At 32.8% G+C, this 144179-nt stretch overlaps 3 protein-coding genes and 1 long non-coding RNA gene across 5 annotated transcripts; 1 reads left to right on the top strand and 3 right to left on the bottom strand.

The window, feature by feature from the left end:
- Window positions 1-29954: 29954 nt before the first annotated feature.
- Window positions 29955-35058, bottom strand: LOC127730095 (uncharacterized). The gene is made up of 4 exons (XR_007994966.1): window positions 34964-35058; window positions 34030-34094; window positions 31677-31831; window positions 29955-30090 (listed from the first exon to the last, which is right to left on the bottom strand). It is a non-coding gene; the product is annotated as an uncharacterized LOC127730095 (long non-coding RNA).
- Window positions 35059-46107: 11049 nt separating this feature from the next.
- On the bottom strand, window positions 46108-56443 carry LOC127730087 (U6 snRNA-associated Sm-like protein LSm2). Its single transcript, XM_052238142.1, has 4 exons — window positions 56326-56443; window positions 51853-51920; window positions 47897-47987; window positions 46108-46976 (listed from the first exon to the last, which is right to left on the bottom strand). Exons 1-4 carry the CDS (start codon window positions 56326-56328, stop codon window positions 46848-46850), a joined length of 291 nt encoding a protein of 96 aa, XP_052094102.1. The 5' UTR covers window positions 56329-56443; the 3' UTR covers window positions 46108-46847.
- Window positions 56444-56502: 59 nt separating this feature from the next.
- Window positions 56503-71723, top strand: LOC127730083 (proteasome subunit beta type-1-like). The gene is made up of 6 exons (XM_052238137.1): window positions 56503-56672; window positions 61092-61199; window positions 62366-62447; window positions 67022-67151; window positions 67852-67958; window positions 71447-71723. The coding sequence occupies exons 1-6, from the start codon at window positions 56584-56586 to the stop codon at window positions 71630-71632; spliced, it is 702 nt and encodes a 233-aa protein (XP_052094097.1). The 5' UTR covers window positions 56503-56583; the 3' UTR covers window positions 71633-71723.
- A 3400-nt stretch (window positions 71724-75123) lies between these two features.
- Window positions 75124-116751, bottom strand: LOC127730080 (glucose dehydrogenase [FAD, quinone]-like). Of its 2 annotated transcripts, none has more exons than XM_052238131.1 (12): window positions 116552-116751; window positions 114218-114341; window positions 113646-113854; window positions 113292-113481; window positions 111809-111937; window positions 111310-111431; window positions 110349-110516; window positions 110070-110220; window positions 109302-109462; window positions 106873-107047; window positions 75732-75957; window positions 75124-75317 (listed from the first exon to the last, which is right to left on the bottom strand). In XM_052238131.1, the coding sequence occupies exons 2-12, from the start codon at window positions 114336-114338 to the stop codon at window positions 75146-75148; spliced, it is 1824 nt and encodes a 607-aa protein (XP_052094091.1). In that variant the 5' UTR covers window positions 114339-114341; window positions 116552-116751; the 3' UTR covers window positions 75124-75145. The 2 variants fall into 2 exon arrangements, with proteins under 2 accessions (XP_052094091.1, XP_052094090.1); XM_052238130.1 differs by lacking the exons at window positions 75124-75317; window positions 75732-75957 and adding exons at window positions 103612-104109; window positions 104386-104611 and having other exon boundaries at window positions 116552-116744.
- Window positions 116752-144179: the final 27428 nt, after the last annotated feature.

The raw sequence follows: 144179 nt of genomic DNA on the forward strand, positions 1-144179 counted from the left end.
AAATTTATGTTTGTTATCGCGAAAAAGCCATGATAAAGACTCATTTTATGATTAATTCGTTGTTTAAAATTTTTTGGGAATATCAAATTTTAATCTGTGCAGATCACAAATTCAAAAAAGACGAAAAATGGCAAAAACCTACAAACGTATATAATACGTATATAACTATCCATATTTTTGCCAATACCTTCTCTGAGGAAATTTGGCAAATTGTGTACTATATAAGGGTTTCAAACCCAGTACATCGTATGCTTACCTCTGAAAGACGAAGCTGTTTTGTTACGTATTATGTCTGGAAAACGATTTTTTTGTTTTACTTTTGCCTTTTGCATTGTTTTGGTATTATTTTTTTTTAAGAAAAGGGGGATGCCTTGAAACAGATTTTTCAAATGATAAACATCAGCTATAAAATGCGAAATACTTTCAATGTTTAATAAATAGGCAATAACTTTTTGACACATAAAACATTCATATGAATAAAAGGAGATGCAAGGTATACATCAATAAAACAGCTAGCCAACAACACAAAACTGAACGGTATGAAATTCGCTGTTTTTTTTTTATTTAATAAGATTCTCAGTTAAAATATACACCACTTTTCACGTGCAAGGGGTGGAGTTTCAAAAAGAGTCTGACTATTGTTGGTATGAAAAAAGAAATAATCAAGATTTTTTTTCTGTTTGGTCATTTTCCTCATCGTTTAGTTTTTGCTTATTTGTATTTGTCTTCAGAAAATTAGTAAGACTTACGTAGAGCTGCGCTAATTTCCCAAAATTGTGTGTGCGTTAATTCCTTTGTTTTTCGCTTGACACCAAGAAAGTATATTATTCGGACCCGGTCACATAGAACATACAAGAAAGTAGTACATATGTTAAACAAAATAGTTCCTACTCGAAGCTGTAGTTTTGTCCAGAAGTAAAAAAAAAAATTGTTTATTAATTGATATCAAATGAAAGGCTCATCGTCTTGGGATCACTGTAGAATCTTTGATGGAGGTTTCTCGTGAATAATAAAATAAATATATGAAATTATGATGGGAGACATGTTTGCCCTGTTGCTCAGATCGGAAGTACCTGTTTTTATACTATCCAACTTTCGGAAACCAGTGCGCTCTTTTATGCAATATGTTGAGTTTTTCAGCACAGTCAAGTCGAGACAAGAAAAATTTGCTATGAAATAACTGCCGCTTTATTCCAACTTAAGACGAAATAGCTATAAATGCTTCAAATTGCATAGTAGTTTTATTCCAGAAAACACATTTGAAGCAAGTGCATGTCTGCGTTTCTATAGAATTCTGTCTTTCTTCACTCAGAAAAATACAAAAAAAGCAAATGTTTAAGTAGACTAGACTTGAATTTCTGACACAATAGCTTTGATATTGACGGAATATTTGCCACTGGACGTTAAGCAGAAAATAATCAGATCAATCCACTATACTTGATACAAAGAAAAACGGGCAGTGCTTAGCCTATCAGATTTATATATGATAATTTTTGTCAGCCATCAGTGCACAATTAAGTGCTGCATGAATAAAAAGAGATGTGAGGTAAACGTCAATGAGACAGCAACCCATCTACAGAAATAACCAAAAGACATCTAGAGGTCGACGTGTAATCTTCAACATTAGACAGGTGTCCTAACAGGTGCTATAAGATTTTTTTTTTTCAGCCAGCAGTATACACCTAAAATTAAGTGTGAAATAGAAGGAGAATCAGATATGGGTTATACGTCAATGGAACAGCAGCCCAACGATAGAAATAAAAAAAAAACATCTTGATGCAGACATTAAGTCTACGATAAATAGACAGGTGATTACACTTTGTCAATATGTCTCGCTCTTAACTATCTCGATTCCATGAAAGATATATATAAATTCAACAGAAACAATGTTAGATCTGCTATTAACACTCAGTTTTCTAAATAAAGGGGGTGGGGTAATATTACGATATGAAATACGACCGTTAACGACAACGTACCTGACGTGAGACACACGCACGTTTAAGAAAATATAAATGGGCTAATATACTGAAGATTCTTGTTATATATCTAACATCCCCCTTTTATCGTACAACATTACTAGGAAAGAAATAGGACTAGCTACAGTTAAGATTTAAATCTGTCGCCTCATTATACGTACAGGTTTCACTCCGTCCCGTCGAGGGCTAAGTTCCCAACAGACCTAGTTAGTAGTTACAAGACTGCGGGTTAATAACAATTCATGCAGTGCAAAGTTATATGTACAAATTATTCAATGAAAAAGGTGCAATATATCAAAGTTTTGCAAAATTTATGTTTGTTATCGCGAAAAAGCCATGATAAAGACTCATTTTATGATTAATTCGTTGTTTAAAATTTTTTGGGAATATCAAATTTTAATCTGTGCAGATCACAAATTCAAAAAAGACGAAAAATGGCAAAAACCTACAAACGTATATAATACGTATATAACTATCCATATTTTTGCCAATACCTTCTCTGAGGAAATTTGGCAAATTGTGTACTATATAAGGGTTTCAAACCCAGTACATCGTATGCTTACCTCTGAAAGACGAAGCTGTTTTGTTACGTATTATGTCTGGAAAACGATTTTTTTGTTTTACTTTTGCCTTTTGCATTGTTTTGGTATTATTTTTTTTTAAGAAAAGGGGGATGCCTTGAAACAGATTTTTCAAATGATAAACATCAACTATAAAATGCGAAATACTTTCAATGTTTAATAAATAGGCAATAACTTTTTGACACATAAAACATTCATATGAATAAAAGGAGATGCAAGGTATACATCAATAAAACAGCTAGCCAACAACACAAAACTGAACGGTATGAAATTCGCTGTTTTTTTTTTATTTAATAAGATTCTCAGTTAAAATATACACCACTTTTCACGTGCAAGGGGTGGAGTTTCAAAAAGAGTCTGACTATTGTTGGTATGAAAAAAGAAATAATCAAGATTTTTTTTTCTGTTTGGTCATTTTCCTCATCGTTTAGTTTTTGCTTATTTGTATTTGTCTTCAGAAAATTAGTAAGACTTACGTAGAGCTGCGCTAATTTCCCAAAATTGTGTGTGCGTTAATTCCTTTGTTTTTCGCTTGACACCAAGAAAGTATATTATTCGGACCCGGTCACATAGAACATACAAGAAAGTAGTACATATGTTAAACAAAATAGTTCCTACTCGAAGCTGTAGTTTTGTCCAGAAGTAAAAAAAAAAATTGTTTATTAATTGATATCAAATGAAAGGCTCATCGTCTTGGGATCACTGTAGAATCTTTGATGGAGGTTTCTCGTGAATAATAAAATAAATATATGAAATTATGATGGGAGACATGTTTGCCCTGTTGCTCAGATCGGAAGTACCTGTTTTTATACTATCCAACTTTCGGAAACCAGTGCGCTCTTTTATGCAATATGTTGAGTTTTTCAGCACAGTCAAGTCGAGACAAGAAAAATTTGCTATGAAATAACTGCCGCTTTATTCCAACTTAAGACGAAATAGCTATAAATGCTTCAAATTGCATAGTAGTTTTATTCCAGAAAACACATTTGAAGCAAGTGCATGTCTGCGTTTCTATAGAATTCTGTCTTTCTTCACTCAGAAAAATACAAAAAAAGCAAATGTTTAAGTAGACTAGACTTGAATTTCTGACACAATAGCTTTGATATTGACGGAATATTTGCCACTGGACGTTAAGCAGAAAATAATCAGATCAATCCACTATACTTGATACAAAGAAAAACGGGCAGTGCTTAGCCTATCAGATTTATATATGATAATTTTTGTCAGCCATCAGTGCACAATTAAGTGCTGCATGAATAAAAGGAGATGTGAGGTAAACGTCAATGAGACAGCAACCCATCTACAGAAATAACCAAAAGACATCTAGAGGTCGACGTGTAATCTTCAACATTAGACAGGTGTCCTAACAGGTGCTATAAGATTTTTTTTTTTCAGCCAGCAGTATACACCTAAAATTAAGTGTGAAATAGAAGGAGAATCAGATATGGGTTATACGTCAATGGAACAGCAGCCCAACGATAGAAATAAAAAAAAAACATCTTGATGCAGACATTAAGTCTACGATAAATAGACAGGTGATTACACTTTGTCAATATGTCTCGCTCTTAACTATCTCGATTCCATGAAAGATATATATAAATTCAACAGAAACAATGTTAGATCTGCTATTAACACTCAGTTTTCTAAATAAAGGGGGTGGGGTAATATTACGATATGAAATACGACCGTTAACGACAACGTACCTGACGTGAGACACACGCACGTTTAAGAAAATATAAATGGGCTAATATACTGAAGATTCTTGTTATATATCTAACATCCCCCTTTTATCGTACAACATTACTAGGAAAGAAATAGGACTAGCTACAGTTAAGATTTAAATCTGTCGCCTCATTATACGTACAGGTTTCACTCCGTCCCGTCGAGGGCTAAGTTCCCAACAGACCTAGTTAGTAGTTACAAGACTGCGGGTTAATAACAATTCATGCAGTGCAAAGTTATATGTACAAATTATTCAATGAAAAAGGTGCAATATATCAAAGTTTTGCAAAATTTATGTTTGTTATCGCGAAAAAGCCATGATAAAGACTCATTTTATGATTAATTCGTTGTTTAAAATTTTTTGGGAATATCAAATTTTAATCTGTGCAGATCACAAATTCAAAAAAGACGAAAAATGGCAAAAACCTACAAACGTATATAATACGTATATAACTATCCATATTTTTGCCAATACCTTCTCTGAGGAAATTTGGCAAATTGTGTACTATATAAGGGTTTCAAACCCAGTACATCGTATGCTTACCTCTGAAAGACGAAGCTGTTTTGTTACGTATTATGTCTGGAAAACGATTTTTTTGTTTTACTTTTGCCTTTTGCATTGTTTTGGTATTATTTTTTTTTAAGAAAAGGGGGATGCCTTGAAACAGATTTTTCAAATGATAAACATCAGCTATAAAATGCGAAATACTTTCAATGTTTAATAAATAGGCAATAACTTTTTGACACATAAAACATTCATATGAATAAAAGGAGATGCAAGGTATACATCAATAAAACAGCTAGCCAACAACACAAAACTGAACGGTATGAAATTCGCTGTTTTTTTTTTATTTAATAAGATTCTCAGTTAAAATATACACCACTTTTCACGTGCAAGGGGTGGAGTTTCAAAAAGAGTCTGACTATTGTTGGTATGAAAAAAGAAATAATCAAGATTTTTTTTTCTGTTTGGTCATTTTCCTCATCGTTTAGTTTTTGCTTATTTGTATTTGTCTTCAGAAAATTAGTAAGACTTACGTAGAGCTGCGCTAATTTCCCAAAATTGTGTGTGCGTTAATTCCTTTGTTTTTCGCTTGACACCAAGAAAGTATATTATTCGGACCCGGTCACATAGAACATACAAGAAAGTAGTACATATGTTAAACAAAATAGTTCCTACTCGAAGCTGTAGTTTTGTCCAGAAGTAAAAAAAAAAATTGTTTATTAATTGATATCAAATGAAAGGCTCATCGTCTTGGGATCACTGTAGAATCTTTGATGGAGGTTTCTCGTGAATAATAAAATAAATATATGAAATTATGATGGGAGACATGTTTGCCCTGTTGCTCAGATCGGAAGTACCTGTTTTTATACTATCCAACTTTCGGAAACCAGTGCGCTCTTTTATGCAATATGTTGAGTTTTTCAGCACAGTCAAGTCGAGACAAGAAAAATTTGCTATGAAATAACTGCCGCTTTATTCCAACTTAAGACGAAATAGCTATAAATGCTTCAAATTGCATAGTAGTTTTATTCCAGAAAACACATTTGAAGCAAGTGCATGTCTGCGTTTCTATAGAATTCTGTCTTTCTTCACTCAGAAAAATACAAAAAAAGCAAATGTTTAAGTAGACTAGACTTGAATTTCTGACACAATAGCTTTGATATTGACGGAATATTTGCCACTGGACGTTAAGCAGAAAATAATCAGATCAATCCACTATACTTGATACAAAGAAAAACGGGCAGTGCTTAGCCTATCAGATTTATATATGATAATTTTTGTCAGCCATCAGTGCACAATTAAGTGCTGCATGAATAAAAGGAGATGTGAGGTAAACGTCAATGAGACAGCAACCCATCTACAGAAATAACCAAAAGACATCTAGAGGTCGACGTGTAATCTTCAACATTAGACAGGTGTCCTAACAGGTGCTATAAGATTTTTTTTTTTCAGCCAGCAGTATACACCTAAAATTAAGTGTGAAATAGAAGGAGAATCAGATATGGGTTATACGTCAATGGAACAGCAGCCCAACGATAGAAATAAAAAAAAAACATCTTGATGCAGACATTAAGTCTACGATAAATAGACAGGTGATTACACTTTGTCAATATGTCTCGCTCTTAACTATCTCGATTCCATGAAAGATATATATAAATTCAACAGAAACAATGTTAGATCTGCTATTAACACTCAGTTTTCTAAATAAAGGGGGTGGGGTAATATTACGATATGAAATACGACCGTTAACGACAACGTACCTGACGTGAGACACACGCACGTTTAAGAAAATATAAATGAGCTAATATACTGAAGATTCTTGTTATATATCTAACATCCCCCTTTTATCGTACAACATTACTAGGAAAGAAATAGGACTAGCTACAGTTAAGATTTAAATCTGTCGCCTCATTATACGTACAGGTTTCACTCCGTCCCGTCGAGGGCTAAGTTCCCAACAGACCTAGTTAGTAGTTACAAGACTGCGGGTTAATAACAATTCATGCAGTGCAAAGTTATATGTACAAATTATTCAATGAAAAAGGTGCAATATATCAAAGTTTTGCAAAATTTATGTTTGTTATCGCGAAAAAGCCATGATAAAGACTCATTTTATGATTAATTCGTTGTTTAAAATTTTTTGGGAATATCAAATTTTAATCTGTGCAGATCACAAATTCAAAAAAGACGAAAAATGGCAAAAACCTACAAACGTATATAATACGTATATAACTATCCATATTTTTGCCAATACCTTCTCTGAGGAAATTTGGCAAATTGTGTACTATATAAGGGTTTCAAACCCAGTACATCGTATGCTTACCTCTGAAAGACGAAGCTGTTTTGTTACGTATTATGTCTGGAAAACGATTTTTTTGTTTTACTTTTGCCTTTTGCATTGTTTTGGTATTATTTTTTTTTAAGAAAAGGGGGATGCCTTGAAACAGATTTTTCAAATGATAAACATCAGCTATAAAATGCGAAATACTTTCAATGTTTAATAAATAGGCAATAACTTTTTGACACATAAAACATTCATATGAATAAAAGGAGATGCAAGGTATACATCAATAAAACAGCTAGCCAACAACACAAAACTGAACGGTATGAAATTCGCTGTTTTTTTTTTATTTAATAAGATTCTCAGTTAAAATATACACCACTTTTCACGTGCAAGGGGTGGAGTTTCAAAAAGAGTCTGACTATTGTTGGTATGAAAAAAGAAATAATCAAGATTTTTTTTTCTGTTTGGTCATTTTCCTCATCGTTTAGTTTTTGCTTATTTGTATTTGTCTTCAGAAAATTAGTAAGACTTACGTAGAGCTGCGCTAATTTCCCAAAATTGTGTGTGCGTTAATTCCTTTGTTTTTCGCTTGACACCAAGAAAGTATATTATTCGGACCCGGTCACATAGAACATACAAGAAAGTAGTACATATGTTAAACAAAATAGTTCCTACTCGAAGCTGTAGTTTTGTCCAGAAGTAAAAAAAAAAATTGTTTATTAATTGATATCAAATGAAAGGCTCATCGTCTTGGGATCACTGTAGAATCTTTGATGGAGGTTTCTCGTGAATAATAAAATAAATATATGAAATTATGATGGGAGACATGTTTGCCCTGTTGCTCAGATCGGAAGTACCTGTTTTTATACTATCCAACTTTCGGAAACCAGTGCGCTCTTTTATGCAATATGTTGAGTTTTTCAGCACAGTCAAGTCGAGACAAGAAAAATTTGCTATGAAATAACTGCCGCTTTATTCCAACTTAAGACGAAATAGCTATAAATGCTTCAAATTGCATAGTAGTTTTATTCCAGAAAACACATTTGAAGCAAGTGCATGTCTGCGTTTCTATAGAATTCTGTCTTTCTTCACTCAGAAAAATACAAAAAAAGCAAATGTTTAAGTAGACTAGACTTGAATTTCTGACACAATAGCTTTGATATTGACGGAATATTTGCCACTGGACGTTAAGCAGAAAATAATCAGATCAATCCACTATACTTGATACAAAGAAAAACGGGCAGTGCTTAGCCTATCAGATTTATATATGATAATTTTTGTCAGCCATCAGTGCACAATTAAGTGCTGCATGAATAAAAGGAGATGTGAGGTAAACGTCAATGAGACAGCAACCCATCTACAGAAATAACCAAAAGACATCTAGAGGTCGACGTGTAATCTTCAACATTAGACAGGTGTCCTAACAGGTGCTATAAGATTTTTTTTTTTCAGCCAGCAGTATACACCTAAAATTAAGTGTGAAATAGAAGGAGAATCAGATATGGGTTATACGTCAATGGAACAGCAGCCCAACGATAGAAATAAAAAAAAAACATCTTGATGCAGACATTAAGTCTACGATAAATAGACAGGTGATTACACTTTGTCAATATGTCTCGCTCTTAACTATCTCGATTCCATGAAAGATATATATAAATTCAACAGAAACAATGTTAGATCTGCTATTAACACTCAGTTTTCTAAATAAAGGGGGTGGGGTAATATTACGATATGAAATACGACCGTTAACGACAACGTACCTGACGTGAGACACACGCACGTTTAAGAAAATATAAATGGGCTAATATACTGAAGATTCTTGTTATATATCTAACATCCCCCTTTTATCGTACAACATTACTAGGAAAGAAATAGGACTAGCTACAGTTAAGATTTAAATCTGTCGCCTCATTATACGTACGGGTTTCACTCCGTCCCGTCGAGGGCTAAGTTCCCAACAGACCTAGTTAGTAGTTACAAGACTGCGGGTTAATAACAATTCATGCAGTGCAAAGTTATATGTACAAATTATTCAATGAAAAAGGTGCAATATATCAAAGTTTTGCAAAATTTATGTTTGTTATCGCGAAAAAGCCATGATAAAGACTCATTTTATGATTAATTCGTTGTTTAAAATTTTTTGGGAATATCAAATTTTAATCTGTGCAGATCACAAATTCAAAAAAGACGAAAAATGGCAAAAACCTACAAACGTATATAATACGTATATAACTATCCATATTTTTGCCAATACCTTCTCTGAGGAAATTTGGCAAATTGTGTACTATATAAGGGTTTCAAACCCGGTACATCGTATGCTTACCTCTGAAAGACGAAGCTGTTTTGTTACGTATTATGTCTGGAAAACGATTTTTTTGTTTTACTTTTGCCTTTTGCATTGTTTTGGTATTATTTTTTTTTAAGAAAAGGGGGATGCCTTGAAACAGATTTTTCAAATGATAAACATCAGCTATAAAATGCGAAATACTTTCAATGTTTAATAAATAGGCAATAACTTTTTGACACATAAAACATTCATATGAATAAAAGGAGATGCAAGGTATACATCAATAAAACAGCTAGCCAACAACACAAAACTGAACGGTATGAAATTCGCTGTTTTTTTTTTTATTTAATAAGATTCTCAGTTAAAATATACACCACTTTTCACGTGCAAGGGGTGGAGTTTCAAAAAGAGTCTGACTATTGTTGGTATGAAAAAAGAAATAATCAAGATTTTTTTTTCTGTTTGGTCATTTTCCTCATCGTTTAGTTTTTGCTTATTTGTATTTGTCTTCAGAAAATTAGTAAGACTTACGTAGAGCTGCGCTAATTTCCCAAAATTGTGTGTGCGTTAATTCCTTTGTTTTTCGCTTGACACCAAGAAAGTATATTATTCGGACCCGGTCACATAGAACATACAAGAAAGTAGTACATATGTTAAACAAAATAGTTCCTACTCGAAGCTGTAGTTTTGTCCAGAAGTAAAAAAAAAAATTGTTTATTAATTGATATCAAATGAAAGGCTCATCATCTTGGGATCACTGTAGAATCTTTGATGGAGGTTTCTCGTGAATAATAAAATAAATATATGAAATTATGATGGGAGACATGTTTGCCCTGTTGCTCAGATCGGAAGTACCTGTTTTTATACTATCCAACTTTCGGAAACCAGTGTGCTCTTTTATGCAATATGTTGAGTTTTTCAGCACAGTCAAGTCGAGACAAGAAAAATTTGCTATGAAATAACTGCCGCTTTATTCCAACTTAAGACGAAATAGCTATAAATGCTTCAAATTGCATAGTAGTTTTATTCCAGAAAACACATTTGAAGCAAGTGCATGTCTGCGTTTCTATAGAATTCTGTCTTTCTTCACTCAGAAAAATACAAAAAAAGCAAATGTTTAAGTAGACTAGACTTGAATTTCTGACACAATAGCTTTGATATTGACGGAATATTTGCCACTGGACGTTAAGCAGAAAATAATCAGATCAATCCACTATACTTGATACAAAGAAAAACGGGCAGTGCTTAGCCTATCAGATTTATATATGATAATTTTTGTCAGCCATCAGTGCACAATTAAGTGCTGCATGAATAAAAGGAGATGTGAGGTAAACGTCAATGAGACAGCAACCCATCTACAGAAATAACCAAAAGACATCTAGAGGTCGACGTGTAATCTTCAACATTAGACAGGTGTCCTAACAGGTGCTATAAGATTTTTTTTTTTTCAGCCAGCAGTATACACCTAAAATTAAGTGTGAAATAGAAGGAGAATCAGATATGGGTTATACGTCAATGGAACAGCAGCCCAACGATAGAAATAAAAAAAAAACATCTTGATGCAGACATTAAGTCTACGATAAATAGACAGGTGATTACACTTTGTCAATATGTCTCGCTCTTAACTATCTCGATTCCATGAAAGATATATATAAATTCAACAGAAACAATGTTAGATCTGCTATTAACACTCAGTTTTCTAAATAAAGGGGGTGGGGTAATATTACGATATGAAATACGACCGTTAACGACAACGTACCTGACGTGAGACACACGCACGTTTAAGAAAATATAAATGGGCTAATATACTGAAGATTCTTGTTATATATCTAACATCCCCCTTTTATCGTACAACATTACTAGGAAAGAAATAGGACTAGCTACAGTTAAGATTTAAATCTGTCGCCTCATTATACGTACAGGTTTCACTCCGTCCCGTCGAGGGCTAAGTTCCCAACAGACCTAGTTAGTAGTTACAAGACTGCGGGTTAATAACAATTCATGCAGTGCAAAGTTATATGTACAAATTATTCAATGAAAAAGGTGCAATATATCAAAGTTTTGCAAAATTTATGTTTGTTATCGCGAAAAAGCCATGATAAAGACTCATTTTATGATTAATTCGTTGTTTAAAATTTTTTGGGAATATCAAATTTTAATCTGTGCAGATCACAAATTCAAAAAAGACGAAAAATGGCAAAAACCTACAAACGTATATAATACGTATATAACTATCCATATTTTTGCCAATACCTTCTCTGAGGAAATTTGGCAAATTGTGTACTATATAAGGGTTTCAAACCCAGTACATCGTATGCTTACCTCTGAAAGACGAAGCTGTTTTGTTACGTATTATGTCTGGAAAACGATTTTTTTGTTTTACTTTTGCCTTTTGCATTGTTTTGGTATTATTTTTTTTTAAGAAAAGGGGGATGCCTTGAAACAGATTTTTCAAATGATAAACATCAGCTATAAAATGCGAAATACTTTCAATGTTTAATAAATAGGCAATAACTTTTTGACACATAAAACATTCATATGAATAAAAGGAGATGCAAGGTATACATCAATAAAACAGCTAGCCAACAACACAAAACTGAACGGTATGAAATTCGCTGTTTTTTTTTTTATTTAATAAGATTCTCAGTTAAAATATACACCACTTTTCACGTGCAAGGGGTGGAGTTTCAAAAAGAGTCTGACTATTGTTGGTATGAAAAAAGAAATAATCAAGATTTTTTTTTCTGTTTGGTCATTTTCCTCATCGTTTAGTTTTTGCTTATTTGTATTTGTCTTCAGAAAATTAGTAAGACTTACGTAGAGCTGCGCTAATTTCCCAAAATTGTGTGTGCGTTAATTCCTTTGTTTTTCGCTTGACACCAAGAAAGTATATTATTCGGACCCGGTCACATAGAACATACAAGAAAGTAGTACATATGTTAAACAAAATAGTTCCTACTCGAAGCTGTAGTTTTGTCCAGAAGTAAAAAAAAAAATTGTTTATTAATTGATATCAAATGAAAGGCTCATCGTCTTGGGATCACTGTAGAATCTTTGATGGAGGTTTCTCGTGAATAATAAAATAAATATATGAAATTATGATGGGAGACATGTTTGCCCTGTTGCTCAGATCGGAAGTACCTGTTTTTATACTATCCAACTTTCGGAAACCAGTGCGCTCTTTTATGCAATATGTTGAGTTTTTCAGCACAGTCAAGTCGAGACAAGAAAAATTTGCTATGAAATAACTGCCGCTTTATTCCAACTTAAGACGAAATAGCTATAAATGCTTCAAATTGCATAGTAGTTTTATTCCAGAAAACACATTTGAAGCAAGTGCATGTCTGCGTTTCTATAGAATTCTGTCTTTCTTCACTCAGAAAAATACAAAAAAAGCAAATGTTTAAGTAGACTAGACTTGAATTTCTGACACAATAGCTTTGATATTGACGGAATATTTGCCACTGGACGTTAAGCAGAAAATAATCAGATCAATCCACTATACTTGATACAAAGAAAAACGGGCAGTGCTTAGCCTATCAGATTTATATATGATAATTTTTGTCAGCCATCAGTGCACAATTAAGTGCTGCATGAATAAAAGGAGATGTGAGGTAAACGTCAATGAGACAGCAACCCATCTACAGAAATAACCAAAAGACATCTAGAGGTCGACGTGTAATCTTCAACATTAGACAGGTGTCCTAACAGGTGCTATAAGATTTTTTTTTTTTTCAGCCAGCAGTATACACCTAAAATTAAGTGTGAAATAGAAGGAGAATCAGATATGGGTTATACGTCAATGGAACAGCAGCCCAACGATAGAAATAAAAAAAAAACATCTTGATGCAGACATTAAGTCTACGATAAATAGACAGGTGATTACACTTTGTCAATATGTCTCGCTCTTAACTATCTCGATTCCATGAAAGATATATATAAATTCAACAGAAACAATGTTAGATCTGCTATTAACACTCAGTTTTCTAAATAAAGGGGGTGGGGTAATATTACGATATGAAATACGACCGTTAACGACAACGTACCTGACGTGAGACACACGCACGTTTAAGAAAATATAAATGGGCTAATATACTGAAGATTCTTGTTATATATCTAACATCCCCCTTTTATCGTACAACATTACTAGGAAAGAAATAGGACTAGCTACAGTTAAGATTTAAATCTGTCGCCTCATTATACGTACGGGTTTCACTCCGTCCCGTCGAGGGCTAAGTTCCCAACAGACCTAGTTAGTAGTTACAAGACTGCGGGTTAATAACAATTCATGCAGTGCAAAGTTATATGTACAAATTATTCAATGAAAAAGGTGCAATATATCAAAGTTTTGCAAAATTTATGTTTGTTATCGCGAAAAAGCCATGATAAAGACTCATTTTATGATTAATTCGTTGTTTAAAATTTTTTGGGAATATCAAATTTTAATCTGTGCAGATCACAAATTCAAAAAAGACGAAAAATGGCAAAAACCTACAAACGTATATAATACGTATATAACTATCCATATTTTTGCCAATACCTTCTCTGAGGAAATTTGGCAAATTGTGTACTATATAAGGGTTTCAAACCCAGTACATCGTATGCTTACCTCTGAAAGACGAAGCTGTTTTGTTACGTATTATGTCTGGAAAACGATTTTTTTGTTTTACTTTTGCCTTTTGCATTGTTTTGGTATTATTTTTTTTTAAGAAAAGGGGGATGCCTTGAAACAGATTTTTCAAATGATAAACATCAGCTATAAAATGCGAAATACTTTCAATGTTTAATAAATAGGCAATAACTTTTTGACACATAAAACATTCATATGAATAAAAGGAGATGCAAGGTATACATCAATAAAACAGCTAGCCAACAACACAAAACTGAACGGTATGAAATTCGCTGTTTTTTTTTTATTTAATAAGATTCTCAGTTAAAATATACACCACTTTTCACGTGCAAGGGGTGGAGTTTCAAAAAGAGTCTGACTATTGTTGGTATGAAAAAAGAAATAATCAAGATTTTTTTTTCTGTTTGGTCATTTTCCTCATCGTTTAGTTTTTGCTTATTTGTATTTGTCTTCAGAAAATTAGTAAGACTTACGTAGAGCTGCGCTAATTTCCCAAAATTGTGTGTGCGTTAATTCCTTTGTTTTTCGCTTGACACCAAGAAAGTATATTATTCGGACCCGGTCACATAGAACATACAAGAAAGTAGTACATATGTTAAACAAAATAGTTCCTACTCGAAGCTGTAGTTTTGTCCAGAAGTAAAAAAAAAAATTGTTTATTAATTGATATCAAATGAAAGGCTCATCGTCTTGGGATCACTGTAGAATCTTTGATGGAGGTTTCTCGTGAATAATAAAATAAATATATGAAATTATGATGGGAGACATGTTTGCCCTGTTGCTCAGATCGGAAGTACCTGTTTTTATACTATCCAACTTTCGGAAACCAGTGCGCTCTTTTATGCAATATGTTGAGTTTTTCAGCACAGTCAAGTCGAGACAAGAAAAATTTGCTATGAAATAACTGCCGCTTTATTCCAACTTAAGACGAAATAGCTATAAATGCTTCAAATTGCATAGTAGTTTTATTCCAGAAAACACATTTGAAGCAAGTGCATGTCTGCGTTTCTATAGAATTCTGTCTTTCTTCACTCAGAAAAATACAAAAAAAGCAAATGTTTAAGTAGACTAGACTTGAATTTCTGACACAATAGCTTTGATATTGACGGAATATTTGCCACTGGACGTTAAGCAGAAAATAATCAGATCAATCCACTATACTTGATACAAAGAAAAACGGGCAGTGCTTAGCCTATCAGATTTATATATGATAATTTTTGTCAGCCATCAGTGCACAATTAAGTGCTGCATGAATAAAAGGAGATGTGAGGTAAACGTCAATGAGACAGCAACCCATCTACAGAAATAACCAAAAGACATCTAGAGGTCGACGTGTAATCTTCAACATTAGACAGGTGTCCTAACAGGTGCTATAAGATTTTTTTTTTTCAGCCAGCAGTATACACCTAAAATTAAGTGTGAAATAGAAGGAGAATCAGATATGGGTTATACGTCAATGGAACAGCAGCCCAACGATAGAAATAAAAAAAAAACATCTTGATGCAGACATTAAGTCTACGATAAATAGACAGGTGATTACACTTTGTCAATATGTCTCGCTCTTAACTATCTCGATTCCATGAAAGATATATATAAATTCAACAGAAACAATGTTAGATCTGCTATTAACACTCAGTTTTCTAAATAAAGGGGGTGGGGTAATATTACGATATGAAATACGACCGTTAACGACAACGTACCTGACGTGAGACACACGCACGTTTAAGAAAATATAAATGGGCTAATATACTGAAGATTCTTGTTATATATCTAACATCCCCCTTTTATCGTACAACATTACTAGGAAAGAAATAGGACTAGCTACAGTTAAGATTTAAATCTGTCGCCTCATTATACGTACGGGTTTCACTCCGTCCCGTCGAGGGCTAAGTTCCCAACAGACCTAGTTAGTAGTTACAAGACTGCGGGTTAATAACAATTCATGCAGTGCAAAGTTATATGTACAAATTATTCAATGAAAAAGGTGCAATATATCAAAGTTTTGCAAAATTTATGTTTGTTATCGCGAAAAAGCCATGATAAAGACTCATTTTATGATTAATTCGTTGTTTAAAATTTTTTGGGAATATCAAATTTTAATCTGTGCAGATCACAAATTCAAAAAAGACGAAAAATGGCAAAAACCTACAAACGTATATAATACGTATATAACTATCCATATTTTTGCCAATACCTTCTCTGAGGAAATTTGGCAAATTGTGTACTATATAAGGGTTTCAAACCCAGTACATCGTATGCTTACCTCTGAAAGACGAAGCTGTTTTGTTACGTATTATGTCTGGAAAACGATTTTTTTGTTTTACTTTTGCCTTTTGCATTGTTTTGGTATTATTTTTTTTTAAGAAAAGGGGGATGCCTTGAAACAGATTTTTCAAATGATAAACATCAGCTATAAAATGCGAAATACTTTCAATGTTTAATAAATAGGCAATAACTTTTTGACACATAAAACATTCATATGAATAAAAGGAGATGCAAGGTATACATCAATAAAACAGCTAGCCAACAACACAAAACTGAACGGTATGAAATTCGCTGTTTTTTTTTTTATTTAATAAGATTCTCAGTTAAAATATACACCACTTTTCACGTGCAAGGGGTGGAGTTTCAAAAAGAGTCTGACTATTGTTGGTATGAAAAAAGAAATAATCAAGATTTTTTTTTCTGTTTGGTCATTTTCCTCATCGTTTAGTTTTTGCTTATTTGTATTTGTCTTCAGAAAATTAGTAAGACTTACGTAGAGCTGCGCTAATTTCCCAAAATTGTGTGTGCGTTAATTCCTTTGTTTTTCGCTTGACACCAAGAAAGTATATTATTCGGACCCGGTCACATAGAACATACAAGAAAGTAGTACATATGTTAAACAAAATAGTTCCTACTCGAAGCTGTAGTTTTGTCCAGAAGTAAAAAAAAAAATTGTTTATTAATTGATATCAAATGAAAGGCTCATCATCTTGGGATCACTGTAGAATCTTTGATGGAGGTTTCTCGTGAATAATAAAATAAATATATGAAATTATGATGGGAGACATGTTTGCCCTGTTGCTCAGATCGGAAGTACCTGTTTTTATACTATCCAACTTTCGGAAACCAGTGTGCTCTTTTATGCAATATGTTGAGTTTTTCAGCACAGTCAAGTCGAGACAAGAAAAATTTGCTATGAAATAACTGCCGCTTTATTCCAACTTAAGACGAAATAGCTATAAATGCTTCAAATTGCATAGTAGTTTTATTCCAGAAAACACATTTGAAGCAAGTGCATGTCTGCGTTTCTATAGAATTCTGTCTTTCTTCACTCAGAAAAATACAAAAAAAGCAAATGTTTAAGTAGACTAGACTTGAATTTCTGACACAATAGCTTTGATATTGACGGAATATTTGCCACTGGACGTTAAGCAGAAAATAATCAGATCAATCCACTATACTTGATACAAAGAAAAACGGGCAGTGCTTAGCCTATCAGATTTATATATGATAATTTTTGTCAGCCATCAGTGCACAATTAAGTGCTGCATGAATAAAAGGAGATGTGAGGTAAACGTCAATGAGACAGCAACCCATCTACAGAAATAACCAAAAGACATCTAGAGGTCGACGTGTAATCTTCAACATTAGACAGGTGTCCTAACAGGTGCTATAAGATTTTTTTTTTTTCAGCCAGCAGTATACACCTAAAATTAAGTGTGAAATAGAAGGAGAATCAGATATGGGTTATACGTCAATGGAACAGCAGCCCAACGATAGAAATAAAAAAAAAACATCTTGATGCAGACATTAAGTCTACGATAAATAGACAGGTGATTACACTTTGTCAATATGTCTCGCTCTTAACTATCTCGATTCCATGAAAGATATATATAAATTCAACAGAAACAATGTTAGATCTGCTATTAACACTCAGTTTTCTAAATAAAGGGGGTGGGGTAATATTACGATATGAAATACGACCGTTAACGACAACGTACCTGACGTGAGACACACGCACGTTTAAGAAAATATAAATGGGCTAATATACTGAAGATTCTTGTTATATATCTAACATCCCCCTTTTATCGTACAACATTACTAGGAAAGAAATAGGACTAGCTACAGTTAAGATTTAAATCTGTCGCCTCATTATACGTACGGGTTTCACTCCGTCCCGTCGAGGGCTAAGTTCCCAACAGACCTAGTTAGTAGTTACAAGACTGCGGGTTAATAACAATTCATGCAGTGCAAAGTTATATGTACAAATTATTCAATGAAAAAGGTGCAATATATCAAAGTTTTGCAAAATTTATGTTTGTTATCGCGAAAAAGCCATGATAAAGACTCATTTTATGATTAATTCGTTGTTTAAAATTTTTTGGGAATATCAAATTTTAATCTGTGCAGATCACAAATTCAAAAAAGACGAAAAATGGCAAAAACCTACAAACGTATATAATACGTATATAACTATCCATATTTTTGCCAATACCTTCTCTGAGGAAATTTGGCAAATTGTGTACTATATAAGGGTTTCAAACCCAGTACATCGTATGCTTACCTCTGAAAGACGAAGCTGTTTTGTTACGTATTATGTCTGGAAAACGATTTTTTTGTTTTACTTTTGCCTTTTGCATTGTTTTGGTATTATTTTTTTTTAAGAAAAGGGGGATGCCTTGAAACAGATTTTTCAAATGATAAACATCAGCTATAAAATGCGAAATACTTTCAATGTTTAATAAATAGGCAATAACTTTTTGACACATAAAACATTCATATGAATAAAAGGAGATGCAAGGTATACATCAATAAAACAGCTAGCCAACAACACAAAACTGAACGGTATGAAATTCGCTGTTTTTTTTTTTATTTAATAAGATTCTCAGTTAAAATATACACCACTTTTCACGTGCAAGGGGTGGAGTTTCAAAAAGAGTCTGACTATTGTTGGTATGAAAAAAGAAATAATCAAGATTTTTTTTTCTGTTTGGTCATTTTCCTCATCGTTTAGTTTTTGCTTATTTGTATTTGTCTTCAGAAAATTAGTAAGACTTACGTAGAGCTGCGCTAATTTCCCAAAATTGTGTGTGCGTTAATTCCTTTGTTTTTCGCTTGACACCAAGAAAGTATATTATTCGGACCCGGTCACATAGAACATACAAGAAAGTAGTACATATGTTAAACAAAATAGTTCCTACTCGAAGCTGTAGTTTTGTCCAGAAGTAAAAAAAAAAATTGTTTATTAATTGATATCAAATGAAAGGCTCATCGTCTTGGGATCACTGTAGAATCTTTGATGGAGGTTTCTCGTGAATAATAAAATAAATATATGAAATTATGATGGGAGACATGTTTGCCCTGTTGCTCAGATCGGAAGTACCTGTTTTTATACTATCCAACTTTCGGAAACCAGTGCGCTCTTTTATGCAATATGTTGAGTTTTTCAGCACAGTCAAGTCGAGACAAGAAAAATTTGCTATGAAATAACTGCCGCTTTATTCCAACTTAAGACGAAATAGCTATAAATGCTTCAAATTGCATAGTAGTTTTATTCCAGAAAACACATTTGAAGCAAGTGCATGTCTGCGTTTCTATAGAATTCTGTCTTTCTTCACTCAGAAAAATACAAAAAAAGCAAATGTTTAAGTAGACTAGACTTGAATTTCTGACACAATAGCTTTGATATTGACGGAATATTTGCCACTGGACGTTAAGCAGAAAATAATCAGATCAATCCACTATACTTGATACAAAGAAAAACGGGCAGTGCTTAGCCTATCAGATTTATATATGATAATTTTTGTCAGCCATCAGTGCACAATTAAGTGCTGCATGAATAAAAGGAGATGTGAGGTAAACGTCAATGAGACAGCAACCCATCTACAGAAATAACCAAAAGACATCTAGAGGTCGACGTGTAATCTTCAACATTAGACAGGTGTCCTAACAGGTGCTATAAGATTTTTTTTTTTTTCAGCCAGCAGTATACACCTAAAATTAAGTGTGAAATAGAAGGAGAATCAGATATGGGTTATACGTCAATGGAACAGCAGCCCAACGATAGAAATAAAAAAAAAACATCTTGATGCAGACATTAAGTCTACGATAAATAGACAGGTGATTACACTTTGTCAATATGTCTCGCTCTTAACTATCTCGATTCCATGAAAGATATATATAAATTCAACAGAAACAATGTTAGATCTGCTATTAACACTCAGTTTTCTAAATAAAGGGGGTGGGGTAATATTACGATATGAAATACGACCGTTAACGACAACGTACCTGACGTGAGACACACGCACGTTTAAGAAAATATAAATGGGCTAATATACTGAAGATTCTTGTTATATATCTAACATCCCCCTTTTATCGTACAACATTACTAGGAAAGAAATAGGACTAGCTACAGTTAAGATTTAAATCTGTCGCCTCATTATACGTACGGGTTTCACTCCGTCCCGTCGAGGGCTAAGTTCCCAACAGACCTAGTTAGTAGTTACAAGACTGCGGGTTAATAACAATTCATGCAGTGCAAAGTTATATGTACAAATTATTCAATGAAAAAGGTGCAATATATCAAAGTTTTGCAAAATTTATGTTTGTTATCGCGAAAAAGCCATGATAAAGACTCATTTTATGATTAATTCGTTGTTTAAAATTTTTTGGGAATATCAAATTTTAATCTGTGCAGATCACAAATTCAAAAAAGACGAAAAATGGCAAAAACCTACAAACGTATATAATACGTATATAACTATCCATATTTTTGCCAATACCTTCTCTGAGGAAATTTGGCAAATTGTGTACTATATAAGGGTTTCAAACCCAGTACATCGTATGCTTACCTCTGAAAGACGAAGCTGTTTTGTTACGTATTATGTCTGGAAAACGATTTTTTTGTTTTACTTTTGCCTTTTGCATTGTTTTGGTATTATTTTTTTTTAAGAAAAGGGGGATGCCTTGAAACAGATTTTTCAAATGATAAACATCAGCTATAAAATGCGAAATACTTTCAATGTTTAATAAATAGGCAATAACTTTTTGACACATAAAACATTCATATGAATAAAAGGAGATGCAAGGTATACATCAATAAAACAGCTAGCCAACAACACAAAACTGAACGGTATGAAATTCGCTGTTTTTTTTTTATTTAATAAGATTCTCAGTTAAAATATACACCACTTTTCACGTGCAAGGGGTGGAGTTTCAAAAAGAGTCTGACTATTGTTGGTATGAAAAAAGAAATAATCAAGATTTTTTTTTCTGTTTGGTCATTTTCCTCATCGTTTAGTTTTTGCTTATTTGTATTTGTCTTCAGAAAATTAGTAAGACTTACGTAGAGCTGCGCTAATTTCCCAAAATTGTGTGTGCGTTAATTCCTTTGTTTTTCGCTTGACACCAAGAAAGTATATTATTCGGACCCGGTCACATAGAACATACAAGAAAGTAGTACATATGTTAAACAAAATAGTTCCTACTCGAAGCTGTAGTTTTGTCCAGAAGTAAAAAAAAAAATTGTTTATTAATTGATATCAAATGAAAGGCTCATCGTCTTGGGATCACTGTAGAATCTTTGATGGAGGTTTCTCGTGAATAATAAAATAAATATATGAAATTATGATGGGAGACATGTTTGCCCTGTTGCTCAGATCGGAAGTACCTGTTTTTATACTATCCAACTTTCGGAAACCAGTGCGCTCTTTTATGCAATATGTTGAGTTTTTCAGCACAGTCAAGTCGAGACAAGAAAAATTTGCTATGAAATAACTGCCGCTTTATTCCAACTTAAGACGAAATAGCTATAAATGCTTCAAATTGCATAGTAGTTTTATTCCAGAAAACACATTTGAAGCAAGTGCATGTCTGCGTTTCTATAGAATTCTGTCTTTCTTCACTCAGAAAAATACAAAAAAAGCAAATGTTTAAGTAGACTAGACTTGAATTTCTGACACAATAGCTTTGATATTGACGGAATATTTGCCACTGGACGTTAAGCAGAAAATAATCAGATCAATCCACTATACTTGATACAAAGAAAAACGGGCAGTGCTTAGCCTATCAGATTTATATATGATAATTTTTGTCAGCCATCAGTGCACAATTAAGTGCTGCATGAATAAAAGGAGATGTGAGGTAAACGTCAATGAGACAGCAACCCATCTACAGAAATAACCAAAAGACATCTAGAGGTCGACGTGTAATCTTCAACATTAGACAGGTGTCCTAACAGGTGCTATAAGATTTTTTTTTTTTTCAGCCAGCAGTATACACCTAAAATTAAGTGTGAAATAGAAGGAGAATCAGATATGGGTTATACGTCAATGGAACAGCAGCCCAACGATAGAAATAAAAAAAAAACATCTTGATGCAGACATTAAGTCTACGATAAATAGACAGGTGATTACACTTTGTCAATATGTCTCGCTCTTAACTATCTCGATTCCATGAAAGATATATATAAATTCAACAGAAACAATGTTAGATCTGCTATTAACACTCAGTTTTCTAAATAAAGGGGGTGGGGTAATATTACGATATGAAATACGACCGTTAACGACAACGTACCTGACGTGAGACACACGCACGTTTAAGAAAATATAAATGGGCTAATATACTGAAGATTCTTGTTATATATCTAACATCCCCCTTTTATCGTACAACATTACTAGGAAAGAAATAGGACTAGCTACAGTTAAGATTTAAATCTGTCGCCTCATTATACGTACGGGTTTCACTCCGTCCCGTCGAGGGCTAAGTTCCCAACAGACCTAGTTAGTAGTTACAAGACTGCGGGTTAATAACAATTCATGCAGTGCAAAGTTATATGTACAAATTATTCAATGAAAAAGGTGCAATATATCAAAGTTTTGCAAAATTTATGTTTGTTATCGCGAAAAAGCCATGATAAAGACTCATTTTATGATTAATTCGTTGTTTAAAATTTTTTGGGAATATCAAATTTTAATCTGTGCAGATCACAAATTCAAAAAAGACGAAAAATGGCAAAAACCTACAAACGTATATAATACGTATATAACTATCCATATTTTTGCCAATACCTTCTCTGAGGAAATTTGGCAAATTGTGTACTATATAAGGGTTTCAAACCCAGTACATCGTATGCTTACCTCTGAAAGACGAAGCTGTTTTGTTACGTATTATGTCTGGAAAACGATTTTTTTGTTTTACTTTTGCCTTTTGCATTGTTTTGGTATTATTTTTTTTTAAGAAAAGGGGGATGCCTTGAAACAGATTTTTCAAATGATAAACATCAGCTATAAAATGCGAAATACTTTCAATGTTTAATAAATAGGCAATAACTTTTTGACACATAAAACATTCATATGAATAAAAGGAGATGCAAGGTATACATCAATAAAACAGCTAGCCAACAACACAAAACTGAACGGTATGAAATTCGCTGTTTTTTTTTTATTTAATAAGATTCTCAGTTAAAATATACACCACTTTTCACGTGCAAGGGGTGGAGTTTCAAAAAGAGTCTGACTATTGTTGGTATGAAAAAAGAAATAATCAAGATTTTTTTTTCTGTTTGGTCATTTTCCTCATCGTTTAGTTTTTGCTTATTTGTATTTGTCTTCAGAAAATTAGTAAGACTTACGTAGAGCTGCGCTAATTTCCCAAAATTGTGTGTGCGTTAATTCCTTTGTTTTTCGCTTGACACCAAGAAAGTATATTATTCGGACCCGGTCACATAGAACATACAAGAAAGTAGTACATATGTTAAACAAAATAGTTCCTACTCGAAGCTGTAGTTTTGTCCAGAAGTAAAAAAAAAAATTGTTTATTAATTGATATCAAATGAAAGGCTCATCGTCTTGGGATCACTGTAGAATCTTTGATGGAGGTTTCTCGTGAATAATAAAATAAATATATGAAATTATGATGGGAGACATGTTTGCCCTGTTGCTCAGATCGGAAGTACCTGTTTTTATACTATCCAACTTTCGGAAACCAGTGCGCTCTTTTATGCAATATGTTGAGTTTTTCAGCACAGTCAAGTCGAGACAAGAAAAATTTGCTATGAAATAACTGCCGCTTTATTCCAACTTAAGACGAAATAGCTATAAATGCTTCAAATTGCATAGTAGTTTTATTCCAGAAAACACATTTGAAGCAAGTGCATGTCTGCGTTTCTATAGAATTCTGTCTTTCTTCACTCAGAAAAATACAAAAAAAGCAAATGTTTAAGTAGACTAGACTTGAATTTCTGACACAATAGCTTTGATATTGACGGAATATTTGCCACTGGACGTTAAGCAGAAAATAATCAGATCAATCCACTATACTTGATACAAAGAAAAACGGGCAGTGCTTAGCCTATCAGATTTATATATGATAATTTTTGTCAGCCATCAGTGCACAATTAAGTGCTGCATGAATAAAAGGAGATGTGAGGTAAACGTCAATGAGACAGCAACCCATCTACAGAAATAACCAAAAGACATCTAGAGGTCGACGTGTAATCTTCAACATTAGACAGGTGTCCTAACAGGTGCTATAAGATTTTTTTTTTTTTCAGCCAGCAGTATACACCTAAAATTAAGTGTGAAATAGAAGGAGAATCAGATATGGGTTATACGTCAATGGAACAGCAGCCCAACGATAGAAATAAAAAAAAAACATCTTGATGCAGACATTAAGTCTACGATAAATAGACAGGTGATTACACTTTGTCAATATGTCTCGCTCTTAACTATCTCGATTCCATGAAAGATATATATAAATTCAACAGAAACAATGTTAGATCTGCTATTAACACTCAGTTTTCTAAATAAAGGGGGTGGGGTAATATTACGATATGAAATACGACCGTTAACGACAACGTACCTGACGTGAGACACACGCACGTTTAAGAAAATATAAATGGGCTAATATACTGAAGATTCTTGTTATATATCTAACATCCCCCTTTTATCGTACAACATTACTAGGAAAGAAATAGGACTAGCTACAGTTAAGATTTAAATCTGTCGCCTCATTATACGTACGGGTTTCACTCCGTCCCGTCGAGGGCTAAGTTCCCAACAGACCTAGTTAGTAGTTACAAGACTGCGGGTTAATAACAATTCATGCAGTGCAAAGTTATATGTACAAATTATTCAATGAAAAAGGTGCAATATATCAAAGTTTTGCAAAATTTATGTTTGTTATCGCGAAAAAGCCATGATAAAGACTCATTTTATGATTAATTCGTTGTTTAAAATTTTTTGGGAATATCAAATTTTAATCTGTGCAGATCACAAATTCAAAAAAGACGAAAAATGGCAAAAACCTACAAACGTATATAATACGTATATAACTATCCATATTTTTGCCAATACCTTCTCTGAGGAAATTTGGCAAATTGTGTACTATATAAGGGTTTCAAACCCAGTACATCGTATGCTTACCTCTGAAAGACGAAGCTGTTTTGTTACGTATTATGTCTGGAAAACGATTTTTTTGTTTTACTTTTGCCTTTTGCATTGTTTTGGTATTATTTTTTTTTAAGAAAAGGGGGATGCCTTGAAACAGATTTTTCAAATGATAAACATCAGCTATAAAATGCGAAATACTTTCAATGTTTAATAAATAGGCAATAACTTTTTGACACATAAAACATTCATATGAATAAAAGGAGATGCAAGGTATACATCAATAAAACAGCTAGCCAACAACACAAAACTGAACGGTATGAAATTCGCTGTTTTTTTTTTATTTAATAAGATTCTCAGTTAAAATATACACCACTTTTCACGTGCAAGGGGTGGAGTTTCAAAAAGAGTCTGACTATTGTTGGTATGAAAAAAGAAATAATCAAGATTTTTTTTTCTGTTTGGTCATTTTCCTCATCGTTTAGTTTTTGCTTATTTGTATTTGTCTTCAGAAAATTAGTAAGACTTACGTAGAGCTGCGCTAATTTCCCAAAATTGTGTGTGCGTTAATTCCTTTGTTTTTCGCTTGACACCAAGAAAGTATATTATTCGGACCCGGTCACATAGAACATACAAGAAAGTAGTACATATGTTAAACAAAATAGTTCCTACTCGAAGCTGTAGTTTTGTCCAGAAGTAAAAAAAAAAATTGTTTATTAATTGATATCAAATGAAAGGCTCATCGTCTTGGGATCACTGTAGAATCTTTGATGGAGGTTTCTCGTGAATAATAAAATAAATATATGAAATTATGATGGGAGACATGTTTGCCCTGTTGCTCAGATCGGAAGTACCTGTTTTTATACTATCCAACTTTCGGAAACCAGTGCGCTCTTTTATGCAATATGTTGAGTTTTTCAGCACAGTCAAGTCGAGACAAGAAAAATTTGCTATGAAATAACTGCCGCTTTATTCCAACTTAAGACGAAATAGCTATAAATGCTTCAAATTGCATAGTAGTTTTATTCCAGAAAACACATTTGAAGCAAGTGCATGTCTGCGTTTCTATAGAATTCTGTCTTTCTTCACTCAGAAAAATACAAAAAAAGCAAATGTTTAAGTAGACTAGACTTGAATTTCTGACACAATAGCTTTGATATTGACGGAATATTTGCCACTGGACGTTAAGCAGAAAATAATCAGATCAATCCACTATACTTGATACAAAGAAAAACGGGCAGTGCTTAGCCTATCAGATTTATATATGATAATTTTTGTCAGCCATCAGTGCACAATTAAGTGCTGCATGAATAAAAGGAGATGTGAGGTAAACGTCAATGAGACAGCAACCCATCTACAGAAATAACCAAAAGACATCTAGAGGTCGACGTGTAATCTTCAACATTAGACAGGTGTCCTAACAGGTGCTATAAGATTTTTTTTTTTTCAGCCAGCAGTATACACCTAAAATTAAGTGTGAAATAGAAGGAGAATCAGATATGGGTTATACGTCAATGGAACAGCAGCCCAACGATAGAAATAAAAAAAAAACATCTTGATGCAGACATTAAGTCTACGATAAATAGACAGGTGATTACACTTTGTCAATATGTCTCGCTCTTAACTATCTCGATTCCATGAAAGATATATATAAATTCAACAGAAACAATGTTAGATCTGCTATTAACACTCAGTTTTCTAAATAAAGGGGGTGGGGTAATATTACGATATGAAATACGACCGTTAACGACAACGTACCTGACGTGAGACACACGCACGTTTAAGAAAATATAAATGGGCTAATATACTGAAGATTCTTGTTATATATCTAACATCCCCCTTTTATCGTACAACATTACTAGGAAAGAAATAGGACTAGCTACAGTTAAGATTTAAATCTGTCGCCTCATTATACGTACGGGTTTCACTCCGTCCCGTCGAGGGCTAAGTTCCCAACAGACCTAGTTAGTAGTTACAAGACTGCGGGTTAATAACAATTCATGCAGTGCAAAGTTATATGTACAAATTATTCAATGAAAAAGGTGCAATATATCAAAGTTTTGCAAAATTTATGTTTGTTATCGCGAAAAAGCCATGATAAAGACTCATTTTATGATTAATTCGTTGTTTAAAATTTTTTGGGAATATCAAATTTTAATCTGTGCAGATCACAAATTCAAAAAAGACGAAAAATGGCAAAAACCTACAAACGTATATAATACGTATATAACTATCCATATTTTTGCCAATACCTTCTCTGAGGAAATTTGGCAAATTGTGTACTATATAAGGGTTTCAAACCCAGTACATCGTATGCTTACCTCTGAAAGACGAAGCTGTTTTGTTACGTATTATGTCTGGAAAACGATTTTTTTGTTTTACTTTTGCCTTTTGCATTGTTTTGGTATTATTTTTTTTTAAGAAAAGGGGGATGCCTTGAAACAGATTTTTCAAATGATAAACATCAGCTATAAAATGCGAAATACTTTCAATGTTTAATAAATAGGCAATAACTTTTTGACACATAAAACATTCATATGAATAAAAGGAGATGCAAGGTATACATCAATAAAACAGCTAGCCAACAACACAAAACTGAACGGTATGAAATTCGCTGTTTTTTTTTTATTTAATAAGATTCTCAGTTAAAATATACACCACTTTTCACGTGCAAGGGGTGGAGTTTCAAAAAGAGTCTGACTATTGTTGGTATGAAAAAAGAAATAATCAAGATTTTTTTTTCTGTTTGGTCATTTTCCTCATCGTTTAGTTTTTGCTTATTTGTATTTGTCTTCAGAAAATTAGTAAGACTTACGTAGAGCTGCGCTAATTTCCCAAAATTGTGTGTGCGTTAATTCCTTTGTTTTTCGCTTGACACCAAGAAAGTATATTATTCGGACCCGGTCACATAGAACATACAAGAAAGTAGTACATATGTTAAACAAAATAGTTCCTACTCGAAGCTGTAGTTTTGTCCAGAAGTAAAAAAAAAAATTGTTTATTAATTGATATCAAATGAAAGGCTCATCGTCTTGGGATCACTGTAGAATCTTTGATGGAGGTTTCTCGTGAATAATAAAATAAATATATGAAATTATGATGGGAGACATGTTTGCCCTGTTGCTCAGATCGGAAGTACCTGTTTTTATACTATCCAACTTTCGGAAACCAGTGCGCTCTTTTATGCAATATGTTGAGTTTTTCAGCACAGTCAAGTCGAGACAAGAAAAATTTGCTATGAAATAACTGCCGCTTTATTCCAACTTAAGACGAAATAGCTATAAATGCTTCAAATTGCATAGTAGTTTTATTCCAGAAAACACATTTGAAGCAAGTGCATGTCTGCGTTTCTATAGAATTCTGTCTTTCTTCACTCAGAAAAATACAAAAAAAGCAAATGTTTAAGTAGACTAGACTTGAATTTCTGACACAATAGCTTTGATATTGACGGAATATTTGCCACTGGACGTTAAGCAGAAAATAATCAGATCAATCCACTATACTTGATACAAAGAAAAACGGGCAGTGCTTAGCCTATCAGATTTATATATGATAATTTTTGTCAGCCATCAGTGCACAATTAAGTGCTGCATGAATAAAAGGAGATGTGAGGTAAACGTCAATGAGACAGCAACCCATCTACAGAAATAACCAAAAGACATCTAGAGGTCGACGTGTAATCTTCAACATTAGACAGGTGTCCTAACAGGTGCTATAAGATTTTTTTTTTTCAGCCAGCAGTATACACCTAAAATTAAGTGTGAAATAGAAGGAGAATCAGATATGGGTTATACGTCAATGGAACAGCAGCCCAACGATAGAAATAAAAAAAAAACATCTTGATGCAGACATTAAGTCTACGATAAATAGACAGGTGATTACACTTTGTCAATATGTCTCGCTCTTAACTATCTCGATTCCATGAAAGATATATATAAATTCAACAGAAACAATGTTAGATCTGCTATTAACACTCAGTTTTCTAAATAAAGGGGGTGGGGTAATATTACGATATGAAATACGACCGTTAACGACAACGTACCTGACGTGGGACACACGCACGTTTAAGAAAATATAAATGGGCTAATATACTGAAGATTCTTGTTATATATCTAACATCCCCCTTTTATCGTACAACATTACTAGGAAAGAAATAGGACTAGCTACAGTTAAGATTTAAATCTGTCGCCTCATTGTACGTACGGGTTTCACTCCGTCCCGTCGAGGGCTAAGTTCCCAACAGACCTAGTTAGTAGTTACAAGACTGCGGGGTAATAACAATTCATGCAGTGCAAAGTTATATGTACAAACTATTCAATGAAAAAGGTGCATTATATCAATTTGAATTATGAAATATTGAGACAAAGCTGATGCTAATAGCCGTAATAACTATTATAATGATTGAGAAAATTTCTTCGAAAGTCTTTGATAAGCTACTAGTCAGTTTGTTTCAGGTGACAGTTATTATATTTCTACTCTGCATACTACACCACCAAACAATTTTACCAAAGAAAAATTCCTCCTCATATAAAATAAAGGATTACAACTCATTTATATTTTTGTACGTTATTATTTTATTTAAAAATAGAGTCAGATATATGATAACAGAATGTAGACGACATCTGTAAATAAATAACTTGTCTAATCTTCTACTTTTTTATGGATGAGGAAACAAGACAAAAGTGGTTTGATGAAATCTCTGAACGTTGATTTCTTCACCTTTTGCAGTTTATCTGAAAATAAACACAATGCACTATAAAAACTGTTTATGCCAAAACAACTGTATTCTTTATTATATATCTATCTGATTTTAACGTGAAATTCATGTCCACTCTGTACTACATAGACACTTGTGTTTGTCATTCAATCTAAACATCATTATTGCAAAAATATCAAAATCGATTGACACAAATTATAAAGACATCGAGACGTCATCTCCCAATACAAATATAAGCACAAAAAAATTTACAATAACGAAAACATGATAGGATTGTATGTACATCAAAAACAAGATGCTTGAAAAAATGGGATGGATTTAGTGAGTGAGAAATAAAATGTTAATTCATGGTGCATTGTCTTTTTAAAAAAAGATTCAGTTGGTAGTACTCCATTTTAGTAAACTTTCTGACTCTACTCGGCATTTACTCCTACTAAGCCTTTCTCCGAGTGAAATACTTTTTATGAAGCTATAAGAATTGATTCATTATTATGCTTTGTTCTTTCGCAGTTTATTCAACCGTAATAGTGTCCCTTATTGGCTGAGCAAGCACCAATGAAACCATTTGTCAGCAAATATGCTTGAACCGTCTCGTTTAAGACATTTAGAAATGTTTAATATCAGCATCGTATGGTACAGGCTTATGAATGAATGAATAAATGACTCCTTGCTACAATGTATGTACCCCGCATACATCGTTAATTCATATTTATGATTATGTATGTTCCATGTCAGATTACCTTGGGTCATGCTGATTATCGATTACCGTGACATATGTATAAATGAAAGGGATGTGGAGTAAGCGTCAATGAAGACAGCAACCCAACAACACAAGCATTAAACGACCATTAATCTGGAAGAACATGGTTTATTTATAAGTTGAAATTGGGCTTTAAACTTTTTGCTATTGTTTTTTTCTGCTTAATACCAGTCGGACTTTCCTTTTTCTTGTTACACCACTGTCCCACGTTAAGGGAGGGTTGAGCAATCACAAAAACATGTTTAACCCGACCACATCCCTTTTTTTTTGTTGCTGTCTGCCATAATTATTTTTCGTTTATGTTTGTAGTATAAATCAAGCTATCTGGTTTCTTTTATAAATCATTCCAGGACCTTTTATAGCTTACTTAGGGTGTGGGCTTTTGCACAGTGTTGAAGGCCAAATTGTGACCTGTAATTGTTCACATCTTCGTCCTTTGGTCTTCAATAGATAGTTGTCTCATTGACAATCAAGCCCCATCTCCTCACTGGATGGTGACTTATCACCGGGTTTGTACTAACATGAGCAACACGACGGGTGTCACATTTGGAGCAGAATCTACTTACCCTTCCAGAGTACCTGAGATCACCCGAAGTTTTTGGTGGGGTTCGTGTTGCTCAGTCTTTGGTTTTCTATGTTGTGTTTTGTGTACTGTTGTTTGTCTATTAGTCTTTTTCTTTTTTAGCCATGGCGTTGTCAGTTTATTTTCGATTTATGAGTTTGAATGTCCCTTTGGTATCCTTCGCCTCTCTCTCACTTTCATATTAAAAAATGAACAAGCGTATACATAAACTATTTCACATATATATTATTCATAACATTAATTCATATTTTTATTATACCTGTTGTTTGTTTCTTTTTAGTTTTGTTATCCTCCGTCTGTCTCCCTTTTTTTGGCATCTTTAAATAAGTTATTTTTTCTTGTTCCCTTCTTCTTTTCCTCCTTTTTCATAATTTTCTTCTCGATTTTGTCAGGAATATCCAGTTCAATGTCTTTCTGTCGGAAATTTAAAAACTCGCATTTATAATAAGAAAAATCTAAGTGACGGATGATTGTTATCTAGCCTATTTTTCTCATGCATTATAGCATGAATTTTTTTTCTCAAATTTGTATTGAATTTCCACCCGTTGAATTAAAATAAATGTATAGATAGATACATGTATCTATTAAAACAATAATAATAGTCATACCCTTTGGACAAATATGTTTCTTGAGGGAAAAGGAGACCAGCCATTTTATTGTTAAACTGTGTATAAAAAAGGGCAAATTTCACTGGTTTTCATTAACAAATGAAAACAACGCTTTACAAATTATATGCGTCTGAAGCACTTTTCTGGGTTTAACTTCATCAGAAACTCTCAAAGCCGAATATTTGAAAGGCAAGGATGTATAAGAACCGAAACGGGTGAAGAGAATATGACCAAAAAAGACCTAAAATAATAGCCAAATCCATCTAAAGATCAACTTTGCCTGAGGGAGTTGAAACCTTAGCTTCTTAGACATTTCTAAATTTATAAACGGACAATTTAAGAAAGGTTTGTTATAAATCCTGTCAGAACCTAAGAACTGACTACTAAGCTGGTCATTACCGCGGGGATTGATAGTCTACCAGCCGAGGTATCGACCTAGTGCTATAAAAAATTAAAACAACACTTTTATAAATTCCATGCGTCTGAAGCTCTTTGTTATAAATCATGTCAGTACCGAAGTATTGACTACTAAGCTGATAATAACCGCGGGGATTGATAGTCTACCAGCCGAGGTATCGACCCAGTGCTATAAAAAATTAAAAACAACACTTTATAAATTCCATGCGTCTGAAGCTCTTTGTTATAAATCCTGTCAGTACCGAAGTACTGACTACTAAGCTGATAATTACCGCGGGGATTGATAGTCTACCAGCCGAGGTATCGACCCAGTGCTATAAAAAATTAAAAACAACACTTTATAAATTCCATGCGTCTGAAGCTCTTTGTTATAAATCCTGTCAGTACCGAAGTACTGACTACTAAGCTGATAATTACCGCGGGGATTGATAGTCTACCAGCCGAGGTATCGACCCAGTGCTATAAAAAATTAAAAACAACACTTTATAAATTCCATGCGTCTGAAGCTCTTTGTTATAAATCATGATAGAACCTAAGAACTGACTACTAAGCTGATAATTACCGCTGCATGGGATTGATAGTCTACCAGCCGAGGTATCGACCCAGTGATATAAAAACTTAAAACAACACTTTATAAAAGTCGTGCGTCCGAAACACTTTTCTGAATTAAATGAAGCGTTTAACTCTTGCATATTTGCTTGCTTGCTGTATTTATTTGGTGTCAATTTTAGTTCTAAACCAACTTCTTTCTTCGTTTTAAGGATATTATATCATAATTTCCTAGAGGCAATGTGATATACATTGTAATTATGTCAACTGTGATAGTTAACATCGTAGAATTGTATCTAAGAAGAATATAATAATTTGTTACGATGAAGAGTGCTCATTGTTGAAGGCCTTAGACCAGCAATTGTTTACATCCTCGTTCTTTTGTCTTAGGGGGATTGTTGTCTCATTTGCAATCATACCACCCATCTACTTCTTTTTATCTAAGAATTGAATGCTTCTTTTTGTAAATGTATTGGGGTGTAAAAGCGTTGACCGAAGTACATTTTGACCGAAGCTTCATTCTAAAAATGTGCGCACGGTCAACGCTTTTACAACCCTATAAAATTACTAAAAGAAGCATGCAATACTTATAATTACATTTTTTACTATACTGTATGTAATATCAACTACATAGTTCTTTTGTTGGTGTCTTTGTCAGATTTAATTGTAGATTTGTATGAATTTTTAAGTCAATTATGTTTGTATGTCTGTAATGTATGTTTACAGAGTCTTAGCTGCTGGATCCCAAATATTGTCACGTTAACCAAGTAGGTCTGTTTGGGTAGCTCAACCAATTTTGTTAATATAACGGAACTATAAAAAACTGTCACACAAGTCGAGGGTTTAGCTAGTTATAAAACCATGTTTAACCCAAGTCAGGAATGTGACAGTCGTTTTTCATTCTTTCCTTTGGTTAATGAAGTCGAGTGTTTGGTTCTGTCAGGTTTTATAAACTTCCCCACTTTTTTAATTAACCTTAGATTTTGGTACTTTTGTTAATACTTTTTGCAATGTGCATGTCTATTGTCAATACTTTACCTTTAGAGATATATCGATCCATGTTGGTTCTTCCGTCTGGTGAATGTGTGCAATGGAGGAAGGACCTGCAAACAATTAACGGTCAATAATACTATTTTTTTTCTGCACGATAAAATTTAAGAATTAGAAACAAAAGGCTCTTGGGAACCTGTATCACTCAACTTTCAAAACTTTGGCACTCGATACATGTAACAACAGTGAAAACATGATATTTACCGTAATTAATTTGATGCGCCGTGTGCGGATTTTAAATTTTTATTTTTATCAAACGTTGAATAACCATGAATCAAAAATGACATCACAAAGACCGCAAAAAACAAGCCTGGAAAACACGTTGTAGGAAAATAATTATTCACATTTTTTTTTAAATCAGATAAAACACTACTGCTTGTCGTCTGTCTTGTTTGAAATTTAAGGTCAGTTTGCTGTCTTATTTACTGGAAAGATCTTTAACTAGTGATATCAGTCGCCTTAAACGGTAAAAAGTATTAAAAAGGGAAATTTTGGAAGAATACAATGACGTTTGGACGGGATTTTAAGGAGACAAGATCGTAAAGCATCTTTTTTAATAATAATCTAATTGCCCCAAATGAATGAAAATCAACATTAGAAAAGTTTACCAGAAAAGGTATCATGACATAACCATAACATAGAATAAAATTATCCTTTCAACTGGTTCCTGTTTAAATTTCTATTTGTTCTGCTTATTTAAAAAAAAACTACTGAGTTTTTTAAAATATTTATGTTAATAGTTAACTTGCTGTCATTTATGAAGTCGGTTTGGTCGTAAAAAATTACTCATTTTGAAATAGTGTGACGCTACAGTTTTGTAAATCAAACAAACAGGATTTGTTTAACATCAAACGATACCTTAAAATAATAGAAATACTGGTATACTAGTGCTCGTATTCAGCAGGTCTACTGTAAAACTTACGAGTGGTGTAAATAAATCGGATCACTGACGTTTCGTCAGGTTTAACTTCAGGCAAGTATATGAGAGTTTCACTTGCTATCCAAGGTGGATTGTCGCTAGACTCTATGGAAGCTGAAAAGTCGAAAATTATATACATTAATAAAAAGGCCATATTAACATATACTGATCTTCTAAAACTTAACTATAAATGGAAACACGTGTATTAATTAAGGTATCTTGATATTTTGTTTTGAAAATGAAATCATCAAGTGACCTTGTATTATTGGCGAAAGAAACAATATTTAAGTTAATAACTTGTATAGGCACAAAAAATGTTGACACTGATAGCCTTTGCTGTCAATGGTTGTTCGCATACGAAATTTGATGCCTGCATTGAGTGACTGTGATACGGCGAAAACTGTGACCCTATCCACATTTGCGATGGTAGTTAAAAGTAACTGTTTTGGCATGAAATTAAAACATGTTGCGTAATTTTTGAATGATGACACTGCGGTCAGAGATTACTGCAATTTAAAGCTTACCAACAGCATTCTGTGTAAAGTCTTGCTCATTCGTCTCTGTCAGGGCTTCTTTGATCTGTATCTGTGAATTCTCGTCACTTTCACTCCCGTTTCCATCTGGTTCAATACCTGTTTTATTTTGGTTATAACTGGATTCATCCAATAGTTCATTGCCGGCGTCATCTTGTTCGTTTCCGGTTTTATCTTCCTTGACTTCTTCTTGAAATGTGAAAAATAATAATTATTGTTGAAAAGAAATTATGTTTATTTGCATATTGTTTGTCTCATTCACATGAAATATAAGCAGTAATCCGAGTGCCTTGTTTTAATTGTTAAGTAAAATCTGTTTGCTAAATAAAAAAAATAATGGCCAAAGGAAAACATGAAGTTAACAAATCTGTTTAACAAGAGTTCCGTAACTTCTAGCAAAGGTTTTGAGCTTGAGCAATGATCCTGATTACATGAGTTATGTTTCAACTGCGTTTTAGTGTTTCTGATCATTATCTATCGATCTCTTTTTTAATTGTAGTGCAACCCTTATTCAATTTCATATATATATATATATCACTATCAACACAAACCTATATCTTCACAGGCAAAGCCTTCTTCCTCTGGGTAGTGGTATGCTCCTCTCATCTTTTCAATATCGTTCCAAAAATTGAACTCTGGAACTGTTTTTGCCTCTTTTTTGAATTCGTCAAATAACTTCCTGGTTGCAGCCTCTATAATAAAACAGACAGTTCATATCTTCCATTACTCAACCCCTCCCCCCCCCAAAAAAAAAAAACCAAACACACACACAAAAAAACAACAAACAATTACATTATTCAATACACGTCTATTAGTTACTTAGTTACAGTAACTTCATGAATTAAGTGTATGAAAATCTGATCATGTCCAGGTTGTGGCTAAAACGTTGATGCGTAATCAGTATATGTATAAAAAAGAATTACACGTCAATGAGCATACCAGTATTTAGATCCATACACAAAAACTAAAAAAAGTCGGCTTTGCTACGAGTACATGTCAAGTTTTTGAAAATTGCTAAAATTGCGTCAGTTTGGACATATTTTCATATAGATTCACAAAATTCAGGATAGTTTTGGATTCAGTATTCTTATCCATGACAAGCAGTGTCAGAGTTAATCTTTAAAACAAATTTCACAATGCTAAGAGCAACCGCCTATTATAATTAACTGGAATAATACTGTTTTTTACTCTTTCGATCAAACCTGTTTATTTTAAATTACAAACCTGTTCTTCTATACAAATCTTCGTATTTTCGTCTGTACGAGTCTTCTTGAATTTTTTCGGTCTTCGTCCAAAATTCCATTTCGTCTTTTGTTTTTGAGTCCCTTTTAAGCTGTGAAATAAGCTTTTTCTTTTCGGATTCTAAAATCTCATTTACATTATGAAAGTCAGCCATCTAAAAAAATAAGACCCAAGTTTCTTCAAAAATATTAATCCTGGCATAATTTTCTCGAATTGTATTACGAAAATAAAAAAAAATATCTGAGGTAATTTTATTTCGTTCAAATTTGCTTACGATCTTTGTGTTCAGTTCTGCATAAAACAAAATCTATATTGATTACTATTAAAAATCTATATTTCTCTTTTGTCTGTCTATTTTATGAAAAGAAACGATTTTGGTAGTCAATTTATGGTAGGGTTAACAAGTTCAGCTAATGTATCTAGTCGTCTTGTACCGTTTTTTTTAAGCAGTTACATTACAAATTTCTTTACTTGAAGATAGCACCCGTGTCAGTTGAAATCGTCCTAAACTTAAATAAGGTATTGTTACAGAAATTATTAAGACAATACAGGAATTTTCATTGAATTGGTAATGTATGTAATGCTACTGTATTTGTTCGATTCTATACAGATGGAAAGTTTGTATATTAGAGCACTATTTTGACTTTTACTTAAACTTTGGTTTTGGGTAAACACGAGGTACATGTTGCTTCTAGTTGCATCGTTCTGCATAAGCACAAAAAAAAATCCTGCTGAAAATCATGCATGTTAAGTTGAGTAACCTACCTTCTTTACAATTATCTGTCCTGTACGCAATTAAGAGGCCAGTAATAATTTGTTAAACTGTTGTAGGTTCTTTATCAAATATACAACGATCCGTATGGCAATCTGTGTCGATCCTTTACAATGACGTTAAAGACGTTGCCAGTGGTGTATGGTAACTGTGACGTTCTCTATACTGTTCTGATGTACTTCCGGAGAGTAACTGAAACTGCGCAAAACACGCTACATATAAAACAAATGAAACGTCACATTTTAAATACCATTGAAATTTCATTATCATTGTCCGGTAGTTCTATTAATCCATTTGAAAATATAAATTAGAGTGAATAAGAGGCGAAACGTACAAACACAAGCGCTGATCTGTGCTAAGATAATGAACACCGGGTAAACTTATCAATCCTTTAAATAAACTTATTCTAAAAGGTTACCAATTCAACATTGTAATAAGCTCTTTGAATTTTGTTTTTATTGGTATAAATATTGATTTTGTTATCAGTAAATTATAAATCATACTCGATATTATTGTTATACACTTATGCACTTTCACGGTACTACAATCTGTCGATACCTATATTATTGCATTGCACAAGGTCCTATTTTTCTCTGACTGTTAATGACGTCTTTACACTGAATCCATTGGATGTTTGATGTGTACTGATTGATAGTTTAGTCTTAGATACATTATTTTTATATCAGTTGTTATCGGCTTTGAACTAGCTGTCAGTAACTGCGAGTACTCTCAGATATTTACTCTGTGTCTTATTTGTTGTGAGGGATGTATAAATACCCTGTCACGTCCATTTCTGTGCTTTTGCTAGATGTTTTTTCTGTTTTGTGTAGATCTGATGAGTTAAGCCCTTTTCAATTGACTTTTATAGTTTGTTCTTGTGTTGTGCTGTAACACCACTGTCCCAGGTTAGGGGAGGGTTGAACACAGTTTAACATGTTTATAACCCCGTCACATTCTTCATGTGCCTGTCCAAAGTCAGGAGCCTGTAGCTCAGTGGTTGTCGTTGGTTCATATCTGTCATATTTGGGTTTTTTTTGTAAATTGTTTTGTACATAGATTAGGCCGTTAGTTTTCTCATTTGAATTGTTTCATATTTTTTTTATGTCGGGGCCTTTTATAGCCGATACGGTATGTGTTTTTCTCATTGTTGTAGGCGGTACGGTTGCCTATATATAATTGTTTACATCCACTTCATTTGAACTTTGGTGGATAGTTGTCTCATTTACAATCATACAACATTTCCTTATTTTCATATTTATAATGTATCCGTTATAATTAACAAGCAGAGATACTTGTTGGCTCTGTTATCGAGATACTTGTTGGCACTTACAACAGTTATCAACAACCGTGATTGATTGAAATGAACTGTGAAATATGTTTTTTAAAGATTTATTTTATTTTGAATTTAATTTGTTTTTCTGATAGGATTGATCGACTTCTTTCCTCTTCTTCCATATACTCACTACTGTCCACATTCAACGTGATGAACAATCTTGCAAATTGCGCATGATTAAAAACTAGTTAAAAACTGGATAGCAACGATATTGCAGATATGGTGGTCAATTGAGACTTGAATATCTCAAGCGACTTTGTTGTAATATCTCGAGGTAGTTTGTTCCAGTCCTTGACGTTGTTTACGAAGAAGGAACACTTTCTACAGTCTTTTGTAGTTGCAGGTAATAGGTATGCAGCGACTGGTTTTTGTAAGTATTTATTCTTGTCTATGGCTACCAGGCCATTTGTTATTTTGTGACACATAGCCGATGCTAAGTCGTGCTTCTTTACGTCTTAATTGCAAGCTTTTCCATCCTAGTTAGTTTACCATGTTGCTGCCACTGGGTCTATTTCTATGTCGACTGGTTACGTATCGTGCGGATCGTCTTTTCACTTTTTCGATTTTATCTTTGTGGTTTTGCTGATACAGGTCCCATACTGTCGTGGCATACTAGTATTCCATTTGTGGTCTTACTGAAATCTTATAAGCATGCTTGTTTGAGGATTTTGAGCTGATGTGGAGGTTTCGACGTACAAAACCCAAGGCTTCGGTGGCTTTATTTGTGATGACGTTTATGTGTTTTCTCTAATCTAGATCGTTTGCGATTGTTCAGCCCAGCTGGGACCAATATAGGGACATGCAACTAAATTGACTGTTCATTTACACGTATATTGTCCGGCAAAGTTTACCTGTAAATGACTGTTTTTTTTTAACTGAATAAATTTTCATTTCCTGTATTAGTCCCCGCAGATTTCAATAAAAAATGCAACTTTTCAAAGATTTTAAGTTAATGATTTTTATTTCATTCTTTATCTAAATCATACATTTCATGTTTCTAAATCGGTGCGGGACGTTTGCACATTTTTGATAGGACATTTTTGCGCCTTTTTTAAATGGACATTTGCGCTTTAATTTTTATATAAAAAGCTGTAAATATTGTAATTTGATAAAACATGGTATTTTTATAATTAGATAGGCGCAGGACGTTTGCACATTTTTACCGGTGCGCCTCAAATACTATGGCCATTGCCCGAACAAACCATAAAATTAAAATCCGAAGAAAAAAATATTCAGGTAAACGATACCAGAACAAAATTATTTGGGTAAACTATAGAGAAAACGATTTTTGGGGGTATGGAACATTCAAATTTTGCCCTAAATGCTTGAGCAGCTGAATGCAATTCGTAGATTTAGAAATGGAAACTTTACTCCTCTTGTGTCCATTCTATTGCATGGAAAGTCCGAGAAACTATACCAATATAGTTTATCCATGGAAGTATTATATTGTCAATATAATACTTCCATGGTTTATCTAAGCTTTTTTTTCAATTTGTGAAGACTGAAACTTGATTGTTTAACCACCTGCGGTTGATGTTGACCTCGAAAAAAGAGTCATGGTTGTTATAAGGGATTTACTTCAATCGTGTTGTCGTTTTCATCTGACACAAGCTTGAGGGCGAAAGATTAAAAGTCTTTTAAATTAGCAGTTTATAAATATATGAATGTGTTGTGTTTATGATATTAAATGATTTTTAAACTTTTAACCATGATAACTCAAAAGTTATATTTATAAAGCGCAGATGTCCTAAATATCACAGTGCAAATGTCCTATCAAAAAACGCAAACATCCCGCGCCGATATAAATTTTAATTATAGCATTTTGATGTGTTTAGATCAGGTAGTTAACAAGATTAAGTTATGCAATTTTGCTTATTATCTCAAGTTAATCAGCGCTGATAATTGTGATCCAATTATTGATTAAAAACTCCACAGCTTCTTTTACAAGTAAAATAGACTTTTATATATACAGATTGTATTTTCATCATTTCTTGGAGAAAAAAATACATCATATTAATCCATAATAATTCTTCTTTGAGACATAATTCACAAAACAATGTTTTGTACTGTAGATTGAAAGTTACAAGTAAAAAAGAAACTCCCGGACACTGAAAAATTAATTTATAATTGTTTAAACCTTCAAGGATTTATATAGTAAGACTTACTTTATATATATATCCTTGGCAGAACGCAGGGTAATATTAGCAAATTATAGATTATACCTGTCAAAGAAAGCTCTCCGTCTTCAAATACACATGTATATTCGATTTGGTTAAAATGCATCTTACTTTAATTTGTAGATAGTATTATGGCAAAATTCGTTTATTTAAATGAAGCTAGTTTTGCTTTTAATAATCAACAATTTTCTAATTATAATACTCTATGATAGGGAACCGACTTAAAATAAATCTAATATAAACGACACTTACTTTTATATAGTTGGATATTTAAATTTCACACAGGAAACTTTATACTAAAATTTACATTAGACGATTTTTCATATCCATTGTTAATTTTCCCTTTTTTGGTTGTATTGTTCCCTTGGCCCCTTTATACGGTTGTGTATTCCCCCCCCCCCCCCCCCCCCCCCCAGCTCTTTCACTATGCCCGTGTGTGTAGTGACGTTTTCGATTTAAATGAACATAATATATGTACATTTACTGGTAAATAATTAAGTCGGGGACATTGTTACCACAAATAATTTAAACTTTTTACTAAAAAAATCTTATTGATACAAAGATTTAGTTTTGAAGTTTGGCTGTTCCTGTATAAATCTTGTAAAAAACGGTACATCACATAATAATAATACGGTTATGGTGTGTATATAAACATCGACTTCCCTGGGTGCACACAAACTCAGAAAAATGATAAATAAAAAGAATAAATTGTACTCTAAAATGAAAAAGGACAAAAAGCATATAGTAAAATATAAAAAACTTAAACAACAAGTCCAACAAGAACAGAGACGTGCCTATTGTACATACATAGAAAAAATGATCCTTGACCTTCCAACAAATGACCCTGACCAAAGTTACAGTAACCAATCAAAACCCAAAAAACTCTTGTCTTATATTAAATCAATCAGAACTGACAACAGTGGAGTTGCTCCCCTAAATAAAGAGGGCCAATTAATAACTGATACAAAACAAAAAGCTAACATTTTAAATGAGCAGTTCCAATCAGTCTTTACCACCGAAACAGCAAGTAATATGCCTGATAAAGGGACAAGTCCCCATCCAGTCATACCATCACTCATAATTACCACAACTGGCATACAAAAACTTTTACACAACATCAATCCACACAAAGCCACTGGCCCAGACAACATCAGCGGCAGAGTACTAAAACAACTTCAAAACATAACGGCACCAATCCTCACCATTATTTTCCAGAAATCACTTACAACTGACTGTATACCATCTGACTGAAAACATGCAAATGTCGCACCAGCATACAAAAAAGGGGGAAAATACAATGCAGTTAACTACAGACCAATCTCTCTCACTTGTATCAGTTGCAAACTAATGGAACACGTCATAACAAAACACTTAATTAACCACTTAGAAAAAAACAACCTATTATACGACCTCCAGCACGGCTTCAGACACTCTAGATCATGTGAAACACAACTTCGATCTTTTATACAAGAACTAGCTTCAAATTCAGATAATAACACCCAAACAGACCTTATAATTATGGACTTTGCCAAAGCCTTTGACAAAGTCCCACATCAAAGACTCTTATACAAACTACATTTCTATGGTATACAAAATGAAACACTTAACTGGATCTCTGCCTTTTTATTAAACCGCACATAAACAGTTGTCCTGGATGGAGAGTCATTAGATGTTGCTCCAGTTACTTCTGGTGTCCCACAGGGAACAGTTCTGGGTCCCGTTCTATTTCTGGTATATATAAACGACCTACCAGGATATTTGAAATCCAGTAAACTCAGACTATTAGCAGACGACAGCATCATTTACAAAAGCATCAAATCTAAAAAAGATTGTGATAGCCTTCAGGAAGATCTTGATGCTGCTGCAAAGTGGGAAGAAGACTGGCTGATGGCTTTCCATCCTGACAAATGTACAGTTCTCACTGCCTCAAACAAGAAAAATACAATTAAACACGACTACATCCTTCACAGCCATACCCTAGAATCTGTCTCCTCCGCTAAATATCTTGGTATACTCGGCACTGCAATCCGACTTAAAATGGACCCAGCATACAAACAACATCATTGGTAATACTAATAAAAGCCTAGGCTTTCTAAAAAGAAATCTAAAAACATCCATCACAAACATTAAGTCTCAGGCGTACCTAGCACTTGTCCGACCAAAACTAGAATATGCTTGTTCCGTTTGGAACCCTCATACTGCTGAACAATGCAATAAACTTGAGATGGTTCAACGTCGGGCTGCTAGGTATGCCTGTAATCGTTATCACAACACCAGTAGCGTTACAGACATGCTCAATACTCTAAATTGGCCTACCTTACAACAACGCAGACTTAAAACTAGACTTATAATGTTCTATAAAATTGTTCACCATATTGTCGCTGTACCATCAGAATTACTCATACCAACAGACAATAGAACCCGACAAATTCATCCACAAACTTACAGACACCTACTTACATTTAAAGACTGTTACAAATATTCATTTTTTCCGTTTACTATTACACAATGGAATGTACTACCTCCAAAGGTAGTACTTTCTCCCACTCTAAATATTTTTAGAGAACAGTTGACACCTACTGTTCTCTACAATATAGAACAGTAAACCTAGTAGTTATGTATATAGTTTTAACCACATGTCATGTTAGTATTTGTTTATTTTTGGCACTATTCTTTTGTAAATATTTATTTATTATTATCCTACGCATGCGCAACAGTTAGTAATCATCAAAAATCTGATGGATAACTGGATACCATAAGAAGAAGAGCTCGAAAATTAAAATATGGCCAATGTAAACTTTTAGATGCTTTGAATAAACTTAATCTGAAAGATTATCAATTAAACTCTGAAAGATTATCAATCTAACACTGTAGTAAGATCTTTGAATATTGACTTCATCGGAACAAACATTGATTTTTTTAATAATAGGAACATTACTAAATGTGTTTGGCTATACAGTGAAAAACACATTTTTGTTCTACATGCTGTCTATACATTCTTTATGAGCCTGTCCACTGTTAGGAACCTGTAACTCAGTGTTTTTTTTGGTTATATTTAGCATAAATCAGACCATTGGATTTCTCTTTTGACTTGTTTCACATTTTTTCATACTGGTGCCTTTTATAGCTTTCTATACATATGGTACTAGTTTTTCTTTTCCTTGTTGAAGGCCATACATTGCCCTATAGTTGTTAACATATTTGTCCTTTGGTCTCTTGTTAGATAGTCGTCTCTTTTTAACTCCTAATTTTTATTGTTTGGTGGCTGATTGTTCTTATATATTTTATAACAACTAGCCAACTTTTGAAAATCTCCATGGGGTTTTTGTGCGACAATTCTAAGGGTTGAAATTTTCAAAGTGTTCTTGTGTGCATGTTTTTCCATTTAGAAATACCAGTAGTGTCACATCTTCTTTTTTTCCTTCTGATTTATAATAAACTTACGAGCCTTAAATTTTATCTTATTTATTCTTGTACTTTTGTTGTATTTTGTAAGAAAAAGGTAGGAAACCATGCTGCAAGATCTTTTCTTATATAGGAATAACTGCCTGTTGACCAATTCCATAATATGCTGACACATAAAGTTGTATTGCTGTCTCCATTGTGGGTTGGAAGTTTTATCACAAGGTGGTGTTGTTGATTTTAACAGTGAGGAGAAAATATAAATTTGTTTGGTCTAAAGCAGACTGAGTGTATGCCTGTATCTTCTCAACTGCTGAGAATATACGTTCACAATCTTGATTGCCAGGGGAAGTAATTCAGTTTCTGACAGATACTGAATTGTTCTGAGCCTTGAAGGACTTCTGGTGAAGAGATGACCTGCTATAAAACAATATTGAGGCCACTATGGTTAACTTTGGTCGGCTTTTTTCTGCTCTTTGGTCGGGTTGTTGTCTCTTTGACACATTCCCCATTTCCATTCTCAATTTTATTTGAAGCATCTGTTGCAGAGGGCAAGTTGAAATTCTGTGTAGGATTTTGAAAACCGGCCATGTTTCTTACTACCGTAGAAACTCACCTAATAGTCGATCCTACTATAAGTCGGGTGCCCTTTTCAGCTCCAAATTCTAAGGATTTAGTCTTGACCCTCGTATAAGTCGGACAAAATTTGGGCATTTTTTTTTTCAGCTGACAGTAACTGAACGCCGGTAAAACCAATGCAAATCCAGGAATAATATTCATTTCTGCATTAATGTTTGTTTGGTTTGAATTTAGTTGATGCTCATCATAATTTATATTGCTGTTGATAATAAAGATGTATTCATTTCTCTTGTTTTGTTCACTGTTCAAATGTTTGATTAGCCATGTGTTGTTTACGTAATGCATCAATGATTTTGTAGGGTATGACTAACAACCTATTGTTTGAGAAAAGCGAATACCAGCATGAAACAACACGAATTTCTTCATTGCCTAGGTAAGAACCATTTTGCAAGAGATAATAACCTTGATCACAAATTTGTTTTTAATTCAAACAAAGACAGAGAGAATAAATTGGCCACTTGCTTCTTAATCTTTGTTTATAATTCAGTGAGTCAACAGGAGGAAGTGTGGTCATATGAAAAAACTAATTCCCATTGGCCTTATTATCAATGCTCATGATTGACTCATTTGGAGAAAAAGTATAACATAAATCCATTGATCAATCATTCTTAGATTACTGAAGAGGGTTTATCCCTTGCCAAGGACCATACTGCATCTTCTTAAATACACAATCTATGCCATTGCTCAAACAAACAATTTTATTCAACTAAAACCCTCCATCTTCATGAATATGAAACCAGCAATCTCTATTTATCTGTCTAGTCTTTATTATCAAACTTATTTGTGGAACACCTCAAATTGTAATTGACTGAAGAGTAAAAGAAAGAGGGTATAGTGCATAATTTGGTACTGCTGGTAGATTTTGTCATGTCTATACTCAGGACAATTTTAGAGCTTTACAAATAGTAAAAACACTTGTCTATTGTTGAAAACTCAACGTAAACCTCAAAACATCTTTATTATTTTTTGTGCTGTTGGGTTGGTGTTCCATAAATGTGTACCTCACATCTCTTTTTTATTCCTATATAATATAAAAATAAAATTAATAATACCAGATTTACTAAAATTTTATGTTTGATAAGAATTTTGATACATCTTTGAAAATGAATGATCATCAAAAATACATTTTAAGATACAAAGGAAATCTTTCCTTTTCCTTATTTTGTAATTTTAAAGTTCTATAGAGAAATTTGGCTTAATATATAATGAACAAAATCTTTACTATTAAATACGTTTATCAATTACAAAAATATCATTTATAAGGATTTAAAACTGGCAACAAGTTGATGAAATGCTTTTAAAAAATAATAAAGTAAAAAATAACTAAAGGATGTTCGTGCAGTACAAAATTTACACCAACATAGAATCCTTAAATTTGAAAATGTTGGCATAGGTTGAGTGATTTCTACCTACTTACAAATTACAAAAGAAAAAGAAAATACTGTGACCAATGTTGAAATAGGAGATTCATTCTCTAGAAAAAAAAAACGATAATGATTTATGAAATGGCATTTTTTTTTACACCTTTATGCTTGTCAATGATTATATTCAAGATGCAAAGCATATCTGGTTTCAAAACCAGACATGTTGCCCTATGTTTCTACAAAATACATCTTTTCTATCAACACAGTCGTCAATACAGCTCCTTAAAAAAATATGTTTAACAAATAGTTGCATCACAAATTTTCGGAACTCTGGCACAGGACTTCTGATGGAATTGCTCCTGTTCATTCCAATCCAATAAAAAACAATGTTACATAGTTATTGCACCAATGATAAAACTGTTAGTTCATCTCTGTCTGTTCTGAGCAGCCTCTTTTCTTGCTGCATCTTGTAACAATTGTGTATCACATTCATCTGCAGGTAACTGTACATATCTGACTACTGAACCTCTAATAAAACAATTCTTCACTGATAACTGAAAAAGAGAGCATGTTACTATCAACAATTTATTTTGAACTGAATATTTTCAGTTAAGTTTTTTATTTAACTTATTATTATAGGTGTTGTAGTAAACAAAATTTCATTTTTCTATGAACTTTCGATGTATCAATCAATACACTTATATACATAAAATATACTGGTACTCGAAGATATTGAAACTGATGCACAATAGGAAATAAAATACAAACTTGACAAAGTGATGCCCCTGCACTCCACTCTGAAGTAACTGTATTATAACAAAGTCAATGTAGGACTTTCTTTGAGAGCACTTACAACATGCACAAACTAACAAATCAGAAACATTTTACCAAAAGTACATCGTTTCTATTTATATATCAAATGTTTGTTTTCTTCTTTTGATTTGGTTTTGTAAATCAACTTTAAGATAATGTATTTAAAGATTATCGATGGTTTTTCAAACAAGAGGGTGTTTCCCAGCTACAATCTCATTGAAGGGTGACAGCCCTGAGATGAGATTTGTCCGAGAAACATTCTCTAGTCCATTGATAATCTGTTTATCGCTATTCTGCCTATGACGTCATTGATGTCTATATTGACAACGTCACATGCGCCCTTAGTTTCTGATGATAATTTTCCATCTCAACCGAGTAGCATGATATGAAAATTTACCACAATAAAAGATCAAAGGAAAAATGCACAAAATAGCGATAAGATCTAATAGTCTCAGTAAATAGTTTTATAACGATAAATTGTCATCTTATGGTTATCTATCTTCCAATTGTGGTTTTTGTCCCCTCAGTATCTTCTGCCCCTTTTGTGAAACTTTTGGTTAAAGTTGGCAATAATGATCCAACATGCTCTGGGTATCATTCAGACACTTGGGCAATAAAGATGTAAAGTGTAATTGTTTAGTAATTGATAAGAAAGTCCTACCATATGTGGATATTTATCTGGATCTGTGACCTGTATGTCTGTTAATTTAATATTCAGGAACTGATCTACTGAATGTAATGTACCACATATGCTACAAAATATATAACATTTAAAGCATCGAAATACATGAAAAAACGTAAAAATGTATTTCAGATTAAGAACTCATCAAACATAACAAATATCTTTCTTTAGGGTCTTTTTAAATTAGGACTTATTTCTACTTGCATGAATCAAAATAACATAAATGTGGATAGTGTCCTCATGTGGACACAGATGATGCCCCCCCTTGCATATCATATAGTTATAAAGGGACATAACTGAAGAACGGTAAAAGTAACGCTACCCAAATTTAAACTTGACCTGAGTTTTGTGGTATTAAGCATTGTGTGTAAGTCTCATAACATTTGGTTGAGGCTAACTTAAGTAGAGAACAGAAACTAAAAATTCAGCAATTTTTCTATTTGTAAACATGCATAACTCTAGAACGGTTGTGTATAAGTTTTATAACATTTGGTTGAGACAAAGTAAAGTTAGAGAACGGAAACAAAAAATCAGCAATTTTTATGTTTATAAAGGGACATAACTCAAGAAGGGTAAAAGTGTCGCCACCAAATTTCGTACTTAATCTTATTATGTAGTAATTAGCATTGTGTATAAGTTTTATAACATTTGGTTGAGGCAAACTAAAGTTAGAAAAAGGAAACAAAAAATTTGTACTTGATCTTAGTTTTGTGGTAATGAATATTGTGTATAGGTTTCATAATGTTTGGTTGGGGCAAACTTAAGTTACAGAATGGAAACTAAAAAATTTGCAATCTTTCGATTTATAAAGGGGCATAACTCAATAATGGTTAAAGTGACACTACCCAAATTCAACTTGATCTGTGTTTTATCATTAAACATTGCATTGTATAAAGCATTGATTGTAGTTGATTCAACTATAATCATGGACAAAGGAAGATAACTCCAATTTTAAAAATTACTTGATATTTAGAAGAAAATAAAAATTTGAAATTTTTCCATTTATAAAGGGGCATAACTCTAGAACAGTTAAAGTGACGCCACCAAAATTCATACTTGATCTGTGTTTTGTGGTAATAAGCATTGTGTATAAGTTTCATAACATTTAGTTGAGGCAAACTTAAGTTAGAGAACGGAAACTAAAAATTTTGCAATTTTTCCATTTATAAAGGGCATAACTCTAGAACAGTTAAAGTGATGCCACCAAAATTCAAATTTGATCTGTGTTTTGTGGTAATAAGCATTGTGTATAAGTTTCATAACATTTGGTTGAGGGAAACTCAAGTTAGAGAACGGAAACCAATTTAAGGACGTACAGACAGACAAGGGTAAAACTTAATGCCCCCACCGCTACGGCGGGGCATACAAATAATACTTTTGTCCAGATCTTGATACATATATGGAAAAATTCCAGGCTGTTTGTAAAAAGAAATCTTAGTATCATAAATATGAAGTGACTGTCCTAAGACCTGAAAATCGCTTAAATACTGGTACATGTTGCAATTCAGTATTATATCAAATATTAAATCATCCCTTTTAAAATACTTGAGATGAGTAATGTGTGACAAAAATTTCCACGTTCAGTGGAAAATAAAACCTCAAAATATCATGAAACAGGAAATTACTGCCACCCATGTCTGAAAATCCCTCACAAAAATATGACTTACACAGTACATCTTAGTTTTGTCAAATTCCAAATATCAAAATGTTCCTTTATCAGACAATGAGAGACATGAGAAATATGGTATAATAAATGTGGATAGTGTCCACATGTGGACACAGATGATGCCCCTGCTTGCATATCATATAGTTATAAAGGGACATAACTAAAGAACGGTAAAAGTGACGCTACCCAAATTTGAACTTGATCTGAGTTTTGTGGTAATAAGCATTGTGAGTAGGTCTCATAACATTTGGTTGAGGATAACTTAAGTAGACAACAGAAACTAAAAATTCAGCAATTTTTCTATTTGTAAACAGGCATAAGTATTAACTCTAGAACAGTTTTGTATAAGTTTTATAACATTTGGTTGAGACACACTAAAAAATTCAGCAATTTTTATGTTTATAAAGGGACATAACTCAAGAATGGTAAGAGTGTCGCCACCAAATTTCGTACTTAATCTGTATTATGTAGTAATAAGCATTGTGTATAAGTTTCATAACATTTAATTTGGTTGAGGCAAACTAAAGTGAGAAAATGGAAACAAAAAATTTGTACTTGATCTTAGTTTTGTGGTAATGAAAATTGTGTATAGATTTCATAATGTTTGGTTGGGGTAAACTTAACTTACAGAATGGAAACTAAAAATTTTGCAATCGTTCGATTTATATAGGGGCATAACTCAATAGTGGTTAAAGTGACACTACCCAAATTCAACTTGATCTGTGTTTTATCAGTGGAAGTCAAAATTAAACATTGCATTGTATAAAGCATTGATTGTAGTTGATTCAACTATAATCATGGACAAAGGAAGATAACTCCAATTTAAAAATTACTTGATATTTAGAAGAAAATAAAAATATTGCAATTTTTCCATTTATAAAGGGGCATAACTCTAGAACGGTTAAAGTGACGCCACCAAAATTCAAACTTGATCTGTGTTTTGTGGTGATAAGCATTGTGTATAAGTTTCATAACATTTGGTTGAGGCAAACTTAAGTTAGAGAACGGAAACTAAAAATTTTGCAATTTTTCCATTTATCAAGGGTCATAACTCTAGAATGGTTAAAGTGACAACACCAAAATTCAATCTTGATCTGTGTTTTGTTGTAATAAGCATTGTGTATATGTTTCATAACATTTGGTTGAGGCAAACTTAAGTTAGAGAACGGAAACTAAAAATTTTGCAATTTTTCCATTTATAAGGGGGCATAACTCAAGAACGGTTAAAGTGACACCACCAAAATTCAAACTTGATATGTGTTTTGTGGTATTAGGCATTGTGTATAAGATTCATAACATTTGGTTTAGGCAAACTCAAGTTACAGAACAGAAACCAATTTTGGGACGTACGGATGGACGTACGTACAGACGGACAAGGGTAAAACTTAATGCCCCCTCCGCTATGGCGGGGACATAAAAAATCATGTGCTCAACTGGTACAAAAAATATTCAAAATTTTGTCAAACAGGAAGAGACTGTCCAATGTTCAATGGGTATAAAAACAAATTTAAAAGTGTCTTAAAACACTGGAAGATTTAAATTTGCTTTAAGTAATGGTACAACCCAACATTAAAAAGTTCCTGGCCATATATGAAATCATTTCTTTATACAGAATCTTAGAAACATTCAATGTTCAGAAGGTTCTGTTAAGAATCAAAGTAATGTCAAACAGGAATTAACTGGCTGCAAATCTGAAAATCAGTTTCAACTTATAACTTAAGGTACAACTCATTATTACAATAGATATAAGAAGATGTGGTACGAGTGCCAATGAGACAACTCTCCATCCAAGTCACAATTTGTAAAAGTAAACCATTAAAGGTCAAAGTACGGCCTTTGACACGGAGCCTTGACTCACACCGAACAGCAAGCTATAAAGGGCCCAAAAATGACTAGTGTAAAACCATTCAAACAGGAAAACCAACGGTCTAATCTATAGAAAAAACAAGAAACGAGAAACACTTACGAACCACATCAACAAACGACAACCACTGAATATCAGGTTCATTATTAAGTTGAAGACCAAATATCAAATCATTCCATAATAAAGAAGCTAAGTAATATGAAACAAAGGTTAGAGACAAAGCAAAGGACAAACACGGTGAATGCAACATGCAACTTTGTACTTGGGGCCTGGGGTGTTTATATTATAAACATGATAAAAATAAGAAGATGTGGTGTGATAGCCGATGACAAGTATCCACCTAAGACCAAATCATGTGGATGAAAACAAGTGTAGTTACTGTACATATAACTCTTAGATTCTTACCTCAAATCATTCTTTAGTTCCACAACCACATCCTTACCAACTAAAGATTTGAAGAAAGAGTAAAACAACTGAAATCAGAAAATATAAACATGATTTATAGGTATAAATGCATTCATATTAATGCATTACAATTTTAATTAAGGAGATGTAGTTTGATTGCCAATAAGACAATTTTCTCCAATCTTAATCAGCTCACCAAATAAGAAGGACCCAAGCAACAACAAAACACCATATAGTTTTCAATAATGAACAATACCAATACCATATGGTAGGCTATTAAAGGCTTGGAAAACAAAAATTAAACAGGGAAAACTAACATACTGATTTAAGCTAAAACATAAAACGAAAATCAATAATGATAGATGACAACTATCAACTATCAATAAACTGTTGACACAGAAATACGTCTTGGTTGTATATAATTTGATAGTAAAATGCAAATGTTGAAATTAAAATAGCAATACTTTAACATGTAAATAATACAAAATACTCAAAGTCAATGAACCATAAATGAAGGAAAAGGGCTGAAGAATTTCTGAGATATAATATGCTGATACAACTGCAAACGAAAAATTATTGACTTTCCATACAGCTGCCATATGCGGTTCCCCTTAACTGACCTAATCACAAACTTTAACAATTAAGTCAATGAACCATAATGAGGGTGTGGGGTTATATAATCTCCATGGAAATGAAACTGCATACTAAATATCATTGACTTAACATTAGTGGTTCATCTTAAACTGACCTATTAAATCACAAACTAATACATGTAAATGAAGCAAAAGTTTCAAAGTCAATAGACCATGACTGAGGGAGCAGGGCCAAATAATCTCCATGGAAATGAGATATGCCAATGCTTATACAACTGCATACCAAATATCATTGACCTACCACTAGTGTTTCCCCATAAACTGACCTAATCACAAACCAATACATGTAAACTAAGCAAAGTTTAAAAGTCAATAGACCATGACTGAGGGGGCGGGGCCAAGTAATCTCCATGGTAATGAGATGCGCCAATGCGAATACAACTGCATACCAAAAATCATTGACCTACCCCTAGTGGTTCACCATAAACTAGACCTAATCACAAACTAATACATTGTTGATGAGGCCGTTGCCACCTGAAACAGCATACCTATGTCTCGCTTTTTGACTCCGTCAAGGCGAGACAAAAATGATCTGAAAATGGTTAAAACATCAAACAGATTAAATTTTTTAATTGGTAGAATTTCTTTAACATGTTTAAAAGTTTTTGAAATGAAAACCAATCAAAACATTTTAATAGAACAGCATGAGAAAACTTATTACAACAAACCAATTAATTATTTTCTATTGTGTATTCCAACTTCTTAATTACATGTGCTGAACTTTAAACCATATACAAAATGTATCAATGATACCTATTTCATTAAAATCTGAAATTGTAAAAAAAGGAAAGAAAAAGGTAATAAATGTGGATAGTGTCCACATGTGGAAACAGATGATGCCCCCGCTTGCATATCATATAGTTATAAAGGGACATAACTAAAGAACGGTAAAAGTGACGCTATCCAAATTTGAATTTGATCTGAGTTTTGTGGTAATAAGCATTGTGTGTAAGTCTCATAACATTTGGTTGAGGCTAACTTAAGTAGAGAACAGAAACTAAAAATTCAGCAATTTTTCTATTTGTAAACACGCATAACTCTAGAACGGTTGTGTATAAGTTTTATAACATTTGGTTGAGACAAACTAAAGTTAGAAAACGGAAACGAAAAAATTCAGCAATTTTTATGTTTATAAAGGGACATTACTCAAGAATGGTAAAAGTGTTGCCACCAAATTTCGTACTTAATCTGTATTATGTAGTAATAAGCATTGTGTATAAGTTTCATAACATTTGGTTGAGGCAAACTAAAGTTAGAAAACAGAAACAAAAAATTTGTATTTGATCTTAGTTTTGTGGTAATGAATATTGTGTATAGGTTTCATAATGTTTGGTTTGGGCAAACTAAAGTTACAGAATGGAAACTAAAAATTTTGCAATCTTTCGATTTATAAAGGGGCATAACTCAATAATGATTAAAGTGACACTACCCAAATTCAACTTGATCTGTGTTTTATCAGTGGAAGTCAAAATTAAACATTGCATTTTATAAAGCATTGATTGTAGTTGATTCAACTTTAATCATGGACAAAGGAAGATAACTCCAATTTAAAAATTACTTGATATTTAGAAGAATATAAAAATTTTGCAATTTTTCCATTTCTAAAGGGGCATAACTCTAGAATAGTTCAAGTGACGCCACCAAAATTCAAAATTGATCTGTGTTTTGTGGAAATAGCATTGTGTATAAGTTTCATAACATTTGGTTGAGGCAAACTAAAATTAGAGAACGGAAACGAAAAATTCAGCAATTTTTCCATTTGTAAAGGGGCACAACTCTTGAACGGTAAAAATGACGCCACCAAAATTCATACTTCATCTATGTTTTGTGGTAATAAGCATTGTGTATAAGATTCATAACATTTGGTACATATGTACGTACAGACGGACAAGGGTAAAACTTAATGCCCCCTCCGCTACAGCGGGGGCATAAAAATAATATTAGGTGCCGAAATGACTTTAAACATTTTAAATAGGTGCTGATTTAACTAAATGCAGATTTGACCAGGTACCGATTTTACTTTTTTTATAGTATAGGTGCCGAAGTGACCAGGTGCCTGTCAATGTTTATTTGTTCCGCCTAACAGATGTTCCACTAGAAACTTTGTTATAAACAATGCCATAATATCTGTTCCTGTTGGAACAAATATTCTATTCCATTTATTCCGTTAGGAACATATACTGTAATATTTATTCCGCTGGAAATGATATTCCAGAATACTTTTTCCATTTGGAACTTATTCTCGATGATTGGAAGTTCGTTACCCCAAATCTAAACGGAAGAAAAATTTGAAACCTTGGAGCAAATATTATCCACTATGGATGTAAATATTCTTTACTTATTTGCAAACAGTCTGATACATTTAATTGATGAATAGCTACAGAAACATGGTCAATCTTTCTATGTTTTGTATTGTGACCTGATTCCGTAAAATAAGTAGGCATGCTTGTAAGTTCATGACCTTTGTCTTGGACGGTGGCTTTTGCGCATGTGCAACAATATATAGGGCAGGCCTATTGTTTTATGTATTTGAACATTACAGAAAAAATTTGAGATCACATAACAAATGAATATCTCGAAAAAAAGAGAGATTGGGACATACAATGTACTCACTTTTTATTCTCCCCACAAAAACTATTCTAATTTTTACATGTGACTTTCAATGGTCAATTGGGAAGTCCAGAATTAAACACTTTAAACATGTTTAAGATAACTATAACGATGTCACAATGTCATTAATGCATCAAAGTATTTTTTCATACTTTTTCATCCCTTTATAGTTTACTGTTCAGTGTGAGCCAAGGCTCCGTGTTGAAGACCGTACTGTGACCTATAATGGTTTACTTTTATAAATTTTTACTTGGATGGAGAGTTGTCTCATTGGCACTCATACCACATCTTCTTATATCTATTTCAACCAATTTGCATTCAACATGTTCAATGGCATAGGATTAAATTACTTTTACGAGCCAATATTCGGCAGGTTTTGTTTTATCAAAAAATATCATATCATTTTCTGATCTAAAAAAATCCGCTCGCATACAGACTTTAAAAAATTATACTCTTGGCCTTAAAAAAAGGGATAAGAGGCCACATACATGTAACCTAAAAATAGATGATGACTCAATGTTGAGATGTCAATAACATTGCTGAAAGAATTTTCCCAAGAATTCAGCAAAGTTATAGGAGAGGAATAAAACAGTAGTAGTGGAAATAGACGTTTAAACAAATAATATGCTAGAACATACACCACTTCTCTTTTTCAAGCCGATATTACTGATAATGCAATGAAAAATATTCGCTTAAGTTTTTTTGAAGTAGCACGTTGCCGATGATAAATACTTTTGCATGACGTCACGAATAAAGTCGAAATCCTCAAATGTCACGATTTTGCAAGCATAACGAACTTGCAATCATCGACGATATATTGTGTTATTAAATTATGTAGGAACTTCTATTTCGTGACATGCAGAATTTGTGCCCAATACCACGTCTACTGATAATCTATGAATTAGATGTTCAAATACGACCTGTGTCGGACTAATGGGTCGTCGATTTAATGGGGTGTCGTACTATTGGGTGTCGGAATTTAGAGGCGACCCCGCTGGTCTCGGTGAGTGAGTGACGCTCAGCAGCAGTGACAGCAGTAAATAGTAAAATAGATCACTTGAGGCCATGGATGGACTTTTAACTCATCTCCTCCTATACACTTTACGACCAATCAAAGGTAGTTGATGGGCTGACATAGCTAAAAAAATGAAAAATGGACGTTATTATATGAAAAACAAAATGTAAAATTTTCATTCATGCTTTTACCCACCATTTTGGATTTTTATCTCGTCATAAAGGAGACTTCACTAGAAATAAAGATAGATAGAATCTTTATTCATAAATTTATTAGCCATAATGTTTCTTTGTATTTATTTTTTCCAAAATTTATAATGGCAATCGGAAACTTTTCTCAAAAGAAGCAGAAAAAAATATATTTTGCATAGCCGGTCATTGTTGTCACGTGACCCAAACGAGAGTTTAATTTGTAAAGTGAAAATAGCACTGTCATACAGCAGACAACTGGAAAATGACATCTGTACTCAGTCATATAAATCAGGAGGAGTCACATTATGCTCCTAAACAGGCATACTTTAATCCCTATGAACAGAATGGAGGGTATTACATTTTCCCTCTCATGTTAAATTCACATACATCAAAATTTTATTTGTTAGACATGTTATTGTTAAAACTGTGAAACAGTCATAAAAATATGATATGGTATAATTTATTGTCAATGAAACAACTATCTACCAGAGACCAAGGCGTTGATGTAAGCAAACCGCTTGTCTGCCCTTGGGTGATTTTATTTAAAGTGAATACAACATAACTCATAAGAAGAGAGTTGCCATGACCACTAACATAATTTCACTGGCACCACTAGACCAAATCACAGGCACTTGCCTCGGAATAATTTTTTACCTATACACTTTTAATATAACACAATGTACCTAACTCACATATTTGAGATATGTCACCCAGTCGTGAACCTCCGTTATATTTCGATTCTGCGGTCGTCTATCCGACTTAAACTTATTTTGTTGTAAATCTACATTTAATTATCTACAAAATGATGTATAACATTCCTATTTCTATTGTCTTAATCATTTGTAACAGGCCTTCAAAGTACGTAATCCGTAATTATTTCGTCTTCTCACACAGTCAGGGGTACTACTCGTACAAGTTATTTTTATTTACTCGAAGGAGTAAATTTGTAAGATACTTATAAATACAAGTGTATTTTATTTACTTGTAATATGAGGCAGGTGTTACCTGTGAAAGGGGACGAAGACTGTATGAATTATTTTTTTTAATTCAAGCATATTTTAACTCCATAATTGTAATATAAAGTCAATGAACTATAAGTAATCCTATAGTCTGGGAAAACACCAAGGTCATGGCATCTGTTTACTATCAAATGTAAGTTCTTATCAGATCCTTACTGTTACTAGCTTTATATGAGAACTGTTTCCAGATCAACATCACTTGCGTGCTTTATACTTGACAAGTAAACATGTACAATGTATATAATATAGTTTAGATTAGAATAAAACATATGTATACATGTATATTAAAAGAGTATATATTTGCCTCGCCAATATAACAATAATCTGTTAAAAAAGAAAATGAAATACAGCAACATTTCCGATGTTGGTCCTGTTGTTAGGGATTTTAGTTTTGACGGAGCTCTGTGACGTCATTTTCAATGCAAACAAAGAAACGCTATGATTTTATTGGTATGTTGATTTTTATAATGATTTTTAGTTTTTATTGATTTGCTTACTGTTATAAGGCATGTCCCCATAATATTTTACTCAAATCCTAAATTAAACAATACTGGAAAAGATTTCTGCGCAGATGTGGGAAAATAAAAAAGTTAGAAAAAAAAAATTTATAATCATTTTAATGGCTTAATTATGTCCCTTAGAAATGCAGATTTTTTTTTTTAATTGTACAAGTTAAAAAGTCATACTAACTTCATTTCGTGAATTTCTCAGGACTTCTTTGCTCTAATAGAATTTTTAATTGTTTGTCCTTTGTAGATGTCTTTACTAATCATTTAAGTGTAAGGGAGCTACCATTTGATTTTTAGGGGGGGGGGGGCTAGGATGAAAAATTTTGTCCTGCCTTTTTATTTTTCCCTCTATTTGGTCCTGCCTTTTTATTTTCCACTCTATTTGGTCCTGCCTTTTTTTTCAGTTTATCCTGCCTTTTTTTTAACATAAATTGTCATCCTGCCTTTTTTTTTGCAAATAATCTCATCCTGTCTTTTTTTTTTACTCAAAACTCCTGTCCTGCAATGTCCTGCCTATTTTTTTCAAATTTCATCCTAGCCCCCCCCCCCCCCCCCCCCCATAAAAATCAAATGGTAGCTCCCTAATTTCATGGACAATGAAAATCTCATTTGGCAGTTATCTTCAAAACGCTGCTCATTTACAAGCCTCCAAGGGGCAATTTTTGAAGGCCTTGCACAATTAGTTTCTTTGTTGAATTAATGAGATGAAACATTGAACTCTAATGAAAAATTATAAGCTAACCAGAGAAAAATTGTTTAAGGCATGTTTTTACATCCCAAAACTCTTGAGAATTTTAAGGATTGTAAAAAAAAATTACTTATACAGGTAAATTTTTTGAGAAAATTAAGGGGAGATTATTCAAACCTTATAAGAAAATATGAATATAACAAATTTACTTATATAAGTATATTATTATTTACTTCTTCAAGGAAATAGAAATAACTTGTACAATTAGTACCCCTGACTGTCACAGCCGATTGAAAATGTTAATCTCGCAGTGACTGATTAATTATAATTGTCCCTTTGGTATCTTTCCCCTCTCTTATACATATCTTATTGCTAAAAATAAATGTTTTTTTTTTAGTTATCTCAATTTTATATATTAAGTCCAGAGAGAGTCTGAATGACATTGATGGATTGGGAAAATTTGAGTTTAAAAATAGAAACTTGTAACTCATTAGCATGATAAGACATTCCTCAAATAACACTTTATTAGATTTTTTTCACAGTATTTTTTACAAATTTACTATCTGGATGATAAGTTCTATTCAGAGAAAAACTAACAGGTTTTTGGGAAATACTTTTTATAATTAATCATTAACTGAGAGATTAACATTTCCAATTGGCTGTGAAAAGACGAAATAATTACGGTTTACATACATATTCTTACCTTTTGTGCTTGTTGGTTCTAAATTTTCCTAGAAATATAAAAAATTAATGGTAAAATAAGTTACAATTATATTCCTTTCTGAGATTTGCAATTAACTACATGTACTTAGGTTTAAAAATGATTTCCCAAAATCCTTCACTTTTGGAGAGTATAAAATAAATTTTTCAAAACCAATGTGTAAAATTTGATTGACCGGAATTTTCTGAATAGATACAAGAAGATGTGGTATGAGTGCCAATGAGACAACTCTCCATCCAAGTCAAAATTTATAAAATTAAACCATTATAGGTCAAAGTACGGTCTTCAACATGGAGCCTTGGCTCACATCGAACAGTAAGCTATAAAGGGCCCCAAAAATTACTAGTGTAAAACCATTCAATCGGGAAAACCAACGGTCTAATCTATATAAAAAACGAGAAACGAGAAACACTAATGAACCACATCAACAAACGACAACTACTGAACATCAGAATCCTGACTTAGGACAGGTGCAAACAAATGCAGCGGGTTTAAACGTTTTAATGGTACCAAACCTTCACCCTTTTTCTGAAACAATAGTGCAACATCACAACATAGAAAGACACACTATAAAATATCAACTGAAATAGCTTAACTCAATCAAAGGACATATTAACACCAATGAACATACACTGAACAAATAAATTTGACCTATGATACAATGCAAATACAAAATAAATAAACTAAGGGAAGAATAATAAAAGTAACATGTTATATCGGTATGAAATGTTAAACAATTGAAGAAAAACAATATTCTCGAACAAAAATATCAGCCATTTGCAATAACTTTAAACACAGGTAAATGAAAATAATTTTGTTGTTAGGTATACGTGTACAGTTCCAATAGTGAAAGGAAAGATTTTTACAAATAAATAATTTTGATGTTCATAGTACGAAGTGAAAATTTATAGTAGTACCAAACACTTATCAAAGCTGGTATATAGACCAGATATAACCCTGAATAACATTAATTTATATTTTCCGATGCTTTTCATTTGACAGAGAAATCCGATCTAGACGGCAAGCATTATCTTGTGATTTGAGTGACAATTTAAATTATGTTTTCCGTCTTCTGCATGGCCCTTCTCAATTTTTTTAATTTATACATTTATTATTCATATTATATATATCTAATAATCATGACATGTTTATACAAAACAAACGAAAACAAAATAATGTGGGCGAACATGAATATTGGCAAATAGACCATGATTCATATACATAACATGTAGCTACCATGACTACAGTTTAACCTAATATGATGGCCTCCATTGATAAAAATAGAAAATTCTTTGGAAAATTCTATTGATAAGCCTGATTGATTCAATAACTGATCCAATGGTTCAAGATTGGGCTAAAGTGTTCCCCTATTAAAAATATAGTCTTAAAGACTTTGAGCCATTATTGGGGAATTTATGGTTATATGCTAAATTAAAACTACTACAATAATACAGCATTTTCAAAAATCTTTTGCTCTGAAACCACTGTTCCAATCTGGTCCAACTTCTCCACAATCATCCTTAGGGTGTTAATGTTAAAAATCATGTCAGATTTGTGTCAATTGACAAGCATGTATGTTGTTACTATTAATAGTTCTGCCTCTTCTAAAAAAATAAAATAAAAAAAAGGATAAATCTTGAGATGACCTGATTACAACTAAACAGAAGGGAGAAAAAAAAAGATCCTCTTTTAAGAACCATTGATGATATCCAGGACAGCAATAAAACATGACTCCTTATGTTACCAATGGCATCCAGTCATTGTCAATTTAAAACCAAGTGAGTGATTCATGCTCCTTCTTGTCTGTCATTGATGTTGAAATCACTTTTTCAGGACAGTATTAGCAGTTGCTGGTGAAGATTTTTCAGTAATAGCATCAGATACAAGGTTGAGTCAAGGATTTTCTATACACACAAGGGATCTACCAAAGACCTATAAACTGTAAGTTTTAACTAAAGGAAGCCTTTAAAGTCATGTAATCAGAAGCTATTTATAAAATGAGTTGTAATATTGTTCTGGTGAAAAACAGTTTAAGGGGCCTTGGTGGCAAATGGTCTAAGTAGTTCATATACTGTATCACTAGCCTGTCAACATGGCAGCTGTCAGAGTTAGTCTCAAATCTTGACCAGGATTGTCAGTTTTCATGCTGAAGTCTGTAGTTCTTTCTGGGCACACTGGCTCCCTCTGCCAATAAAAACTGGCTGCCATGCAAAACTCAATAATGCTGAAAATGGACATAAACACCAAAAATCATCATTATATTATTTTATGAAATTATGCCTTTTGAACATGATGAACTTTAATATGAACAATTTTGGTATTTAGTCATATCAATGCATTGCACTCAGAAAAATATATAAGATATTCCTGCAGCTGGTAATGGATAACATGGATAATGGAGTGTTTATTTTTTCAGAGCAATTTTTTATTTGAACTTCAGTCAGTAATAATGGTTAAACATGTTGAACAATAAGATGATTTTTTTATACGTCCATTTACAGGACGTATTTTGGTATACTGTTGTCTGTCCGTCCGTCTGTCTGTCGTCAACATGTTGGACATTAACTCAAAAACGCTTCAACCTATTTGCATAAAACATTAGCGAATTGTTCATATCAATTGATTTGAGCTCCCTTTCGTTTTTTATATAATTTAGATTTTATGTTTCTGAGTTATCGGGTTTTATTCATTAAAAAAGGGGGGATTTTCCAGTTTTCGGACAATAACTCAAAAATGCTTTCACCAATTTGCAAGAAACTTTGGTCAATTGTTTATATCTATTGATGTAAGCTCCCTTTCAATTTTTATAAATTTTAGATTTTACACTTCCGAGTTATGAAAAAAGGGGTGATTTTCTAGTTTCCGGACAATACCTTTAAAGTGCTTTGAGCAGTTTTTATTAAACTTTGTTGACTGGTTTATATCAATTAAGATAACCTTCCTTTAGTTTTTTCACAAATTTCTGATATGACATTGAGAAGTTATTGAACTTTGTTCGTAAAAAATGCGACGGGCGTATCATGCGTTAATGGCGCAGCTGTTTATTATTTATTTTAAAGACAGTTGAGAAGAACCATATTTGAGAGTTTATTTTCTTTTTTTTGTAGGACATCTTCAACAGTTCTTGGGGCATGTGGTTTCCATGGAGATGTACTGACACTTACTAAGATTTTACAAGCAAGACTTAAAGTATGCTACAATTTTTATACGACCGCAAAAATTGAAAATTTTTTTGGTCGTATATTGATATGACGTTGGCGTCGTCGTCGTCCGAAGACACATTGGTTTTCGCACTCTAACTTTAGTTTAAGTGAATGGATCTCCATGAAATTAAACATAAGGTTCAATACCACGAAAGGAAGGTTGGGATTGATTTTGGGGGTTATGGTACCAACAGTTAAGGAATTAGGGGCCAAAAAGGGGCCAAAAATAAGCATTTTTATACGACCGCAAAAAAATTTTTGTGGTCGTATATTGGTATGACGTTGGCGTCGTCGTCGTCGTCGGCGTCGTCGTCGTCGTCCGGCGTCGTCGTCCGAATACACATTAGTTTTCGCACTCTAACTTTAGTTTAAGTGAATGGATCTCAATGTAATTTTACCATAAGGTTCAATACCACAAAAGGAAGGTGGGGATTGATTTTGGGGGTTATGGTACTAACAGTTAAGGAATTAGGGGCCAAAAAGGGGCCAAAAATAAGCATTTTTGTAACTTCCAGACATAACTTGTGTGTAAGTGTATGGATCTCTCTGACATTGGATCACAAGGTTCCATATCACAAAGGGAATACTGGGATTGATTTTTGGGGGTAATTTCCTCCAAATTTTGGGAATTAGGGGCCAAAAAGGGGCAAAAAACAAGCATTTTTCTAGTTTCAGGACAATAACTTGTTTGTAAGTGTATGGATCTTTATGAAATTGTACTGCAAGGTTCCATATCACAAAGGGAAAGCTGGGTTGGAGTTTGGGGGTAATTGCCCTAAACGTTTAGGAATTAGGGGCCAAAAAGGGACAAAAAAACAAGCATTTTTCTAGTTTCCAGACAATAACTTGTGTTCAAGTGAATGGATCTCTCTAAAATTGTACTGCAAGGTACCATACCACAAAGGGAAAGCTGGGATTGAGTGTGGGGGCGATGAATCATAAGGGGGTTCAAAAAATTTGGGGGGGGGGGATTTTTTTTTCCTTTTTTTTCTTTAAAATTTTCCATTTTAAATTGGTTATTTCTGATTTATATATAAAAGCAAATAATAATGATATGGTTTGAATAGCATACATGTGAACCTCCCGACAGGAGTACAATAATCCTGTTTTCAGGAGTCTCCTCCCGACCTCCGGTTGAAGAGGAAAATTATAATCCCGTGTATGAAATTTTTCATGAATGAAAAATTTCTGCCCAACATATCATCTCAGGCATCTGGTGTAACTCACATTACCTGAAGTTATATTTTACCTGTAAATCAATTAACATGCATAATTATATGGCTTCACTTGTCAGCTTGGGTGTCAAACATACTGGTAATCAATGATTTTTTACCTCAGGCTAACTGCCGTTGTGTAACAAAAACTGTGTATTTATTGGGTTACTTCCCTTGATTTATCCTGTTTTAAGTTACTTTCCTTTTAATAATGAAAATTTTTAAAAGAATATAAATAAAATATAAATTGAACAAATAATCATAAAAGGATGGTAAATAAATGATTTTAAATGTCTTAGGACAAATAAAAAAATAATAATTTGAAAATTATTTGAGGATTCTATACTTCCTTTCAAGGCTTAAATTGAAATTTATATGATAACTATGACCCTTGTATTACAGTTAGAATGATTTTCTGAGTATGCAAACAAAAGCTCTTTGCAGATAGTTAAACAAATGTTCTGGTTGCAATAAATGTTTTATAGAATATGAAGTAAAAAATTTAAAGAACATACTGAAAAAAAAAGATGTTAGATTGAACATGTAAACTATAAAGATGGAGAAACTTTATAAGTACAAGGGTACTATAAACATAATAAATTGGATGGAAAGTTGAAGAAAACACACTTTAAAAGACCATTTTTACAGCACACGGTTACATTTACGACAAAATTTATGTCGATTAAAAACCTCCTGATCTGAGTCCTAATCTCCTGACCAAAATTTCCCAATCTCCTGATCTGAGTTTCACAGTCCATCACATGTATGAATAGGTAAATTAAAAAATTATAAGTTCTTAGACCACTTTCATTCTGTGTCAGAAACCTATGCTGTGTCAAATATTTAATTACAATCCAAATTCAGTGCTGTATCAAGCTTGAATGTTGTGTCCATACTTGCCCCAACTGTTCAGGGTTTGACCTCTGCGGTCGTATCAAGCTGCGCCCCAGCGGAGCATTTTATTGTAACTTCCAGACAATAACTTGTGTGTAAGTGTATGGATCTCTCTGACATTGTACCACAAGGTTCCATATCACAAAGGGAAGGCTGTAATTGATTATGGGGGTAATTGCCTCAAAATTTTAGGAATTAGGGGCCAAAAAAGGGGCAAAAAACAAGCATTTTTCTAGTTTCATGACAATAACTTGTGTGTAAGTGTTTGGATATTTCTGAAATTGTACTACAAGGTTCCATATCACAAAGGGAAAGCTGGAATTGAGTTTGGGGGTAATTGCCCTAAACGTTTAGGAATTGGGGGCCAAAAAGGGGCCAAAAATAAGCATTTTTCTAGTTTCCAGACAATAACTTGTGTTCAAGTGTATGGATCTCTCTGAAATTGTACTGCAAGGTACCATACCACAAAGGGAAGGCTGGGATTGAGTTTGGGGGTGATGAATCGTAAGGGGGTTCAAAAAATTTGGGGGGGGGATTTTTTGTTTTTGTTTTTTTTTCTTTTAAAATTTTCCATTTTAAGTTGGTTACTTCTGATTTATATTTAAAAGCAAATAATAATGATATGGTAGGAGATACACACCAAACAGGATGTGTTAATTATTATATAATAAGTATTGTGCAATAGCAAGAAATTTTCAATTGCACAGTATTGCACAATAGCAAGAAATCTTCAATTGCACAGTATTGCGCAATAGCAAGAAATCTTCAATTGCACAGTATTGCGCAATAGCAAGAAATATCCAATAGCACAATATTGCGCAATAGCAAGAAATTGTCAATTGTACAGTATTGCGCTATAGCAAGAAATATTCAATTGCACAGTATTGTGCAAAAGAAGATACTTCGTATAAATTGCTTATTTCTTGATCAATTTCAATGGGGTTTTATTCTTGAATTCTTGGGGTTCTTTAATATGCTGAATCTTACCGTGTATTAAGTTTTTTGATTTTGGGCCCCATTTTTAAATTGGTCCACATTGAGGTCCAAAGGGTCCAAAATTTAACTTTGTTTGATTTCATCAAAAATTGAATTATTGGGGTTCTTTGATATGCCGAATCTAATCGTGTATTTAGATTCTTAATTTTTGGTTCCGTTTTCAAATTGGTCTACATTAAGGTCTAAAGGGTCCAAAATTTAACTTAGTTTGATTTTAACAAAAATTGAATTTTTAGGGTTCTTTGATATGCTGAATCTAAACATGTGTTTAGATTTTTTATTATGGGCCCAGTTTTCAAGTTGGTCCAAATCGAGGTCCAAAATTAAACTTTGTTTGATTTCAACAAAAATTGAATATATGGGGTTCTTTGATATGCTGAATCTAACCATGTATTTAGATTTTTGATTTTTGGGCCCCGTTATCAACTTTGTCCACATTGAGGTCAAAAGGGTCTAAAATAAAACTTTGTTTGATTTCATCAAAAATTGAATTCTTGGGGGTTCTTTGATATGCTGAATCTAACCATGTATTTAGATTTTGGATATTGGACCATAATAGGTGAATGTCCAATTTAAAATTTTTAAGTTCTTAGACCACATTCATTCTGTGTCAGAAACCTATGCTGTGTCAAATATTTAATCACAATCCAAATTCAGAGCTGTATCAAGCTTGAATGTTGTGTCCATACTTGCCCCAACTGTTCAGGGTTCGACCTCTGCGGTCGTATCAAGCTGCGCCCTGCGGAGCATTTTATTGTTTTATGATATAGATGGAATTGTCTTAAAACAACTTTAGTGTTTAACATACAGTCTAAAATGGTACAAAAAATTGTGATTATCATGACAATAACTGTCAAAATTCAATGAAGTCAAAAGTCAAAATTTTTATTCCTCTGTCCATTGGTTAAAAGGGAGGTAATTTTTTTTTATGAATCTGAGATTGAAATGGGGATGTTCAAACCAGAAATATGTCAGATATCGACATGTAAACAGTAAGGCATAAATAATGCCTAGCTGTGGTATAGTTATTTCATATTCATGTATGTACTTTATTACATTTTGCACATTACATAAATCATGTAAATGATTAACTATCATTATATTGATTGCTTTAGCTTCATTTAATTCATCATAATCAGGATATCCGATAAAAAATAAATATTAACATGATTTAAAATGTAAATGGACAGGAAAAAGGTGCAGATAACTTTGCCTAATACTGGAATAGGTTTAGAGTCCTTTGAAGAGTTGTTCCACTTCTTGAATATGCAAAAAGTAGGGCATTCACCCAATATATACTTCAGATTTGCTGCAATCTGATCAGAGGTAGTTACACATGGAAGATGACGACTAGATTTCCTTAAGTTTTATGACCAGTCTGTTCTAAAACTTCAAATGAAAAATGTCTTTAGTACACATCTTTGGATTTTCTAATTAATGCCAACTTTTTTTCCAGATGTATGAACATGAACACAATGAAAAAATGTCAACAACAGCTGTAGCTGCCATGTTGTCTACTATGCTTTACTCTAGAAGATTTTTCCCATTTTATGTCTATAACATTGTAGCAGGACTAGATGATGAAGGTTAGTTGAAAATTATATTGCACAGACACTTTAAAGCACTCTTAAGTTGAATAAAACTGTTGTGTTTCAAAGTTACCCTACCAACTATTTTTCTTAGCCAAAGGTTTATTCTTATATCAGTTATATAGATAAAAAAAGAAATCCAGCTGTTTTTTTACCTTCAAAAATAGAATGTAAGATTTTCTTGATTTTGACAAATGTAACATAGACCAAACAGTAGTTTTACCTTTTGAGCAGAGTTAATGAACATCTTTGTTTAAACCTAATGCAGAGTTCTCGAAAACCGTCTGTCCCGTTGGTCCTGACCGACAAAAATCGGCTAGGACCGACAATTGCATGTGTAGTGGCAGTCCTGATGACCGACAAAATTTTGGAGGTTGTTCACTTTTATTTTACATCTTTTCGGTATTCAGATAGCTTTCGAATTGGTTACTAATGTAAACAAACTTTAATTGCATAGCTCAAAATTACGGTTATACTTTTGAAAAAGAACCAGTGCTTTAGATATTTTAAGTGATTTACAAGGGAGAAGAGATAACATATGGTACCTGTGTAAAAAAAAAGTCACTTGATATGGAGATTCTAATTATATAAAATATATGTACTTCTTTGAACTTTAGTGGATAGTTGTCTCATTGGCAATCACACCACATCTCCTTATTTTTATATAAACATATGAAATTTGGTATGTTTTTTCTAGGTAAAGGATGTGTATTCAGTTTTGATCCTGTAGGATCTTATGAAAGGGAAACCTACAGAGCAGGAGGATCAGCAAGTGCTATGTTACAACCTTTACTAGATAACCAGGTTAGGATGACAAAATAAGAAGACTACTACAAAAAGTTTTTGATAATATTTAATTATAGACATATCAAATCAAATCCTGAGAATCAAATAACTTACCAATTTTTATAAACTAATAATTAGAAATCAAATTATATACCTTACATGTCATATACTGTAAATTCAGAAATTATTGCATGCATTTATTATTGCGATTTTGTCATTTTAGACTAAAATGCGATTTTAATTTTTGCGATATTGAGAAAAATCCTGTTTAATTCATATAAAAAATTTCAAAATGCGAGTTTAAATTATTGCGATTATAACCCTGTCGCATTTTTCGCAATAATAAAAACATCGCAATAATTTCTGAATTTACAGTACATGAATATTAAGTAATAGAATCAAATTATGCATATTATTAGTTCAGTCTGAGAGAAGTCAAATATCATACAATGATAGAGAAAGAGTAACGTATGATGAGGCATTATTTTTGGTTCACATTGTTAAAATATTTCAGTAATCATTCTTTATGTATATAAATATCTATCATCAAACAGGAACTTTTTGCCTTTATCCAATCATAATTGAATTCCTGTAGGTTGCACTTTGTAAATACAGCTGTTTCACAACTCTTTGGGGAGATATTTTAATATTTATAGATATTTTGTTTTGTTTACCTAAATAACCTAATAACCTAATGGTTCCTAGATATGATCTCTATATGTTTTCATCTAAAGAGACACAACTTGGGAATTTTACCTGTATAATAACACATGGATAGCGTCCAAACTAAATTCTGAGGAAGACCCAATGTGAGGGAGGGGTAGTACAAAATTTTAGTATAACTATAAGTTTAAACTCAAGTTTGAGGCATATAAATGTTGAAAATATGCCGCATAGCCCTATGTTTTGACCTTTGAAAAAAATAAAAAGTGCATATAAACTTTACATTCTACGATATAACTTTTTTTACAAAACTTTAAAAAGTGGCACAGTTTTAACTGTAAAAGGATTTCCTATGGAAAATTGTATTGTCTATATTTACAGAAGTGCATTCAATATTGGGTGAAAAAAAGAGAACATGTAGAATTTCACCAAATTTGTTTTATCTTCAGAGATTTTAATAAAATCCTAAAGCCCTGTATGCAAAGTAAATTCACAATATATGCATATATGTAATTTATGTTGTTAAGAATTGCTTATATTTACGCTTCCCAGTCATTGAAACTCATAGATCCTTAATGAACTTTGTTGTTGGGGTATTTTTGTCCTGTGGAAAACCCATTTATAAGTAAATCATAACACCTGACTGTACTTTCTTATGATCGAGGCATAAAAAAATGCAAGCAAGAGATACAAAAATACCTCTTTAAAACTGACAGTAGTATGTTTTATCCTAAAAATATACTAAATATTCCATATTGACAGAAACAGCAATATTATTTAGCAAATTTGAGGCCCCTGTGGCAAAAAAACAGAGAAAAATCCCTAACCCCTGGGTCATAAAACACATAAATTAACCTGTAAAAGCTATGCTATTATTATTTTAAAGGTCTATGGTATAGAAAACAATAACCTTGCTTTGAATCAATTGTACATACAATATCTAATAAGGAACTAGCATTAAATGACAACTTTTATTACATACAAAGCCTATTATAAGGGGTTATTGGCATAATTATGATAAAATACTTCTTATTTTTAACCCCTTGCCTAAATAGGATGGGGTTGGAATCAGGGTTTCCCCTGGGTCAATTTCTTTTTTTGCCATCTCTCTTGCCAAAACAATATTTTTTTCGCCACTCTCAATTTTATTTCGCCAACTCACATAAACAGGTTTTCCTTCTTGCTAACAAAAAAAAAAATTAGTTTGCAGCATTGCTGTCTCATTTAATATAATTCTATATATCTATTTCAGATCCGACATTGTAATAAATGACAATTAGAAAAAAAAATCTTAAACTTTTTTTAACAATACTGTTAGATTTGATTTCTGGGAACACAGGGTTCATCTTCAATCATTTTATTGGATATTTCCTGTCTAGATAGTAAATGGACAAAGAATAATATCAGAGATGTTTCTTACTTTTGAACCCTTTCTTTAAGGTGGTATGTAACACTACAGGGAGATAACTCTGTAAAAATCAGCTGAATGTTTTTATCACATTCTATTGTTAAGGTAATATTAAGCTTCTCAATGATCAAAATTAATGTTTGTCAAACTGCAATATATCCAATGTAATTTTTCCGATAAAGTGTGTGGTTCAAGTTTTTTGAAATTTTTATATTTTTGTCAAAGGGTCAAAGTTAATATTTTGTCAAAATTTTATGAAAATTAAACGAGCTAAATTAATTTTAGTCAAGGTGTTAGGTACCACCTTTAAACAATGGTTTTATTTTCAGAATCATCATTTAAAGTAAAAGTCAAGAAGTAAATTATGTTTAAAACAGGTGCGCCGCTAAAATGACTAGGAAGTACTTCAAAACAATTATTTTTATCAAAGTTATAGAAACAATCTTTTAGGTGACATGTGACGCCGTTTTACCACATATTTTCATTAAACAATACAATTAATACATTATTTTATTAGTCCATTGTTATTAATTGCAATCAGCTGGTTATTGATTTTTCTGATAGAATTGATACGCATGACAAGTTCAAAGGTGAAATCCGAGTATTGTCTGATCAGGAAAAAGTCAAAGGAACATGGAACAAATAAACAAGATGGATGTATTCAAACCTCAATAATTTCTTTTGCTATTCATGATTTTTAACCACCACAATAATATTTTTTCGCAAAATGCGAAAATGGCGACCAGCGGCAACCCTGGCTGGAATTATAGCATTTCTTTAATCATAATAACAAATAATAGTTGGTCAGTTTATGCATTATGTTTAGTATTGAAGGACCACACTAAATTTAGGTGACAATGACCTTTTTTCAAATGTTTGGCTTTGTTCAAGTTTTGCGTTAAGCAAATTTGTACAAATCAGAGAGGAATGATGTTTTGCAGGTTGATGCCTCATGTTTTGCGACTAAGTTCTATACTAAAATTAAGTGACCATGACTTCATTTAATGGATGAATGGTTATGTTTATGTTTTTCATTAAGGTCCAGATCCAATCAAATACAAATCATAGTGGAGTTATCGTTTGTCAGTTGATGCATTATTTTTGGAAACTGAAGATCTTGCTTAAGTTCAATGACCTTCAAGTTCAAAAATGATTAAACTTTTTAAATGAGGAGGGGATAAGCTGTTTTTACGATGGCTCCATTTCTTTATTGTTCTGAAAATGTTATATTATATACATGTATTAATCTGGAATCAAATTTTCTTTCACATTTCTACAATGTATCACACATGACTGATATGACCTATAATTGTTTACTTTTTACACATTGTGACTTAGATGGAGAGTTGTCTCATTGGCACTCATACTACATCTTCTTATTTCTATGACATAAGATGCTTGATTTTGATAATTGTATGCAATTTTGTACTTTTAGATTGGTTTTAAGAATCAACAGGGAGTAACCAAAACACCTCTGTCACAAGAGAAAGCTGTCAAACTAGTTAAAGATGTGTTTATATCAGCTGCAGAAAGAGACATATACACTGGTGATGCTATTGTTTTAAACCTAATTACAAAAGATGGAGTTAAAGTGGAAACTTTCCCTCTGCGTAGGGATTAACTTCTAGTATCTCATTGACTTAGTGCTTTGTTTGTAAAATCTCCATTATATTACACTGTGACAAGTTCATAATTAAATATCATAAAACATGGTTTTGTGTTGATGTCTGTCATTCTATTCCTGTATTTTGCATATGTTTCAAATTGCCCAATATCAACATGCAATTGCTAATTTTTTCAAAATTAATTTCTTGTTCCCATTATTCTAATAAAACATACAAAGGATAGCAAGTTATTACAATAATATTACACAAAACAACACAGCACACCTGCCACAAACACCAGACTCCTCCTAAAATAGACTTACAAACAAGAACAGCACAAAGTCAAGATAGCTGGACTTGATACAGACTCAAAATGTGGTGGGGTTAAACCCGTTTTAAGTGAGCACAGACAAAACTATATGATGTGATTTATTAACTGTTGATTGGTACAAAATACCAGAAGAAAAATGCGATAGAAATGTGTAAAGGGCAGATGGATTGACAGGTTAACCAGTAATACCCCTCTCCTTTGGAACATAAAAACAGTATTAAAAATCTATATTGTATTTAAATTTCACAAAATTGATTAAAACAGTTGCACATGGATCATCAATGATTTCCCTATTTAGGTGAAAACTGAAAGGAGAGGATATGACGAAATATGAACTTTTAGATTTTCATTTGTATCTATTATAAAATTGAGATAATACAAAACTTTAAGCAGGTAGCTATAGTTTAAAATCCATGATGTCACAGGAAAGTCAACATTGAGCATTTTGTGAAAATATGTACATAAATGTTTGTTGATTTTCAAACTATTTGGACCTGCAAAAAATATAGGGAATCTGAAAACCAACTTCAAATTGTACCATAGTGCTCATTTATATGGATGCCTCTCTTTATAAATATCAGGTATTTACTGTGTCCTTATTTTGTTGGAAATATTTGCCATTGCACATTAAGCAAACAACAATCAATCAATAAGCCTGAAAATTTTGAAGAATATTCATGATATTTGAAAGACCTACATAAAGCTAATGGTGGGAGATTTGACTTCACTATCAGGAGACTGGTCAACAGAGGGATATTTTCAAATTAAAAATAATGGAGGCTACCACCTTTTTTTATACGACCGCAAAAAAATTTTGCGGTCGTATATTGGTATGACGTTGGCGTCGTCGTCGTCCGAATACACATTGGTTTTCGCACTCTAACTTTAGTTTAAGTGAATGGATCTCTATGAAATTTTACCATAAGGTTCAATACCACAAAAGGAAGGTGGGGGTATGGTACCAACAGTTACGGAATTAGGGGCCAAAAAGGGGCCAAAAATAAGCATTTTTGTAACTTCCAGACATAACTTGTGTGTTAGTGTATGGATCTCTCTGACATTGTACCACAAGGTTCAATATCACAAAGGGAATGCTGGGATTGATTTTGGGGGTATTTGCCTCCAAATTTTAGGAATTAGGGGCCAAAAAGGGGCAAAAAACAAGAATTTTTCTAGTTTCATGACAATAACTTGTGTGTAAGTGTATGGATCTCTCTGACATTGTACCACAAGGTTCCATATCACAAAGGGAATGCTGGGATTGATTTTGGGGGTAATTGCCTCCAAATTTTAGGAATTGGGGGCCAAAAAGGGGCAAAAAACAAGCATTTTTCTAGTTTCATGACAATAACTTGTGTGTAAGTGTATGGATCTTTATGAAATTGTACTACAAGGTTCCATATCACAAAGGGAAAGCTGGAATTGAGTTTAGGGGTAATTGCCAAAAACGTTGAGGAATAAGGGGCCAAAAGGGGGAAAAAAAAACAAGCATTTTTCTAGTTTCCAGAAAATAACTTGTGTTCAAGTGTATGGGTCTCTCTGAAATTGTACTGCAAGGTACCATACCACAAAGGGAAGGCTGGGATTAATTTTGGGGGTAATTGCCTCAAAATTTTAGGAATTAGGGGCCATAAAGGGGCAAAAAAACAAGCATTTTTCTAGTTTCAGGACAATAACTTGTGTGTAAGTGTATGGATCTTTATGAAATTGTACTACAAGGTTCCATATCACAAAGGGAAAGCTGGGTTTGAGTTTGGGGGTAATTGCCCTAAACGTTTAGGAATTTGGGGCCAAAAAGGGGCCAAAAAACAAGCATTTTTCTAGTTTCCAGACAATAACTTGTGTTCAAGTGTATGGATCTCTCTGAAATTGTACTGCAAGGTACCATACCACAAAGGGAAGGCTGGGATTGAGTTTTTGGGGGGGATTTTTTTTTCCTTTTTTTTTTTAATTTTCCATTTTAAATTGGTTATTTCTGATTTATATATAAAAGCAAATAATAATGATATGGTTTGAATAGGTAAATTAAAAAAATTTAAGTTCTTAGACCACATTCATTCTGTGTCAGAAACCTATTTTGTGTCAAATATTTAATTACAATCCAAATTCAGTGCTGTATCAAGCTTGAATGTTGTGTCCATACTTGCCCCAACTGTTCAGGGTTCGACCTCTGCGGTCGTATCAAACTGCGCCCCAGCGGAGCATTTTATTAAGACTTGACATTCCAAGCTACTTGTGTTTCATTGATGTTGTTTACATCAAAGTTTATATAAACAGCCTCAGTGGTTGTGTGATTGCCTCAAGTGCAAAGGGTTTTGGGTTCCTACCCTGGCCAGGTCAAAATAAAATTATTTGCAGCTTTTCCACTTATCATGCTTTCAGAAGACTTGTTGGCACAAATTCAGTATAAAGTGTCCCGGTAGAAAATATGACATGTTTGCCCTTTGGATTGTTACCTTGTGAAGTGTTGTTCTTGTACAAAGCAGGGTTTATATGATATGACATATTCATATCAAATTACCATGTTCTAGTCCTGATATATTTTCCACTGGACTTAATATCAAATTTCACATCTTGCAGTTGTTACTGTAAAATGTTTTGTCTTGTTAACATTTACAAAGTTATCCATACATAATCGCCATTATGTAGGTGGTATTTTGTTAACCTGTTGCAGTCACTAGTGGATGACATTTAAAAATGAATAAACGACTGAAGTACATATGTCAACGAGATATCAACCCAAATACACTATAGAAGTCGACATACAGTCTTCAACAAGAGATGAGTGTATACATATATACAATATATCAAGTAGAATGGTAGGCATGATGTATTTCCTTGACAATCAAAAGGTTGGTAACAAAATTAAATAATTATATAAATTATACTCAATAACAGGGACTATGTCTCTGACAGTAAGTATAAAAATATGTGATCAATGACGAATATTACAGTAGCTTAGAAAATATAACATCAAATGTATTCAAAAGTGTATCATTTATAAAACATAATTTTCTATACAAACAATTATTCATGCATTAGCACTAAATTATTTTAGAGATGCAAAATTTAAAGTTCGTTTACAGGACACACTTAACAGTCAAAAGATTTTTTATGACTTATGACGAGTATTTATTTTCCTGAATAACTTGTAAACTATTAAAACGTCAAAAAAAATACAGTATATGAGTTTAAACAACTACAATTTCAAAGATTTTATTTTTTGTCTAAATTCAGCGACAGTGTCTTTTCCTCTAATGAGATCTGCAGCTTTTTCTCCTATCATTATGCAAGGTGCATTTGTATTACCAGATAATTGACGTCTTACAACGGAACAATCAGCGACTCGAAGTCCTTTTATGCCTCTAACTCTAAAATGGAACAATAGAAAATAAAAATCATAACTTCCTTACAAGTAATACTGATATGATCTTCTGTTGTGCTAGATGTCATCAATAAACGAAACAGCTGATATTGCATCAAAATAAGAAATTGCTGGAGGATTACGACGAAAATACTAAATTATATCGATATCGCTTTATTTTCTGCAAATCATAAATTTATCATGCTTTCAGAAGACTTGTTGGCTCAAATTCAGTATAAAGTGTCCCGGTAGAAGTTGTACCCCCCCCCCCCCGCCCCAACCTAAAATCCGCCCCTGATATATACCAAATCTTGACACCCAATGTCTATATTTTAAGTGTTTTCTTTCTATTGTATATCTACTATCTTATTGAAACATTTATCATCGGTTATATATATTTATGCAAAAAAAAAGTCTTCACCTTAACTCTGTGTCAACAACAGATGTCTTGTCGTTGAGTCCACCCATTCTACACGTGGATACTGGATGGTAAACAGATGCAGCAAAATGACGTATCATACATTCCCAATATGTATCACTGTCAAATATATCTTTGTCACATATCCCGTCAATATCAAATGGGTTCAATGTTGCACCAATTTCTTTCATTGCTTGGGTAGATGCAATTTGTTGTGATTTTTTAATAGCTGAAAAAGCATATAATTCATTGCATAATTTTAGAAACATCGTATAGTTCATCTACTACTAGCCTTTGAACACTGAGGTTGTCACTTGAAACCTTTTAAAAGACTCCAATCTTAATTAACCAGGATTGCAAGTTTTTCTGCCGAAAGACGGCGGTTCTCTTCGGGCACCCTGGCTCCCTCCACCAATATAAACTAGACTCTACGAAATAGCCGATCGTGCTGAAAGTGGCTTGACAGTTCTATTTTGATATACGTTAGTGTTAATTGCAAGAATGTATTAATCCCTATAAAATGTTTTCATAGTTTGTCATATCTTGGCCTTTTCGACCTTGACATAAAAGTACAGAAACTTGAAAACTGTTGAAGGCCACTCTTTGACCTCTAGACTAGATGTCTTTTGGGATTTTGCGTTGTAAGTTTGCTATTTTTATTGATGCACATCCGAAATCTCCTTTTATTCGTGTTTTCCGAATTATGCGGCATCACGAGTTTGACAAAAGATCACCAAGACCGTCAAATTACCAGCGCCTGGAAGTTGACATAGAAATGAAGTTATTGGAGATATAAATTTGTGTCTTTTATCCTAAGTAGTATTTTTTTGTGCTTCGTGCAAATCTAATGAGTCAAGCAAGCCATTTCCAACTAATTTTTACGGTTCGCGCTGTTACACCACTGTCTCAGGTTGGTGACAAGAAGTTTAACCCCACCCACATTTGTATGTGCCTGTCTCAAGTCAGGAGCCTGTAACTCAGTGGTTGTTGTTGGTTGATGTCTGTCATTCTTGTTTTTCGTTTACTAGTATTGTTTTGATGATAAATCAGGCCGTTGGTTTTGTCAATTGCATTGTTTCACATTTTCTCATGACGGGGCATTTTACAGCTGAATATACGGGATGGGTTTTGGGTCACTGTTGAAGGGCGTTCATTGACTTACAGTTGCTTACATCCACGGCATTTATACTCCGGGGGATATAGTTGTTTCATTGGCAATCATACATCTCCTTATTCTTATAACAGACTAAATTGTCAACGCTGTTGTTGCTGTGTTTCGTCTTTGGTGAGTTTTTAAAGCCAGAATGTCTTTAATGATTATCTATACAGCAAGATCATGACGACCCGAATGTCAACTTAAGGGAATCCCTGCTAATCTTTATACTTTTATATATAAGAGTTTATATATGTCTAGGTAATACATTAATTGCACATAAACATGAGACAATATTCCTAAAAATGGCATCACTGGTTGACAAAAAGACTTCATAATCAAAATACTTCACAAACAACCAATCGCTGGCTATAATCAAAATTAAGAGTGTAGGAAAACTAATCAAATGGAGAAAGGTTGCAATAAGTCCAAGATTGATTTGACGACTGACGACCATTTTTGACTTTATGTGGCCGATGCGAGCAGTATATCTTTCTTTTGCAATAACTTTGAAGGTTATATTTCTAATGCTAATAAAGGAATGAACTTATTACACAAATTGAATAGTTGCTTTCTTATTAGCTATCATTAACTTTCAGCTGCAAATAAAGATTACTACAGAAACTCCTGCAAATTATACATATATAATTTTGAAATCAGAACGGTCATTATATTCAGGATATTTTTCTCACAATTTCAATTTTTCCTTAATAATTTGTAGCTCCTTTGACTTTTTTCCTTAGCAATGCATTCACTATTTGCACAGAACCCCCAATATTTGTCAATATATTTTAAAATAAAGAGCTGCGCCCGTCGCTTTTTCAACGAATAAAGTTCCATAACTCCTCAAAGTCATATCAGCAATTTATAAAAAAAAACTAAAGGGAGCTTATTTTGATAGATATAAACCCGTCACCGAAGTTTCATGAAAACTGCTTAAAGCATTTTTGAGTAATTGTTCGAAAACTGGAAAATCCCTTAACAGTTCGTAACCCTCCCCCTCTTCCGGCAATAAAGGCGTTTGTAAAATATCTATTCGAATCTTTTTCATTGATTAGAATATACATCACAAATACACTCATGACAACAATTTTAATTTCAGCTTCTTATTACTTTTCATACAGTCTGCAATTCATTTAATAAAACACAGAGACATACCCTGCTAGCTCCCCCAAAAGAATATGAATTAATGAATGAAAGTATCTCAACTGCATGAGTAAAAAAAAATCGCTATTTTTTCATACTTTTGACATATTATTGTTCTCTTGAAAAAAAGAACTGTTAAACAACTATTTTAATTTTGAATTTCAGGCGCGGCACACTTCTTCATTTAAAACATACCGCTTATTAAAACTTTGATGTCATCCGGATGTTGTAGGTAGTTTGGATTTATGATAGGATAATCAAAAGGGTCTGAACTTTTTAGGCGTATTGATCCTTTACTCCTTGGATGAGACAAAATGTTCAGCATGGTAAACTCATTCTTACTTCCTGTTTTTTTCAACTTATCTTTAATCTGAAAATAAGAAAAGATTCACAGTAAGTGTAAATTCAACATATGAAATAGAATGCTACAGAGTAACCAGTATCCTTATAAAAATAAGGAGATGAGTTATGATTGCCAATGAGACAACTTTTCACCAAAGTTCAAATGAAGTGGTGTAAGCAATTTAGGCAACCGTACGGGCCTTCAACAATGGGAAAAAACCCATACCGTATATTCGGCTATAAAAGGCCCCGACATAAAAATATGAATGTCAATTGCAGATTTACAACGATTTGGTAAAATTTTCAATTGCATATCTCCAATGAGAATAACTCCTTAAAATAATCGATCCAGGCTTATTTTCAAATTCATCTCTGATATTGCTGATGTAAACCTTAGACATAAACTTAATTGAATTCTGATGAGAAATGTAAATGTTACGGACCGGGCGATTAGAAGGTTAATTTTCCAAATAGCTGTTGTTTACGTTGCCAAAAAAAAGTAAAATAACAACAACAAAAAACCAACTCCAAGGAAAAATGGCAAAATCAAAAGCTCAAACACACCAAACGAATGGAAAACAACCGTCATATTCTTGGTGCAGGCATTTCCTTATTTAGAAAATGAGCAAAGGAGCATAACTATCATAAAAATATTCCAACACGTCAAAAAACTGCTGGTATTGAACTCTAACATACTTCTCAATAATCTCTACTGAGAAATATAGACACGACGAGGTACATTAAACTTTCTTAGGCAGCAAGTGCAAAATCTCACTTTGGAATCACACATATTTTTGAATTTGAATAGCTCCACGTTTAAAAACATAAATGCGAAGTGACAACTTATTATATTAAATGGCCATAGAACCATTTTGTTGAGGTTGATTGAATGATATTTCAACAGAACATCAGAATTCAAATAGGTTCTTATTGTGCACTCCTGCTGGCGAACAGGGTTTTGTACTAAGGATCATAATTCATACAGAACCTTATAAAAGACAAACAGAAAAAACAGCTTGCAAAGTTCTTTAATTTCACTTTAAGATTAATATACTGATGATGTTCTGTCACTCAATAGCCCCATTTAAGTGAGTGTTTGTATCTCATATTACAAAGAAAACTTATTGTCATTTTGTTTATTTTCTTTTGTTTCCTATTCTGACATCGGACTCGGACTTCTCTTAAACTGAGTTTTACTGTGCGTACTGTTATACGTTTGTTTTTTCTACATTGGCTAGAGGTATAGGGGGAGGGTTGAGATCTCAAAAAAACATGTATAACCCCGCCGCATTTTTGCGCCTGTCCCAAGTCAGGAGCTTCTTGCCTTTTGTTAGTCTTGTATAATTTTTAATTTTAGTTTCTTGTGTATAATTTGGAGTTTAGTATGACGTCCATTATCACTGAACTAGTATACATATTTGTTTAGGGGCCAGCTGAAGGACGACTCCGGGTGCGGGAGTTTCTCGCTGTATTGAAGACCCATTGATGGCCTTCAGCTGTTGTCTGCTCTATGGTCGGGTTGTTGTCTCTTTGACACATTCCCCATTTCCATTCTCAATTTTATTAAGTTTAAAAATGCCGAAACTAGAAGGACTGCTGCATATCCTTATATATATTTTATTATAGATCAATATGTGACACTTAAATAAACTATTATTTATCTTATCTTATATTCCTTAGTATAACACAAATGGACGACTTCATGACGAACGTTAGGATTTCAACTTTCAAATTGTCAAATTCCCTTTTCTCAGCAGTAATCTACCCTCTGCCAATGGATTTTACATATCCAAATTAATAAGTTTCATTTTAGCCTGTTCACACTTTACGGATTTCATTTAAAGGCGTGTTCTGCTGACACAAAAACTGTTAAAAAAAGTATGAGGAAAAACAACTTAAATCGAAACTACACACCCTGTTTCAAGCTATCGATACGGCAGATATAATTGAATCTGTGTTCCCGATTGCTATCAACAAATGATTAAAACAATTGTTTTGGTTATCTTATATTTCAGATTTTTGTCTGAGTGTGGATTCACATGGTTGGTAAAACAGGCATAGCAGGATACGCTCACCTTGTCGACACACCTGGTCTCGCTCCTTTTTGAGCTCATTTGCTTCCCTCAATGTCTGTTTTTTTTAATTGATTTGTATTTTCTTAAGAGATTTATGAGACTTTAACATCATATGGCCATAACCCTTCACAAAAATACTTGGTATTTCGAAACAAATAGGGGCTTAGTTGATTTTAAATAGTTTATAGAAAATGCTCACTACATTTAAAGGACTATAAAACATTACGTGAGATTGTGCGTTGTTCGTCTCTGGCTGGTGCATTGGATTAACAAACTTCAAACCATTTGATATCTCAATTCGACAAAAAAAAAGAAACATCTTTTCAACTTACTTTTTCTGTTGTTAGTTTTGTTAGGTCATGTACGATCATAAAAATGTTATTGAAACCCAAAATGTTATTTTTGAATAGTTTTAAATAACGTGTTGTTAGTCCTGTGGACAATGCTGATACATACGTTGATATCTTTTAGAAGAAGAAACCACAAAGTCATGTGATAATTTTTCAAAGTTTTCCCTCATGGTTTACACATAATTTGTGATGAGTTCAATTTAAAATATTTTAAGTATTACGTAAAAGAAATACATTATATTAGAAAGGTTTTCTGTGTTAATCGGATAGGTTCACTGATTATATTTTATATTTAACATTTTTTTTAAATAATCAAATCAGCAGGAATAACTTATGCTTCTGAAATTGTGTAGAATAAAATTATGTACAACTACATGTACATATACTAATTGACCTTAGAACGAGGCATATAAGATATTTTATGGCAATTAAGAACATATACTTCTCTTTTCAAATTTAATTTTAGTCCTTCTTCAATGAAGTCTTCATCTTGGCCAGCATTGAATAATTGGAGTTGATAATCCGGCCATTCTGGTTCATTTTTGTTTCTGTCTTTCATTTGTCCAAATATGTGGCCTTCGCCTCCACTATATGAATTCCATCCTTATAAACAAAATAAGCACATCATACCGTAGCTCATATCGAGAAATTTCTAAAAACCTAACCTTAAATGATACACTAACCATGATCTGGTAGCTCGATTTTTAGAAAACATGTCAGCAATTACGATTGAAATATTTCAATGCAAGCCTATCGTTCCTGCAAACAGACGCTTAATTTTACCGGATATCGATATTGTCTTTGTCATGAGTTGCATATAATATTGAATTTTATATTTTACACTAAATACCTAACCCATCTGCGGTTGCCTCGCCTAGTTTTGAGATCATTTTTCAGCCCTTATAATAACCCTTATAGTACAATCCATCCTAAAAAAAATCCACCTTATTTTATTATACATACTAAACACACCATAGCCAAAAGCGGTCACTATGGTATGTTTGTGTCAACGATAACAAATGAATTAATATCATAGTACTGAATGCGTCTGAATACCTACAGTTTCATAGTACCATATGAACAGCGTACCCTTCAGGAATACTTTGGTTCACCACAAGTTTAGGTGGGGTTCATTTTACTCTTTCTTTAATTCTGTATTATATATGTAACAAACGTGTGATATGGTTACTGTATGTAAGCATCTGTATATCGGATAAATACGTTCATGACCAAAAGTTTACAAAGCTAAAAAAGTTTAAAGGTTTGAGAGCTTAAAACATAAAGGAGTTTAATAGAGGAGGCAAAACCATCGAATGGTAACTGAGGGAAATACAACCGTAACTTTAAAAGAGAGGCGAAAGATACCAAAGGGACATTCAAACTCATAAGTCGAAAATAGACTGACAACACCATGGCTAAATAAACTGCTTCGCTGAGCGCAGATGGATACGCCCGCAGTGGTCCAACCCTGAACAGTTGGGACAAAAATGGGCACAATATTCAAGCTTGATACAGGTCTAAATTTGGAATATAATTAAATATTTGACATATTATAGGTTTCTGAATAAATGTAGTCAAAGAACTTGAAATTGGTTATATGAATTGAATTTATATTCAATTAACGATTTCTTGCTGTTGTGCAATACACTATGCTGTTGCGCAATACTTAGTAAATCTGTTGCCAGACTATAAACAAATAAAATTTATAAAACTCTAATGGGAGCTTACATCAATAGATATAATCAATTCACCAAAGTTTCATAAGAATTGCTGAAAGCATTTTTGAGTTATTGTCTGAAAACTGGAAAATCCCCCCTTTTTTAATGAATAAAACCCCATAACTCGGAAATGTAAAATCTAAAATTTATAAAATTCTAAAGGGAGCTTACATCAATTGATATCAACAATTCATCAACGTTTCATTAGAACTGCTGAAAGCATTTTTGAGTTATTGTCCGAAAACTGGAAAATCCCCCTTTTTTTAGGAATGAAACCCCGTAACTTGGAAACGTAAAATCTAAAATTTATAAAAATTAAAAGGGAGCTCATGTCAATAGATATAAACAATAAACCAAAATTTCTTGCAAGTTGGTGAAAGCATTCTTGAGTTATTGTCCGAAAACTGGAAAATCCCCCCTTTTTTTAATGAATTAAACCCCATAACTCGGAAACGTAAAATCTAAAATTTATAAAAAACGAAAGGGAGCTCACGTCAGTACATATAAACAATTCACCAAAGTTTTATGCAAATTGGTTAAAGCGTTTTTGAGTTAATGTCCGACATGTTGACGACGGACGGACAGACGGACAGACGGACAACGGAACACCATAATACGTCCCGTAAACGGGCGTATAAAAAGAAAAAGACAAACAGACAAACAATAGTACACAAAACACAACATAGAAAACTAAAGACTGAGCAACATGAACCCCACAAAAAACTGGGGGTGATCTCAGGTGCTCCGGAAGGATTAGCAGATCCTGCTCCACATGTGGCACCCGTCGTGTTGCTCATGTTAGTACAAACCCAGTAATAAGTCTTATTCGGTAGGTCACATTCGGGAAAAGGGAACGGGATTGTAGCTACGACATTAGGAACATATAAAACAATCACACAATTCTATGTAAAATAATAGTCTACCAGGTCGCACTGGCGCCGTAAAACTTTCGAGGATACTATTTAAACTTTATTACTGAGAATTCTTGATTAATTAGATTTCTTGTAAGCAGCAGCCTGTTAAGAAAATAAATGGAATAAACACAAGTTCTTAGTATCATTTCAATAAGCAAACATTTCCTCTAAATCAAGATGATGCCGGAATGTTGATACTGAAGAATTAAAAGCTCGAAATAGAAAAAAACTCCAGTATTTTGTTGTGTAGTACCTAACCGATCCTCAATTTTCAAATGTGTGTGCAAGTTCAGGTGTCAAGTAGGCTTTTATGATAATATATTTTTTATATATTTGTAATGTAAGATGGGTATTATTCAAAATAAATCAAGGCTCCTTACTTTGGGTTAATTGCTTTGTAATACATAAACTATGAACACCTTTAAATGTTTATCTAATTCCAATTTCAATTTTTCGTAACCACAATCCCGTCTATTTCGTGATGGTCGAGGCCAAAACATTTGAAAATCCAAAAACTTTCTCATCGTATCTACTTGCTTTTCTATAATGCTGGCTTATCGACATTTCTTCATATCTCTTTTCATTCAACTGTCTCATAATTTCGGTCAGTTAAACTATTGTTGACTTTTTAAAAAGTCTTCCTGAATAATTATGTAGACTCATATTTACCTTTTTCTTCGTTATTAGATCTTCTAAATTTGATTAATTTGAAATATTGGTAGTTTTGTGGAATTGTTTGTCGTGAAGCCAACAACCAGACAAGATGGAATTACAAAATGCATGCTTAGCAGAAGTGTCTTTACCTGTCGGGGCATCCAGTTCACTCCATTCGGAATTCATCGGCGTTCTATTGTTTCACTATCATGTTTCCATGTCTCTTCCTGATTTGAAGACATTACAAATAAATTCTTCTTGCACTAATGGTATGATAACAACAAGAAAGTCGTTGAACATTTTTATCTATGCATTGCATGTTTCCAAATTTCTTACCCTTTCCCGTCAAGTCGTACCAAATTGTATTGGTCATTGAACTTGACCGGTCTTTGGTTACAGTATATGATTGGTTGATTTTATACTTCATAAAAAACATCATGTGGTCCTCTAAATTCTCTCCTACGGGTAAATCAGCCTTCAACGGTATCTAATAAAGATACAGATAAAGAATATAACTATTGCAAGATTTATTTTGAAATATGAAACTCCAAATCCAATACTACCTAGAGACCCTTAGAAACCTGAACTGAATTGTTTACTTTTCAAACATATGCATCATTCAGACCATAAGCAACAGTGACAGACATCTTTCTCGTACAAAGTAAGATCGAAACCAGTTTTGATGATGATCCACTACAAGAATGTTAAACAAAATTTTTGTCAAGTCATTCAAGGACAATAACCCAAATCAGGAGTCATTTGACGATTTCCATCATCGATGTACTACATGGTCTTTGTATGTGTACAATTTCTGTCTATTTATCAATGTGTCAATAATAGCTAAAATGGGCAAATAAATCATCATTTAGGGACGGTTAAGTCATATAAAGAGGCGACCCACATTTATATGCTCATTTTATTTGTAGATCGTACAAGTTTGACTGTTTTTTCTGTGTTTGGATTCTCTCGAAATACTAGTATTACAATTGTTTTCAAAACAGCACACAAGCAAAAAATAGGTAAAATTGTCATTCAAGAGCAAAAATTCCTTTAAGGAGTCGATTGTCGATTTCGCTTGTTTAACTCTCTGTGGACCTTGGGTAACTGATCATTTTTTTTTCTTTTGTTTTGTCAAATAAAAACGTAAAAAATCCTCACTGCAGGACAATTGCATTTCAATAAGAAATAGACTATTTGGACTTATTTGTGGTTCTTGTCCTCCATTATCATAATAACAGTTTTACTCTCTATCTATCTATCCTAGTTTTAAAGAAAATGGAGCCAACACTTGAAAAATTGGTAAAATCATCAACCATGGGCAATGTCTTTCAAAGGGATTCAATTGACAATTCCGAATATATTAAACTATTGGTAGAGTGATAATGGCATTTTCATCGTTTGTTGGCGAGAAATTTCAATTTGACGTACGATGACGACGACAGTTGATTGTGACAGACGTAGACTAATGACAAAATCTTACATGAACCTTATTAGCTAAGTGAGCTACAAATGATTTTAAGAAGTATACTGCATTGAACATTTTAACATTAGAATATGTTGTTACGTATGATACTTTCTGTATTCAGCCTTTCGTCATATGACCAAGAGATATATATATGTGTAGCTATTGTTTAAAACACATATTTGTTGCTTAACGAACAGAAGTAGATATTCTATGTATAGTCCGGACAAAATATCACAATATGAAAATGTCTAAACCAGGATATCTGATTTATTGGAGATATGCATTATCTCTTTGATATTTATTGTACATAGAATTACTAAACTAATCTGGTTTTATTTTCGTTTTATGAAATACAATAAAAATACATTCAGTGATTTGTATTGATAAATTTGTTGTGCGATTTCTATTTATAACTACGAAAACTTTAAATTGACATACCCCTAGGTCTTCTAAATGTTTCTTTGGTCCAATTCCAGATAACATCAATAACGTCGGACTATTAACTGCACCGGCAGAAACAATTACTTCTTTTTTGGCAAAAACCTGCGTCTTTTTATTATTCTTGATAAATACCACACCGATTGCCTTTTTTTGTTCAATCAAAAGCTAAGAAAAGTAAAATGAAAAATAACTGATAGGAATTGATTTAATAAATTAATGAATAAAGTGATGTTCGGTAACTCATTGAATATTTTCGAGATTTGAATCTTCTAGAAACCAATTGACATTTGAAAGAATTCGATCCAATAAATCTAAAAAATAGAAATACAGGGGATAATAAATACAAGTAAAACCAATAAAAACATTTCCGGTCTGTACAGTATTATCTCAACTTGGAGTGATATCTGGTAAATCGGAATGAATTAGCATATCGTATTTTGCATTCAACTCATTGTAAAAGCACATAAAAGGTATAGTTCGGTAATTGTCGACATAGGTTAAAGATCATGCAGCGATAAATAGTTATATGTGTCATACTAAACTAATAACCATCTACCAAAACGTTGATGGAATGGTACTAGTTTGAGCTTATACAACTCTGACGGAAGATGTTTTGACAATAATAATGTTCTCTGTAGTGATTGGAATCCTTTAGGATGATCCCGATGTTATGAGCATAAGTATATACATGTTTCTCAGCAGGAATAGACAATCCATTTGATTCGACTATAATCATCAGGTTTGTCATCCATGTTTGAGCATAAACAACATTTGTCGTGACTTTTAATAGTTGTTTAAAGCTGACACTATTGTTTCAGTTGTCCTCGTCTCAATGTTTTCTTCATTATTGGGGTAGATAATTTTTGTGTAATAATAAGATTTATTATATTGCAAAGAAATATCACTATTTTCGATATCTGAAAAAATATCCCGAAAAATGTGTTGGATTCTGAAGAATATGTATCATATGTACACCAGTACTTGTGGACTAGATGGCAACTAGACCCTTCTATTTCTGACACCTTTGTTTAGTTACTGTGAAATCAGGGGTTAAAAAAGTTTTAAAGGAGATTAATGAAAGAAACAACAAACTCGTTTATATGTACAATTTTTAATTGTGATGCGACTTGTACATTTTATGTATCTTATTAAATGGATGGAAGATCAACGTTATCTTCACTTACAGCAAAGAGAGATACAAAAGTATCTCCATCGTCCGCGCGTTTCGCGTTCTTAGTTACAAGACTGATATCTTTGATGTGCCTTTTGTGTATAATCTCGCTGTTGTTATTTGAAAAAAAAGTGACTTTGCTTTGAAGTGTAAATGAACCAAAAAAATGGTCAGTCAGAAGTACACTCATTTTAACGCATCCAGAGTATACACATTTGAATGTGATAGATAAACAGATTCAGTAAAAAACCTCAATCAATTAAACCTGAAATTAAAAAAATGAACATAGTGACAATAGGAAATATATTTTCCGGAAGATGCTGACACAAAAAGAAGGGTGGACAAAGGCTTTAACTCAATGAAAAATATAGCTCGACAAGAAGGTTTGTTTCAAACACTACATATGTCATTATTCATATCAACATCAGAAAGCAATAATACCTTGGTGACATAACTGTGAACACTAATGTGTAAATTTGTCCTTTTCAGAACAGGTCTGAGGTAAGCCCTTGCTGTACCGTACCTTTCTCCATTTTTGATGTTGGACTGCATATAGGTATAACCTTCAAATATTGCCAAACATAAATAATACGAAGAAACCGATTGTTATAAATAATACTACATATAGATAATAAAATTGAATATATTGTCTAATATAGGGGTCGAAAGAATGATTTAACGTATGCAACATTATTTCAGAGAATGCTTTCACTAAACAATGAAAGCAACGTTGTATTTCTAAAACAAAAGAGCACACCGACTATGAATTCAAGTATTCGCACGTCATAGCTTTACTTATGGGATATAAGAGGACTTCGATTCAAGTGATAAAACATCTCTTTTTGACACGTTTGCGTGGATTGTTTTGTCATTTTCCAATTCTGTTTTGATATTATCATTGTATATTTCTTACATATTTGCGATGTCAGGTTAACCAATGGTTCTTTTTTTTCAAAATGAAACTTACCAAGCATATCTTCACCGTTCAAGTCAACAGTTTTCAATCCCAATTCTGTTGCGCTTCTACTGTAAATATCAGGAAGTGGTGAAACACGAGTTTCAGTTATAGGTAGGTATCCTCCTCTTGAGTGATATGCTGTATAAAATAAAAGAACAAAGTTCCAATGTCCCCCGCGTTGCACATATTTTATCTATACAGGGACAATAACTTAAAAAAAAACCTTTTTTTTTGTTGATCTTTAAAACAATTTATAAATAAAAAGTGTGCGCGGGGGACAAACAAGTTTTTTTATTGTATACTAAATATTTCAAAAAGACCTTCAAGGTACCCGTCAAAGCGCTAACGAGGCCATTTTCCATAAATTTAATATTTCCCAGGGTCATAACCCTTTTAAAAAAAGTCGATCGTCCACCATTATAGAACTTGTCCGAGATATTGCTGATATTAACATATAGAATAAGTTTTAAAAAAAAATCTGGCAAGAATTGTACCCGTGAGAGCGCTAAACGAGGCCATTTTCCATAAATTCAATATTTCCAAGGGTCATAACTCTTTTAAAAAATGTCGATCGTCCACCATTATAGAACTTGTCCGAGATATGGCTGAGATTAACATATGATATAAGGTTTATAAAAATCTGGCAAGAATTGTACCTGTGCATGAGAGCGCTAACAAAACGAGACGGACGGACACACGGACGCACGGACGGACGGGCGCTTGGTATTTCCATGTTCCCCGCAACAAGAAACAGCTGGAAGGCCACAACAAATACAAACTTGATGAGCATTAAAAAGTCGAAAATTCCCCAAAATTGTGCCAAATACAGCTAAGGTGATCAAAAGGGGGGAGTAGAAAAACCTAAGTGCTACGAATATTTCAACTATTAATAAATAATAATAATCTACACCAAAAATACTGACCAGACATCATCAACCATTATAAGAATAAAAAGATGTGGTATGATTGCCAATGAGACTACTCTCCACCAGAGACAAAAATATAAGATCACCGTACGGTCATTATCAATAAGCAAAACTCATACCGCATAGCAAGCTATTAATGGCTCCGAAACAAGAAACCCAAAGATCTGATTTATGTACAAAACAAAAAACGAAAAAACAAATATGATTTACAGCAAAGAAAAACGCAACAAAGCCGACAACAACTGAATTACAGTCTCCTGACTTTGGACAGACACATACAAAATTTGGCTCCCGACCGTACCCCTTACCTGGGATATGCTGTATCAACACAAAATAAGAACAAACTATAAAAATCAGTTTAAATATATCATGTCATCTCTAGCCCTTTCTATTGAAAAATATGAAGTTTAGATAAAACATCATTTAGTGTTTTAGTTCTATTCATGACATGAAATAGAAGGTTGCGTGAGAAATATTATTTTTACGAAAGGCACTATATTTACAGAAAATATACTGATGCCGATTGTAAACTTATTTAATAAAAGTATTTACTAGTCTGTATCTCTGTAAAAGAAATATTACAGAGCTCAATAAGCAGATTAATTTGAACGCATTCTAGTAACCGGTTGTCCACGGATGCTGTAAATTGTACACACCATAGGATGCGACTAGACGAAAAAAATTATTTACAGGAAAAGTTGAAATCGTGATGTTTGTCTTATATTTTAGTTTCCAATTTTTCCATTTCGTACCAAAAAAGTTATGTCTAATAGTAGACATCGTTGCCTGTTATCAAAAGGTTTCATAGGCTGATGTTCCTTCAGCATGTTTAATAAAGTGTTTGGATTATCAGCAGTGAATATATCATCATTATACTTCCTATTTTGAATGAAGTATCAAATGTTGATTTGGGAAAAATGTTGATTTCCACTTTCTGAAGTTTCCCCATGAAAAAAAAACCAATAAAGAAAAAGTTCTGCAATTGTTGGTGTTTAGGAATTCCGATAATTTGACGATATGAAATCTTGTCATTACGAACAGAAATATTGTCAATCCTTACTTTATTAAACTATATCTTTCTTTTACTCCTATATAATTACATGTATTACTTACGAGAGTTATAGAGATCTGGTATTTGTATATCTTCCATTTTAAGAAAATACGGTAGAACATCTTTATAACTCCATCCCGTACAACCTTCTGTAGCCCATTGATCATAATCATGTCTGCTACCACGAACAAATGCTAAGTAATTTATAGAACTTGATCCTCCAACAACACGACCTCGTGGCCAATATGATTTCTGCAAATTGATAAAGTGACTACCTTACTATTATTATACTATACTTATCAGAGAGAGAGAGAGAGAGAGGAGAGAGAGAGAGAGAGAGTAAAATTCCTTTGGTTACTTTTTAGTGAAAACACACATAAAACATATGGAGAATCGAGAACACGTATGCTTACTCAAAAGAATAAGAATTACAGTTGCTTTCTTCTACGTTATTTGGTCTCGGGTAGATAGTATTGACAATCATACCTTATTTTCTTATTTTGATACAAACAACGTAAATTCTGATCAATACCCATTGACACCGTACCTGGTCAACCATCGCTCGATGACTGTATTTTTGTGGTACTGTAAAATACGCCCAGTCTTCATTAGACAATTGTAAACTACCAACTTTTAATGGAACACGTATATTATCATTGTTCAGTTCAGATCCACCAGTTTCAAGTAATAATACTGATACATCATTGTCTTCTGAAAGTCTGCTAGCTATGACAGCTCCAGCTGACCCTGATCCAACTATAAATATAAGAATAAAATAAAGATTTTACTACATAAGAATATTGTTGAAAGAAGTAGGTTTAATTGATATTTATTGTTTGCTTAAAAGTATGGACCTTCTAAAAAGATTTTTTTTATTATTGCAAATGCATATCAATGTGTTACAAAATGCTAAAAAAAACTTTCAACGCCAAGATATTTTACAAAATATGCGTATATTTCAAATACATTAGACATTGCAATTACGTGTAAACAAAAAGGCCGAAGATCGACCTTCCATGTAAAGTTCTTTTCCGAAATTATAGTATTAAGAAATTGAATTGTACAATACATTTATAGAATGCAAGCGAAATGAAAAAATAAAAAAATCTTAAATAACTTGCCAACAATATAGTCATATGTTGAATTAACTTTGATATTAAGTGCGTCATCTGGATTCTGTTTTGTAGTAAACCAATACAATACACCAATAAAAGCTGTAATGACTGCAGCAGTATGAACCATTTTCTGAAATATCAAGGAATATCAAGGACTTTTCGTCTACAAAAGACCCATGAGTGGTGCTACAATTTAGAGATGGGTCCTGCCACCCCCAAGACCCCCTGCTTACACTTTATTTTCCACTGTAATAAATTTAAATCTGATGACGTTATTGGAAAGAAAATTGTTAAAAAACTTCTTTTCCATCATTTTATCATTGCACAGTTTTCATATGATGCTGTTTCGTGGAGATGTGTTTGATTGACCGTTAAAGTATATTCAATAGGCCTCGATGGTTAAATGGTCTAGTTAGCTCATCTTCAGTAACCACTGCATGTTAACACTGATATTTTGAGTTTGAACCCTGTCGTGCCATATGCGTTCGACTCCGATCCTGTATCAATATAAGAGTAAGGAATTATGGTACATGTAGGATTGCCCATGAGATAACTATCCACCAGAGTTCAAATAAATTAAATGTAAGCAATTATATGCAACCGTGCGACCTTCAACAATGAGAAAAACTGATACTGTAAAGTCGGCTATGAAAAGCCCCCCCCCCCCCCCCCCCCCCCCCCCCGACATGAAATATTTGAAACAATTCAAACGAGAAAGCTAAAGTCGGGAAAAAACAGTTGTTTTCAATTAGTTCCGTTGATTGATATGGCCGAGCGTTTGGTTTTGTGGGGTTTTATGGAGTTCCTCCTTTTCGAATATACCTTGGAGTTTGTTATTTTTGTTAACACATTTTGAAATTGACTAGGATTGCGAAATTACCTGCTGAAGGTTAGTCAGTGGCTCTCTCCTGTGTAGAAGAAACTGATTTCCTATTCTGATAACCTAATACGCTCATCAAGTAATATACAATTAACTGTGTTGGTATAACTTTATGTATGAAGCACATTTTTATCATGAAGAATGTCTCGCCGCAGGGACAGTGATGCACATAGTTATACAATAGGTGCAATTTTGCTTATGATGTTTTACATTTTTTTCCGTCTAATGGGATTTCTTCATTAAGTCTTCTTTCTCAAGTCTTTTATATGACCAATTTGAGTTGATCTATATTATGGCGTCTTGATAGCGAAACCATATTGAGAGGTTTATGGTATAACAATGGGTTGTTTTGTAAATGAGCAAGTGACAAATCAATGGAATCGTTATGTCTCCTCTGGACACATGGCCAGCCTAAATCTGTGCAAGTCATTGCGTCATTCATTGTTGTGACTTGGGAACCCAAATTTCAAATATCTTATTTTCATTTAGGCTGAATGTGACGATGTCCACTATATAACGAATTCTGTTTTTTTTCTGCATTTTTATTGGAGGTACAATCAATTGATCTAACTATTCCCAATTCCTGCCAATCCTATTTTATATTTTACCACTCGCCAGCAGAGGGCCATATAATAATCGATTTAAAAACCTGATGAAGAATTGGCCAAATTTGGTGGATAGTTGTATGCATTACATTTTTGTTCAAATCAAAAGAGTATTCTGCCAGCTTATATGACCTGCTGCTTCATTTGTCCGTCTTGTCCTATGTAGTGCTCTCGTGAGAATGTAATATATTTCATTAAAACTTCAATTATTTCGCTGGTATTTCCGAATAAGATATATTCGTGTGCTGTAAATCTATGGGAAATATCGTTAACTTTTTGGGTTTGGTTATTTCTTTTTGATCCCTTTTGGTGAAATAGCTCTTCACCGGGTTCTCCTCTCAAATTCAGGTCCTTATAATCCTTGGCATTTACTTTTTTTATATGAGCGTTCCTGATGAATTTATATTTTTTTTAATATATAAAAGAGCTATAATTTTTCCTTGATAAGTAATTGAATCAGGTAGTAATTGGGTTTGACAGATCAATATGAAAGGATATCATCTATTGCCAAAACAAAACATAAGTTTGTGCCTTTCCATTTTCTCCTTTTTTTAACATTTGAATCAGCCAAAATATTTTATGTGGACATCATAACATATATAGATTCATAATCAGATTATATAAGACTTCTAAAAGAATATACGTTATCTACAATCTGGCCTTCTATGTGACAAAAATGACGCGATGACATACAAATTGTTAGGCGTCAAAGGTCGAGAGGAGGCATTAACGTTTCCTCGTGGTTGTCACTTGGTTGTTGACGCCACATATCCAAAATTGGTACATTCGCGATCAGAACAAATTTAACAACGTCAACGATAAGATTCAAGCAAGAAGAACATCCCATTAGACGAATGAAAAATTAACACAGTCCTTTCGACGAAAAATACTTATTGATAAATGTATATAATTTTTAAAGTCACATCTTAAGTTGTGTATAAATTGTACTAGTGTATTCAGTAGAGGATGAAATATTGTTCAATATTTAAAAAAAGAATCTTGTGAATTTGTTCAATCAAATAATAATCGATGTTATACTTTCAGATTTAGAACAATACCAATGAATAGACGGATTGAGTTGACACTGACATTTACAGAGGGAAGTTTCAACCCACCCGACTGTCCTTGGTTTCACTTCAGTTATCGGTCTTGGTGTTGGTTTCGATTTCGGCTCATGGTAAATATGTCCAGTGGGTGACCAACTAATTTGCCTGTTTTAAATAATCAAACCACAAAAAGTCTTTTTTTGATAGGAGACAATACGCATCTTCAATGATTATGTATTAATATAAAAATTAGGAGATGTGGTATGATTGCCAACGAGACAACTATCCACCAAAGTTCAAATAAAGTGGATGTAAGCAATAATAGACCACCGTACGATCTTCAACAATTAGAAAAAACCCATACCGTATAGTCGGCTATAAAAGGCCCCGACATGAAAAATATGAAATAATTCAATTAAGAAAACAAACGGCCTAACTTATAAAAAAAAACAATTTACGAAAAACAGACGTCAACCAACGACACCCACTGAACTACAGGCTCCTGACTTGGGACAGGCACATAAAGAATGTGGCGGGGTTAAACATGTTTGTGAGCGCTCAACCCTCCCCTAACCTGGGACAGTGATGTAACAGCACAACATAAGAACAAACTATAAAAATCAGTTGAAAAGGGCTTAACTCATCAGATCGATTTAAAGAAAAACATCAAACAGGACAGGACGTGGCAGGGTATATACCCATCCATATAAGTCTATTTGGCTGTGAATGATTAGCAAACACAATTGTTTACAAGGTCTGTTCACTAATGCAATTTAAGAAATCTTATAGACGTAATATCAAACTTTATTTTTGATAAATTTTATTGGTTGAAGGGAGTAGAGCCACTAAACCTAATTAACGGCCCTGTAAAGGTGATTTTTTAAATCTTAGTTGTTAAAGTAAATCTAATGTGTATGTATTGCTGAATGTATTAATTTTGAAAGAATGATAAAAACAATGTATTTCTGCATCATATATAATAAAAGTATTATCCTGAAATAGGAAAAGATTTCATCTAAGTTAATTTTTCCTGAAATTGTAACCTTTATCACATTATTTCATGAATTCACCACGCCCATTGAAATTTTGGTTGAAAAGTAAAGAATATGCTAAACAAGCATTCTGAGAGTATTGTATGGCAATACATAGTCCCCTACCGGTTAAAAAGTCATTGTACTGGAACAAAATGCTAACTTGATCTATAACTTGTCATGGTGTAAACTATATAACAAATAACAAATTGATAACTTCAAGCATGATGAAAACAAGTGTGGAAAACTGATTATTAGCCGTGAATTTTCTAAGTCTCAAGACCATAAATCTGCAAAATAATCACCTGAACCAATTAAAATTCGAAATTGATCTGTAACTTGTCATTGTAAAACTATATACCAAATATCAAATCATTAAAATGACACTAGTATATATACGATTATGTAGTCCTTTCTTGCAATTTCGTTTTGTTACAAAGTGTATTTTCAATCATTCCACATAAAAGAGTAAGGCAAATGTAATAAATGGAAATTGTTCAAAATGTCTGCTTATATTACAATTCAAGAAATGATAAAATCAATCTAAAAGACGTATCTTGTGCAGAAAATGGCTTTACCTGAATGTGTCATGCAATACTGTAACATCTAAACTGTTAACAAACTTTAATCAAGGTTAGCTATATTTAGATATTTGAATAACCTACAAATTAGTAAACTCATATCAAGGTGATTGTTCTCTTTACTGAATGTACAGTTGGCAATTCCTCACTTGATCATATATTAATAGTGAGATATTATTCCTCATTTCTTCGAACAAAAAGGGAGCCAAAGTCAGCTATAGAACACATGCGCATCTGAAATTCAACAATTGCGATATCTTTGTTGTTACAATTGTAGATCATTTGAAACGTTTTATAGTGTTTATACCTAATTATTATCATCTTAATGAAAAATCACTCTCTCCCGGCTATTTTGGTTAAAATCTTGCCTGTATGTATGAGTATTACCAAATCCACTTGGAAATACTGTTAAAATCCTAATTTTACATAGCGATTCTCTTAATACTTGGCAATATCAGTTACTGACTAAGAGTTATAATTTGGTAATACTTGAATGTACATGAATACCTTTTCACATTATAAAATTTCACACATCTGCTTATCTCAAAATAATTAGTTTGTTCATTATGACAAGTGTACGTGTGACGTTTTCTCTTTACGTCTGGAGTAACAAATTATAAGCCTGGTCTCTTTGACGAGGTTTTAGATGTTTAAGCAATCATCAAAGTAAACCTATCATATTTTATCTATATATCATATATATCCCTGACTCAACTCAGTGTAAGGATTCGATGCGAGTAATGAGTAATTTTTTTCTGTATTTTGGAGGTGTTATGGTAATACATTCTTAAGTCTGGAAATAACCTTAAGAAAATTATACATTCTGATGATTTTTTCGGGATAATTTTTTTTTTTTTTTTTAGAAAACACTGAACTTGTAAGGTTAAATGATTTGCAAATAATGACTTTCAGATGCTGCAGAAGCGTGACAATAACCACTCGTTTAAACGTAATGTCATATCCCTTGCTTTTTAAGATCATTGACTTATTGCCGGCCACTTGTTCACAAAAAAATTCAAGTATAAAAAATTAAATATATCTGACAAAAGTGTGAAACATTCCCGAGAAAAATGCAGATTTACGGGATTCAGTCATCCCTTTTCTTCTGAAATCTAAGACTGAGTAATTGGAAAAAAAGGATATTCTTGCAGCATTTCATTTGAAATTTGCGTTATTCCCTGTCGATTCTTCTTTACATGTATTCACGGTCAAATCTTTTGAGACCAGTTAAGATTGCAAGCACTCCTTTATTTCGAGTTGTACTTTGTAATTGGTGTTCTAATTAACGAGTATCCCTATATGTCTTCAAACATGTTATTATCAACCTGTAAGTCTACTCCCATTGAAGCAATACTTAGCCATTACATAGGAAGCTTTAAGCATGGTTGTTTCCTGAAAAATTGTATATCATGCTCTGTTTCAAAAGATTGGAAAAAAATTCACACTTATATATATATATATATATATATATTATTATTTGCGTGAAATAATTATAAAATAGACGTCATAATAGTAGCTACGCAAGTATAGAGCAAATGAAATAGTATTCCAAATATATATAGCGCTTATTGAAATTGAATCCGTATTCAAGCCTCTTTCCCTCTATATATTAAAATATATATGTATTTATATTTATGAAGGAAAGAAAAACAACAGCAAGAGTTAAAATGTCTAGCTCTTTCATCCATCTGAAGGTACTTGTCTGAGACGTTATTATTTGTTAATTTGTTGAGGAGATTTTATGACGTTATGTCATTATTGTAGTTAGCCTTCAGCTTTACTAATTTTTAAAAGTTATGCCCCAGTTCCTCCCGGTATGCACTGCGTTCTCTATTATATATGAATAACTGTATTATTTTAATTTTTCCAATTCCACAGCAATAGAAATGTTAACTTAATTGAACTTTCTGATATAATGCATGTTTTATTTTATTTATTTTTTTTGTGGACACGAATCCGTTCACAAATAAAACTACCGGGGTGACCTATACATAGCATTTTTTGCCAATTCTCACAAGTGATGCAATTTATAAAATTGGATGACTTGCATGTCGTATTTGCATTTATATGGAATATATTTCCCCTCAGAAAATGTTTTTACTGTCAGACTATAAATAATTATATCCCTTTGAACAGACACCGCATTTAGTGTCATTAATCACTTTCATGAAAACTTAAATGATTGCAATCAAATTTGGCTTTGGTAAACTGTTTCGTCATATATTTTAGTTGCCGTCGACTGTATATTAAATTTACCTTTGAAGTTAGTTGTTTGATTTTAACGCTTTGAAAGAATAACGGAAGCTTTGATCGCATGGAATTAATAGATATATGTAAAGATACAGTACCAATACGTTAAGATTGCCATCAACAAAAAATGTAAGACTTATATTCAGGACAATTAATAGTGAAAAGTATTTATATTGAATATTATTACCTGCATTATAATTGCATGCACAGAGTACATGGTAAATTAATTATCATTAACACTACATTCTGCACATACTACAATTTTAATGGTTTTATTTTTTGTCTAAATTCCCCAACAGTGCCTTTTCCTCTGGTGAGATCTGCAGCTTTTTCTCCTATCATTATGCAAGGTGCATTTGTATTCGCTGAAGACTCACGCTTTACTGCTGAACAATCTACGACTCACAGATCCTTTATGTCTTGAACTCTACAATTAAACCAATAAAACAATCAAGAGGAAAACAAATCAATTTCGTTTCTTTTTTTTCTATGATGTCATACTTATCATAAACAACAAAAATTGATCCAAAATAAGAATACATATATATATATATTATTAATAAAAACCTCAAATTATTGATTTTGCTTTATTTTGTGAACCGTATGAATTAATTAACGAATAGATATGAATCAAAAAGACATATTATATTTCTTAGTATGTTAAATTTTATATGTATTGCAATTTTTTATTTATTTCCAGTAATCACTAGACTAAGATTTGTGACAAATAATTAAACAAGGTCAGTAACAACATACAAATAACATTTACATGATCATAATGTACAAATGCACACATCAACTACAATAAGTGAATATGAAAAAGTCTCCCGATCTCAGTTCTAATGGCTGTTTTATGACTGAAACTGGTTTTTTTTGTTAACTGTGAATTATTGGGTTATGTATTAAAATTAGTTTGTATCATCTATTTAAAAGATTTTTAAGTATTTCTTGTGTATATTTATAATATCCTAAAATAATTCGTTCGATTTTCTTTATATTTATTTTACAATTTAGAATGTTTTGTTTTTCTTTTTTTTTATAATTAAAGGAATCACATGTAGAATCTCTTATTTCTTTGGATAATATTTGTCTTTTCAATTAAAATATTGTGTTCACTTGTACATTTTGCTGCTTATTCTGGTACTTTATTCTTTTAAAAATGTTTCGAAAATATTCTTTTTCATTTACTGAAGCAGTATTTTCGTCGGTAAATTTCGATTCCGCATCTTTATTAAGTTCAGATAAAATAATCAGTTATGTATTTTAATGTCTACCAGGTATAAAAATTCTTTCTCAATGACAGAATGTATTTTGCAGTAAGTTTATATTTTTTTTATAAAGGCTTTCGTTTGGAGTTGTAAATTGTAAAGTTTGAGGAAATATATATTCTTCCAGAGGAGGTCTACCCAGCTTGTTGCGTGTACCTAAATTTAACGATGATTTTCTTACCACTAGAACATGTTTACAGAATGTGAAGTAGATTTTCTTGCACACGCGCCTTTATCAATAGATTTGAATTTATTTTTTTATCTCATTCTCTTGTTCAACTCCTTCTTATGCTTTATAATAGGTCATCTTTGTGTCCATATAGCAAACTTCAGAGATAATTGTTGGTCCTTGTTATTCCAAAACATCGAGGGTGTGTGTGTATGATTTTAAGAAGTAAAACACCTTTTTATTTCTTTTTTGTGATAGGGTGTAAGATAAACAATATTCTTAATGTTGATCCTACACAATTTATATTGTTATCGTCTATTTGATAAATATACACAGTCATTGAAACATTATGTGCATACATATTCACTTTTTTTACCTTAACTGTGGGTCCACTACAGTTGTCTTGTCGTTTAAGCTACTCATTCTACAAGTGGACACCGGGTGGTAGATTGTCGCAGAAAAGTGACGCAGTATACATTCCCAAATATGAGTCAATGTCAAATGTTTCCTTGTCACATATTCCGTCAATGTCATATGCGTTCAATGTTGCACCTATTTCTTTCATTGCTTTAGTAGTTACTTATTGTTGTGATTTTCGAATAGCTACAAAATGCACAAGACAATACATATAACAAAAGATAAGTAATTTCAGAACCGTTTTTTTTTTAAATTAGCTGTAATTCGGTATTGACATAACTAAACTTAAACTATACATTCCTATTAAATTTATAGTTTTTAAATTATGTATTTGTCTTAGTAATAGGGTTGCAACTGCACTATTCAAAGTTGATAACCATAGACTGTATTGACTGTACTACTTAAGAACATTTGGTTTTGAAGCTAACAGACATTTGGGTTCCAAGCATTCCGAACTTTTTTAGTCGTAATCGTATCTGAGAATCAAGTGCCGTGCGGACTGAGACTAGCGTCTTGCGTTCAGATACAAAAATCTTCTTGACAACTGAAAGGTTCTTACGATGATATATGCAGCGCTTAAAATCGATATTTAACATCTGAAATTTATTTTGTGAACTAAGAACAAATATACATTCCTTTTTTCATTGCGTACATCGTAAAACAATTGTAATATCAACCGTGCAGACAAATTGACATATCATCGAATAGGCACTTAGAAACTAAATGAAGTTTCCTTATATACAAGAAACACAAGCTCAAGAATATAGCACCAACATGCAGAGTTTCTCTCCATATGCAGGTGCTCCTGTAATGCTGCGACACAGCAATGAAAAGTACACAATAAGAAAATGAAAATCTATCTTTTGTCGTACAGGGTATTTCTCACCAGACCTTCATTTTTTATTTCTAAATGTAAGTCAAGATATGAAACAGACTTATCTGTATATATTTTTAGAAAGGAATGATAATTTCAGAACCGTTTTTAAAAATGAGCTGTAATTCGATATTGACAAAATTAAACTATACATTCTTATTAAATTTACTGTTCTTGAATTATGTATTTGTCATAGAAATAGGGTTGCAACTGCACTATGCAAAGTTGACAACCATAGACTGTACTACTACTTAGGAACATTTGGTTTTGAAGCTAACAGACATTTGAGGTCCTAGCATTCCGACCTTTTTATTACAGAATCAGGTGCCGTGCGGACTGAGACATGCATCATGCGTTCAGATAAAAAATCTTTTTGAAACAACTAAAAGGTTCTTATAATGATATATGCAGCGATTAACATCGATTACTAACTTCTGAAATTTATTTTGTGAACTAAGAACAAATAAATATTTACATTTTTTCATTGCGTACATCGTAAAACAATTCTAATATCAACCGTATAGACAAAAAGAAATATCATCTAATGGGCACTTAGAACCTAAATGCACAAACAATGTTGAGTTGATCCCAGAACTGATGGTCTTTGCGAAAATACTTATTCAAATTGTTTATTGAGTTACATCAGACTGAATCAAAATTTGGTAAAACATAAGTATTACCCATGCAAGAGGTGTTTGTATAGTGCTTTATAAAATAAACATACTCTTTTGCAAACATGTTCTTTCCTCCTTACTTCTAAAACAAAAGGATAAGAGTGCTGTTTTCATATGAAGGGAACAATTTAAAACCTAGAAGTCGACAAAAAACAGACAAAATCGTGACTAGTAGTTCAATACAGTGAAGTTTCCTTGTATACAAGAAACACATGCTCAAGAATATCGCACCAACATGCAGAGTTTCTCTCCATAAGCAGGTGCTCCTGTAATGCTGCAACACAGCAATGAAAAGTACATAATATGGAAAAATGAAAATCAATCTTTTGTCGTAGAGGGTAGTTCTCACCAGACCTTCATTATTTATTTCTAAATGTAAGTCAAGATATGAAGCAGACTTATCTGTATATGTGTTATATTTTATTTCAGGTAGAATGGAAAAGATGCAATCAACATACTCACTGAGTTAGCATGTTAATCTATAGCAAAAAGTGAATAGTACTAGCTTTATTTTTGAAAGCTCCTGTTCAAGATCTGTCTCAAAGGAATAAAGGAAAAGATTGCCTAGAAAGGGAGAAAATTTGGTTTCAACGGGATACTTGGATTTCTGTTGAAAACACAACCACAAACGTAGCTAATGCATCTCAATTTAAAATAAAGCATTTTGATTTGATAGAATTTTTTTGTCAGAATCAGAGTAGTATTTAACGAAATATAAATTGCCACTGCCTAAAACAATATATTTGGTTTACATTGTTGGTCTTTCTTTTTACTGAAACAAACTTTCTGTCTATCTAAAGATATTTTTAGATGAGGAATGCATTGATAAAACAAATATAAGTAATCAAATTTTGATCTTATCACTGTATTGAGTATGATATGTTAATTTTTCTCTCGAAGCAGTTAAATCTTAAAGTTTTAAATCGTGAGACTTGTAGATTTTAAGACCTCCATATTAAGATTCTGTTACGCCTGTTTGTTTTTAAATTGTAGTCGTTATTTGTGAGGTTTAGGTATAGGATATGATTTGAACAGACTGATCATAAAAGTAGAAATGCATTTAAGGTTTGCAGTCTTTATAATTGAAAAAAAAAAATTTTGTTGAAGGAATTATAATCATCTGCATAACTTTGTATTTATGATGCAACTTATTAAACACATATGAAAATATGCATGACATACAGATGAAATAGATAAGGGTATACGTAAATAAGATACCAACTCAACGAAAACAAAACCGAAAAGATATTTAAAAATTACGATACACGGGTGTCTAAACTAAATGTCAAGCTGTAACTATTCCAGAGTCTATGAAAGTTGTGAAAAAAGTTAATCAGAAGCTCTCAAAGATTGCACTAACACCAAGTTCTTTATTACAAAATATTGTCTATCCGTATTTGAGTTTGGTCTCCCAACTGTTTTGTTTCAAGCGATTTTGCCTAATTGCTTTTTATAATCATTATTTTGTCAGAAGCGAAAACATATAATTTCTTTAAGAACATCCTACGGATAACAAATCACAAAACAATCTAAATTACATTCGAGTGATGACTTAAAAATGGAATTTTGAGTTTTAAACAAAGAATAACCTGTTTCAATTTTTAAGTCAAAATTTTAAAATATTATAGTGAATAAAACTAGCCTACTTCGCAGTCTTACGCTAAACAGGAAGAAATGGTGGTGAGCAACTTTCCGTTTCCTTCGACGGAATCCAGGATCGCTTTGTCTCGCTTTCGCGAATGAATTTCGCAGGCTCGAATAAAACACTTACCTTCTCCGTAGCTGTAAATTATTTAGAATGTCGTAGCCCCGATTGATAGTTTCCCGAATGAACAAAATATTTAAAAAAAAATGTACATGTAGCTGTGTTCCCACACTGCGGTATAGTCGTCTGATCTATAATTTCACCGATTGTGTCCTATTCCCAATAGTGACATTTTGACTACATGTGTATTTGATTTGCAGTTAATTCATCCCATCGGGATACACTTAACATGTCAATACACACGGTTTCGCACGTTTGATGTATATGCGATTTCATCAATTTTTACTACCTTGATTTGTCTCTTATAAATCGAATACTAGTAACCAGATTTTAACATCGGTAAACTACTGTTGCCTTAATTTATATAAATATGTTGAGGATTTGGACTTCTAATAATACATCACATAACTTGATATTTCATATTAATAAACTGACTTACCCTTAAATAAACGTATACAGTTATCTTTTCAAAAACAGACTCTTAAATGCCCTTACACTCTTGTGAAACCTAAATGATTTTACAGTTCCTGATACATTTATGAAGTCAAAAGCGTTGAAAAGTATATATAATGACAGACAGTCATATGTTGAGATGTTTTAAACTAAACAAAAATATATTAATTTATAAGAAAAGTTACTGTTTAAGAATGGGTCGGGCTTAAACATGTTTGAAAGCTCTAACCTTGGACAGTGGTGTAACAGTATAATATAAGAACTATAAAAATCATTTGAAAAGGGCTTAACTCATCTAATCGATGACACAAATGTTAGGCATGGTATATTTTCCTGAAATATGTATGTACATATTATCATAAAGTATATCAAAAGATCGGTAACAAAATCAAACCATTGGATATATTTATTACAAACTGTATACAATAGGTATAAAAATAGGTGATCAATGACAAATATTACAGATGCTTAGACTGCATCAAATGTATTCAGAATAAATAAGGGTACATGTATCCTTTATAAAATATCATTTTCTATACAAACAATTATTTATGCATTATCACTAGACTTTTTTTAGAGATGTAGAATTTAAAATTCGTATACAGGACATATTTAACACTCAAAAGAATTTATATGACTTATGACGAGTATTTATTTTCCTGAAAAAATTGTAAACTATTTAGATGTCCAAAAAATACTGTATATGAGTGCAAACAATTACAATTTCAAAGATGTTATTTTTTGTCTAAATTCTGCGACGCTGTCTTTTCCTCTAATGAGATCTGCAGCTTTTTCTCCTATCATTATACAAGGTGCATTTGTATTACCAGATAATTGACGTCTTGCAACGGAACAATCAGCGACTCGAAGTCCTTTAATGCCTCTAACTCTAAAATGAAACAATAAAAATAGAAATCATAATTTTCTTAGAAGTAATCTATTTTATATCTTCTATAATATTTAAACATTTACCATCTGTTATAGATACGTCTAAATATTTGACAACTTTACGACAAACGTTCTACATCGGATAACTTGTGGTTGTACAGGACTAACACCATCATTTATATATACTTCGTCTCAAATTTAGCCAAACAATGTCAGATATGCTAATTTGTCCAGCGCCTATATAAATATATATACACATCCAATAAAATTTCTTTACCTTAACTCTGTGTCAACAACAGCTGTCTTGTCGATGAGTCCACCCATTCTACACGTGGATACTGGATGGGAAAAAGATACAGCAAAATGACGTACCATACATTCCCAATATGAATCACTGTCAAAAATATCTTTGTCACATATACCGTCAATATCAAATGGGTTCAATGTTGCACCAATTTCTTTCATTGCTTGGGTAGATGCAATTTGTTGTGATTTTTTAATAGCTGAAAAGACATATAATTCACTGATAATTTTAAAAACATCGTATAGTTCATCTTCCCTATCACTAGCCTTTGAACACCGAGGTTGTCGCTTGAAGTTCATCTACTTATCACTAGCCTTTGAACACTGAGGTTGTCACTTGAAACCTTTTGAAAGACTCCAATCTTGATTAATTTATGCCTCTCTTTCAACTCTAGACCAGATGTCTTGGGATTTTGTGTTGTAAGTTTGCTGTTGAATTGATGCACACCCGAAATCTCCTTTCATTCATTTTTTCCGAATTTTGTGGCATCACGAGTTTGACAAAATATTAGCAAGACCATTAACTTACCAGTGCCTGGAAGTTGACATAGAAATGATCATGAAATAACAATGCAATGAAGTTATTGGAAATATAAATTTGTCTCTTTTATCAATAGTAGTTTTTTAGTGCTTCGTGTGCAAATGTAATGAGCCGACCAAGCCATTTCCAACTATCTTTTATGGTTCGCGCTGTTTACACCACTGTCCCAAGCAAGTGGAGGGTTGAACGCTCACAAATAAGTTTAACCCAACCCACATTTGTATATGCCAGTCCTAAGTCAGGATCATGTTACTCAGTGGTTGTTGCTGGTTTGTGTCCGTCATATTTGTGTATTTGTTTATTGTTTGGCAATAAATCAGGCTGTTGGTTTTCTCGATTGCATTGTTTCACATTTTGTCATGACGGGGCATTTTACAGTTTTTGGTCATTGTTGAAGGTTTTCGGTGAATTAAAATTGCTTACATCCACGGCATTTTGACTCCGGGGGATATAGTTGTTTCAAGGGCATTCATACCACATCTCCTGATTTTTGTAACAGACTAAATTATCACCGCTTTTTTTGCTGTCTTTCGTCTTTGGTGACTTTTTAAAGCCAGAAGGTCTTTAATGATTAACTATATAGCTAGATTATAACGACCCGAGTGTCAACTTAGGGAATCCCTGCTAATCTATATACTATTATATTTTTCAAAAAATTATATATGTTTAGGTAAAATAATAATTGCACATCTACACAGACAATATTCCTACAAATGGAATCACTGGTTGACGACAAGACTTAATAATCAAAACAACTTCACTGACAACCAATCACTGGCTATAATCAAAAGAGCGAAGGAAAACTGAACAACGGAGAAAGGTTGCAATAAGTCCGAGATTGCTTTGACGTCTGATGACCACTTTTGACTTGTTGGGGCCGATACGAGCAGTATCTCGTTCTATCGAAATATCTTTGAAGGTTTTAATTCTGATGCTAATAAAGGAATGAACTTATTACACATATTAAATGGTTGCTTTCTTATTAGCTATGCCAAACTTTCAGATGGAAATAAAGATTACTACAGACACTAATATTATATAAATATAATTTAAAAATCAGAACGGTCATTATATTCATGACATTTTTTATTACAATTTCAACTTTATGATTTGTAGCTCCTTTGACTTTTTATGTAGGCAATGCATTCACAATTCGCACAGAAACCCCAATATTTGTCAATATATTTTAAAAAAGCATATATGATATATTTATGACAACAGTTTGAAATTCAAGTTATATCTACTAAACTATTCTTAAATGCGATGACCTATAATAGGGTATATCCACTTCTCAAATGGATAGTTGTCTCATTTGGAATCGTACCACATCTCCTTTTTCTTTGTTATATGAGTCTAATATTAACGCCCCAATTTTTGATGATTATTTTCAAACGCTTATACCTAGCACACAGACCTATCTTTAGTTTACCAAATGTTTGATGCATTCTTTGATGAAAAAGAGTTTAGCAATGCAATTTTGTTATTTCAAATTTCAGCAGCAGATAACGTTTATTTGCTAATCATCTTTACAGTTAGTAACATCTCTAGTTGTTTTCCTCCGCATAAAAGGCGTTTTTAAAATATTTCCCCGGCTCTTTTTCATTGATATCAATATTTATCACAAATACACTCTTGGCAACATTTTTTATCTCAGCTTCTTGTTTCTTTTCAGACAGTCTTAAATTCATTTGATAAAAATACAGACATAATCCCCCCCTCAAAAAAAAAAAAAGAAAAAGAAAAAAAATGGAAAGAATGATTAAAGTATATCAGCTGTATCAATATTAAAAACAAAAACAAAAAACATATTTGTTCATACTGTTGACGTAGTAATAATTCTCTTTTGCAAAAAAAGACTGTTCATGAAAACATTGTAATTTTGAATTCCAGGCGCGGCACACCTCTTTATTTAAAACATACCGCTTATTAAAACTTTGATGTCATCCGGATGTTGTAGGTAGTTTGGATTTATAATAGGATAATCAAAAGGGTCTGCACTTTTTAGGCGTATTGTTCCTTTACTCCTAGGATGAGACAAAATGTTCATTATGGTAAACTCATTCTTACTTCCTCTTTTTTTTAACTGATCTTTAATCTGAAAAATAAGAAACGATTTACGATGCTTACAAGGTTGATTTTCATTATCACTGTTATTTACGTTTAAAAGGAGCATATCTATCAAAAAAATATTCCAACTTGTCACAAACAATAATCTCTACTGAGAAATGTAGAAGCGACGTTGGAAATTAAAACTTTTTGAGGTTGGAAGTAGGAAGTGTAAAATCAATGTTTGGAAACTCAAATATTTGAAATTGAAAAGTTCCACGTATAAAATCGTAAACGTGAAGGGACACATAGTAAAGTGGTAATAAAACCATGCTGTTGATATTGAAGGAATGATATTTCAACAGACGGTCAGAATTCAAATAGGTAGTTATTGTGCACCCCTGCTGGCCAACACGGTTTTGTAATCATACGAATCACAAATCATACAGAACCTTATAAAAGTCAAAATAACAAAAAAGCATCTTGCAAAGTTCTTTTACTTCACTTTAAAATATAATGATGATGTTCTATCACCAAGTATCCTTCATTTCAGAGAATTCTTGTATCTGATATATCCAAGAAAACTTAAAGTTAAGAATACTGCCGAAACTAGAAGGTCTGCTTCAAATCCTTACATTTCCTTGATGTAACACATATAGACGACTTCAAATATGTAGCTATGACGAACTTTGTGATTTCAACCTTTAAATGGACAATCTCACATTTCTCAGCATGAATTGACCCTCTGCCAATAGATTTTACATACTCAAATTTTATAAGTTACATTCTATCATATTCACGCTAAACGGATTTCACTAACAGGTGTGTGCTGGTGAACACAAAACCGCTATTACAAAAAGTACTAAAATCGACACTACACACACCCTTTTAACAGCTATGGATAAGATATAATAGAATCTGTGTTCCCGATTGCTATTATCGAATGATTAAAAGAATTCTTTTTATTTATCGTGTATTTCAGGTTTTTTTTTTTTTGTTATCGTACGTGTATTTCAGTTTTTTGTCTGCATTTCAGATTGCTATTACAAAACAAGGTTTATTCAATCGTGTTTATCAGATATTGATCAGTATTACCTATTTGTTCTGCTGTAACGATAGACAGTAATAGGTTTTAGTTTGTAACCCGGATTTGTTTTCTCTCAATCGATTTATGACTTTCGAACAGCAATATACTACTGTTGCCTTTATTTGTCACATAAGAGTTTCGGTCATTATCATGAATTAGTTGACCGATAAAATGGGTTTATGACTCACTAGCAAAACGTTTTTATGGTCTTAGCTCCTAAGATACCAGAATAATCGTCTAGTCCGTAAATTTACCGATTTTGTCGTTTATAACATTTTGACCGAGTGTTTATTCGCATGGTTGGGGAAAAATGCATAGCAGGAGACGCTTACCCAATCGACGCACCCGATCTCGATCCTTTTTAAAGTATATGATTCCCTCAATGTTGTTTTTACATTGATTTGTATCCTCCTAAGGGATTTAAGAGACTTTATCATCGACAAACTACTGTAGCATTCTTTTTGTATTGCTTTGATACTGTATATTTGGCTATAACACTTCACAACAGTAGAGAAGAACCAAATCGTTTCTTAATACGAAATATTCAATAGCTATTTCTAGTCTGTGAAATTTTGTAAGCAGAGCGGGGAAAACTTGGTATTTCGACACAAATAGAGGCTTTGTTGGTTTAAAGTATTTTATAGAAAATGCTCACTTTATGTGAAGGACTATAACACCTACGTGAATTTTCTATTGCCCCTCTCTGACTTTGATTAACAAACTTTAAATTGATATCTCATATCGACAAAAAATCAATATATTTTCAACTTACTTTTTTCTGTTGTTAATTTTTATATTAGGTCATGTGCGATCATAAACATGTTTTTTGAAACGCAATATATATATATATATATATATATATGAATAGTTAATAAAGTGTTGTTAGTCCTGTGGGCAATCTAGATATATGCTGATATCTTTTAGAAGCAGAAAAAAAGTCATTTGATCATTCTTTCCTTATGGTTTACACTAAATTTATGATGAGTACAATTTATAATATTTAGTATCATGTAATAGAAACACATTATATAAGAAAGTTTGTGTTAATCGGATATGTCCACTAATTATATTTATATTCATTAATTTTAAATAATCAAATCAGTAGGAATAAATTATGCTTCTGAAATTATGTAGAATGAAATTATGTACAACTTCTTATACATATAATAAGTGAACTTAGTAACAAGGTGTATAAAATATGGAATGGCATAAATACTTCTCTTTTCAAGTTTAATTTTAGTCCTTCCTCAATGAAGTCTTCATCTTGGGCAGCATTGGATAATTGGAGCTGATAATCAGGCCATTCTGGTTCATTTTTATTTCTGTCTTTCGTTTGTCCAAATATGTGGCCTTCGCCTCCACAATATGAATTCCATCCTTATAAACAAAATAAGCACATCATATAGTAGCTATTATTGAGAAATTTCAAAAAACCTAACCTTAATAATATAATAACTACACTAACAACGATCTGGTGGCTTGTTGTTTGGAAACAATGTCAGCAATTGCAATCGAAATATTTCAATGCAAGCCTATCGTTCATGCAAACAGACGCTTAATTTCTTTTTACAGGATATCGATATTGTCTTTGATATGATTTGCACTAAATACTAGTATTCAATTTTCTATCTTATACCAAATACCTAACCCTACTGTGCTTACCTTTTATTTAGTTATAAGATCTGCTGAATTTTATCAATTTGAATTATTGGAAGTTTTGTGGAATTGCTTGTTGTGAAGATAACACACCAGACAAGATTGAATTTCAAAATGCATGCATAGCAGGAGTGTATTTCCCTGTCGAGGCACCCAGTTCACTCGATTCGAAATTCATCGGATTTCTATTGTTTCATCATCATGTTTGCCAGCCTCTTCATGATTTGAAGACATTACAAATAAATTCTTCTTGCACTGATGGTGTGACAACAACAAAAAACATATTTATCTTTTTTATTTATGCATTGTATGTTTCCAAATTGCTTACCCTTTCCCGTCAATTCGTACCAAATTGTATTGGTCATTGAATTCGACCGGTCTTTGGTTACAGAATATGATTGGTTGACTTTATACTTCATAAAAAACATCATGTGGTCCTCTAAATTCTCTCCTACAGGTAAATTGGCCTTTACTGGTATCTAAGGAAGATAAAATAAAGAATATAACTATTGCAAGATTTAATTTGAAATATGAAACTCCAAATCGAATAATACCTAAAGACCCTCAGGAACCTGAATTGTAAACTTTTCAATTTAAATTGACTTACCCCTAGGTCTTCTAAATGTTTCTTTGGTCCAATTCCAGATAACATCAATAACTTCGGACTATTAACTGTCCCAGCAGAAACAATTACTTCTTTTCCGGCAAAAACTTGTGTCTTTCTGTTATTCTTGATAAATTCCACACCAATTGCCTTCTTTTGTTCAATCAAAATCTTAGAAAAGTAAAATGAAGAATGACTGATAGGAATTGATTTAATAAATTAGTGAATAGAGTGATGTTCGGTAATTCATTGAATATTTTCGAGATTTGAATCGTTTAGAAAGCTAAGGACATTTGAAAGGATTCGATCCAATAAATCTGAAATATAGAAATACAAGGGATAATAAATACTTGAAGGAAACAAGTGAAACCAATAAAAACACGCTTTTGGTATGTACAGTATCTCAACTTGGAGTGATGACTGGTGGTCAAGGATGGGTTAGCATATCGTACTTCGCATTCAACTTATTGTCAAAATAAAACACATGAAAGGTATAATTCGGTAATTGTCGACAAAGGTTAAAGATAATGCGATATATGACATACTCAACTAATAACTAATAATAGGTAGTCCAAAATGATCTTATTGCATATTTACCTACAGTACATACTGAAACACAAAAAAAAAATTCTCAAGTTATTGTTATCTATTTCTTGACATATTAATGAAATGACTAAATTTGAATAACGGCATTTGGAGACTTCGCATTCGATGTCGACTATTTAATCAACGAACACACTAATCACTAATTCATAAAGCACAACAATAATGTATTTATTAGCGCAAATTAATTCTCAACAGCTTATCTGAGTAAGTATTAGGAAATATATTTACCGGAAGCTGCTGACACAAAAAGAAGGGTGAACAAAGGCTTTAACTCAATGAAAAATATAGCTCGACAAGAAGGGTTGTTTCAAACACTACATATGTCATTATTCGTATCAATATCAGAAAATGATAATACCTTGGTGACATAACTGTGAACACTAATGTGTAAATTTGTCCTTTTCAGAACAGGTCTGAGGTAAGCCCTTGCTGTACTATACCTTTCTCCGTCTTTGATGTTGGACTGCATATAGGCATAACCTTCAAATATTGCCAAACGTAAATAATACGAAGATACCGATTGTAATAAATAATACTTCATATAGATAATTAGATTGAACTGTCTACTATAGGAGTTGGAAAAAAATAATTTATCGTATGCAACATTTTTTCAGAGAATGCTCTCACTAAGACTACGAAATCAAAGTTTCAGAAAAGTGTTTGTGATAGCTGTCCTTATGGAATACAAGAAGAAGTCGACGCAAGTAGTATAACATCTACTGTTATTCTCTTTTTGACACGTTTTCATGGATCGTTTTGTCATTTTCCAATTTTGTGTTGATATTATCATTGTATATATCTTAAATATTTGCGATATCAGGTTAACCATTGGTTCTTTATATCGAAACGAAACTTACCAAGCATATCTTCGCCGTTCACGTCAACAGTTTTCAATCCCAATTCTGTTGCACTTCTACTGTAAATATCAGGAAGTAGTGAGACACGAGTTTCAGTTACAGGTAGGTATCCTCCTCTTGAATGATATGCTGTATAAAATGAATTAGAGAAACAGCTGGAAGGCCACACCAAATACGAACTAAATGAGCATTTAAAATCGACAATTCACAAAAGTTGTGCCAAATACAGGCTAAGGTGATACATGGGGAGGGTAGAAAAACTTAGTGTTACGAATATTTCAACTTTTGATAAATAGTAATAATCAACACATAGTCGAGGCAAAGAGAAATGGATTTAAGGAATTACCAAATATACTGAGACCAGACATCATCAACCATTAAAATAAAAGGTGTGGTATGATTGCCAATGAGACAATTCTGCATCAGAGACCACATAAAGTAGAGGTAAGTATTTATAGGTCACCGTACGGTCTTTAACAATGAGCAAAACCGATACGGCAAAGCAAGCTATAAAAGGCTCCGAAATACGAAAACTAAAGATGTGATTTATGTATAAATAAACAAACGAAAAACAAATATGATATACAGCAAAGAAAAACGCAACAAACGACAACAACTGAATTACAGGCTCCTGACTTGGGATAGGCACATACAGAATATGGCGCCCAACCCTACCCCTTACCTGGGATATCCTGTATCAACACAACATAAGAACATACAAATCAGTTGAAATATATCATTTCAGCTCTAGCCCTTTTGTTGAAAAATGTGTGCAGTTAACATAATACATCTTTTGATATTTCAGTTGTATTCCTGACATGAATTGAAGGTTGCCTGAGAAATGTTATTTTTACGAAAGGCACTATATTTACAGAAAATATACTGAGGCCGATTGTAAACTTATTTAATAAAATTATTTACTAGTCTGTATCTCTGTAAAAGAAATATTACAAAACTCAATAAGCAGATTTATTTGAACACATTCTAGCAACCGGTTGTCCATTGAAGCTGTAAATTATACACACCATAGGATGCCATAAGACGAAACAATTATTTACAGGAAAAGTTGAAATCGTGTTGTTTGTCTTATATTTAGGAAAATGTTTCCATTTCGTACCAATACAGTTATGTCTGAAAATAGACATGTTGCCTGTTATCAAAAGGTTTCCTATGCTTAAGTTCCTTCAGCATGTTTAATAAAGTGTCTGGATTATCAACAGTAAATATATCATCATCGTATTTCCTATTATGAATAACATATCGACTGATTTGTGCAAAATGTTGATTTCCTCTTTCTGAAGTTTCCCATGAAAAACCCAGTAAAGTAGAAATTCTGCAATTTTAGGTGTGTAGGTAGTGCTCAAAGGAATTCCGATAATTTGACGATATGAAATCTTATCATTACGAACAGAAATATTGTCAAGCCTAACTTTATTAAAATATATCTTCTTTTACTTTCTATATAAATACATGTATTACTTACGAGAATTATAGAGATCTGGTAATTGTATATCTTCCATTTTTAGAAAATACGGTAGAACATCTTTATAACTCCATCCTGTACAACCTTCTGTAGCCCACTGATCATAATCATGTCTGCTACCACGAACAAATGCTAAGTAATTTATAGAACTTGATCCTCCAAGAACACGACCTCGTGGCCAAAATGATTTCTGCAAATTGATGAAGTGAATTGCCTCAATATTATTATACTATACTTATAACACCCATATATATATATATATATATAGAGAGAGAGAGAGAGAGAGAGAGAGAGAGAGAGAGAGGTTACTTTTTGGTCAAAATAGACAAAAACATATACCCATTGATACCGTACCTGATCAACCATCGCTCGATGACTATATTTTTGTGGTATTGTAAAATACGCCCAGTCTTCATTAGACAATTGTAAACTACCAACTTTTAATGGAACACGTATATTATCATTGTTTAGTTCAGATCCACCAGTTTCAAGTAACAATACTGATACATCATTGTCTTCTGAAAGTCTGCTAGCTATGACAGCTCCAGCTGACCCTGATCCAACTATAAGAAATAAATATTCCACTATCATTAGAATATTCTTGCGAGAGGTGGGTTTAAGTGATATTTATTGTTTGCTTAAAAGTATGGCACTCATAAAAAGAGTTTTTTTTTATTATTATTTCAAATGAATATCAATGAGTTACAAATCGCTAAAAAAAAACGTTCTAGGCAAAGATAGGTTACAAAATATGCGTATATTTTAAATACTTTAGACTTTTGTAATTACGTGTAAACAAAGAGAGGCCGAAGATCGACCTTTTATGTACAGTTCCTTTCCGAAATTATAGTACGAAGAAATTGAATTGCACAATACATTTATAAAATGCAAGTGAAATAAAAAATAAAAAATCTTAAATAACTTGCCAACAATATAGTCATATGTTGAATTAACTTTGATATTAAGTGCGTCATCTGGATTTTGTTTTGTAGTAAACCAATATAATACACCAATCAAAACTGTAATGACTGCAGCAGTATGTACCATTTTCTGAAATAAAGTTAAAGATCATAGGCGGATCCAGAGTGGGGGGGGGGGGGGGTGGCTGCCCCCCCCCTTTTTGTGGGAAAAATTTGGTTTATTAAATATGGAATCACTGAAGCATGACTGGAGCGGCCCCCCCTTAGGTCAGTCAGTGGGCCCCCCTTATAAATTTCAAAAGTTGTTAATAATCTAAGGTTAGTTATTTTGGATTGCTCATAGGGGGTTGGGGGTAGGAAACTCTTCATCTTGAGGAAGGAAAATAAATTCAAAAGACATGAAAATTTCAACCCCTACCCCACCACAAACACGTTTCCTTACGTTTCTCTTTTACAACAGATATTGCATACATATAATTTCTATTTCTATTATTATTATTCAATAAAACAGTGAATCAGTATTGTAAATAAAGCTTCAAGTGGAGAAGTTGTTTGTGACTACAGGGAACTTTATCTAGATATGCCTGTTATGGTCTCAGTGATATTTACCACTCCTTCTTTCGATTTCAGCACAATGTTCTTATTATTTATTAAAAAAAGTTAGTAACTTAACCTCAGATAAAAATACATTCCTGGAAGAACATGTTGAAACTCATGATGTTTTTTTTTCTGAACAATTGAGCCGAGCGGAGCAATGCGAAAACAAATGTATGTCTTCCCTGCCAAAAAAAATATGTTTTCTTTATTATCAGGGGAAGCGTTGGGTATGGGTCGCCTGACTCCATACCTTGAGTTCATAAAGGAAAATTCACGTTGAGACGTATTAAAAATGCCATACTTGACTCCTAGATATCATGTTGAACCATCGAAATATACGCTCAATCATAAGTTGTGCGATTATGAAATCATGTCATGAAACAACTTTTAATATTATCAGTGTTTTATTTTATGGAAAGGGGTATAATATTAAGAAGACTTTCGCGAAAACCTAAAAAAATCTGAAAGACATCAAACCATTATTCCCTATTATTGTCATTCGTCATGTCCAAAAAACAAACAGAAGACGACCATGACTCACCTGAATAAATCATTTAACATTGAAATGAAGTTTGAAGCCAAAAACTATGACACAATAGTTATTGATATGACATATGAATCAAGTGTTAGACACTTTTGTTGAATAATCAGGTTGATTAATCAGATACTGATTAAGAGTATATTCATCAAATATGCTTCAATTTGTTCATGTTTGACATTTTATTTACTCTTATGACCATTTTTTTACACTAAAAAAGTTTTGCCATCGTAGGAAGTATTTTTTTAAATGGTGCAAAAAACTATAGGTTTTCTTTTTTTTTAATTATAAGCTGATAGATTAGTTTGTCTGAAACTTGAATACCCAATTAAAAACACAGAGCAAACATACGATCTGACAACAATAATTTTATAAATAATTTTAAATCATTAAAATTCTGCATTCAAATTTGTTTGAACATTGCAAAAGTCGTCGGTGCACTCTAAAAATTCTATGTGTGATGTACACTTCGTCATGCATTCAACAATAACAAACAACCATATCGTATCGTAAGATATGTAACAATTTCGGAAACTTTAAAAGTCTTTCATTTATATTGTGAAAACCTTTTTAAAATCGATATATTTAATGCATTTCTATCTGTTAACGACACGTGATTGCATCCAAATACACTTTAAACACGATAACATCTTTTAAATTTTAAGTACGTTTGTAAATATACAATAACTGCTCCTATTACGTCCGTTCGTCAAGATATGTTCCTTCGTCAATATCTTGGTCATCTCTATTAAAACGAATATACCTCCTTGCAAGAAAATGTAAAAATTAATGCTTGAGCAAAAACATTGAAAATTGACTCGGGCGGTGTGCCCATTCGTGCATTATTGCTTTGTTACTACTTATATCACATATTTTTTCTTCCATAAAGCAATAGAACGAGTGTCACATGTCACCTGCATGAAAAAAATCAAGGTTTAAGGTAGTGTTTGGTTTCGTCTGTTCCTTTTAGAAAGAATGCAACTAAAAAATATTTTTAATTTTATATGGCACTAGTATATATACGATTACGTTGTTCTTTCTTGCAATTACGTCTTCTTACAAAGTGTATTTTCAATCATTCCACATAAAAGAGTAAGGAAAAGGTAATAAAGGGAGATTGTTCAAAATGTTTGCTAATATTACAGTTCAAGAAATACTAACATCAATCTAAAAAGACGTATTTTTTATGCAGAAAATGCCTTTACCTGAATGTGTCATGCAATACTGTAACATCTAAACTGTTAACAAACTTTCGTCAAGGTCAGCTATATTTAGATGTTTGAATAACCTACACATCAGTAAACTCATATCAAGGTGAATGTTCTCTTTACTGAATGTACAGTTGACAATTTTCTCACTTGATCATATATTAATAGTGAGATATAATTATCCATGCTATTGTCCCCATTTTCGTTAATTAAAAGGAAGCAAAAGTCAGCTATAAAACCTCGTATAAAACACATGCGCATCAGGATTTCAACAATTACGTTATCGTTGTTGTTTCAATTGTATATCATTTGAAACATTTTAAAGTGTACAAACTAAATTATTACATCAAAATTGGAAATCACTCTCTCCTGGTCGTTTTGGTTAAAATCCGGATTTTATGTATGAGTATTACCAAATCCACTTAGAAATACTGTCAAAATCCGAATTTTACACCCATTGTATCAATTCTTTTAATACTTGGCAGTATCAGAAATAAAATGTCCGAGTAGGGTTACATTTCTACCCCCAGACATACTAACTTGTGAACTAACAGGTAAAATATCCAACACAGCTTGTCCGTGTAGTACAAAGCAGCAAGTTTCAAATTCATATTTAAAGTCTGTGAAGTCAGCGCTCGGTTTATTCTAAATTCTTTACTATTTAATATCCATTCGGCCGCTAGCAAGATTTACATAGATGACGATTTTCTCTTTATAATTTAGCAATAAAACAGAATCCAGAATACTTCTTTAGAAACAATGACCACCCAAGACACGCATTTGGAAAAAAAATGTACACTCAAGTAACATGTAAAAATATTTAACCATTAGAGGAAGCCATATCAGATATTTTCGAATTTTTTGATAGTCAAAATATATTGCAAAAGATTTGCAAATTAAATGATGACCGCTAAAACGATCGTGAGACCTTCCTCACCTTTCAACATGTTCAATGTCTATAAAATTTGACGAACACTAAGGCTTTGAATAGATATATATTAAATTAAAAAAATATTAAACGGAATTGTTTTTTTCTTTGATATGAACGGAGATCATAGAACGTCACTTTGCATTTAACAATCGGCAAAAATCAACATGGCAAAGGGCTTATATTAAGATATCATACAGATATTCGAGCAGTATCTATGACGTTTACGTACATCTCAGTTCAATAATCGTCACAGTTTCTGTTTTATATCTGTTCATATGTTATTTAAAATTATTCGAATACTACATTAATATCGCTTTCTTTATAATTTTATATCATTTTTAGAAACCTCTGGTTGTCGAAGTGTCAGATTTGAGAAACTGAAGTTACTTATAGCTCGGAGCTATCTGGCCAGCAACGGTTTATTGCAATGAATTTATGGGCCAATTTAAAAGATGAAGATGAGAGTCTAGAGAAATATTTCAGCGAATGTCATAAACAAAAGGAAAAAGAAGCTGAATTGAGGTATAAAAAAGACGGGTTTATTGACTACTTAAATATTTTTTACACAAGAAGTTGACCTGATAACGCATGTTCCGAGTCGAAAATTCAAAAGTGACGTCATTCTTTGTGAAATTACAAATTCAGACATGTTCGATAATTGTTTAGACGATAAACTTTCCCAAAAGTGGATGTCGAATAAAAGTGACTTCTTCAGGTATGCACAAAACAATAGTAATCGTCCGAGACGGTTGTCCAGTTAAATACTGTTTCACCGCTTACAAATATTTGGTTCAGTGGCCTTCTACCGTTTTGGAATCTTGCACTTTGCAAATACGCTTTACAGATGGAAATCAAGAAATAAACATGCATCTACCCACTTGTTAAGTTTTTAAAACTTTGAATTTTTGAAATACTAAGGCTTTTCTACCTCAGGAATAGATTACCTTAGCTGTATTTTGCAAAACTTTTAGGATTTTTTGGTCCTCAATGCTCTTCAACTTCGTACTCTTTTTGGCCTTTTCAACCTTTTTTTGATTCGAGCGTCACTGTTTTTTGTAGACGAAACTCGCGTCTGGCGCAAATACAAAATTTCAATCCTGGTATCTATGATGAGTTTATTTATTGACGATTACACAATAGTTTAAATAAAAAGACAAAATGGATAAGCGTTGGATCGTAAAAAAAGACACCATTCATCCTCCGGGTTCATAGTATCTTTTAACGAACCAACGCTTATTCATTGTATGTGCTTTATATAAGTCAACGTACAGCTTTCAACTATGAGCAAAACCCATAAAATATATCATAATTGATTAGTTTTATGTGTCTGCTAAACACTTGCAAAACAAGATACTACTAGTATAAGGAGGATTGAAAGAGTGTTAGGTTTAAATTCCTTTTGAGACGATTTTAGCAAAGGTTTACAATAAATCGACATTTAATTGTTGTATTCATGTAAACCAATCAAAGTTCAGAAACGAAATATATGCTTAACCTAGCACAAATAGAATAAAACATAAATTTTACAGAAAATATGATTGTAACTACTTTGATAATAATGTGTTTACCATCTTTTACTTGCTTATATGGTTTTGTAGTATTTATTTTTCAGAAAACTACTGGATCCAACTGCAGATAAGGAAACAATATAAAAATAAGAAGATGTGGTATAATTGCTAACGAGACAACTCTCCACAAGAGACCAAATGACACAGAAACTAACATACGGCCTTCAACAATGAGCAAAACCCTTACCGCATAATCAGCTATAAAAAGATCAGCTACTCATTCCTTTCCACAGAGTAAAAGAAATAAATTTGCCACAATGCTTCTACATACTGTTGCTAATTTTTTAAAACATTAGCCTTCAACCTATGTGTATATTTATCATCAACAAATGTACATATCTCATCTCCATGTATCAGTGATACAAATTCAACCGGTCCAGTGTCTCCGATAACATATACTCCATATCTAAGAATCAAAACACCGCTTTACTTTCGTAAAACTGTTTTGTACATACCCAGAACAACAGCAATATAGTCTAGAGAATTTTATACCAGCATTCGACAGATGACAGCAACGAAACATCCATTTACAATTTCTACAACTGCTTCTTCTAAACCACTTGCTGGTTGCTATAGTGGTAAAGCTCAATCTACTCTTACTATATAATCAAATGTGTTGTCTTCTTTTGTATCGAATCATCCAAAAGATTGGGATAAATTTGTGCCCATTCTAATGATCTATCGATCAGCTGAACACGAAAGAACGAGTGTGTCAACTTGTAGAATGATATATGGACGGGAAATCAATCTACCGGTAGATTTATTCTTTGGTGTATCTCCCGACGGTCCTAAAAGTTCTATTTCTGACTTTGTGAATGATCTTGAACATACCTTTTTGACGGTTCGTGAATTTGCAAGAATCAATTTAAATTTTGGTAGTGATGTTATGAAGAAAAACTATGAACATAACATTCATTTAAAAAGCTGTTCAACCCAGTTGATCCAGTCTGGTATTAGCAATACAAACGGAAGGTTGGTATTAATCCTAAATTTTAGAGACCATGGCATGGTCCATTTGTTGTTACCCATCGACTGAATGACTTTCTATTTAGAATTCAGCTGGGTCCAAGAACGAAAACAAAAGCGGGTCACCAAGATAAACTTAAATCTTTTCTATGTGATGATGGTCCAACCTGGTTTTCACAGTTCATTTCGTTGAACTTTGATTGAATGATCATAGATTTATCATACGCATGTTGGTTGTTTTCAAATATTTTAAATATAAGTATTGAATACTTAAAACTGTCCTACCATGTATAGGTATGACATGTATTACTAGTTACGAAAGTTTTACGACTATTTTTATATATTGTTGAGTTATAAAATTATAAATAATAATTATTATAGGTCCATAAATATCTAACTATTTTTCTTATTTTTTTTCTTTTAAAGAGTAAATGGATGTGTGTGATATGCGAGGATATGCCATTTGAAAAGAGATGGTTTTTTGGAACGTCACATCTTAGAAAGGCACTTAGATTTGGCATGGAAATGTCCAGAATGCAAAAAACTGTTTCAGAGACGTAATTCAAACCACGGATACAAGGTGCATGAAATCAAGATGATTTGCCTCCAGAATGGTGCAGGGCGTAGGGAAAAGGATGCAGAAGATGATCTGGAGAAATTTAAGCAGGATAAAATGCAAAAGAAGATAAAATTTGGAGACAATAATGGGAATGAATTGGAGCTTAACTAGAAGAAATAGATATACTAGGTTCGAGATGAATGAAACAAGCACTAGAACTATTAGTAAGGAAAAGGGGTTTAAATGTAGAGAAAGTTCGTTAAATGAAAGATGCAGAAAAAGAACAGATTCAGAAAACAAAGAAAATTGCAGCATAACAGGGCAGACTTCCACCATACTAAGCAAAACATCATAAACAAAAGAACAAACGTTAAAGAAAATAAAAGATGTCCCGCAAGACCTCATGAGTGAGAGTGGAGAGACTATAACCATCTGTCTAAAACCAGAAGAAGACAAACAAATAGGAGAGGAAGTAGAGTTACAGGTTTTAGAGAAAGAAGTAAAATTCTTAGAAAAGACACATAAGTCAGTCAACACTTCATCTTCATTAACATTCTCATCCGGATCGTCTAGCTTATAAAGCTCATCAGCACCAGTCAATAAGTCTACTTCGGCTAAAAAGTCACAAAAGGCAGGAAACTCAGTGGTAGAAGAACATGTCGGTAAGGAAATTGAGCCACTTAGTACTGTCGATATTTCAGCTAGGACAGAGTTGGTGGAAACTTTCCTCCAATCATTACAAGACACACAAGAAAACACCTTAACTCTGAAAATTGGAGGTTGAAGGTGGAAACTAGTAATAACACTCTGAGAGCTGATCCTTCCTGTGTGTTTTCATTGAAACTTCAGCATCATAGTCCGTTCCGTCCGTCAAATAATGTGTATTTCTTTGATAAGGATCCGGCTCAATTTAAAATCATCTTGAACTATCTGAGGAACAATTGTATTGTTGAAAAAAGATATTTTCTAGGGAGCATATCTATTTGTATGAGCTGCTCCAGGAAGCCAAATTCTACTAATTGTCTGGACTGGTTATCATAGTACAGGAGAGACTGAATGATTTGTGTGCTTGTAGACTTAGTAACTTCTTAAATTTGTTGTTGACTTTGATGTTTGTTGTTAATCTAATTAGTAAAAATGAGCTTTTAAATGAAAAATAGCTTTGTTGTGAAACCCACATAGTATCGATGTACTGTGAGCTTAATTGAGAAAAACCAAAGAACTTACATACTGTAAACAGAGTTTTGAATACAATATAGTTTATTTATTCAGTTTTTCCTAAACAGTATAAATAAGCTCACCAAGCTTTTGCATTTGGGGACCAAATCCTTAAGGAAGGGGACAATTTTATGACGGCTCCCCTTATTTATCCCATGTTGTTTTGATAAGCGTTTTTGTTGTTGTTGTGATCAGGCGTTTTTGTTGTTGTTGTGATCTATAACTGGAAGTGGGTTGTCAAAAGTGTTTGATAAGCCAGGAGATGCTTATGCACGTACTTATAAAGCTATTATCTCGAATGACTTTTACAACTGTAGAATATTGTTCATGAGACATGTAATGTTTACTTTCGTAATGTTTGAAAGTGAAAGTAGGCCATAGATTTTTATTTACGACTGTAGATAATAATAATATTGCGATTGTTCTATTTTGCATCTTATAATTATTCCTGTTTTGGTTTCTTTTGTGTATGATTGCTAATTGCACGTAACATTTGGAGACTTTACATAACTCTGTCATCGATCTCGGTGATACTTACATGTTTGATGTGTATTGGTTATAATTATTGTTATATGTTAGCTGTCCTTTTTTACCAATCACAAAACTTTGAAGCTTTGAAGTTGTAGTTTAAACACATGAATTATATTCATTCGTGAAGAACATTGCATCGTTTACAATTGCAACATCATTAATGGAATTTCCCTAAGAAGAGTCATGTGCAGTCAAACAGAGTTGCAATGGACGATTATATAGTAGATCAGGTATCAAACTCCACACAGCCATCCACATCTGTTCGGTTTATCCCAAATACTTTGCAAGGATAAAATCATCCGGAAATAATGGAAAGCCTGTGAACCCCGTCTACAGAACGACCGGAAACCTCGCAGAGATCAGACATCCCAGGAAAGATTTATCCGGTCGACGGAACATAAATGAGCGGATAAGACATCATTTAGTAGAGATGAAGACCTCTACCTGACAATGATGACCCTAGATTAGGATTAGCCGTCGAATGGATAAAGATGACTGAATGGGTAAGGAAAGAAATTGTGGTCATCCAGCAATACCAACTACCAGAGAGCTCGTCAGAAAGACAGAATTTACTAAACTCAAAATACTTCGTTACTTATTCAAGAACAAAAGAAAAAAAAATTGTTGTGCCTAATACTTCTGCGAGAATAATATCCTCTCCGGATAAGACATGTGAACCCCCGTCTACAGAATAACCGACTACCTCCCAGAAATCGGACATTTCAGAAAGACAAACCAGGAAAGATTAATCAACTCGATCGAACATAAATGAATGGGTAAGACATCATTTACAAAGTAGTATAATACCTTTTCCTGACAATGATGACCCTAGAGTAGGATTAGAAGTAGAATGGACAGAACTGACTGTAGGGGATAGGGGTAGAAATGGTGGTCGTCCAGTAAGACCAACTACCAGAGAGCTGGTCAGAAAGACGGAATTTATTAATCTCAAAATGCTACCGTTACACATACAAGCACAAAAGCGAAATTTTGGCGTTCTTTTTTTTCCCGGCCTATCAAGCTCCAATAGATGTTTACTTGGACCTCTTAGAACACGTGCCGTTCCGGCTTCAATAGGAAACTCGAACTCGCGACAGTCTTCATTTCAACAAAGTCCTGTGCAGTCAAACAGAGTTGAAATGGACGATTCTAGGAATAATGTACAGCTTGTAAACCATCGTCTACAGAACAACCATCTACTTCCCAGATAGCGGACATGCCAGAAAGACCAACCAGGAATTATTCAGCCGGAATACCCCATATATTTGATCGGTCAAGGAGTCATTCAGAAAGTAGAGATGAACAGGATAGTATAAGACCTCTTCCTGACGATAATGACCTTGAGTAGGAATAGCCGTAGAATGGAGAGAGCTGACTGTAAGGGGTATGGGTAGAAAGGTTGGTCGTCCGGGAAGACCAACTACCAGAGAGCTGGTCAGAAAGACGGAATATATTACTTTCAAAATGCTGCGTTACATATACAAGCACAAAAGCGAAATTTTTGGCGTTCTTTCTTTCCTCGCCTATCAAGCTCCAATATTCGTTTACTTGGACCTATAAGAACACATGCCGTTTCGGCTCCAATAGTAATCTGGAATTCGCAACCGTCTTCATCTCAACAATAAAGGAAAATGACAAGTCCTGTGTTGTAAAACAGAGTTGAAATGGACGAGTCTACAGCAAATCCGGTATCAAAAGTAAAATAACAAAAATACCTAACTCCAAGGAAAATACAAAACGGAAAGTCCCTTATCAAATGGCAAAATTAAAAGCTCAAACACATCAAAAGAATGGATAACAACTTTTATATTCCTGACTTGATAGAGGCATTTCCTTATGTAGAAAATGGTGGATTAAACCTGGTTTTATAGCTAGCTAAACCTCTCACTTGTATGACAATCGCATAAAATTCTCAAACTCCACACAGCCATCCACATCTGCTCGGTTTGTCACTATTACTTCTGAGAGGATAATCTCATCCCGGAATAGTGGAAGGCCTGTAAAACCCCCGTCTCAGGAACGACCGTCTACATCCCAGAGATCGGACATACCAGAAAAACAAACCAAGAAAAGAATTCATCAGGTCGACCGAACATAAATAAGCGGGTTAGATGTCATTTACAAATTAGAGATGAACAGGATAGTATAAGACCTCTATTTGACTATGATGACCCTAGTGTAGGATTAGCCGTATGGACAGAGCTGACTGTATGGGCAAGGAAAGAAATGGTGGATAGGGGTAGAAATGGTGGTCGTCAAGCAAGACCAACTTCAAGAGGTCAGAAAGACGGATTTTAATACTCTCAAAATGCTACCTTTCATATAAAAGCACAAAAGCGAAATTTTTGACGTTTTATCATTCCTCGCCTATCAAGTTCCAATGTTCGTTTACTTGGACCTCTTAGAACACATGCCGTTTCAGCTTCAACAGGAAACCCTAACTCGCAGCCGTCTTTCAACAATATATATAATTATACATATAGTTTACATTGTACAGAAAAAAGTAAAATAACAAAAATACCGAACTCCAAACTCAAACGAATGGAAACAACTGTCATATTCCTGACTTGGTACAAGCATTATCTTATGTAGAAAATGGTGGATTAAACCTGGTTTTATAGATATGATTGAAAGAAGACCGAAACAAATAAAGACGGGGGTGTCCTTAAAGCTGTTGTAGAAATTATTACACCATGTCACTAAAACCCAACACATATTACTCACACATTCACTAATTCTTTTGCAACTCACTCGACAACATAGGTCTTATCCAAATTATGGATGTGCATGCACGTAAATTCGTGATCTGATCATCACAAACATACCAAACCAAGAGTAATGTTACTTCAGGTTCCGGTTATAGCATGGTTGAAATGTTGTAGCTCAGGATTTTCTTGCTGTATTTAAGACCCATTGGTGACCTTGGACTGTTTTCTGCCTTTGGTCGGCTTGTTGTCTCTTTGACACATTCCCCGTTTCCGTTCTCAGTTTTATTAGTTGGTTATCTATGCATGCCCATCGATTAATGAGCTGAAATAACCGGAAGCAGCAAAGAAATAATAGAGATCAAAACACACTAAATGAGTCTGGTGAAGAAGAACCGTGAGGATTCTGTACCTGAAAACATTATTAAGTTAATTGTGTTGAATTAATAGGTTGTGCTAAAATGAAATCGAAACGCAATGAACAATACAACGAAACGAAAAGTTGACAAAACAAAAAGAAACGAACACGTTCTGTTTTATGGTCGGGTTGTTGTCTCTTTGACACATTCCCCATTTCCATTCTCAATTTTACGTAATAAACAATACCCGATCCATCCGATCATTAAATTGAAATTGCTGAATTTGCAAAATCTACATCAAACCAACAAACAAAATCCAAGAGTTATTCCGTTATAAAAAAAAAAGCAAACTGGGACACATTACAACAAGAATTTAACTCCTCATACAAACATCTCTGAAAACTAGCATAATTTATGTGTAAATGAAATGTGGGATAGTTTTACAACAACAGTACTAAAACAAGTTAAAGGTTATATAACAGAAAACAGAAAAATCTAAAGAGAGTCGCCATGGATTACAATGGAAACAAAACGAATTATAGAAAAAAGGTAGAATTTATATCAAATCAAAGAAACACGTAATCCATCATTTCCTAAAAAATACAAAGAAGTTAAATATCAGGTACAGAAACTTACTCTGAAATCTACTGGGAAAGCATTGAAAGCTTCATATTACCAACAGAACTAAATGAAACAAATGTTGGCACTATGAATTTTTTTAAGACTTACATAAAACTTTAAAAAACTGATATTAAGCCAATAGGCAAACTTCTAACTGATCTACTTCAAAAACTGGTGCACTTAACAATTTTTTTCTTACATAATTTGACTTATTGATTGTTGTTTACTTAACGTCCAGTTACAAATATTTCATGCATGTTCAGGACGAGAATAAATTAACAATAAATACAATAGTAAGGTTTTGTAATGGAGTCCGTCCGAGATGAAGGTCGGGTAATTCCTTAATGCGCCTAGAAAATGAGGGTATATTGGATTGTACATAGATTTAGCCTTGCGACAGGCTACCTACAGACCCCTCGAAGAGTTGTTCAAAAGGGTTCTTAACGTGAAGAGAGAATGGCACTCACTCTACACGAGGCATCGGATTTAACGTCCCCATTCTGACCGAACGTGGCTGCGTACTTATGCATCCCGCACAGCCAAACGGACGCCCAATTTTGACATGCGATTTACTGCCGGTCGGAAGAAGACCAAAGTGACCATATTTCTATTCCCCGGTCACCCTTGGTGTTCTTACAGAGATAACATTTCTCATTTCTCAAACAATGCAACATGTCAAAGAATATTCAATTTCCACCAATATCACAATTTTTCAAAAAAAAACAGAAGGTGTTAAAAATCTATAAAACAAAGAAAGCAGCAGGACCAGATGAAATTAAACCTAGATATTTAAGAGAACTTTCAAATGAAATTGAATCAATACTTACCATCATTTTAGAGAAGTCAGTTAAAACAGGTATTGATTCAGAATACTGGAACACCGCCAATGTCTCAACTGCATACAAAAATGGTCAGAAATATAAAACTGAAAACTACCGCCCCACATCCCTCACATGTATATGTTGCAAACTACTAGAACAGATGTAAAACGCATCACATGTAGATAATTATAACATATAACCTTACAACACGGTAGATGGTAAACAAGCAGATATTTTGGTCATGTATTTTTCAAAGCGTTCGATAAAGTTTCACATTCTCTTCTCACATACTTACTTCATCACTACGAAATACCGGAAAGGGGGGGGGGGTATATTTCTGGATACAAAATTTCTTAAGTTATCACAAGCAAGTAGTACTTTGGGGGGAGATAACCTGATTGTTTAACATAACAGTGAGTCAGGGGTCAGTTCTTGGACACAGTCTTTTCCTGTACTACATAAACGATATTCCAACCGGTCTTAAATTTATACTACGTTTATTTGCAGATGCCACATAGATTATTTGGCAATAAAATCAAATTATTCTGCGTGGTTTCGATAGCATGCGAATTACTCTCGTATCGAACTCTCGTTACCTGGTATCTATCTCGAGCTTGGAACTTCCTGAACCAGTAAGCATGCTGCACAGAAAACTAACGACCGTACTGTTCAACATAGTAATGTTACGTCCATAATACCATATTAAAACATTTATTACAAAGATATTTCACTTGATCCATATGTTTTGTTTTCTAGTAATATGAATTGTGAATGCTAATATATATAAACGTTAAGCTTTTAAAATATAACAATATACAATTATAGCCTTTGTATGAGGTCGATACAAGGATATATTGACCTGAAAGAAGTATATTGACTGAGGACGAAGTCCGAGGTCGATATACTTCTTTGGGTCGATATATCCTGTATTGACCTCATACATAGGCTATAATTGTTATATTATTAATTTCCGACCATATTTGTATTAAAATCGTCATTTGATTTTGTTGAAATTTTATAGATATCATATTGTCTCCTAGACAATAACAACATATTAGTTGTTATTTCATTTACTTTTTATGTTGTTTTTTTTTTTTACATCATATGTATTTGAAGATTTTTTCTTCTTCAAATAATCAATCATAGATATTTTTCTATAAATCTTTTAACAATATCATAAAATTCATTACATGACGTCACAAAGTATATCGGTTTTTAGATATTCTAAAAATAGCCGTGCAATATGCTTTTTGCTATGCAATATGCTTTTTGCTATCCGCCGTTTTCTAAATACCTTCGAAAATATAGTTTAACATGTGACTATCCCTGAACGAATCAAATAAGTTAAAATATACGAATTAATAATATTAATGGAGATTGAAGCGATATGGTATCTTTTTCTGTATTATTCATTCAAAGTACAAAGCAGCGGAGACAAACACGCTTGAATATAAAAGGTGTACCCGACTTTTATTAATGATACGATTGTTACCCATTTTCAGGATTTTATAAACTGTTTCCGGGGCAGAGATGCAAGTAAATGCTATTTATATTTACTTAGTATGCATCTTCAAGATCCAAAACTATTTGAACCTACAAAAATTTTAAAATTCCGTCGAGGTACAATTTATAGATAAGTAAGCGAATCAATATAACGTCACGGTACCCAAATTGCACCTATTCAACATAAACAGCTGAGAAATTCTTAAAAGTTTTCTTTGAGACTAAACAATTTGTATTTTAGCTATTTGACATTATACACGTCTTACAAAATAGGTGAATATATTCAAAAATACACTAAACGTTCACAGTTTATATCAACAGATGAAGCTTTCACTGGAAAAGAAAAATGTACGAAAACGCCGCCATGCGACGTTCACAAAAAGTCATCTTTTAAAAATGAACAAAAAAAAATATGTAACAAGCATCCCTTTTAAAAAAAATGAATAGTGAGCATGTACTAATGTCAAATTGTTCTAAATATTTGAAAAAATAAAACAAAACATCTGTTATTTGATTTTTAATGATGCGAATTTAAGCATGGATGCTATTTGGGTACTCCTCATTACGGAATCCTGGATAGTTTGAAGGTCGATTCAAACCCATTTTTCTATGACTCAATAGGGATTAAAAATCAAATTGGTGTACCTATATAATAAAGAAGGATACGGCTACAAAACAAACACAAAATGGAAATTTTTTCTTTATCATAAAAAAACTTAGATGAAAAAACTGTCAAAATAGGTGCAATTTGGGTACTGTCACGTTAAAAACACATACTCAAATGAACATAAATTAAAACCGTAGCCTATGATGTGAAATGCTTCAAGCTTGCATGTCTGCATGAACTATACCAAAAAGGGTAATTCTAGTTTGCCAAGATCCCACAATCTCATTTTAATGGTCTACTACAGAAAAAACTGCAGATATTTTAAAATACACAAATTGAGGATCAAATTATTTTGAGTAATTAACGTGCATTCGAAGGAAGTTAGGTGCACTAGAAAGAAGTGAGGAACACTTGATAGAAGTAAAGTACTCTCGAAAGAAGTAAGGTACACTCGAATCTCGAAGTTAAATTTCGTTCTGAAAAAAAAATCATTCTTCTCTTCTTCAATGTTTTGTATATAAATTAACCATACAGCAGAAATCTTGTACACTTTATAAATACGTCTTTTAGATTTAATCAATTAATGAATATTTGGGCTTCTGTTCTGCAACAACTCTATTTGTCATGAACATGCATGTAATACTTGCCACTCGACATTAAGCAACCAATCAATCTATTTGCTTACTTTATGGTATGGATCCCCCAATAAAACCGTACGGTCCACTACAGTCGCGAACAATCATGTCTTTTGATATCAGGTGGATAGTTGTCTCATTATTTGAAAGGTCAACCGAAAAGTTTTTGAATGACAGATTTATCTTCCATTTCCGCTATGCTGTTGAAAAACGACACATTGCCAGTTACATGTACGTTGCTTTCGCCGGGATATTTGATTTTTTTTTTACCTTAAACGATATCTGAGTAAGGGTGTCGTTGATCGAAAAATCAATGCATGCTTGCGATAAAAGAAACATTTAGGAAGGACATGAGTGCCTTTGTAAGGTATATAGTCACATAGAAATATTTTTAATTATTTTTTATTTAAAGAAGGGTAGTCTATTCAAAATGGTGACCTAAATCCCTTTAGGTTTTTTTCATGCAGTATACGGATATGGATAGTAAACTGCACATTGCTAGATATAATAAGATATTGATGCCAACGTTAATTACGTTAAAAGTGTAATACAAATAGACAGAAAATACGAAAAACATATCATTATGTTAATATTGTATGAGGATAAATCGCATTCAATCAGTATATAATCCCAAGGGTGACTTGGGAATAGAAATATGGTCACTTTGGTCAACTTCCAACCGGCAGCAAAACCCTTTCCAAAATGGGGCGTCTGTTTGGCTGTGCGGGATATATAAGTACGCAGCCACGTCCGATCAGAATGGGGACGTTAAATCTGATGCCTCGTGTAGAGAAAGAGCCAAGCATGAATAATTTGCCACTGGACGTTAAGCAAACATAAATCAATTTTTCAGTATATATTCAATTAGGAAGGATTCACTTGATTACGACATGACAAAAACTTGAGAAAGGCATACATGTATTGTTTGGCTAAGGCAGGTCCATGATACATATATGAACTATATAATTGCATATAAGACATAATTTGGTTTTTTTCAAGTGTAGAAGAGAAATCCTGAGTGAAGCATTTCTTTAAGTTATACTGAATTAAGAGGACGATTGACGTAACAAATATAAAATGTATTCCAAAATTACATGCATTTGTTGCATTATACAGTGGGCCCCTTTTGAACGCATGCTGACAAAAATATTAATGGTATTGTAAATCAAATATTGACAGCATAGCACTTAATGTAGTACAGTTCAATCAGAACGACATTTACCGATAGCCAAAAAAATGTGAAAAAAAGAGTTGGAGTTACATCCCATTGTACACAACTTTGGTTAATATACATGCAAGACTAAAAAGTTTGCGTCATACTATAGTCATAATATATTTCCTTGATGCTAAATCATTTTCTTTTTGACTAACAGGCAGAGTCTGGGTTTCCTATCATTTAGCGATGTAACTTGTAATTTCCAATTCATATATGAAGGAATCTGTTTACACCTTAGTTTTACTGAATTGCTTTTAACCCTTTATAAAGATGTTTAGGTTATAGGCCGGATCAAGCACATTTGACGTTACACCCTTTATAAAGATGTTTAGGTTATAGGCCGGATCAAGCACATTTGACGTTACAACGCCATTTATTATTAGTTAAACAGTGTGGTAGTGACCCAACACAATATAGACGTGGTCAGTAAATTCCATCCGAATCGCATCGGTGGAACCACCCGTATTTGGAACGCCCAATACCAAAATCAAAACAGAATGATGGATGCACAAATACCGAGCCACGTCAAGAGTCATACGACCAAAAGGAACATACTAATACAAAGACAAATAGAGGGAAAATTGCAAAGTGAATAAAATTATACACAACGTCGGCACCTAGAATCTATAACTCAAAACCATCCTGTATTATTTGTGTAGTTGACACTATATATTGACCCATTGTGTCTTATTACCTTCCGATGATTTTTTTTTAGAAAAAGGACAGGACAAGACGGTCTTTCACAAAACTCTGGATCTTTATTTTTAGCCCAGACACCGATGACGTTTTACAAAGTCTGAGTAGCAGCTGCAAAAAAGAGTCGAAAGATAACAAAGGAACATTCAAGCGTGTGAATATCCGACTGTATAATACTCCACGGTGCAGTACATTTGCGTGCTTTGCAATTACATTTCCGAGTAGACTAAGAATCATACTCATGAGAATGTTCATAGTTACCATTAAGGATTTCTTATGAATATTGATCAGTTTTTATCCTGCCTTTAAGGTGCATCGCTATAAAATATACCCTGACTTAAGTGGTCTATCGATAAGGAAAAAAATCATCGGACACTAACGATTTATCTCCCGATTTTTTTGTTGTAGAATTCAGTATGAAAAATATATAATTTAACTATGTTCACAATTAATATTTAATATGGCTTATCTTAATTACTTACCCGTTTTTCTCGTAAAATGAATAAGCGTAAATTTAATGCACTCATACTGTATACGTGGCTGAAATTGGTATATTGCTGCTAAGGCGAGCAAAATTATGACTTCAAAATTAAAACTTTTGTCATACTCTGGTATTGAGATGACCGCTGGAGTCAAACTCGAGGTGTAAGGTCTTAAAATGAGGCAGAGGAAGCTGTGTTTGTGGTTTCTTTAATCTCTAGTTCAGGAGGATATATAAACGGGAAACACTCAGAAAAGTTTGGATTGTTAATGGATGAGAATGTGAAATCAAATGATATAGCTTCTTAGATCTTCTTGTTGCAGCTGCAAGTGCCTAAAGAAACTCCGACTCATATGAAAGTAAGGTTGACAAGGAAAGGCAACCATGTGGTTCAATGCAAAGGAATGCCGACAACCTGTTTGAAAATTCTATTTTCAAATTCAACAAATGTGTTTTCAATTGGAAACTTCAGCATACTGATCACTTATTCTTCGGGTTAACATGTTTTAGCCGCGGGTTTATTTTTAACCAAATATGCCGAATTGTATCCCAAAACAATAAATTTTCAACATTTAGTATCCTTTAAGTGGAGAAAAGAATATTTCTTTTATACGACTTTTCAATATTTCATGAGGCATGGTGGTGTTGTAACTAGATATAAGAAGATGTGGTATGAATGCCAATGAGACAACTCTCCATCCAAGTCACAATTTGTAAAAGTAAACAATTATAGGTCAAAGTACGGCCTTCAACACGGAGCCTTGGCTCACACCGAACAGCAAGCTATAAAGGGCCCCAAAATGACTAGTGTAAAACCATTCAAACAGGAAAACCAACGGTCTAATCTATATAAAAAAACTGTTTATTTACTAGTCTGTTCCACATGGAAAAAAGTACATAACAACATTTCTTGAGGATTAATATTATATGATATTTATTTCTTACTCATAAAATAATATCCTGGATTATAAAGCTCCATAAAATTTGTGACTGGAAATTATACTAGTATAGACTTATTTTTTAAAGGTCATGAATACCGCTGGTAGCGTGTTAGCCTCTAGTGCGGAAAGTTGCAGGTCAAACCAAAGACATCACAATTGGTATTTGCTGCTTCTCCGCTAAGCTCGTGGCATTGAGGAGTAAAAGCAAATCCTTGTCGGCTCGCAGTCAGAATAATATGTCCTGGTACGTAGGGTGACAGGTCTTCCTGCTGACTGTTATGAACTAACACGTTGAAAATCCGACTCAACGTGTCGGTTCATTGTAAAGCAGGGTTAATATTCATATTAGATTAACATGTTCTCGTCCGGAATATGCATTTAATTTGCCGCTGGACGTTAAACAGTCATCCATTTTCATTAAAGGTCATAATACATAGCATGTGATTGTTTGTCCCGGAGTGTATTTTAAATAGACTAAGTAATCACTTGTACATGAAGGTTTATACATTTAAAAAATTAATAAAATTTGGCCAGGAATATCTGTTACAATATGATTTTTCAAGATCTTTACATTCATAATTATTATTCTTGGAAAATATGTAACATAATAAATATTTTCCTGTAATTAAAAAAGTGATAACTAAATATTTTGAATATATAAATTGAATATTGGTTCTTGAATTATTGTTTTGAAATTAGTATTGTCACAAATATGAATATTCGCAATTTAATAATAAAAAAGTTCCAACATAATATTTGAATTTTATTATGTAACTAAAGTTCCGATATGACTTTTCATTGTGATAAACATTTGAAATAGTGTAGGAATATCTATTACATCAATGAATAAACTAATATATGGTGAAAGTTCCCAATTGAACTTTTGTTATGTATGTTTAAAAATCGTCCAGCCAACAATTCCCCTCCAAAATTTCCAAAAATCAAATGGTCGTCTTGTGTTGAATATTACTTTAATTCGATAAGCCTGCAACAACAGCTGACAGTAAAAACAAGCACATTTCACTGTATTCTAACTTTATAAAATATCTCTGGTTATCAGGTCGAATTACTAGTATATACTTTTCGTTTACTGATATATACCACACAGATTGATTAAGGTATCCAAAAATGGTCATCCATGGACTTCTGCCGTCCATTGCTTCAGGGGTCGTCCGTTTGGCTGTCGGGAATTCATAAATACGAAGCCACGTCCAGCCAGAACGCGGACGCCAAATCCCATGCCTTGTGTAGTATGAGTGCCCTGCTCTCTGCACATTTCAGAACCCTTGTTAACAGCACTCTTTTTGGTACGTATATGGTTCCTATCCAATTTACCGTTATATTACAATGGCAGTCAACATTTCTTATCTTTTAACCTGGTTGAACCACCGTGCAAAACCTACCTAATAATTTGTTCTCGTTCAGAACAAGATGAAATATTTGGAACTGTACGTTAAACAAGTACATTGTAACAATCAATCATTTACCAGTGTATATATTGAAACTGTTGTTAATTAGAAACCTCTTGTATTGCTTTATTTAACCTGAAACATCCGATTGAAAACGCGACCTAAGATACGTGCTTTTAAATTTTGTACATGGCAGCTCTTTTTTTCAGAAATGTTCAATTATTTATAAATGTTTGGTGCATATGTACTCGAAATATGTCAATGAAGTACAATGGATTTAAATAGCGATAGTGGTTTTAACTACCTGTTTGGTCGATATCTAATCATCCAGAATTTTAATCGAACTGGGAAGTTTCTTTTAAATGCCAACGACCTTGCCATGGTATATTCGTAAAAACGTAGATCGTACGATTTTAATTAAAAGCTAGCCTGGTTTCCACCCACTCAAAAATGAAGTTGTTGGTACATAGTAGAAAGGGAAAATTCAAGCAAAAATTAACAAAAAAATAAAAACACAAAACTAAGGATCATTCGCATTGTATTTTGATCAGCCGAATGTCATAAGCTCAGTAAACTTCAAAGTATTCGCCCACCTGAACAATATCCCTTTTACATGATTATTTTTTCTGTTTTGTATTGATTTATTTTTGTTATTTTTTCAATTCAAATTCAGGGTTGTTTCTTTGCTATCAAAATTTTAGTACTTGATCCTTGACAATTTTTTTTTCAGAATTAAGTTTTGTTTCCATGTTTCTGTTTTCAGCCATGTTAGTATTAGTTTTTTTTATTGAGTTTGAATCAATCGATAACAAATTTATGATATAGCAAAGACCACAGAGTCTGAACATGTAACAAAGAAAACAAATTCAACACAATGCTCAGGACAATACAGCATCGAATTCTGAAAACTCAGAAACAACTTATGTCATGCATATATATACCGTAATACGGATGATATAAACTGTGAAGTTTAGCTTGCTATAAAACCAGGATTAACCTGCCTTTTTCTTTGGAAAATGCCTGTACCAAGTCAGGAATATGACAGTTGTTTTCCATTCGTTCCGTTTGTTGATAAAGTCTAAAAGTTTGATTTTGTCAGTTTTTATAGACTTCCCCCTTTTTGAATTTGCCTTAGAGTTCGGTATTTTTGTTGTATTTTTTAAAATAAGGGGGTTTCCATTTTCCTACATGTTATAAAGATATGATTTGTTTGAATGTTTTGATATTAATCAAATATTAACAATGCTGAAACTCATTTAATTAAAGAAATTGACCCTTTCTACCATTGTCATTTTCATTTATTGCAGCTACATGTATATAAAAAGTTATAATGTACCTATTCGTTTATTCATTAACTTACATTTTAATGAGAGGTAACAAAGTTTCTATTGTCGTCATGAGCCCGGTGAGGTAATCTTTTTATGTAGACTATGCGATATGGGTTTTGCTCATTGTTGAAGGCCGTGCGGTGACCTAAAGTTGTTAACGTCTATGTCATTTGGTCTCTGGTGGAGAGTTTTCTCATTGGCACTTGTACCACATCTTCTTATTTTTATATTTATTATTTGTTTTACTATATAAATGTTGACAGCGACATAATACATAGTCATTCTTGATTTGGTTTTATCATTATTAAGTATAATACCTCTTATACCTGGTTAATAATACACTGAAAACAAGAACAATCAACTGGAGCATTTTTGTAGATATTCAATACAGGTATGTCGTTGGGTTGTTGTTTGATTTACGTATATCTTCAGCTGCCTTTTATTCACACGTACACAATAACTGCATAAAAACAACACATTTTTAGATCTAACAAAAACTTGAAGTCGATCAGTTTTATTTGAAAACAAAAATCCCAAATTAAAAAAGAATGCACTTTTTATCGTTAGCAATTAATTTCCGAGACATCCAATGTATAATGAATATTATAGTTACTAAAATGTACATGTATCTTGTAAATGTTTCAATTGTCTCTTTTTGTGTTAATGAATCTATAAATTCGTATATTTATTTAACCATACATTAAAAACTGTGATCAATAGATTTTCGTTTAAGTTAATAAATACAATATATTAAAATATCCCGTATCGTGATTATTATACAATAGAAGTGCCCTCAAATTGAGTTCATATGACCGGCTATTACAATATCGTGGGTGCATATATCAAGTGCGTAAAAAAATCCTACAGTGACGTTTGTTTATCATTCCAATAAAGATAATATATCTAGAAAAGGAAGTTTTTACGACAAATCAAATGACATTGACCTAGAACTATGAATTCAAGAGATTTGTACTTAAAATGTAATGATATACTGGAATGATAAATGCATTGAGAAGAATTCTGACAGTTCAATAAAGTAATGAAAATTCCACGAGACTTCACTATTCGTCTTTCCATTTTGATTAATTTTTTAATAATACCTTTAGTTCAATAAAACTAGTATAGAAGAATGACATATATAATGCCTACCGCCTCTGGCCTTTGTTGATCTTGTATGTTTTTTAATTTTAGTTCATTTATATGTTTCGGAGTTTAGTGTGACGTCCATTTTCACTGTAGTTGTACACATTTTTGTTTAGGGGCCAGCTAAAGCCCGCCGCCGGGTGCGGGATTTTCTCACTGTGTTGAAGACCCATTGGTGGCCTTGGGCTGTTTTCGGCTCATTGGTCGGGTTGTTGTCTCTTTGACACATTCCCCATTTCCATTCTCAATTTTCTCAATTTGAAATCTTTAAAAAATAATATATATCGTGAAACATTTGTAGCTTTTATAACGTTCTTGCTTTATCAAATGAAAATGGCTGCGTTTCGAAGGAGAGTTATAGGTCCGTTTTGAAAAAAGTTACAAATGGTACTATTAGAATCGACATAAATGTTTCATATTTTGTTCTATGTACATTTTAACAGCGGCAGGCATTACATTTATCAATATTTTACGCCTTGCTAACGCTAGGTATAAAGATATTTAGAAATATAAGATGTACCCATGTTAAAATGATCATATAGAATGACATGGAAGAATTATTTCTTTCTAGTAAGTAGAAGCTGTTGTTATAGGACAGTTGCAAAATGAAGAAGATGCTAAATGGAAAGAGCAATAAAAAATCACATGACAATATCATGAAGGACAGAAAAAGGCATGACTCAAAGAGAAATGACGATGAGACAAACAACTATCTACATGAAATACACAAAAAGTACAATTTGATTAACATGATACCACTCAAAAACAGGTGAAAACTAAGGTGTTCAGGAATGAAAACATTTCATGGTCCACCAGTTGCAGTCGTCGTGTTGCCCATAACAAGTTGAATCTGGCAATTAGTCGCACGGTTTCACCGAAGGGAGGGAGACGTGATATTTGATGTATAGTACAACAAATGTATTCGGTCACTGTTAACCATGTAATGATTGAGTCCTGAAGACCGAACAGATGACTTCAACTTGTTATATTATAAAGAAATCTTGTCTAAAAGTTTCCTGGTAAGAAGCAACTCTCTGTCAAGAAAATCCAAATAGAAAAAACCAGTACTGAAATATCGTTATAACTTAGAGATGTAAACTTCATATGCAAGTTCCTATGGAATATTGTTGCATAAAATTTCGAAGCCCAATTCATAATAAAAAATTGAAGTCATTCCATAAGTCGTAAATGTTTGTCGTTGGCGATTTCAATGTACGAAGAAAACCATAACTGTAACTCTTAGCTGGTACTTGTAGGTAACATGTTCCCAAAAGGTTTGAATTATTCCGTGGAATATCAATTCATTTCCGGTGTATTGATGGGGTTGGAATGTGTTTTCTGCATTGAGTTCTATTGGTTGTTCCTTCTCTTTTTTAGTTACACCATGGACGATGTCATGCGATCTTCTCAGTTTCTGATTGTTACCTTGATTTGTCTTGTCCTAAACGAGATTTGAACATCGGTAAACTACTGTCGCCTTAATGTATCTATTTCTAAAAGCAACAATTGGGGTCAAAATATTTTTGGTTCGACTGTAAAAAGTCTGTCTCTCTCATATAAATATATATATATATATATATATATAGTTATATTATCATGTGTTGCCTTATTATAGAATTTTAAATGAAATCATTTAATTTTAAGTTCTACAATAATGAGATAAATATGGACGTTACAAAAATAATCTTTATTGCAATTTTATATTTTTCCTTTTTTATTACCTAAATCACTGGAATCTTTTGAAAAATATGAATAGATTAAATGTGAAATAATGTTAACATAAATACAAAAGGTGATACCTGCTATAAAACATTAATCAATATGGTATAGCATCTTTAGTACTAGATTGATATGGGGAAGATCATCTATGATTTGGTAGTTAAAGTGCTGCATTTACATCTAATAATAAAAACAGTACCAATTTTACTGCACCAAATGAGCATTTCGCTAATTAATGTCTCTTTACTGATGATCGAGGCCAAAATATTTGAAAATCCAAAACCTAATACAAACGTTGAAAAGCATCTTAATTATACTGCACATACATGTCACAGAGATATCTAGAGTAACTAATTCAAAAACATTAGTTATAACTTTCTATTTGAAATCGGGAAGAGTATAAAGTTTAACGATAGAACATTTATTTTTCCAACTCCTATACGATAAAATAGGTTTCAATTATTACTAAATTGCTTTTATTTCTATGTAAAATGTCTGGCCCATCACAGATTAAAAAATCGTTTACATAATACAAGATGATCGTTGGAGGCAAAAATAGATATCAAAATAGGTTTTTTCGTCTTAACCTTCAAATTTATTTCATATTATTTTTGGTATTATTGTTTTTGGACTCCATATTTGAATCAAATGTTCTAAATTTTTCTTAAGAAACTGAATTAAGCCAATTTTCTGATAGCAAGCATAAGTAAAAATCAGAAAACAATATTTGATACAATTCTTCGTCGAATTTCAATTTTCCGCGAAAGTAAGGTAACGTCAGAATTGCAGAATTTCATGTTGTTGATACCTCTACATGTACACTTCCAATCTTGCCGTTTACAATCCATGATGTAGCTAATGCTTAGGTACTAGTGTTAATATGATTTAAATGATACCCTTTGGCTGTATGTACATTATTATAATGTACTAGAAATTTGGCTTGAATACCCTTACATGCTTTTATTCTGGTAAACATTCTTCTATATCGGAATAAAAAATCTGAGACATCCGTCATTGAGACAGCAACCGATCTCTTTAAAACAGACAGTCTTCAAAAATAAGTGGCAATATAATGTGTCAAGCTCTAATCGCCAGTAGTCAACAAAAGTTGTGCATGAATTAAATAGAGACAATTCAAGTTCTGCTAACAACTACACCAAACATTGTATCTACAAAGTTATATAATATATAATGGTTACTTCTCAGCCGCTTGCATTCGAGTAAATTACGTTGCATAGTCTGAGCGTCCGTGCCTTTCACACTTCGACCAATCAATCGATCGAAAATATTAAAAAAAAAGTATTTTGATTTTACCTTTCATGAAATCAATTACATAACGATGACATATTCAATATGCATTACTTGAAATTAAAATGAAGTGAAATATAAAAAAATAAATCGAAGGAAAGCTTATGGATTCGATTCTTAAGGCAAAATTATTAAAGTACATCAATATTTCACACGATCATTTTCCGGGACTGAAGTGCATGTCCTTGTTTAAGAAAAAAGTCGTTATCGTTCCTAATCTTATAAAAATTATGTAACGTGCATGATGTAATTTCAGACCTCAATTATGTGGATAGTAAATGATTAATTACTTGAAAACATAATATATTTTTTTCTAGTATTTAAAAAAAGGGTCAAAATTATATAATTTATATAAAAGTCATTTGTTTGTAATTATCGTTATCCCGTGTAATTAGATTTTATTAATAATATTCCTCAGATATCAATGTAGAATATAGTAGGGCATATTTTTTTGCAAACAACCCCAGCTACACAACTGCACACCTGCTATTTATGTTTTAAAAGTGTAGCCATATATGAGATTGCATTTGTGTGTCTTTAAACTACAATGATATGTAGTCGATTACTTCTTTTCAATACAAACGATCAAATAGATAAAAAAAAATGATTAAACGCATTTTTTGTTCGGGTTTAATTGATTTTATTTTAATAGTGAATTGGTTGAGTTTATAGCTTAATAAACTCCTAGAAAATGTGTTTAATACTATAGTAATATCGAGCCAAAGAATGAAATTTCTTAAATCAAATTTGTATTAAAAACATAGTCTTAAATGCAATTGATTTTTAAAAAATCACTCCAGGTAACATGGTCATCAGCAGTTCTTTACAACTTTGGAATACAAATGGATTCAGTTTAGGATGATGATGCCAGGCATGAGCAAAACGTGACAAGAAGATTTATTTTTTTCATTTCATATTTTTACCTTCTGTAAAGTTGCAGAGTTCGAAAATTTACATATACCGATGTTTTTTTAATTTTTGTGATATCTGAATATTAGAGTAATCATCAGTGAAGTATTGGAGAAACCGATTTCTCCACATGGTTTTTTTGTTGGGTTCGTAGTGGTCAATCTTAGTTTTCTTAACTAAGATGTCTCAGAAGCATAATCATGGTTGTGGTTAAAGAAATAAGAACAAGACACTTAAAAAGAATTTAAATTAGCCGCAAACTTTGTAAAAGTGCAATGCAATACACATGCTCCAACCTTCTGCGGTGAACAAATATAAAGAAACAGATAAACGAATGTTTCCGTCCGCATAAAGAACCAAGAGGTAATGGGTTATATTTTATACAACTGACAGGTTTTCAATAAACAGTGTATTCTTATTAACCAGTAAATAGGTTCTGATCTACACGTTCAGAATAGTATTTAATTATATGCAAGAAGAAACAACAAATTGCTTTGACGATTTTTCCGGTTCAAAAGTATATGAGACTTTCAATTGGTAAAGTCATTAACTGCAGCTGCTACATTGTACGCTTTAATAAGATGTCATAAATGCATGTCGATATATCATGATTGAAAATACACGGAAACTTTTACATTAGAAAAAGTTTGTAACATTATGTTTGATTATGCATTGTATGATAATGTTTTCCGGGATCACAAAAGTTTACTCTCTAAACAACATGTTACTTTTTCAGTATTTCTTAGAAAGTAGGCAATAATATGATAACTTGTAATAAAAAAAAGTAAAAGATATAAATGGATTTTATAAAAATGACCACTACATGTCTATTTTTCGCTAACATTGTAATGTCACCTGATTGGTTAGTTTGATAAATAAAATCGACATGTATGTCCTTATTAAAATAAATAGTAAAGTGGTTCGTTAAGACAATATACACATAGGGAAAAACATTACAAATTAAAAAATACCAGTCTATTAATCAATAACAAGTAATATCATTTGGAAGTTCGTAAATATTGGACTATTGTATAAGCCTAAATGAATTCAGATATTCTATTCTGATTTTTTTAGATAAAAAAATTCATCCAATTAAATGAATTTATTGGTAAATACTTCCAGGTATTATTTCCTTCAAATGTACAGGAAGTTATCATGTATTGTTAAGTGGCTGTACAGCGGAAGTAAAGACTGTCTCTTATAAAATGAAAGGAACTATTGTTTGTACATACAAAGTTGTGTTTGTGTAAATAAACGGTTCACTTTTATAGATGAATACTATGTATTTCTTTATCTTTCAGCACCTATATTGCTCAGTAATTATTTTTTTTTATCTATTTTAAAGATTTGAAATAAATTAATATAATACTAATCGTAGATAGTAAAAAGTTAGTAGATAGGTATTTTGAAAATTATATTAGAATACATATGTCCATCAGAAATGTTATTATTATTCAATGACAAATTACTTAAAATTTTTAGATCCATGCAGTCTGTAATTTTAACAATTGATTAACCCAAAAAGGAATTGAATGGAATCAGACGTTAACATATGACCAGATGACAAAAACACATACGTGATATAACAAGACTTTAGGAGTTGCAACATCGTGCGTCACATTTAGGAATTGAAGTATCTTAATATTTCAGCTACTAACTAAAAGGATTCCACCAGTCTCATTTTGCTCGTCAAAATTGCGAGATGAATTAAATTCTAAATTCGCAGGGATACAATTTTCATTGAACTATTCGTTTTCATGTCTTTTCACATTCTAAGAATTCTTCACCAATTTGGTTTGTTCTAGAAATTTTGAAAGTATTGTCAAATAGAACACATCTTGTATCATTAACAACATTGTTGACATAATCGCACAGGATAAAATATTTACAAGCATCACAAAAGATTCACTGTGTTGCAAAAAAACGTGATTCTATATTTTATAATTCTATGTGTGCGAGAAATAAATGCCTGTTGACACACGAGTGAATAGATGAAGTTGATAAAAATAACGGAGCATAATAGGAAAATGTGGCTTCTTACAAAACGTCGTAGTCACCGATTTGAATGTAATTTTCTCGAAACACAAGAACACAATCATTACAACTTTGACCTTTAAAAGAGCAAAAGGTGATTATTTTTTTCGGCGCCATCACCACCTAGACGACCATTGGCAGGCGTAAGCCCGTATTATAGCATATCTGTAGCAAATAAATTCATCATAGATACCAGAATTTAAACTTTGTCCACAAAGGGCCTTTTAGAAATACTTAGGGATACCATCGTACTCAACACCACGTATTTACCTATCTTAAATGTCACTTTCTTAAATGTCCTACAATTAGTTCAGAGCACCACATACAATTACTGAACCATCTGTACTTATCTGTAGTTATACTCGAAGTCAATATATTCAATAGTATAAGGAAAATTGTGTTCACAAACCTAGTAGATTTATTATGTGGAATATGAGTTAAACAAATAAAAGTATCATCAAATGAATTGAATAATAATTTATCTATATACCTATACCATGCATAATCAATTTTTCCCCCTACAAATATGCCATCAGATATAATTTTACAAAAACAGCTATACTTCCATCTCATCTAACACAAATATTTTGTGTACGGTAAACACATGATACGTTGGCAAAACCTTCAATTTCAATAAAATTGCTGTCTTTTTAATAACTTCCTCAAAGAAAAAGAATACCATAGTTGCAAACAATATTGAAAAATTCTTTGTCATCATAACATAATTCTATGCCATTTACTTTCCTGACAAACATTTCAAACTTTAACTTTGTTCTCTGGGTAACCTCTATGGTTGAATGTATTCGCTTCCACCAATATATGTTGTCTTTCTCAAAAGAAGCTTTAATATCTTAATCACGCAACTCTTTCTGCATGTTCTAAAATTTCATCTATAGAATTGTTCAAGGCGAATTACATCAGCGTTTTTTTTTTATAGCTACTACCGATTTGGTCAAGTTTATTTCATTTAGTTTCAAATTTGTCCAAACGTTTGAACATCTCATCTACCCAAAGGTGGTCGTTGTGGTGAGTATATTAACGGTGATACATATCCACCACCAGCGGTAACGACCCAGTGCAAGAAAATGAAAATAATGCTGTTCTAGATTTACCTTTTAATTATCGGGAACACTCAAATAAATCCGAATATTTGATAGCCAAGAATGTATAAATACTCAAGTACGAGTGGAGCTATATGACAAAATGGACCTAAAAAATTAAGTGTATGCTGGTATATTTCAATGTAACTATCAAGATAACAGTAAACTATCCACATATCAACTGAACAAAGCATGTTCTACGAAAATAGCTTTCAGTGATCAACCTTCGCATTTTTTAAGGTTACAAAAATAGAAATATTCAAAATGAACATATAATGTGGTGTTTTTATTTACGCTATTATGATTTTCTTTCATTT

This window comes from Mytilus californianus, unplaced genomic scaffold (genome assembly GCF_021869535.1).
Source record: "Mytilus californianus isolate M0D057914Y unplaced genomic scaffold, xbMytCali1.0.p SCAF_2, whole genome shotgun sequence".
NCBI classification, from domain to species: Eukaryota; Metazoa; Mollusca; class Bivalvia; order Mytilida; family Mytilidae; genus Mytilus; species Mytilus californianus.

Excerpts from the sequence above, each read along its gene's own strand:
- LOC127730087 (XM_052238142.1), bottom strand. Across the intron at positions 47,988-51,852 it reads GAACTAAAGAATGATTTGAG|CATATGTGGTACATTACATT; the intron begins GTAAGAATCTAA and ends TATATTTTGTAG. Across the intron at positions 46,977-47,896 it reads CAGATAAATATCCACATATG|TTATCAGTGAAGAATTGTTT; the intron begins GTAGGACTTTCT and ends TCTCTTTTTCAG.
- LOC127730083 (XM_052238137.1), top strand. The coding sequence starts at position 56,584 with ATGACATCTGTACTCAGTCATATAAATCAGGAGGAGTCACATTATGCT. Across the intron at positions 62,448-67,021 it reads TTTTACAAGCAAGACTTAAA|ATGTATGAACATGAACACAA; the intron begins GTATGCTACAAT and ends CTTTTTTTCCAG. Across the intron at positions 67,959-71,446 it reads AACCTTTACTAGATAACCAG|ATTGGTTTTAAGAATCAACA; the intron begins GTTAGGATGACA and ends TTGTACTTTTAG.
- LOC127730080 (XM_052238131.1), bottom strand. The coding sequence starts at position 114,338 with ATGGTACATACTGCTGCAGTCATTACAGTTTTGATTGGTGTATTATAT. Across the intron at positions 107,048-109,301 it reads AATTAAACTTGAAAAGAGAA|ATTAAAGATCAGTTAAAAAA; the intron begins GTATTTATGCCA and ends CTTATTTTTCAG. Across the intron at positions 75,318-75,731 it reads GTTGTTGACACAGAGTTAAG|AGTTAGAGGCATAAAAGGAC; the intron begins GTGAAGACTTTT and ends GTTCCATTTTAG.